The sequence below is a fragment of the Pezoporus occidentalis genome, unplaced genomic scaffold (genome assembly GCF_034315485.1).
Source record: "Pezoporus occidentalis ecotype Australia unplaced genomic scaffold, CSIRO_AGI_Poc_V1 ctg4, whole genome shotgun sequence".
Classification (NCBI taxonomy): domain Eukaryota; kingdom Metazoa; phylum Chordata; class Aves; order Psittaciformes; family Psittacidae; genus Pezoporus; species Pezoporus occidentalis.
The window spans coordinates 5,780,480-5,924,658 of NW_026915724.1; the positions used below are offsets into that span (position 1 = coordinate 5,780,480).

At 39.6% G+C, this 144,179-nt stretch overlaps 2 long non-coding RNA genes and 1 pseudogene across 2 annotated transcripts; 2 read left to right on the forward strand and 1 right to left on the reverse strand.

Annotated features, from left to right (window-relative positions):
- Positions 1-1,093: 1,093 nt before the first annotated feature.
- On the reverse strand, positions 1,094-1,225 carry LOC134171357 (U2 spliceosomal RNA; annotated as a pseudogene).
- A 26,884-nt stretch (positions 1,226-28,109) lies between these two features.
- Positions 28,110-77,485, forward strand: LOC134171133 (uncharacterized). The gene is made up of 3 exons (XR_009967498.1): positions 28,110-28,454; positions 77,004-77,097; positions 77,188-77,485. It is a non-coding gene; the product is annotated as an uncharacterized LOC134171133 (long non-coding RNA).
- Positions 77,486-102,741: 25,256 nt separating this feature from the next.
- LOC134171134 (uncharacterized) lies at positions 102,742-113,746 on the forward strand. Its single transcript, XR_009967499.1, has 3 exons — positions 102,742-102,886; positions 107,541-108,100; positions 112,240-113,746. It is a non-coding gene; the product is annotated as an uncharacterized LOC134171134 (long non-coding RNA).
- The last annotated feature ends 30,433 nt before the right edge of the window (positions 113,747-144,179 follow it).

Sequence of the window (144,179 nt, forward strand, 5' to 3'; positions counted from 1 at the left end):
CACCCAAGGCTCTGTCCAACCTGGCCTTGAGCATCGCCAACTTCTCTGGACAACCCATTCCAGTGCCTCACCACCCTTGCAGTAAAAATTTTCTTCCTTATACCCAATCTAGACTTCCCCTGTTTACGTTTGAACCCATTACCCCTTGTCCTATCACTACAGTCCTTAACAAAGAGGCCCTCCCCAGCATCCCTATAGCCCCCCTTCAGATACTGGAAGGCTGCTATGAGGTCTCCACGCAGCCTTCTCTTCTCCAGACTGAACAGCCCCAACTTTCTCAGCCTGTCTTCATACAGGAGGTGCTCCAGTCCCCTGATCATCCTTGTGGGCCTTCTCTGGACTTGTTCCAACGGTTCCATGTCCTTTTTATGTTGAGGACACCAGAACTGCACACAATACTCCAGGTGAGGTCTCACGAGAGCAGAGGGGCAGGATCACCTCCTTCGACCTGCTGGTCACGATCCCCTTGATGCAGCCCAGGATACGGTTGGCTTTCTGGGCGGCGAACGCACACTGCCGGCTCGTTCATTTTCTCATCGATCAACACCCCCAAGTCCTTCTCCGCAGGGCTGCTCTGAATCTCTTCTCTGCCCAACTGTAGCTGTGCCTGGGATTGCTCCAGCCCAAGTGTAGGACCTTGCACTTGGCATGGTTAAACTTCATGAGGCTGGCATCAGCCCACCTCACAGGCGTGTCAAGGTCCCTCTGGATGGCATTCCTTCCCTCCAGGGTATCAACCGAACCACACAGCTTGGTGTCATCGGCAAACTTGCTGAGGGTGCACTCAATCCCGTGTCCATGTCAGCGATGAAGATGTTGAACAAGACTGGCCCCAACACCAATCTCTGAGGAACACCACTCGTTACTGTTCTCCAGCTGGATATTGAGCCATTGACCACAACTCTTTGCGTGCGGTGATCCAGCCAGTTCTTTATCCACCGAGTGCACCATCCATCAAATTGATGTGTCTCCAATTTAGAGACAAGGATGTCGTGTGGGACAGTGTTGACTGCTTTGCACAAGTCCAGGTAGATGACATCAACTGATCTGTCCCTGTCCATCGGTTCTGTATTTCCCTCATAGAAGGCCACCAAATTGGTCAGGCTCCAACTCCCAGTGCCAAAATTCCATTTAATATAGGGTTCTCTAATTGAGGACATATCAGATATTAAACTGATACAAAAAGATACTACACTTGATCTTAGCCAAAAGGCTGAGAAGCAATTCAATAGCTAAATAGCACTGGAATCAGTTCTTCTTGTGTTCTGCTTCTTTCTACTTTAATTTTTCTGAAAATTTTGTCTGATTAGCTGTTAAATAAGTAAATATATATTCAGCATGTAATGTTGGTAGCCAAACTTTTGCCACTTAGAGTGGTGTGAAACCAGTGTACTTTTTCCCAGGGTGATTTCTTTAGGTACAGACCAAATGCAGTAAGGAAAAATAAAATGGTAGTTAAGTATAAATATTTTGTTTGTGAGTCTGTGTTCAATATTTGTGTGTGTGTATATATGTGCGTGAATATATATACACATAAAGAGCACTTTTTGGTAAAGCGGTGATTTATCTTTCACTAACTAGTACTATGAGTCCAAAGTATTTCTTTGATTGTGACCTTTAATATAATTTTTTTTCAATTTGCTGTTTAGCAGCTGACTTTAACATATTTCAAATAGAGCTATTTAATATAGCCCATGATCATTTTCAAACCTCATCATAATCTATTTTTCTAACAGGGTCACCTTTAACATATGATGAGATGAATGTATTTTATTAACATCTCTTCTTTTTATAAGGATGTCTGATTGAAAGCTGCAATTTTTTTTAATCCATGTGACTTAAAAAAATAACCATACACAAGTTTAAAAAATTAAAATATGGGTTATTCTTGGATAAAATTATGCTCTCTCTACCAGTCGCTTTCTGTCTTTAATATTTTGTAATCTTCTGCTGGCAACTTATTCTAAAAGATGTCTGATCTGTCCTTAGAATTGGCGTATAGCTGCAGTTTGGTATAATATCTGTTGGTGCCACAAAGTGTATTCAGAATACTTTTTACATAGTTTAAATATACTGTGTGGGTTCTTCATTTTGGAGAGAAAAAAGAAAAAAGGAAAAAAGCAATTCAGAGTTCAGCTTCTGGGGGCTCTCTGTTCTTCTTCTCCCTTTGTTTTATTTACAGAGATTTATGAAATCCCAACAGAATTATATTTCTTTGCATGTAGTGTTGCTACTTTGATATGAGGAGGAAGCAGTGCTTCTGCCCCTGATACACAAATTCATCAAAATATTTATTCAGTTTCAGGCTCATTTATTTAATCTGTTAGACAACAATAGGAATGCAGAAAACTGATCAACAGGACTTTTGTTTTGAACAAATTCTAAAAATGTAGATTTTTTTTTTAATTTAATCTGGAAGAAGGTTTATTTCTTGTCTGCTCTGACAGAAGGGTGATAGGTTTCTATCTCTTAGTCTAATTAATACCTTTAATCTTTTTTAATGGTTAAACAGTCTCCCTTTGGTTGCAAGGCAGAGAAGAGATAAAAGCACATAAGGCTGGAGGTTAATCCCTGTATTTTATTTCTTAATTTCTGCTGTAGGGATTCCCTTTGCATCATTTCTGTTTACTTTTAAGTACTCTTCAGATGCTGGGAGAAAGAGGCAACAAAAAGTGTGGTTAGGGCTATTACTCAAGATTAGGCAGACATTAAACTTTTGTGAATTTAATAAAAAATAATTTTATTAAAGATGACCAAATGCGTTAATCTGGTTTTACTTCCATCTTTTTATTATAATGTCTTAGAAACAAGGGAAAAAACCCCAAACTTTTATGTGGACTGTTTTGTTCAGCTAGTGTTCTCTGCCTTGCGCTGTTCCAGCACAAGTTGTATGTGAAATGCAGTAACACAAAAAATTACAGATAAAAATTATCAGGTGGCTGTCTTAGGAAAATACTGTATGTATTTTAGTTGATTTCTACCAGTGTCTTAAGTCATTTCTTCATAAAAAAAATCTAATGCCAATGTTATGTTAAGTATGAAATTAAAAAGGCACAGAACATTAATGTCATTTCATTTCGTCATGCTCTCAGATGTATGAGGTGAGACTTTCATTTAAATAAATTCTGAGACAAAAATCTCATGTAGAATCATGGGAATTTTTACCGCTGATAGTGGAGTGGGTCAGATGGTTGCCTTGTAGCTTCTGAAAAACACAGTCAGCCAAGCTATTTTGTCTTGATAGCCTAAAATGTTATGTTGGAGATGGATACATTATATTTTAAAGGTTTTAAGTGCTATCACAAAAAGAGTTTGGTGATAAAAATCACTTTTTCTTGACTTTTCTGTTTAGAATTTTCATGTGTTTAAGTGAAGTAGATCTTGGCATACTCTGCAAATAAGATAAGAAGCTCTGATGTAACCCTTCCAAAGAGATTATAAGATTTAGGATTTGGGCTCAGACATATACGTGTCCTCAAAAGAGACTTTAAAAAAAGAATTGGATTTGTTGTTTTTATTTTCCTTTGTATGCAAAGAAATATTGTTTTCTTCATTAAGTGGTGCTTGTATGCTAGAGAATCTTGAATAAATGCCTTTCCATTTGTCATGAACTGATACAGACTGTATTCTGAAGAGGCATTCTTTAAGTAAAAACACAAATGCAAAGACCACCAACTAGAGATATAGAAGTTAGACAAAGGAAGATAGTACCTGGAGTTTTTATATGAGTTATATTTTTTTTTTACTTTGGCAAGTAGCCACGGCTTTATAAAGAGTCATTCTGCTTTGTAGACAGCATACTTTTTTGGTGCCAGCTTGCAGCAAAAGTAGTAAGTACCAAATATTGCCATGGCCCCTGCAATATCAGTTTTCTGCACTGTAGTGTACAGTGTAGGGTATACTGTAGTGTACCCTGTAGGGTACAGCTAGCTCAGCCACACTCTTGTCTGCTGGGGCCCATGTACTCCTCATACACCCAGCAGCCGTGGGGCTTGCAACAGGTGACTTTCCTCCCATTCACCTCTTCTCCCCCCAGCTTGGTGGTATGATGATTTCTGGCTGTGATACTTTGGGAGGCTGACATGATGATGTTGCTCCCATCTAGTTAGCAGCCATTCAGAATGGTCCACAGATTAATGGAGGTGGCTGGGAAAGAGGGAATTTTGGGTTCACATCGTGAATGCTGCTTAGATGAAATAGGCAAATATATATACAGTAGTGTTGTTGCTGGTACACAGGCAAAACAAGGTTTGAAAAGAAAAGTGTCTTTTGGCTGACAATTTTGAAAAAAATATGCAAGTTTTTCTTCATGTTACATTTATAAAATATCTCTGAATGGTCTATATTATGGAGATTAATAAACTAAACACTGGATTTAAAGGCGAGGATTTTAGACGAATGTCCCTTAATCTATGAGGTACTTTTACAAGGGTCTTACAGAGTTGCTATACTTTGGGCCCCTCAACTGCTTAAATTTTAAGTATATGCATAATTGCTTTCTTGAAATGGATGTAAATTTTTGAGATCTGGCATGAATAAGCCCTCAATTGTCAATTATTCTTGTGCATATGATTGACTGTGACTTAAAAACCGAAAAAAATTGTAATTAGTGGTGCCAAAAATTTTGCTTTTTTTTTTTTTATGTTTGTTGATAGGATTACTGCTAGATGGGGGAAAATAGTAGAGTGATTGAAAATGTTCAGGTTCTTTTTCTCTGTTTCATAAAATTGATTTTCAGCTCTGCTCTAAATTATTCAAGCCAAACAGTAGTTAAGCCAATGGATATTAGTTTAAAATAGAACTAAGATTAGGGGTTTTCACTCCCTTTCCTAGAATTTTTGGAAGAAGAAGTGGCACTTAAGCAGGAATAAGAAACACGTCCAAATAGCCAAAGGGACTCCAGTGTTAGAGACTGTGTAGTTCTGGGTTAGCCCAGATTTGTGGAGCTCCCAGTTTAAAACAAATCACATAGCAGCTGTGTTAATGCCATAGACACTGGAAGCCCTGGAGCTGCTGCATCTGAAAGCATCCTAGTCTACAAGGGACCTTGAGGGCCAGGTTTTCCCAACAGCTACCTGTGGAAATCAGGAGGACCATGTTTGGAACCATGTTTGAGTCTCAGGTAGATTTATCGATGTTGCTTGCTGAAGTGCAAATCTTCACAAGGTTTGAAATGCCACTAATATGAAATGGGCTTTGGGGGTTTTCTAATATGCTCTTCTTTGTAAAATTCCATGATGCAGTTTGTGATGAAAATGGTGAAAAAAAGCCCTAGATGAGAAACTCCTTAATTTGTAAGGCATTACTGTATTTTTCCCTGTGCTTAATCCACTTCCATTTGTTGTTAGCTTTTCTGTTGGAGCAATACAGTCTCTATGGCAAGGAATGCTGGAATGAGGCACCTAGTACATGAAATATCTAATTTATTATTGGGCCAGCTAGGTACTATAGTAATACAAATAATTAGCTTTAAGTGGCCTTTAATGAGGGATCTACAAGAGAAGAGGGTATTGCCTTTATAGACTAGTTCATTAGACATGAATGTATGTTAAAAAGTCCATTTTAATTTAGTGCTTCATAAATAATAGTGTCTTGTCATAGAAGAAGGAGGCAATGACTCTTTTCTCGTACTGGCCTCACTTCATTATCAGGAAGATATTGGCAAATACAGGGAGCAGAAGAAGACCCATACAATGATTTCTAAATCAACTATTTCCTTAGAATTGCCTTCCCACATATTTTGTAAAGAATGGTTTGTTGATATTTCAAATACATGCCTGGTCTCTGCCTCTGGGCAGAATCATGCTTGGGAGCTCTTACATGATTTCTGCAACTGATCATTTGAACGAAAGATTTTTAACTCCACAATCTTAATAGAAATAAATTAAAAATTGAAAAGGGAACTGGAAAAATACTCTCAGTTATGGTGATAGGCTGGAAGACCTAAAGATGTATAATTTAACTGCAAGATGATACTAGTCTGCAATATTCAGAGGGTCAGCCCTTCACAAGAAATTATTTAGTGCACTAGAATTAGGTGTAATGGCCTAAAATATGGTTTGAATATGTGTAAAACTTCCTCACTTGTAAGTCTATTATTCTTTGGAATAATCACAAGAGAAATGGTACAAGCCAATGACTCAATAATTAAATATTACACTGGAAAACTTGTTATAGGAAATGATTCTGCCTCAGTCTGAGAATAAAGCAGTTATCTAATAAGACTTCTGAATCTGTAGAATACCCATTCACAAGATAATTTTCCTTTACAATAAAGGAAATGTCTTTTCTCCAGGCATCTTTGGTACAATTGCTGGTGATACTTTTGGGATCAAAGGCGTCTCACGTGTTAGCACAACATTAACATGAGTATTTGTTAATCTTTTTAGTTAACTGTAAATTGTACAAAAAGACCTAATAAATACCACCTACCATCACATTTTTAGGGCAGTAAATTCACAGCCAATTTTGATCTGAATTTGTAGAGCTAATCAAACAACCTAATTAGATATGAGGAAAAGAATAGACCACTACAGAATTCTTTCTTTTTTGTTGTTGATTCAAACACACATGAAGCATCTCAATGAAAGGAAGGTAGCTAGAGTAAGATTCCCATTCATAAACATGTATCCACTATTTTGCTATCTTCTTCATCTTTAGGGTATTTTAAAAATGAATTAGATACTGAAGCAATTAAGCCATAATGCAAAATTTTCTGAACTACTCATTGAGTAATCCCAGTCTTAAACAGATAATTGTCAATAACACACTAAACATTTATAGCCTGTGTATGCCCCTTATGAGAAGTGCTTCCTGTTGCTATGTTGGCTTTCCAGGGAAAGTGAGCTTTGCCCAAATCCTTTTGTATAAATTGTCCTTTACTACAGATGCATAAAGCATAAAAATAAACACCCAAATTCTATTCAGAAGGCTCTTCTGAGTTCTGGAGTGGCACCATTTTTATATTTTACTCATATAAGCTAATTTCTGTTTTTCCCATAGCTCAGATTCTGCTTGAAAGCTAGAAACATTGTGATCCTGCCTAATTTTCAGAAGGTATGTATTCTGAAAAATAGCATCATGTAAGATAGCCCTGACTGACACTGTTGTGCTCCCCCTGAGTCAAATTCTCTCAGACAAATCTGGTTGTCAATTTTATTATTGTGAAAGACTCAAGTTTTTGACTGTATCTACTTGTTTGTTATGGAATGCAAACAATGTATAGGGATGAAGTTTTATTAAAGGAAGATTTTAAAGTAGACATGGTTTGATAAATATAAAGATGTAAGTGCTTTTTTAGGAATATGACCTAAGGGATTTTTTTGTTTTTCTTTCAGCTTATAGCACCAGTAATATTTTAGAAATAAAAAACCGTTTCTCAAAGTCACCAGGCCACACCATCATTTTTCACCACTGTTTTCATCTCAGCTTCCTTTCTAAAGAAAACTTCTTTCATTACAGTGTGCAGAGGTGTGTGTAAGGAAGGTCACGAGTCCAGCTGTAGTTACGAACAACCACATAGACAGAAACAGTTATATTTAGTCAATACCAGAAGTTTTGTTGTCCATCCATTCTTTTACTTCCCATCCATGTAATTTCTTCAATCTACATACTGTTTCAAATGTCACACAGAGATGCTTTTTCTTGAAAAGCCTCTTGAATGCCAGCATAATCTCTTAAATACCAAATGTGTATTTATCCAATGTTGTGAAGTTCCCGGTATCTGATTTGTGAATGAATCTATAGATCTTACAGCTATAAACAACTTATTAGTAATATTAAACAGACTTTCTGCCCCTAAATTCTTTTTCACTCACCTTATCCCACATAGGCTACACAGAGCACTGCCATTGCTATGAGGGCCAAGGTGCTGGGGGGTTTGACTGCTCATGAAAGTCAGGAAAATACCTTGTCTTAACTGGCAGGCATCTAGAAACTGTCAATATGAGCACTAGAGATCTGAACAGACATGCCAGCAAAATGGGCAGAGTGGTGTCCTCTTACATAAGCATAGCCTGAATAGCTCTGGGCATTGCAGACCACTTGTTACATGGTGCAGACCATAAGGATAGGGGGGTTCAAGCCTGGATGGAGGTGTGACCTTCCTGAGTGGGTGTCAGAGCACTGCTGAGAGGGGATTGCAACAATCCATGTGTGAGATGCTAAAGCACGGCCATATAAAGTCTACACTGAAAGGAAAAGAAATGGCCATCATAATTGTCTAAGTATAATTCACAGTGTGAAGCTTATCAGAAAGTGTTTGTGTGTCAGTGAGGAGACTACCTTTGCAAAATGTGTATATTTTCTTTGCAAATTAACTGGAGAATGTTTAATTTATTTCTTTCGCTACTTCTTCATTAAGCCATAGTGTTGAACTGAATTATATTTGATATAAAGCTTGTTCAGTAATTTATTTCCAAATGTAAAGAATACATCTCTGTTTCATACTTTGAAAGGATTAAGCCTGTTACTATAACTATAGTTGATGAAGAATGCTGTCTAAAAGTTCTAATTTAAGATGGAACTGAATGTGCTGTAACTTTAAAAGGTTTGCTACCTTTTGAAAAAGAAAAAAAGGCTTTTCTTTAAAATTGATATGCTCCTTTACCCAGAGCTTTTGTCAATATACAAAACTGGAGACACATCAAGGCTCTGGCTTTATTTACATGTTCCTACAGTAGAAAGGCAAGCTCTAAATCACGATCAGTCCTCCACAGAGTGTTCTCATTAGCTTTACCAGGGAGCCAGACCTCTTCTCATGTTGGAGGGAAATCACATCAGAAGGGACCAGCTTCTCTCCCTTACTGGAGAGGATCAGAGGCAGAGTTTTTCCCTAACAGCTGACAGCTCTACAGCTGTGGCTGTGCCTGTCAAACATCTGTCTGGAACAGCCTCTTATGGCTGGGTGAAGGTGTCAGCTTCATAAAGGGGTGGGCCTCCTGAGGCACCCCAAAGGAAAAGAAGATGCTGTGATATGTTCTCTCTCTCAAGCTAGCACACATGCTGCCTCAGCAGGGAAAAACCTGCTGCTTGCTGTTCTGGCTATGGGAGCTCATCCTCGTGTAAATACACTCAATATAGGTAGAGCCTGTTTCCCAGACTTATTGTTGGTGAAGTAGCCATGGCGAATACGAAGGATTGGATGTGGGAGGTGGAGAATGTTTGAGTTTTGTGTACAGGGTAGAAACTGGAAACTGAGACTGGTGTGGGGACTGGGACAGGACAAACTCCAGCCATCATTGCTGAGGCCACAAGTGCATCCAGAGGAAAAACATTCCTGTACCCTCTTCTTGAGTCAAGCCACAAGGTGACCTCTGTGGTTTTGGGCCATTTTCTCAGGAAAATAAAAAAAAAACACCAAACACAACCCACCAATAACAGCAAAGTATTTCCATGAAAACTTCAAGATGTTCATATTGTGCCATCCAGTATTTGGCTGATGTGTTGCTTAAATTAATCAACAATACTGCTGAACTGGTTATCAATATGTTTCCACTTTTAGGTAATAATTTTGAGTTCTGGAACAAGCCATTTTTTAAGTTGATCATTGCTCTGGAACTACTTTGCAAAAATGAAGAACTTCAAGAGCTCATAATTTTTCGCTTTCCCCAGGAGTGTCGATAAGGCCCTTCTTTTCCTCTGAGGAAGTATTTCTGTTTGAAAAACTTCAACCTGGTTTTTAATCCCCAGCATTGTTATTGAATTGCCATATGGCCTTGAGCAAGTTACTGAACATTTTCTATATCTTGGTTTATCTATTTAGTAGAGTGCTTACACAGCGCAGTGCACACATACTAACACATCTGAAAAAAGTCAGCCCAGACAGTGCCATACCTCTGTTCAAGTAAGTACTTTTAAGGAGGAGCAGCAGAACTGCTGATTGTCGTTCTTCTGCTTGAAGAGACAGAGGGTGAGATGTCCTTTCTGCTTCTTCTCAGGGAGAGAAATAGAGGAAAATTGAGAGATGCCCCCCTCTAATTGGATACTAAATTCCCTGGCACCTTGAGTAGAAGTTGCCTCTTCCTTGGAACAGGTGTCCTGCCTCTGGGCAAATGATCACTCTCTGCAGTCAGCACCTAATGCCTATAACTATACTTTGACACCATTATGGAGTGCAGGTCAAGGGGAAACTTGGTGAACCAAGAGAGGAGGTTGGGATAACAGAATCCAAAGCTAGGCAAGAAGGTGAGAGGCAGTTTTAAGAAAATGAAGCTTTGGGGGGAATTCTGATCAAAGGGAGAGGAAGCAATGTCACCTACTCCTTGAGCAGCAACTGCAGGAGATGGAAGTACAGGGAAACACAACTACAAATATTGCCCAGGTCATGTGTTTGGAGGCTGGGTAGAACTAAAGGAGGAAAGCAACGACTTTGGGAAAGATCCCATTGTCTGACCTAGTTCTACCCTGGAAATACAGGGCACTCATAGCAGTTGTCTGTTTAAAACTGTGTTGGCTACCTGACCTGGCCAGCCTTGCTGTGGTCCAAGTCTCAAATCACAGTGCGGTGCATAATCCATTTTGACTTGCAAGAAGTAAAAGAAGAAATTTCAGTAAGATCTGCAGATCAAACAAGACGCATAATTAACTTCATCCCTGCTTATTCACATTGAACATCTCTACTGTCTCTTCTGTCCCTGTTAGGCCAAAGTGTAACATTTGACACCATCCAAAATAAGGCTTGAGGCAGTATAGCACAGTGTTTAGATTGTATAGTGGAAAAATGTCCAACCATAGGTTATTACTATAGTTTCTTTCCAGTGTCCTTTGGATGGGCAGTACAGGGAAAATAACAGTGGTCTGGTTTATGAGGTTCCAGATAAATGAACTTTTAATAGTATTTCTGTTAGCCTTCCTAATACCTGCTAGGGAATACACAGCATTGTACAGTTTTTACTAATACTTCTCTGTTTGATAGTTAAGTTGTTGTGTCATTCTCTCTTTTAAATGGCCTGTAGTACCAGTTCATAATACTGGAATGAGCCACTCTAGGTGGTGGCTACTCATATGCGTGTAGCCAGTGCTCCCTGAGGCAGTGAAATCCATTGCCTCACTGGGAGGGCTGGGAAGGGGAGGCTCAGAGGAAGAGCTTAGGGGTGATTTCTGACATGAAAAAATGTGTAACCAAAATTCATTTTTTATTTCAAAATTTAAATGCAATATGAATACGCAGTAGCATCTGTTGTACTGCCTGTTTCTACGTGTTGAGGAGTCTTTGACAAAAACAACATCCACTCATTGTGGAAACTATAAACAAAAACCTGCTGACTTCTTTTAGAGAGGAATGCTATACTGATTATAAGTTCATTTAAAAAAATATTTTTATTTTGATGTGCCATGAGGAAATGAGTTCCTCTTCTGGCTACAGAAGAGTTTGCATATTGTAAGTGAGAAATGCATTTGAAACAAAGCCAACTTTAACGTAAGAATGCAGCTGTGGATAAAACCTCTGGATAGCTATCATGCACTTTTACCTCCCTCTTCTTGGCAACCCTATGACAAGAATAAAGCCAGTTTTGAAAATACAAGTGGGATATACTGCATTTGAGATACAAAGTAACCATGTCTAACGATAGGAAGTAATGACTTTATGTTTAAGCTGTAACTTCATATATTTTTCTTTATATACTATTCATTTTAGCACTAGCTGTTTACAGAATGTATTAAATATTTAATATCACAATGCCCACATAATATTTATGTGCAAAAGATTTAAATCTACTAATCCAAATCCACATAAAGCTGTTATCCAAAGCTGCAGCTTTCTAATTTTTGTACATACATGCACACCAATATGTGCAAACAGGCAACTGTTTTTTCATATGGAGAGATAGCTGTCAGATGTGCAAACCAGTAAAATATTCTACACTGTTGTTGCAAAAAAAGGAATTTAATAGTCAACTATTCTAAAGAATAAAAGTTCTTTTATTAGAACTGAACAGACTGTTGAAATGAAATAGTTGGGCTGTGAGAAATTAATCCAACCAGTGGGATAAAAATTGGAGGTATTTACTCTTTGCTTTATTTTTCTACCCTTTCGTCAAGTACACTATCACCAAAGATAATGATTAATAAAACCAGGAAAACCTTAAAAAGACTGCCTGTAAAGAAAACTTGCAAGAGGATAGCTGTCTGAATATTGTTTATTTTAAGAAATCTTTGCGGACAGTTTTAGAGGCATTTTGACAATAGGACTTAAAACTGTTGTGGACTTTTCAACAGTACCCACATCTTTGGAGATACAGATTTATATTTAGAATGCCAAGGCCTTCAAAATGTGCCCAGTTAAGCATAGCCTGCCAGGCCCATCCTCCATGGTACGCTTTTTGCAATACATTGTGCCCCAGACCTTCTGCCCAACCAACTCAGGAGAACACAACTTCAGATGAAGACAACCTTTTATGAGAAGAGCCAAGGGACATGTGTCTTGCCAGTTCAAGCTTGGGAAGGGTTTTGGAGGCTGTGAGTAGACACCATTTTGCGCTATTGACGCTCCTCATGTTTACTAGTGGTGTATTTAAACTGCAAGACCAGTTTCTAAGTCCAAATCCTGCATCCAAGCACATGTTAGATCAAGATCCAAGAATGAAAAGGTCATCTTTCTGTCTTCCCTCAAATACTGGTTTCTATGAGAAGAAGCACACACAGATGGACCAGAAAGAAGCCATGTCATGTTTGAGTACGGTCCTGCATATGGACCAGGGCCAGCCAATGGATCATATCTGGGAGCTGTGCAGAGGAGCACATCTACCTTAGGAAGACGTATCCAAACATACTGTTGGAACAACTAAGAGGAATGGTGTACTATTAGTAGCCAGGATTTTTGCAACAGTTTCTAGAAAGGCTGGCTTTAGGAATAGGCAAGTGGGCAGCAAAATGTCTCTGATGCCAGACTCCTGGACAGACAGGTTCACTTTTGCTCTTGTTCCTGCTGTGGAGGAAAGTAAATAATATATCAGTGACTGGGGCATGTGAGGGAAATCCACTTTTGCCACTTGATCCTCTTCCCTTCTTTTCTGATCATCATTAAATATAGCAGTGGGAGAATTCAGTTTGGTTCTACTTACATTAGTGGAGCATGCTGCAAACATGTCCTGTTAGTGCTCATAGGGCTCATCCAGCAAAGCCTTTTTTTCTTTTTCAGATAATTTATCTCCCTTACTGATGTTTGCATAAAACTGGTTTAGTTCTGTTTCATTTGCATTAGTTGAAAAGGCAAAAGGAGACTATAGAAAGAAAAAAAAAGCCATTTTGAAAAGTACAATTTAAGGGAGGGTTGAGTGAGAGATGTGAAAAGTGAGGGTCATTGTTGTGATTTAATGCCAGCTAGCAACCAAGTCCCACACAGCCACTTGCTCTCTCCCACACTGGTGTGATGATGGAGAGAATTAGAAGAGTAAAAGTGAGAAAACTTGTGAGTTGAATCACAGAATAATAGAATACCAGGTTTGAAGAGACTTCAGAGGTCATCTGGTCCAACCTTTCTAGGCAAGTATGACCTAGACTAGATGTTAAGATGAACCTTAAAACTGTCCACTGTTGGGGAGTCCACCACTTCCCTGGGAGATTGTTGCATTGGCTGATTATTTTCATTGTGAAAAATTTTCCTCTTGTGTCCCATCAGAATCTCCTCAGGACTAACTTATGCCATCACCCCTTGTCTTTTCTACGTGACTCCTTGTAAAAAAGAAATCTCAGTCTTCTTTGTAGCCACCCTTTATATACTGGAACATGGTGATAACATCTCTCCAGAGCCTTCTCTTCTCTAGGCTGAACAAGCTCAGCTCTCCCAGCCTTTCCTCACACAGCAGGCTTCCTGGATCTCTGATTATGCTTGTGGCCCTTTTCAGGACCCTCTCCACATCCTGTTTTTTATAGCGGGGGCCAAAAATGGACACAGTATTCCAGGTGTTGCCCGACAAGTGCTGAGTAGAGTGGGATAATTACATCTTTATCTCTGCTGGTGGTGCCTCTGTTGATGTAACCCAGCATCCGGTTGGCTTTCTTTGCTGCACACTTTCTTTCACACTGCTCATTCATACTGAGCTTGTGGTCCACCAGGACCCTCAGGTCCATTTGACAGAGCTGCTCCCCAGGCAGGTAGATCCCAGCCTGTGCTGCAGTCCGGGGTTATATTTACCCAGGTGCAAGACCTTAGGCTTGTCCTTGTTGAACTTTATAAGGTTCTTGTTATCCTGCTCTTTCAGCCTATCCAGGTCATCCTGCAGGGTGGCTCTCCCTTCCAAAGTGTCCACTTCCCCACTCAGTTTAGTATTATTGTCAGACTTCATAAGGGTACATTTGACTTCATTATCCAGATCACTTATGAAGATATTGAACAGCACTGGGCCCATATTGCTGGGGGACCTCACTCATGACAGGCTATCCACAATCATCCTCTTGGTGTGACCAGTGAGCCAGTTCCCACCTACCACACAGATGAGTCATCAAGACCGTGTCACTTTCACTAGGAAGATGCTATGGAAAACCATACAAAAAACCTTGGAGAAATCCATATAGACAACATCCACCACTTGCTTGGAATCAACTGAGCAGGTTACTTGGTCTTAGAAGGTGAACAGGTTTGTTAAGCATGATTTGGGTTCAGAAAAAGACAGTTTAATGAGTAAAGCAAAGGCCGTGCATGCAAGCAAAACAAAACAAGGAATTCATTCACGACTTCCCATCAGCGGGCAGGCGTTCAGCCATCCCCAGGAAAGCAGGGCTTCATCATATGTAACGGTTACTTGGGAAGACAAAATGCTGTAACTCCTAACATCCTCCCCTTCCTTCTTCTCCCCTCAGCTTTGCATGCTGAGCATGATGCTATATGGAGTAGAATAGCCCTCTGGTTAGTTGGGGTCAGCTGTTCTGGCTGTGTCCCCACCTAACCCCTTGTGCATCCCCAGCCTGCTCACTGGTGGAGTTTGTGAGGAGCAGAAAAGGCCTTGATTCTGTGTAAGCACTGCTCAGCAGTAACTAAAAAATCCCTGTGACTGACACTGTTTTCAAAACACAGACCCATACTAGATATGATAAAGAAAATTAACTCTATCCTAGCTAAAACCAGTACAGCTGTGTTAAGAATATTACTCCATCTAAGGTAGAATTGGTTGGTATTTTAGCTCTCATAGTGGCTTCTCAATCTTAGACAATAGGGAGAGCACTGAACTGGCTCATTTTGGGGAAAGCTTCTTCTCTCTGCACTTCAGTTTCTTAACAAGTAAAATGAAGGGATTTATGTTCTCAAGACACTCTTTAAAATGCTCTGGTGCAAGGATAAGCAAGCTATTAGTACTGGAAAGTTGGCTAAAGGTTTCCTGTTGTTCATCATCACTCACCTCCTCATCCCTCTTCCATCAAGTAGCACTCATCATTCTCACATGACAGCAGTCAGCCTCTTTTGCTGCTTATCTTTCCATCTACATGTGTTTAAAAAGTAGTAAATACTGAAATTAAATACAGTGTATTAAAATAGCTGATGCACGTTGCATACCTAATGAAGGCTCAGTTGCAGCACCTAGTGGAAGAGGAAAGGTGATGAGACAGACAGTACTGGCATCAAAGGACAATGCTTTGATACTGCAGCAATGGCTACTGTGTAAGAAGGCTGGTTATAGCCAGGCAAAAGGTATGGAGAAGTAAATGTACATGCTGAGTACAATAAACCTTTGTGCTATTGTGGACAGAAATGTATACTGTTAGAAGTCCAGCACCATACAAACATTTAACAGTCTAACTGTATATAAATGTATTGTACCAGAATTAGTCCTTAGGGAAATGACAGGAAATTCCACTAAACCCATGAAGTAGTGGGATTTGTTCTGGAGTTTAAATGTATGTATAAATGTTTAAACGTGTTATTACTGTTCTCTTTTGTATGGGTCTGCTTCAGCAAAGAAAGGTAGAAAAGAGGTAGAAGGAAAGAAGTTCAGAAATTTCATAAACACTACAAGCTATTCCAAATCAACTAACCAGGCAATGGTCCTCAGGGATTATCTAGAATTTATCCCCTAGCAAGCTAGTTAAAAATTTGTGTGCATGTGTACATATGTATAGAAATATTTCTTCTAAGAACATGATCTCATTGTGCATTGTTTTTTTACTGAATTTTCCTACCAAGTTACTAGGTCAATCCTTTCCAAAAGAGGTGACAAATTATATTTTACACTACTTCTTCCATGAAGAACAGACTCCCATCCTTACATGGGTGATGCTCATTAGTACTCAGATTTCTGCTTAAGTTACAAGGAATTCAATGTTAACCTGTCTTGTTTAACATGCATAGAACAACTCACTACCTCAATACTTCATCTCACTTACTCCTTAATGTGCTGAAAGGCCAGTTCCAGGAAGTTGCTTCAGACTTGGGTTATTTTATTACTTTTGTATCTGTCTCATGCAAAAGGTATTCAGATATAATGTGTCAGATGATAGTTATTTTTTTGCTGAAGTCAAAGGGAGAACCACAGCAAATGAAATCCAGATTCTTCTTCATATAGTTAGCATGAGAGATTTAGTACTCATCTCCACAAAGGGTATTTTTTTCAGATGCCTAAGCCATCATTTGGTGCACATCCACAAAACTGCTGCCAAGCAACATCCATGTTGCAGCAGAGAATGAACTACTTACAACACTTAGTCCTAAGGTCTGAGTCAGCTTTCTCGGACTTAGCGTTATTGTGTTTGAGATGTGTTTTGGAGGTGTGAAGGTCAAATGGAGTCTGCATGAAAGCTACATAAAGACAAAATTTTGTAACTGTGTCTATGTTCCCCACCCCAAAAGACCATAATCAGGAACGTGATAGATCCGTGTGCAAGACCTTGCTCTTGAAATAGAAGAGGGATCCCAAGCCTGTATTTTCTTCTGTTGAAATTTGGTCTAAATTGCTGAGTCTTAATGTTTCTCTTTAAGCCTTTTTTTTCTCTAGCTTTTTGGCAATGGAAAAACTGGAAAAGCGCTTCAGAAGAGGCTGCACTGCTACAATCCTTGTGCAGAGAAGAGGAATTACCTATCTGATTAGAGGTAGGTGCACAAACTTCCCTCAGTATGCCTTTTAGTTATTGCCATCCCAAGTGAGTTCTTACTGCACTGTTTTCCTCAAGGTGTTTAACTTTCTCTCTGCTCTAAATGGGAGCAGAAGTTCCTACTTTCAGGCTGAAGACTTCAGGGGATTGATGAATGTTTTGAGAATCTGATTATTTATTTATTTATTTATTTAGTCCCTGAGGATTTTGGTGTCTCAGGCTGTTTCTAAATGTTTTGAGGTCCTAAATCACCCAGTCAAGTTGAAGAATTTACCTAGAATCACTACAAACAGCTTTGGTTTGCAAACAGATCTGAAGTAAGTGACTGTGTGTATTTGAATAGTTCCATTGAATTCAACAGGATTGTTGACATGCATCAGGTTAATGTCTGTGTGCTTGCTGAACCAGACCTAAACAAAGATATTCTACCAAGATTTTCTCTTCTTAAAACAATGCCTGCAGTACGGAATAGCGTACAGGCATTTCCATTTCTCTTTTGTAAAAGTCCATTGTTTTGTTGTTTCTCAGTCAACAAAGCTTCCTCTGTTATTGTCCACATCTGGCATTTTTTTTACTACCTTATTTTCCCCTTGATGTTTATAGTTCATTGATGTTGTATACATTTGTGAGGTAATAAGATTTAAAAAAAGTACTAGTGGTAAATCACAACGTTTTTCTGGGATATTACCATGGTTGTTGAGTCAGCAAAAGGCTGGATTCCTCAGTGCAATTCTAGGATTTGTGTTAGGAGAGCATTTATGGCTATATATAGATTTTTTTTTCTGGAACCATATTGAAATATGAAAACACATAAAGAAGTACATAAATAGAAAAATATGTGAAATAAGGACTAATCTGTAAATCCTCATCTTGCCATACTGCACCATCTTGCTGAGATTATTATGATTTTATAGCAGAAATGAGAAGAAATAGCTATTTCTCGTATCAGAGTAAATTTTTTTGATACATAGAATACAAATTGTAAAATAATTTACACTAATGGGATCCAGCAGTATTCTTTGTTTATCCTACTAATTAGAAAGACACATAATATAGCCCAGTTTAAACATATTTTTCCTAAAGATTGACTGAATTGGTTGGTCTGTCTTACACTGCAGCATTATTTTGTTTTACGCTGTAGGGGTAGGCACACAGTGTGGCACAGCCCAAAGGCAGATCTGGCCTCTGTTGATGCTACAGATATGAAACTGAATATCCTCAGATTGCACAGTAGAGTATTTCTAATGTTTATGTTTCTGAATGGGTTTATTGAAAACATAGATAAAATAAAGGTGAGTCTCACCTTCAATTTCTTCAAGATGGATAAGGCAGAGTGCAGACGTTTAATTTTATGAAGTGAAATAAGAAGCCAGGCGTTTGCGTCTCGTTATTTCAGGTGAATAGTTAATTTCTAAAAGCAGTTTGCATAAGTAATGAAAAGAAAAAATACTATAATTACCACTGAAGGATTTTTTGGTTGGTTGATTAGTTGTTTTTGTTGTTGTTTTTTGTTTTTCTCATTGTAGAAGATCAGTTAGAAGTGTTATGGTTGAAAACATGGAGACTGTTTCAGGATAGGTTTAAATTCATATCTTAGGACATTTTGCTTTAGAAAGCTCACATTCACAGAGTATCCTGAGTTGAAAGGGATCTGCAAAGATCATGGTGTGCATTTAATTCTTGTCTGTTTAGGGGGAATGTGGCTGGGTGTCTTGTGGGAGACAAATGTTTTGGGAAGAGTTACACTCAAAGATTATTTCTGAATAAGGTAAGAGTTTTTGCCATTCTTGGCATGCAAAGGAGGTCCCTGTTGTCACACAGCTCAGCTTCTGTAAAAGTTTTGTTCCCAGTGTGAGCTTCTTGCACTGATTAGCTGTTGTTGCAGAAGGTGCCCATTATGAGAGATGATGGTCACAGGAAGAGGGCTCTGAGTAGTAGGGCAGGAACCTCAGTTCTAACTTTGTGTGGTGAAGAGCATGGTTAGTTTGTTGGGTTGGCAAGTACATAAAGTTCTAGATGGAGCTTTTTTGTACAAAATAGTTTGATTCCTAGATGTAATGAGGTGAGATAATTAAAACTAGAATTTAAAACACAAAAGCAAAACTCGATTAGATGCTCACAAGTTGATGATATTTGATTTCTGTCTTGGCCCTGCAAACATCCTGATGCAAAATCTTTAAGATCCCAGGCTGCCAACTAGCTTAATGGGGAGACAGGTATCTTTCACCACTGGAAGATAGTTTTAATAACTGTTATTAAAATTATTAAAATAAGTGTCTCACTTTTTTTCCATTGCCTCTTATTTATGTCAAAGTTCAGGTTTAGCCTATAGTTCAGGTGGAATAGAGCTGATTCTCTGAGGTGGCCAGAGAGATATCTGCAAGAGGTCCCTCTGAGCAGCCCCGATAGCTTAGTTCTGGCTTCTCTTTCAGTGGCTGTCAAAAAACATGACAGAGGGAACTGAGTCTTATAGGACTGCGTAGGTGAAGGCTTTGGCAAACAAGCCAGTGTGCTGATATAAAATATTATCTACATTTGCCTTAATGAAATTAATCTCAGAGCTCAGAAAATTGATGTTTGTGGAAAAGCAGGCACTTGTGGACTTTCATGGCAGCTGGTCCTGCAGGGAGATGTAACTTGGGTTTGGACACAGAGCACCTGCCTTCGGACAACCTGAGAAAACACCATGGTGAAACCTGCCAAAGGTGCTGAGGGCTGAGGCAGCTGACAGAGAGATCTGATGGATAAGACATTGTGCAGCTAAATACATTAGCAGACCATGAGGTATTTGAACATCCTGACAATGAAGGCTACCTAAGCAGCCAGCTAAGTTCACTAAAGCCTGCGTATGAAATTCAAGAATGTAGGATTTTGTTGAAAAATCTGGTCTCATTTAATTTAATGAACTAGTATTAACAAGCTTCACATTCCACATCTTTCACTGTCTCTCAGCTGTGTAGTATTCATTAAAAAGAATATATGCAAATTTTAACAACATAAACAGAATTCAAAATAAGGGAGAACACAACAAACACTCAAGAAAGCTTTCTGGTTTTCCTTCAGGATGAGTTGTCTGTTTGCTATATCCTGTCCTCTAGTGTGTCCTTTAAAATGCTGCCACTTCATTGATTAGATAGAAAAGGCCACAACTTCACCACTTCACAAGAGCACTGGGAAGAACTTTCCTAGCATTATGCCATAAACCAGACCTTGGTGGGTGGATCAAAAAGTATCTCCACTGGGGTCAGAAGGAGATTTGCCTGAAGGGCAAGGCTGCCCTCTCTGTGAAGCCAAATATTATTTCATACTTCAAGAACTTTTCATGGTAAAATAGAAGAATAGATGACATCCCCTTTCACTGCTTCTCCAGGCGGAGTGTAAACCTCAGTGCACTCAGCCGTAAATTCCTTAAGCATTTATGTGATCTGAAATTGCTTCGTCCATTGACCTTTGCTCAATGTGCAGCACTTCAGCCAACCACAGTTGTAGATATCAGATGGGCAGCACAGGTGGAGTGCCTGGGTTGTATGCTTGAGTTTGGTCTTCTTTTTCTGGACGGTTCTCTTCCTCTTTCTTCCATTTTTACCTTGTCAGTTGAGTCTCATCTGTTGTCTTTTTCATGGCCTCTGAGACCTGTTATGGCAATAGATGCCCTTTCTGATGAAAGAATGGTAGTTTGTCGCATTTGCCTTCTTTTTTGTTGGATTTACAGCAGTTACTTATCTATCTTACTCACAAACTGTTGTCAACTTTGGGTAGCGATAATAAAAAATAAGGAACAATACCTTTTATATTCCAAGTCCTAAGGGCGCAAGATTTGTTGGGGACTTAGTGGTAAAAACAGTGCTTGTGGAAGATACCACACTTGCAGTTGTGTAGGCAGTAGTCCTCTGATGGCATAGCAGAAAAACAGAACCAACAGCCTCAAAGCACAATTACTCTGTTGGCGAGATGCCATTAATGAACTTAGTTGTGACCTTGAGTATCAAAAGGTCTACAGTCATCTATGTTTTGGGCACTAGTCCAAATGGGCTCTGACCTCTTCCTGGACAGAGGGGAGTCAACAACAATTTGCTGAGACCAAAAGCAGAATGCATGTCTAGAAGTGCAAAATGAAATTTAAGGATGGGAAAAATTGCTGGATGTACCAAGCTTATAGACAGCTAAAATGATGCATTGGCCTTGCTTTTTCTCAGTTAAAAATGGCTGTTTTAAATCTTTTGTTTTGTGATTTGCTTGGAAAAAAAAATTCATTATTGCATTTCATTAAGTGTTAGAGTGTACCTCATTTTATTGTAACAAATGAGAACTGGGTCAAAGTAGAAATTTAAGCTTAAAAAATCATTCTTGTTGTTTAGGTGTATAATTCTTTCTTCCACTTTACATGCCTGGAACTAATGTGGCATTAAGTATATTCTAATTTTAAAGAATTTAATACATGCATAATCTGCTTTACAAGCAGAGATTAGATTTTTTCATATTAAAATAAATTGGGACAACTGAGAAGCATAACTTAGGGCATATTCATTTGAACAAAATAGGCAAAATCTTTCATTTTTTTAACGTTCTTTTTAAAGCAATGATATACTTTAAAGAGTATTGTGCAAAGCTTTCATTGAAAAGGGCTCATGTTCTATGATTTGAAAATTATGGCAATACAATTGAACCTATGGGTAAGCTTGTATTTACTGTATGCAGAATGGTCTCAATATCTTAAACCACAGAAACAGATGATATACACAGTTCAGAATGCCTGACTTATTGCAGAATTATTTGCTAAAAACTAGAACAAACTCTCAGCTTTGGGCGATTTTTGGAAATACGCAACAACTTAAGATGCCTTTGTTTTGGGTTTGGAGTTGCAGCTGGCTCCCAGCAAGGGGTAAGGCACTTAGCTCTGAAAATAAGTTTCCTCCGGAAATTATACCAAGTTCAGCATCCAAAAAATGGGGGGTGGAGAAGGTGGCAGTGCATGGCAAGGCATTTAAAAAAATTCTCTACCAGTGTCCACCGTCCCTAAAACATCCTTATGTTCTCTCTCTCAGTAACAGAAGTAGGTATTAAAAGCTTAAAGGCAGAAAATCATTTTTCAGACATCAGAATTGACCCGTTCTTTTGTTGCAGAACATGGATAAATCCTACCAGACTCCAGAAGGGTATGGCATTCCAAGGTTTAGATGGGAGAATGGTATTAGGGAGCTGGCATACATTTGGACTTCTTTCTAAACCTCACAAATTTCCTGCCAAAATATAAAGCATGCTTCTTTCTACAAATAATTTTAAACTATTTGGTCTTCAGTGTTTGGGAAAGTCTCAGGTTACTACTAAAAGGACTTTCAATCAGCCTGTAAGCCTTTTACAGTGTGTACCGTTTTATTTGTGCCATATCTCTTTTATCAAATTAACACATAAAAAGCTGTCATAACAGTTTCACGTACTTTTCACCGAAGTGACCTTCTGTAGAGCAGATTTGGCCAAGGAATAATATTACAGGCCTAATCCTGTTTCCACTGATGTCCTTTACAGACCTGCAGGTAAATACACTTGTTTCTGTCTCTCACAAGTCATAAACAAGAACCTGACCCTACTCGCCTTCACACACACACACCCACACAGCCACACACCTAAAGACACTTCTACATAAAGATTGCAGGCATTTAAGCCTCAGAAAAGTCACAAACAGGACATTACCTCTCCTCCTAATTTTCTTCCCTATAAAAAGGCCAAAAAAGTTTGTGCAAGGCTTGTGGAAGCAGCCTTGACTGTGTTTCCTTCTCGGCTGTTGTACTGCTTTGGTGGCATACACTTGTAACACCACCTTGTCTGGGTCTAACATGGGAGAATTTTGGGTGCAAAACATGTTCCATGCCATATCTTCTTCTTTTACATCCTGATATCACTCCTTTTTTCCACCCTAATGTTTCACAGAGAAAAAGCTTTTCCTTTTTCTTTCTCTGTTAAGAGATTCACATTGCCAGACAGTGTGCTAGATCTGCCTTTCCCCAGTTTGGGCACAGCAGGACCTGTGATGTGATGGCAAGATGTGGTAGCAGGCTGAAAGAGGTAGAAGCAGCTCCTGAGTAACACACCCAGCACTCCCTCTGGCTGGGGAATCCCCAACCTGACCCCCACAAGGCAACAGAGAGCACCCACCAGACGTTCCTGCTGAATTCACAAGGCAGCATGGATGTAATTGCCAAGCAGTGTCTCTGAGCAGGTCTACACAAGACATCTTCAGGTAGTTTTCTGTCCCGCTTGCTGCAGTGTGGCATACAATGCTGGATCATCACAGGCAAATAAATTATAAAATATTTTCAAAATGACGTGACAGTGCTTCTATGATAATGACAAACGGGGAAAGTTAGCAGTGTTGAGCAGGTTCCAGGCCATTACCTGCAGGAAATTACATTTGCCCCACTTCAGGAGGCAATAGAAGCAAAGCAAGAGCCAGAAGCAGGCAGAGATAGTTCTTGAGCAGCAGATTCATGCTAATACCTGGTACACAAGTCTTTTATATTTGAGGAGTACTTCGAATCCTACAGTAGATTTATTTTTGCCAAATAATCACAGAATCACAATGATTTTCCCCTTCAAACTGGACCAGTAGTTCAGTAGGAAAGTACCAGTTTCCAAATATGAGTAGCTCTCTCCTGTATAGCAACAGGCACCAAAACTTCCGTGTTTCTGCATGCTTTTTGTGTAAACAGTGCCGTATACCATCTAGCAAAAATCATAATTTGAATGCATTCAAAAAATTAGCATGGATGAAGTGAGACATGCTTTCATTTTTGACCTCTCATGTATAGAACATGCATTTTAAAAAGAAGTCACTGTCACAGCTCGCCCTTCAGATCCCGTCTGCCAATGCATACAGTAGGTGCTTGTCTTTTCTGCAAAAAAAGGGGGCCTATGTTGCACATCGATGGTTTCCTTTGGTCCAGAGAGCACCAATAATGGTTCAGATCCCTGGCAGTGTGGGTATTTTGGAACTGGGTAACCTCCTGGCTACATCCGACGGACTCTGAGGTTAATATGTTTCTAAATATGTGTATAAAGAGATGTTTTAATGAACAGAGGTAGGTATAAACCATGCATAAAGGAAAAAGGGTACTTCAATAAGCTTTGATGATCATAACCTTTCTAAAATAGGTATTAAGTCCTAATTATACTTAAACAGAGATCTATTTTCTCTCTGTTAAGTAAAAATAGAAATTTGATACATACGTCCAGAGGATGTATTATCGTTTTGATAAAGACTTGTGTGTAAATCAGGTGAGAAATTTAGGAGAGACATTGGATTAGCTGCATTATGGAAAGCTAACACTGCTGGTAGCTTAGACATGTTCTCCATTCCTTCAAGAAGCAGTTATCTTTAAGACAAGTTAGTGAAAGTTTATATATTAGTATCTATATTCCAATTCAATTATATGAGTCCTCTCCACAGGTTAAACAGAAGATGCAAGTATTCCAGCCTGTTTTGCAATTCAGATCATTTGTATGCATTGGGTAATGTGATTTATAACCATATTTGCACTTTGAAATAAAAAAGGGACTCAGGAAAGAGATACTAACACCTCTTTAAATATAATGCTTTATTTTTCATGCCAAACCCACTTGACCTATGCAATACCAGGTTCTTTACCTGTACAAATAAATTTAAGGCTTAATCCTTAATAACACATACTGTAAACATTCAAGAGCTGCTAAAGTTATCAAATTAATATTGGTGGAAGAAAAAGAATAGCCTTCTTCAGCAGCCACAACAAAACTAAACCACCTGCTTTAATTTAAGTATTCTCAGGGGTGGAGGCACTTTATTAAGTGAAAAAAATCAGGGAAAAAAGATTTTCAAAACAGACCAATACATTATCTTGAATTATATTTATAAAATATTTAGCTGTCTGCTAGAATGGAAAAAATACAATATTTTGATTAGACGTACTTATAAATCAGTGTTAAAACATTTACTGAAGCTTGTGGTAAACGTTATTTATAGCAAAACTGAGGAAACAATTGTTGCTATATTAATTTTTTTCATTAATAGTGAAATGCTCCAAAATCATATTTAAATCAGAAATGCATATATTTCCTAGGCTTATATATGTAAATAGTGTTCCAAATCTAGGCAATATCCTTGTATTTGGGTTTGGACTTTTAAAAATTTACTTATTTTCTTTCTAGAATTTATTTATTTTGGGATGCAGCTTTGAAAATGCAGCAACATTTTAAGGCTGCTACCTGGTTGTATGTTGGCAGTCTGGCATTTCAATCAGTGTTCTTTTAATTAGATTAGCAGTTTATTTTTGCACCTAATTAGAGTTTAAAATAAATTTATAAAGTAAAATTTAAGGAGCTAGGCAAGAAGTAAAATTACTGGAGTTCAGTTAGAATCCATATATTTACTTTTGAAAAAGACTTTAAAACACTGCAAGCATTTTCATTCATCCATGCATATGTGCTTCCTAAACATATATAGACTTTTCCATAATGCAACATGGTCATTTCCTTTTAAATTTGAAACTGTTATTCCATCACTGGAACTACTCCTTTGAAATTTAACTTTTAAATTAACTATAAAATCTCATAAAAGAAAGCATCGTGTCTGCACCTAGTCAACATCATGGATTTTCCCCAAATGAGTCCCTTAAATAATATCTTTTTATAATGTTGATACAGCAGAATACTATGCAAATATATGTGATATAAATTATACACAATGAATATTTGGTGCAACATGTTTTTTAATATACTTTGTGCATATGAGGTACTGCAATGTAGGCCATTATAATGCCTGAGTGTCTGAGAAGTTTATGAAAGTTTTTCATATTACTATCACTATATACTACATAGTTTGATTGCAAAACTGTGAGATGCTTAACCTCTGCATTCAATTTTGCTGAAAAGAAATAAAAACCAGAACACATAAAATAAAAGCTGTTTATCTACAAAAGTGTTTTCACTGGCAAAAATCCCCCAAACCTTTTCATTCAGTAATCATTGTCTTATATCTCTCTTAGTGAAATAATCTGTATAATAAAAAAATTTATTTATGACCAACAGAAAACCTATTCTGTAATTAAATATCAAACAACTTTATATGTGATATTTTGGCTTCCAAAAAAATTTATGAAATATCACAGAGATCAAGTGTTTGCTTTCAAATAACTATGACCTGTTTTGAATACCCATAACCTGTTTACTTTTAAACTAACTATACAATGCCTGTTTTGTATTAACATCCAAATCATTACTAACCTACATATTTGCTGCACACTCTTAAACTATTTGGTAAAGCAGGTATTAAGTTCTAACTGACTCTGTAATGAGAAAACAGTATTTTGAGTACTAGGGAACACTTAGGGAAAAAAAAATCCTGACTGAGATGTAGCATTTATAAAGCTATGGATAATTATTTTCAAAACAGTGATTAATAAGCATCCATTTTCATGTCATCATTGGTAATAGATGCAATCTTACTCAGGCACCCCGCCATTCTGTTTAATACAAGTGTATCTTAGTGTAAAAAGGAGCTTGTCATACTTATCTCTAATGGTGAATGATTTCTTTCCCTTTTCCTGAAGACACTTTGCACCCAATATTCTCAAATCCTATAATGCTACAGGCTGACACATAAGCTAACAACAATGTAGGTAGAAGGCTACATTTATGTGTAGGTGTATGCTCTCTAGAAGATATGTAGAAGGTAACTGGATGGTTTTTGCTTGTAAATCAGACAAAATACACATATGAAGAGATCTTGTTATGGGAACAGAGGCAAAATTTTTACATTTCAGTAAAAAATCATGATCTGAGAGAATGACATAGTGCAAAGAAACACTGCATTGTCAGAAAGTGCGTGTGGGGGGAATTAAGCATTGTTTTATTATTACTTGTTACTGCGGAATTCTTCAAAATGCATAGAAGAAAGGATCTGTCATTATACCACTGTTGTAGTGCATACCTGCAACTTCTGCTGGTTTTCACATGTTTCTGTACTTTCTACGTTTAATTCTGTTTTCAAGCAACTGTACTGCATAAACTGGACAATTTATCCTGATTCATGGTTTAGGAGGAGCAGCTGATTAATCCCATGTCAACAGTCTTGACACTATGCAGAAAACAGAAACATAGAAGACCTGCTTAACAATATATCAAGCGTGCAGTTGCTTATACTCTCTGGTTTGTAAAATCTATAAATCACCCACAAATTCAGAGTAAGTTAGGACAGTATAGTTCAGCCATTACTGCTTTTATCCTCTTTTTCTTCTTACACAGGAAATGTGATTTTTTTCTTTTAAATGATTTTGTGTAAAACAACCAGCATGCCATCACATTTTTTCTGTATGCTATCAGCATATAAAAAAATCTCATTCGTATTTGTTGGTTTAGGCTCATATTTTAATGAACAGGGAGATCTTCACAGCATAGTCGTCCTATAAAGGGGAGACACCACAATTCCTTTCATAAAATGCTTAAACATCACAGCTCAGCGCTGTAAGTACTGACTCATGTGAGTAGGCTTTACTCTTATGAGATGATCTATTAGCTTAATTCAGACAATTTACCCTAATGAGAGCTTGCAGAATTGGGTCCTTCCAGCAAGATTACTTTTGGTTTTGTTTTTTTGTTTGTTTTTTATTTAGGGTGCAATGTTTATAGGATATTCTTTTCATTGTTTAATATTCTAAAGGATTCCAATTCTGCCATAATGTGTAAAAAAATTGTTCTCACTTAAGTATAAACATAGAGTATCTGGTTTGCATTATTCTGCTTGAAATTGCTAGTTAAACTGGATGAAATAAAACATACATAACAGTCTTTTAAAATGTGATCATGGGAAAGAGAGAAGAGAACGCATGCATTTTTATTTCCAGTAGTGAATCACAGTGACTCACCCAAGCTAGTCTGGAAATACTAATGAAATTTTAAATTTTAAGGTGTGGATTTCTATATGGCAGCTCCAGAAAAGAATGTGTCCTTTATTATTGTAAGGCATACACTCCTAAGTAAAACAAAGCAAAACAGCCAAAAATGTACATAACATAACCAAATAAAGCCAAAATCTGTGAAAATCTCCTCATGTAAACTGCATAATAGCACTTCAAATGGCCCCTTTCTGTCATCCACTGTAACCATCACATTCCCATTTCTGCTGCAGTCAGGTGAACTGTCAAAGAGCTATTACGGTTGGCTGCATAGAATTCTGAGGAAAGACAAATCTGTGCAATTTTCTCCTTGGAGAAAAAATGGTTTTTGGTGCTTTTAGGTTTTCCTAAACTATTTTGGTAAAGAAAAATATTAATTAGTTTTTAAATATTTTCTTTATTTTTTATATGTATACGATAATACTAGGGGCTTTATCTGGGCTGAAACCTTTACTATGAATGTGTAGCTCTCTGATGGATGCACATTAGCATTCCAGTATGTGGGTAAGATTTATATATTTTTTTTCTTTTTCTGATACATAATATAGCTTCAAGTAGATGCTTAAGATGGTATGATGGCATGTTATATTTTAGTGTGAGTTTTGCACTATTAAAAGAACGAGTACACACTGAACGGAACAACGAAATATATACACAAATGCAAAAATCATCCAATCTGTTATTCAAAACTAGTAACAACCCTAAAATATTAGATGCATTTAGTTTTTCATGCCTGTTTAAAATACTGCATGCTCAGAAGTGAATACATTATTGTGCTGTGTAATACCGCATCTTCTGATAAGCCTTATCTCATAAATAAAAAAGACGTATAAATGACGTGCTTCTGAAAGGATTTTCTTCAGAGGCAAGTATTTTGTCCAATCTGCTGAGGTATGTTGCATAAACAAAATGGGAGTTTGATTATGTCTTTCGTATAGTTAATAAACACGTGGTTGTCAGAAACCACAATGAGGTTTCTTGCTGGTTGTTTTCATCTCCTAGAAAAAATTAAGGTGTTTCAGAACTGACCTTTGCTCTGTTGAGTCATCTCCCTTTTTTCAGTTCAATTTGCCTTACTGATCAGTAGTATGAGCCAGAATTTTTATATCCTTAGAAAGAAGGTAAAAGAGAACTTGTTCCTTCAATTATTTAAGTTGGAATTTTTGTTTCTTATGTACATGATTTTGTTAAAATTTGAGACTTTTCAAATTGAAAAAGACAGCTCTGGATTTTGATTATAACTCTTTTGCTTCACCACTGAATTTCCTCACAGCAGTTGCCTGGTTTGCTGCTTTTCTATGTAGGAGTTGTTAAATAAGACATTCTTTATATTTAATTCAGTACTATATTAGAGTAGAAATTGAGTTGCATTCACTGTTTTTACTCTTATAAGAAATAGGATTTTAATTTGGTATATCTTTCCAGAAATAGCTTTGTTTACTGTATTCCACATATGTATAACTGCACCTTCCTGAAGAGTATAAAGGGTGTAGTCCCACAAACAAGTTTAACACACAGAAGTGCCTGCCCCAGAGTGTTTACATTTATGGTAGAAACTTACATATTGAAGCAATGTCATTCCTGAAAAATAAACCAACATGGTGCAGATAAGTCAGAGACAACCCAGCCCTTAGCCTCAGAGCTCGCTTCTGCTGTTTTCAATAGACAATGTTACAGGAGAAGAGCTTTTCTGTGTGCTAATCTGATGATTCTTCCTGCTTTTTTTTCCCACTATACCCCCTATTTGGTTTTTTGTTTGTTAGTTTGTTGGTTTTTTTGTTGTTTTTTTTTTTACAGTTAGTACCATTTGGAAGTGTTGTTTGCAAGCTTACTTGCTTCTGCATTTTGTTTATAAGCAGAATATCATTCATTTCTGCATATCTGCTAGACTGGACAAATCAAGGTGACAATCCATGGTTAACTCTGTCAGGCCCTTTGTCCTGCTGCTTCTGTGGATTGAAATACAATGGAAACAAAGTGGAATACATAACAGTCCAGCTGCCTTGTGACACGGCGGCCCCATGTTACAGTGCCTTAGCCCCTGTTTGCTTATCGATAGCCAGTTCATGAGATGACAATGCAAAGCCTGTGAAAGCTCTCCTGCAAAATAAAAAAATCATGTGAAGAAGGGGAAAAAAAAAATCAGACTTGCCTTGAAAAACAGAAACTCATTAAATGCTCTGTTCCTGGTACAGTTACTACATTCAGATGTAGGGCCTTTTTAACCATGGCATGATTCTAAGGGATGCAGGTAGGCTCGTGCATTTAAATCTATCATATGGTGTCTGCTTACAGGGCTCTGCATTGATGTTACTTTTAAGGAAGCTTATATTTCATTTAAGCATGCAATTAATCATCTCTACAGTGTTGATATGACTGGCATCAGCAGTGTTATTTAATTAAATTTGAAATTATTGTACAGTAAATACAGGCTTCCAACTAGCCAGTCCAAATTAAATGCTGAGGTCTATTTCTTACCCATGGTGTTTCCAATTTAAATGCTCATCCGAAAGGTTACACTTCACAGGTTGAAATCATTTTTATGTTCTAACTGTTGCTAAACCCAAAGATCAACTGTACGTGAGTCTTTTGCATCTATTAGCTGTAGGAATGTGTACACATTACCTATATTTCTCACATTCCATTTCATATTAGTGATTTTATGACTGATGCTCCTTAAACACCATTTTTCTTCCGATACTTTGTCTTTTCTGTCATGTCAGCCCAGAGCTGCTTTTGTCAAAAAAAAAAAAAGAAAGAAAAAAAAAAAGAAAAAAAAAGTCTTTCCTCCATTTTGTTTCAGCCTGGTAATCAAGCAATTAGCCCACAAAATGGAGGTACGCCGCTTTTCATCCTGCATCTTACTTCGGGTGGGCTTTACCTGCATGCAAGCAGCAGGCAGAGCACTTTGCTGCTGAGCCTGTGAAATCGGCCCCTGAAGAGCGTTCACACGATGGCCCATAAGTGGCCAACGCTTAGGGGGCCTCTGGGAGGAGGGAGACCTTCCCGGTGGGATCACCAGAGAATTACGTATGGCACGTGCGCTACCTGCAAATTCTGCACCATGTACATGAGAAAGCATGTGGCTGCGCTCCTTCTCCAGCTGTACTCGCTCCCTAATTTTATAGAAACCTGAAAACATGTGGTGATCCAAACTTTAAATGGTGGGAACATCGCTGATTTTCACCGCATCTTTTCTTTCAAAAAGGAAAGAAAAGGGAAAGAAGAATCAGCCAAACCAAACCAACAACACCATTTGTTTTATGTTACAGCTTTCCACAGACAATTCACAACATGTCTAGCAAGGAATCAGACCAGAAATACTGTCTCACTCCTATCATATATATAATACAGCTTTTGAACACTGGAAAATCTGTCATCCGTTAAGTGCAGCTCAGGTCTTCTGTGTGAAAAGCACAAGCCTTTTTTTTTTTTTTTTTTTAATGCAGTGCTGCCGTGTCTGCACTTTTTTGAAATTGCATATTTATCAGGTTATGAATTATTTATGAGTGGCGAAGGGAGGGGGGGGGGCTGGAAGGGGAAAGAAGAGTGAGAAAACATATGCTTGGGCAGAGGAATACCTTAAATGAATCCACTACCAAGTCGTTTGAAGGATTACTTGTAATTACTTTTTCATTTTGTTTTGTTTCTCTCATGTTTCTCTTGGTCATCTGCTATTGTGTTGTCGATTGGGTTTGTTTGGTTTTTAGGAAGCATGAAGGGATTGGGGGTAGTGTTTGCTACGAGTTGGATTTTGCCGTGCAAATGAATTGAGCATTTCTTTGACTTCTAAAGTACAGGGTGTTTAATAAATATTAATCCTTCAACTGTCAGACTAAATTATTGTCAAAAAGAGGCTGACAGATTGAGTATTAATGACGTGTTTTATAAATTAGAAATGAAGTATCAGTGGAACGTCCAAAGCAGGGATCAAGAACGGACCAGATTTGTATCTTAGACCAGTTGAACATCCCATCTATGTCAGACTTATGCAGAAAACAAAAACAACCCTCCCTCCCTCCTGCAAACACACTTTCTGCTGTTCATGCACCAGGATCTGACATCTAGATCCCTTCTGCTTTAGGATCTGCATGTACTGAAATAGCAAATTTGTCTCAGACACCAGATAATTTGATTAGACAAAGGCAGATCCGTATCCTTTTTTTACAGTTTTGTTAGAGGAAAACTGGGGGAGGTGGAGTAATTTCTGTTCAAACATCTCAATGTCGTATTTTCCCACTATGAAAAATGCGATATCACAGAAAGCTGAAGACATGGCATTATAATGGTAAATTGTAAAAATGGTAGCTGCCTCTTCAAAAACATACAGAATTTCCAATATAAATTATGTATTAAAGGAAATATGTTTGCATAAACCAAGTAGCAGTAAGTTAATATAAGTTGACAGGATTTTTAGGGGAGGCTAATATATGTCAAAAAATATCGTGTATAGTCTTTAATCAAACTCATGATCCTCAGTTGAATTATTGCTTGTAAAGCTGATTTTACTCTATTTTCTAATTCTCTTTCTCCCCCTCTTTTTTTCTTTTGTGATTATTAAGGGAAAATTAAGTTTAATTTGTGTAAGACCAGGTTTGTTTTGGGGGTGGCTGAATCAAGCAGTCATTTGGGGTGCCGTTCTTTCTCTTGGCACAGAAGTATACAATATGAAACTGGGCTACCAGAGTGTATAAAAATGTTTAGCTTAATCACTCCCTAATGACAGCGACTTATGTCCTTAGTGCAGTCGATTTGTTTCCTGGGTTTTAAAAGTAGATTATTTCCATGGTGCAGGCTTAGTGTAAGCTGTTGAGAAACCACAAGCACTGCACTTCAGCCTGAGTTTGGGACGTTCGCCAAGGGTAATCTGATTAAAAGGGCATTTTTTACAACATTGTGGTGCTTTGAAAATTCTGTGCAGCCAGATAGAGTAGGGCCAAAAAAAAATTGCTTTTTCAAAGCTAACGGTTTTGCCTGAGCTGAATTAAAAGCGTGATAAGCAGCATCACTGGAATGATTCTCTTCGACAGTCTTGCAACTGGATAAACAAAGCATCCTTAGTAACACATCTGTTACAGACCCACAAGCAAATTCATGATCTATTTAATGCACGGTTTTTGCTTTTTTGTTCTTCCTTTAATGACATTTGCTTGCTGCATAGGTGTGTGGTTCTGAGGCCTTGCTTTATCTAAAAGAACTAAAATGTTTCCGTTTTTCTACAGCAGCTTTGCTCTTCCATTACGTGACATTTAGAAATGTTCTGCTATGAAAGTGGTTATTTGTGATGTGCTCTAAGAACCAGTGTTGGGTACCATCTTCCTGAGAAGTTTAGTAGATGTATGTTGTTAAAAGATAATTATCCTACCTCAAATCTTGGATTTCTTATAAGAGTTGGAATGTAATACTAATTAAATATGTCATGTTTGCACACATCAGAACATATTCAAAGGAACTGTTCTTAGATCATTTGCCTTATTGAACTACTTTCATATTCTTCTGCAGCACCTAAATAAGGAAGAAAAGATATCAGATTTCTCTCCCCTTCTTTACAGCCCTGTATTTCTCTGAATGGCAAGTTCATGATGGTCTCCACACATGCTGATAGTACAGGACTGCTTACAGCAAGACATTTGTATACACGATGTACTTCAAAGTCACCAGGTTCAGCGACACTATACAACAGATCAGACTGGCACTAGGTTCCAGTATGACAGGCAAAATTAAATTTGTTTTCTACAAAACAGGCTATTTTAGTTTGCTTAATAAATATTGAATGACAAGACATGGTTTCTTATCTCCTACTACATCACATGGCTCTCTGGAAAGGGAAAGATACATAATGAATTAAACTGAATTAAATTTTCTAACTCTTTTAATTGTAGGTGCTGACTTGTAAGCAAAGCATGACTGCAATGCATCATAAACTACATTTTTTCCCAGAGAGGCCTTAGTGATAAAATTACAATTGTATTTCCTTCAAAACGGAGATTTATATTTTGTTTCTCTTTTTCCACATAGGTCAGAACATCTGTATCTTGCCCTGTGCATGTGGTAAAGCATGTTTTCCCTGTCTCTAGGAGTACCTTGTCATTTTTCTACCTATCAGCATCTTAACACTAGCTACCTTATGACTACATGATCCTTTTAGATATATCACTCACAGTATTAGCTGCAATGTGACGTATAGGCAATGCTGCATTTACTGTTTTACAGATTGACATATACATCCCAAATTCACTCATCCGTACATTCATATCTACATGTATGGACACATGTAATTATACAAAAGCCATTGATTTCAGTGAATTTCTCTGATACTCAGCTTTTTCTATTTCAACTCTATCAAATATATTTGCGTCTATGTCTGTGAGATAAAAAAGCACGTAAACTGGTTTTAAATCAGGTGAATGCGGAGCTACACAACAATTCAGAAGTAGCGTTTCCATTATGGGGCTGTGTGTATCAGAGCCTTGATGGGCTGAGAATAGCTTTGTCAGGGCAGCTCAGCTCAGGAGCCTTTGATGCAGTGCTAAGTTCAGTTTAGAGTATTTACTGATACGTGTCTTCAGCAACTGTCAAAACTGCTTGGAGCTATAAGATTCAGCCTTTTCCAATCCCTGTGACCAGCCAGACTCCCGAGGCACAAAAAAAAAAAAACGCTTCAGGGTAGCTATAGCCCACAAATTCACTTTGTTTAACCATAAAAAAAAGTGTTGGGGGAGCAATTTTACTGGGAGAAAGACTGAATGAAGGTGTCTTTGTGTCACACTTTATTTGCTGTGTTGTTACCACTGTTCCTCAGATATGGAAACAGAGCCCAGGCAGAATTAATTGAGAAACATGTTTACTCTGGATAGGTCAGCACAGCCCTCCTTTCCAGCATACTGAATGTTGCCAAGCATTTTTTTTTAATCTTCAAATTCAGAATGTACTTTTATTTAAAATTTTCCTTTTATGATTGAATTTTGTGCCTTTTAAAATGAGATATTCATGCCCGAAAGATGACCTGCTGTTCGCAGGGAGAGAAGGGGGAACCATTAGAAAAAAAGAAGATTTCTTGATAATCAAGGACACCTGTGATTCTGTGTTGCTTTCGAGAGCACAAAGACCTATAGATCTGCTCTTTCTTCCAGAATAAAATGTCTGTGATCCATAAGAAGCTCCAATCCTTACTTTTTTCTCACCCCAAAGAGAAAAGGAAAAGAAAGAAAATTATGCGCCATCAGATCAGCTGCTTTCCTTTAAAAAGCTGAGGATGTTGCTATTTAACATAAAACCTTCTGACCTTACTATCACGGCTGCTTTGAAACACTAGGCTATTTAATGATGCAAATTGCAAACAGAGGGAAAACATCAGAAGAACCTGTCTGGAAATTAGTGTGTTTGTCTGAAAATTAGCTAGCTTAATCGAACTTGCAGGAAGTGGATTTTCTACTCAGAAACCTGTCTTAGAGCTTTTGTCCATCGGGGCTGTTCTCAAAGAGTACAGGACCTTTGGGAATGCAAGCATTAAGGCTCCATGTAACACCCATAGTATTGTGCTTGTGTCTGATTTGCTTATATTTTACGTACAGGACCTTTGGGAGTGTAAGTATTAAGGCTCCATGTGACACCCATAGTATTGTGCTCGTGTCTCATTTGCTCGTATTTTAGACTGAAATCCTTATGATCTGAAACATGAGCCATACCTTGTGCAGTAATAAGCCTTAGATCAGACAGATCAAGCAACTGCTGTGGGTTCAGGTACCCGCTTTCTTAGACTAACAAAATCATGATGTTCAGTCAGTCTAACTGAGGGCAATATGTGTGTAGGGATGATGCTTATCCATTCATCCAAGTGTGGAGGGGACCCTCCACAAACAGATTTCTTTCTTTTTGCAAGGAAGAAAGACCTCAGCTGCCCATGTCACACTCCTCTATAGTACCAGGATTTGCATTGAGAGGAGCTGTATGGGCAAGGTGATTAAGATGAAGGAGTGAGAAGGCCAAGCAGCTGCTGGTGGAAGCAAAGTGCCTCTGTCAGCTTGTGCCCATCCTCACAACTCTGTAAAAGCATCTTGGCCAGAGGATTCTCACTCTGTTTACTATGTCCAAGACCTCATTGCCAGGTCTTTTCAGGGACAGGGTGGATATAGTACGTATGTTTTGCAAGAAAGAGGAAACTGAAGCCACCGCTCCAGGTCTTCATGGTAGATGAGTATTTTTCTGAATGCATGCATATCTCTCATTTACCACCAGCACATACTCTGTTAGGAAATGAAAGGCAGAATAAAGTAGATAAGCCATGTCCTGAGTGTCATTCAACTTAAAAGCTCTGATTGTGCCATGTACACAAAAAAAAGTTGGTTTAAAATACATACTTCAGCAAGTCTGTCTTCCATGTCTACAATAGTTGTGAATGGTTAAATGTAATTTATTTGTATTGCTTCCCTGGCATTAAGAATAGGACTCGGTATGCTGTCACAGGAAAAATAATTTGCCTAAGTAAAGGGTATGTTTCAAGCTTACAAAGCTCAAAACTAAGGACCAAATTAAAATGATTAACAAATAAAAAGATGTAAGGAAAGATTCACACAGAAATTGTTCAAAACATTGAAATGGGAATGCTTGAAACTAGGACTGTAAATTGTCATAAAGCATACACATCTGTAGATTCTGACTTCTGTTTTCCATCGTATCAGTAGGATTCTGGACAGCCACAGTCTCAAAATCAAGTTGTTTTTGTTAGGTATCCATATTTAGATTTAGTATTCTATATTTCAGCACTGTGGTTTAGATGTTTAGATGTTATAGTTTAGTTATGTTTTAATGGGAATTTCTCAGTTAAGGTAATGAGAGATTGGTCTGGGTAAGATTAGATGAAAACCAGTGTTTGTTTTGTTGTTTTTTTTTATCTTCTAAAAAAGACCAGGTAGGTTTAAAAGTATAGAGAGATTTTCTAAGTTTTATAGGAATTTTCTGCAAAATAAAGGGCTAAATTGTATATTTGTGGAAGTTGATTAAATTGGGTAATATTTTACACTGGAGGTCTCTTCATGAGTTTCTCCATTTTGCTGTTGTATCATGCAAGTGCCATTGATTTTCAGGTGATATAACTACGTTTTATTCCTATTTTCATTTGATTCAGGCACCACATTACCAGCTGTGTCCAAGAACAAATATATCCATAGAGGCATTCATATTTATAACAATGGCTAGAGCCCTGTTGCAGAAGATTCACTATTAGGAAACATACTGTTGCTAAATTTATCTGTTCTTCTGCACAGAGATATTTCTAACAAAGAAAGTCTAAGGAAAGAGTTGCATTGCTATAATTCTACTGTCTTGGTGTACCTATCTTTCCACTGGCATAAACAGCACAGATAAAATAGATATTTTTCACATTTACTTCCTTGGCACTGAAATTCCTATGTTTCTTAACTCCATGAAGGCTTAGGATAAAAATGGCCATTGCTGAAAACGTATCCTATTCTTCATAATTCTACTGGCAGTACTGTAGAATCACATCCCTTATAGGTCCTTGTCACAGTGTGATAGTGTGATACCACTTCTTTGGTCGCTTTAGTCCAGCATGTCATAAATTTAACTTCCACGAAATAACTTGTATTGCAAAGTGCTACACTCAGTTATAAACTTTGCATTGAAAGGGGGCAACTCTTTGTCCTTCTTTTATAGGTAAAAACCTTGTGTTTTGTGCTAGCAAGGAATGTTTACAGGTGTAGGTGCTGAGGACATTGCTTTTCAAGCACTACAAAAACTAGCTTCCAATGATATATATATATATATTTAATTTAAAAAGCAAATAATTTCCACATGTCTATGCTCATACCAGATTAGTGGGTTATAAACACACCAGTTGAAAATAAGAGATTTGTTTTTCAATGAAAAATAGAAACCCAGTGTTTTCCCTGGAAATGTTTGGAAAAAAATAAACAGTAGGGAAATGAGTATATTTTATAGAGGATAGTTAAAGCCGGGGTTAAAGTGTTTATTTTTTTTTTTTGTCAATGCTCTAGTCTGCAGCTTTCTCAGTAAAGCCTCTACATGCACGACTTAATTCTGACTACTATTGTTAGAATGAAACAATAATCAATGTATAATTCTTGTTTGCAAAAGAAATGCTTCTAAGCTGTCCATATGAAACACTATGCAACTAGTCTTTTGTAAACCAACGAACAGTAACTGTGATATATAGTTATCAAAAATCACTAGAATAATTTTTAAATCATCCAACACACAGAAATAGTGGGGAAAAAAAACCCTGCAGAAATTTAAGAAATTGAGTACCTGTTGTATCAAAATTTGGAGGAAATAATGAAAATTTCTTTTTGCCATTTTATATGTTACATGCTTTATTTATGTTTTAAAGTGTAATTCACACCACTACAATGCAGAAGTTAACAATAATCCCTAAGCCAAGGGAGTGTACTATGCTGTTTCCCTGAAGACAAGGAAAGGCTTGTGAAATGTTTGGAAAAAATGTGTTTTAATTGCTGAAATAAATGGAAAATTTTAGAGAAGAAAACAAAAAGTTAAAAAAAAGTAAAAGTTAAGTATTGACAAGTCTGAATTAATAGAGACTGGTTTTCAAAAGGTTCAGTGTCAGCTATATATTGCATTTACTCATTCAGTTCCCACACTACTCTTGAGGCAATTGCTTGATTCCTGACACTGTGTGGCAGAAAGAAACTTTGCTATAGAGAAATAATATCTATTTTGTTCTCCAAAACAGAGTAAAATACAAAAATTCTATCATTTTAACGTTTTAAGGGGATATACACATGGGGTTATATTGGGCTCGGTTCACAAAAAAAGCTGTGGAGTTCTTTATTTGCATCTTCATTGAGCAGATACTAGTTCCTGCTAAAGATGGATTTTAATCCTGAACCCCTAAGTACACAACAAAGGACAGGTTAAAAAGTGCAAACAAGCACTCACTCTGAGTTACTTCCTGAGGGAGTGTGTTGGAGGAGCTTGCCAAGGAGCCTGAAGACTACAGTGAAAATATATACTTTGTGTCAAAGTATCACGTCCTTTGCAGTGCCCTGAAATAATGCTGCAAGGTATTCTCCTGAGGAAGAGTTAAGTCTCTGGACAGATAACAGGCATCTGCCAAGACCTAACTGAATGCAGAAATGCTTTTCTATACTCACTGAACTGGAGTTTTTTCAGACAAGCAATGCAGTATTATAGGCTACACACAGCCTGCTGCAATTTGACAATCATCCTAAGTTGGAGAAGACATTTATTAACTAAAGTGTCTTTGAAAACAAAAAACTGTGCCCAGACTATCATACAAAAATTAAGAAAATACCGACTTTTCAGGCACATAGTTACTGCAAACAGTTTGTTGTCCTTTGGGTACAATTCAAGAACTGTTACAGGGTTTCACAGATTGGTTAATGATTTTGGTGGCAGAACAAGTCTAGAGACTGTTCAGTTATAATATGCATAATATTCAGCTTGTTTGAGATGTCACAAGTTATTTTGAAAGGGCAGGGTGAGCCATATTTTGATCTTTTGATCTTTTTGATCTTGATGGGGGAGTTTTAACCCATCAGATGGTCTTTGCATCTTTATGCCATTAGGAAAACTCAGAGTCCACATTCTTGCTTCGTTTTGTGTGTTTGTTTTACCTGACACAATTTCTGTCCATGTTATATTTCCTTTTTTCCTACTTATACAATTTAAATTGCAATATAACTGTGAATATTCATGGACTTAATGCATGAAAATTTTCAAAATTATATTCCATATAATGAAATGTGAAAACAAAAATAGTTTTCCATATAGAAGACTTTAGTATTATATTTATTTCACGTCAGACTCAGTTATGACTGAAACAAAAATTAATAAGATTTTTTTCTTGTCTTTTAAAAATGTATTTTAAACAGAAGCTATTTGTCTCATCCTCCTCACAACTTTAGAAATTTCTGAGATTAGAGCTACAAAATTGGAGATTCTTAAAGATATGTCTAATGTACCTATAGTTAGTTTCATTAGAAATGTACGGTCTTGTCAAATTAGTGAATTCAAATGGAGGTGGCATGTAAAACTTTGTAGCAAAACTTGTATATATTCTATATATCCCACGCAGGAGATTCTAAGTGTCAGGAAAAGATGGTTTAAACAAAACAGCTCAAGATAAAGGATCTTCAATTTAGTCATTATTTTTCATTTTTAAATCCCACTGGACTTTTTTTTCCACACCTCCAGACTGGTGAAGGTTCCTACATACAGACATCGTAAGTGGAACAGTTAATTTGTCTCCCTGCAATTATTTCTTACAATCAGTGGGACTGTTGCCGTGAGTCAGTTTGCAAGTTTGTTCTCATCATCTTTCTGGCAAGGAGTACCAACAGTTTCACAAGAAAGTCCAATTTCCCAAATCACGAATCGCAGCCCAATTTTGCTGGCAGGTTTGTGCTTTTTAAAGTATTTGAAAACTGAAGGTGAGTTTATCAGATAAAGAAGACCTAGCCTCCAGGGTTTGCCTTTTACTTGTCACAAGGAGATGAAAGAGTGACTTTCAAATTCTTTGGACTATACTACTTCTTCATAAGCCTGTAACTCTGTCACCTGTGCCACACTGACCCAATACTTAAAAAATGCTTTGTCTGCTCTCGCACCTGTGATCAACACAAATTTTAGCCTTGCTGATGTGCTGTTCCCAAGTATGGAGCGAATGCAGTTGGCTCTGAGCGTCTCATTGCGGCAACGTTTTGCTGTTTTTGTCACTGGTGTTTCAGGACTGTTCTTACATGCGCACACACGCCGGTTGTTGTTTCCTCACTTTCTCTAACAAAAGGAGAACTGTTGTCAACATTTTTGCCTGCTCTCTTGGTTGTATTTGTCGGGCAAAGATCATCATGCTCTGATTTAGTGTTTTCAAATAAGTATGCCCTCTGGTGCAACGCTCTATTGAGAGACAACACAGCCCAGGCAGGAGAGTTCAGCATGGCCACTAATAAAACACAAGTGCTGCTTTGTCAGGCCACGAGTGATTACTTGAACAAGTGCCAACCAAGAAACCAAACATTAGAGCGCAGCTCTTCAGACCCTCAAGACAAAGGGCCAATTGACTTTCCCCATTAGTTTTTGTGCCAAACATGTAAACACAGTTTCCTCTCTATCTTTGATGCTCAAAACATGCCAGCTTGTTAACATCTTGGGTGGTATGGTGGTTTATGAGCCTGTAAAGACTATTATGTAGTGATAGGTTTTGTCCTAATTGAAAAGATTGGCTTATCCTAAAGACTCCCGAAACTGGCATCTTTTTGACAATTGAGAAATTCTGTCTTTAATAGGCTGGTGAAAATACCTAAAAGAAACTCAACATGCACAGAGCCTTCACTGTCACACTTACACATTAAAGCTTTGTTAGAATTAGGATTGGTCTCCAGCTCCCTAAAAATAAAAACAAAAATAAACCCCCAGGTGATAAAAGTATCTTTGGCTACATAAACTGCCCGATGAAACCACATTTGTAACAACTGTGCAGAAAGCTTACTGAGATTTTTTGCTTGATATTCTTTGTTTTACACTGCTTTTGTTTTGGGGACCTCTGACATTTTAACTTTCTTTGTATTTTACGCCAGTCTTTCTTGTTTCTAAATGCTGTGACTGTACAAAATCATGGAAATTTGAACAATTTTAAACAACCTGCAATGTTTGTGAAAGGTGTTGAATTTTAGTCAGTGCACAGGGAATGATTTATCTCTTGCAAATCCCCTCCACATATGGTGTGTCTGCTGGCATGAAATTTTACCAAAGTAAAACACTGAGAGTGTCTTAAAGTGGTCATTTTATGTATGTGTAGGGTGGTGAGCTCTATGAACTGTCTTCTCTTTCATCTTTGCAAATGATATCCATACCCCTTAGCTGAAAAGCTGAGTTTACTTTTCTTCCCCTCAAGGTTTTTAAAAACGAGGCTGATTATTAAGAAAACAAACAAACAACAATAAATCTCTCTATTTAGATTATGTTTCCAACTGAAATTGAAAAAGGTTGATTTGCCATCCTCTGTCTATATTGAAAATATAAAACATATAACCTTCCATTCATGGGTCTAATGAGAAGTTCATTATTGTCAATGCAGAAACTGTAAGAAATAGGCATGAGTAAATTATTTTGGATTTCCTTTCAAAGCACTTAAGAAAGGAAAAGGAGAAGAAAAAGAGACAAAGACACATAAATCCGTCTTTTAAAATAAAGGATAGAGCATGTGTGGAGTTATCTGCAGACAGAGCAGTGAGCACATTGTGCTTAGTGGGACCCCAGCTGCTGCTGGGCCTGAAGGCACTGAATGAAAGAGCTGGATTTTTGGTGGAGCATTGGCAACCTGCGCAGAGGCACAAACACGGCTCTTCTACTCCCTTACGCTGCAATTCTGGGTGATGCTAAGAAGAATGAGTACTAGTTGAACAGGAAAACAAGCGTATGGAATCTAATGGTATCTAATGCGGTACCTAATAATGAAACTCCAAGGTTTTTTTTCCTCCTAGGCTACCCCACAGCCAAAAGCTCCTGGTGCTCACATCTCTGGTGCTGCAGCTACTGGCTTGCAGGGTATTTAGCAGGTGGCTGGACAGGCTCCCAGGCTCCTCATCCCTTTCCTGTTCCCGCCAGAGGCTGAGCTATGGGAGATTTGGAGGTGCTGCCTGCAACTTAAGATATCTGCCTGGGCTGTCTGTGATTTAGGTCTCAGTCTACAAGCTCTGCTTATTTGAGTTATCCCTGTGGTATCCTGAATTAACCCTAACCCAGTAGTAACAGCAGAGGGCTGTTAATCATCCTCAAGTGGACCATTTGTGGACAAACAAATGTTTTCTACCCAGAGCAAGCCAGTTTTCAAAAGCAACGCTGTAGAGGAACGATAACGAAGCAGGCAATCTCACAGCTACATATATGAGCCACCCGAGGGGTTGATGGTGGGTATCCTGCAACAGATTAAGTTTCAGATGTTTTCAAAGGTGGTACCTGCACTATTCACCTTGAAGGGAAACAAAGCAGAAAGAGACCTGCTTTCCTGAAAACAAAACCACCTTCGGTAGGCCACCAGGGAAAGATGAGCAAAGCTGTGGGGAGTTTGGTCTGGGGAAGATATTAAAAACACTGTGCAAAATTGCATTTTCATGCCTAGGTGCACTGTCAGGTGCCTGTACGGAGTCGGAAGGGAATCCCAGAGGGCCTTCCTGCCCCTGGCCTGGGGAAATGGCAGGGTTAAGCCATAAGGAGGTCCATGGGCTCTGTGCTCAATCCAGGAGAGATTATGAAATAGGAATTTCATTTCCCAAGAAGGTTTTACTGAATTGCCTCCTCACACAAAATTGCACTGAGAGACTCCAAGCCAGGGCAGTGTCCAGACTCTTCTGAGGCTCTTAAGTCTTAAATTGCTCTGGGAACAGCTGCAAGTGGGACTAAAGGCTGCAGCCTTTTGAGCATCCAGAATGAAGATCTCAGCAGTTTTATGAGTTGTTGCCCAACTCTCTGAAAAGCCTTCTGAAATTTTCTGTGTTTCAAAACTATAGCTGTCTGATATTTAAGGAGTTTTCCCTACCAGTGAAGCTTCTCCTAGGTTTCTCGGTAGTATGGGTAAAATTAACTTCCTTGTGGTGCCAAAGCAGATTCTCAGTGCAAGGAGCAGTGACAGATTTGGAGGCAAAGAGATGGAAAGGTGTCGTGGTTTAAACCCAGTCAGGTAACTTGTTCACTCACTCCCAGTGAGTGGTGCCGAGCTGACAACAATCGAGGTCCGTCCCCCCCCCCCGCACCGGGGCTCTCCCCTTCCCTGCTCCTGGAGGAACGGGGAGGAGGATCGAAAGAGTGCAACTCCTGTGGGTTGAGACAAGAACAGTCCAGCAACCAATGTACAACACAAATCACCACCGCTACTATCAACTACAACAATGATAAGGAAAAATAACAAGGGAAGAGAATACGATACCACCGGCCAAGAAAACGAGTCCTACCCGGAAGCCCGTGTCCTTCCGGGTAACTCCCAGTTACCCCCCACCCCGGGCATGACGTGCTGTGGTATGGAATACCTCCCTGGCTAGCCCGGGTCAGGCGCCCCATCTCTGCTTCCTCACAGCTTCCCCTCCTCCCTGGCAGAGCATGAGTCTCACAAAGTCCTTGGTCAGGGTAAACATCACTTAGCAACAACCAAAAAAATCGGCTTCACCAACGCTGTTCCCAGGCTGGAAGTCAAAACACAGCACTGCACCAGCTAACACAAAGGAAAAACATGACTGCTACTGCTGAACCCAGGACAAAAGGTCTGTCTGAGTTGGGTGGACAGGTACTGCTGAAACAAAAGAGTCAGTGAGATTAATGGTGTTTGTGGTGATAGTTGAGAGAAATATGAGTTAAGATATCTCCTTTTCTCTCTTCCTTCCTCAAACCAACACTCCATCTCCCTTGCCCATTTCCTTGGGTTACAGGAATCTCAGCTTCTCCACATACGTTTCCCTCTCCTTCCTCTTCCCAGACTTCTACTTTCCCCTTCAAGCTGCTCACTTCCTTCATCTTGAACATCCCTCAGGAAGCAGTTCCTCTCCCATACCATGCATATAGCGTGCTCTGGAAAAGTTCAGTTCTGCCACGTTCTGGACAGTGTCTTCCCCGTGGATGTGAGGATGCCACGGCTTACTCAGGAAGAGGTCTTCTAGGTATTCCACATTTTTGAGATAATTTAGGTCTGCTTTCAAAATAAGAAAAGCCAGATACTGTCTGAGGCAGGTGATAACAGCTTTTGCTCAGGCCAAAGCTTGGGTATGTGACAGTCTGGGTCAGAGCCGCAGATGCTGCTGCAGGACTGTATAACTCTTTTTCTTTTTTTTTCCTTTTGAATTTGATTGAAAATATTGTGGAAACCACATTTTCTGCAACATAGTAGATTTGAAACAGCGCTGAATTTGGCTCAATGCACTCTGAATCAAATGCTGCATTTTGTAGTTTGTTTTAAATCTTCCTTAAAGAAATAGTAGTTTCAAAATGTGTTTCCAGTAGTCATACATTTTTGATTGCCCAGTGTTCAGGGTGAGTACATTAGTAATGTTCAAAATGTGGTTTGCAGCTTTTCTGACATCTCAACACTCTGGAATTTCAGCGCTTGAATTTGACCTACAGAACCCTGTGTGCAAATCCCTTGAATCGATCATGCTGCACAAAGCAAAGCCTGCTGCAATGTTGCTGCTAAAGGGAAAATTGAAGAGTATGGTATTGGTGCTCTTTTGCTACCAAGTTCATCACGGCAAAATCATGAGCTCATGATAGACCACATAAGTATAATGGAACTCACAACATTTTGACATATAAGCCAAGACCAATGCCTTGACCTTTCAGGGCTAGTAAAATGGATACAGGAATTGTGGAAGAGATGTCTGTTCTTATCCTGAGTCAGGCAGCATAGATATAGATAGGGTCACTGTGTTCAAGAAACACTATTCTAGATGTGTTAAGATGGTTTCCCACTGTAGTTCGGCATTGTACTGACATGGTGAATTTCAGGCAAAAACTAATTTCAGACATTACTGTGACAGAATAAGCAGTGCAGCGGCGTGGGAGAGACAGTCCCTGTGAGAAATCACTTTCTGTCAATTTTGCCACCAGCTAACTATGCAAAACAAAATGACCATTAGTAGATCAGGAAGATGAAAGTTAAAGTTGAAAAAAAGGCATAGAAGTATATGTGTCTACCTTGCTTCCAGATTTAGTTTCTGTCTGACTGTCACTCATCTGATCATCTGCAGCAGAGCTTATTGTTAGAGATTTGCAGGTTCTCAGAGATAGGGAGATTGCTCAATTTTTAGCAGAAACAACTGGTCAAAGTACACATTAAATCACATTGGGAACAGGTGAAAATTACTTCTTTGATTCTTCAGGTTTTTCTTCTTTGTGTGTACAGCAAAGTGGCATGAAATGCCATTTATGATGTCTACTGGTGAGAAGAAAGTACATGACTGTAGGTGTCAAATTCTTTTCTTGGTAAGGTTCATCCTCTCTTCTTCAAATCCACAGTGATTATGTAGTGAATTATTAATGGTAAGGTAAATGCAGTTATTCTGGTAGAAAAGAAAAAGATGTGTACTGTTATTATGACTGAGAAATTGTTACATGGAAAAAGGGTAGGCTGTCATTTACAAACCATTTTTATATTTAAGGTTCTCTTATTCTCTTGTTCCTAAGTAGTTCCAAACAAAAGAGAGAGACTGGGACAAGCATGAAATTTCTTACTTTAAAGGTCACTCAGTTCAGTGGGGAGACTCCTGTTGGGCTTTTCCTTGCAATAAGTTCTGCACAAGGCAAAAGCCTGTGCTGGCTCACATCAGAATTGTATCTTATCCCCTTTGCATCAGGGCAATAGGACCCAGGACTGTCCAGGTATTTGGAATCATAGAATCATAGAATGATTTAGGTTGGAAGGGACTGAAAAGATCATCTAGTTCCAACCCCCCTGCAAAGTGCAGCAACACCTTGTGCTACACCAGGTTGCTCAAAGCTCCATCCAACCTGGCATTGAACGCTTCCAGGGATGAAGCAACTGCAATTTCTCAGGGAAAACTGTTCAAGTATCTTACCACCCTTTCTTCTTCCTAATATCTAATCTAAATGTTCTTTTTTTTCAGTTTAAAACCATCCCCCCTTGTCCTGTCACTAAATGCCCTTGTAAAAAGACCCTCTCCAGATTTCTTGTAGGCCCCCTTTAGGCACTAAAAGGCTGCTCTTAAGTCTCCCTGGAGCCTTCTCTTCTCCAGCCTGAACAACCCCAGCTCTCTCAGGCTGTCTTCACCACAGAGGTGATCTAGCCCTCTTTGCGGCCCTCCTCTGGACTTGCTCCAACAAGTCCAGGTCCTTTTTATGTTAAGGGCCCCAGAGCTGAAAGCAGTACTCCAGGTGGGTTCTCACAAAAGTGGAGTAAAGGTGGAGAATCACCTCCCTCAGCATGCTGGCCACACTTCTTTTGATGCAGCTCAGGACACAGTTGCCTTTCTGCGCTGTGAGTACACATTGCTGGGTCATACTGAGCTTTTCATCAAATACTCCCAAGTCCTTCTCCGTAGGGCTGCTCTGAATCTATTCTCCACCCAGCCTGTGTTTGTGCTTGGGATTGCCTAAACCCAGGTGCAGTACCTTACACTTTGTTTTGTTGAACTTCATGAGGTTGGCATTGGCCCACCTCTCTAGGACATCAAGGTCCCTCTGGATGTTATCCCTTCCCTTTAGATGTCAACCACACTGCAAAGCTTGGTTTCATTGGCAAACTTGCTTAGGATGCATTCAATCCCCTTGTCCATGTTGCTGACAAAGATGCAAAGATGTTAAACAGCGCTGATCCCAAAACTGACCCCTGAGGAGCACCACTCAACACTGGTCACCACTTCGAGCCACCTTGAGCCATTGACCACAACTTGATGTTTGGGAAAGTGGAAGCTGTCACTATTTTTTTTTTTACTTTTTTTTTTTGTGTGTGTGTGTATGTGAAATGAAAAAACAATGACTTTATAGAAGAAAACAGTTCCAGAAAGCCTAGTCAGGGAAGTGAAAGAGAGTCTAGAAATATGATCCCCAGAAAAACAGATTATGACTACTGGTGTTTAAATAATACAGGAAACAAATAAATATCTTTTCTTCAGTCACGTCCCTAAACTGTGGGAATATTACAGGCACTTTGTGATACTGACTGAGCGATTTAGCGATTTGAGAATATTTTATCTTAGGTGTAAATAAAACATTTTAAATTCTTTCTTTTTTTCTTCATGGCTTAAAAAAATATGCAGAAATCCGTATTTTGTATTTCTGAATTCTTTATCACCTGTAGTTTATGTACATCATATACTTTTTTCAGTCTCCCTCATTAACAGCTTTTGTATTCTATCTGTACTCAATCCAGAACAAATAGAAATATGGCATGATGGTTTTGTCCATACAATTACTATTTATACTATGTCACCATGCCGCCTTCTTGTACAGCAACCAACAAGATGGGATCCCAATCTGCTTTCATGCTGTAAGACTACTTACTACAATGCAGTAGGCACACATTTAGTTTCTAGATGCTTGTATACATACACAGAGAATTTTCGTGGGATTTAGAGTAATATATTACTCTTCTAGAAAAATGTTCTTTTTCTCTGAAGCTAAGCCTTTTAAGGAGTTCAAATCATTGTATTTGTTTTTTGCTCTTTGTAACACACAGTTTTAGTCTACTTATGGAAAATGATCTTTTTGCTTTATTAAGCCCATAAAAACTTGAAAATTACAAAATGAACTGGACAATATTTACACTTAACAACGCCTTTTCCTAAGTAGCAGTGAGGGTGACTGCACGGTCAGAGTTCAGATCTGATCATTTATTTAAACTATTACATGACTGAATTTTGTTCTGGTTTGTATTCAGGCAGCTTCCTCAAATATGCTAGAGATATCACATATTGCAATTCCAAAGTGGGTGCAGGGCTCCCTACTTTTGTTCTTCTGCACTGATAGTTTTTAAAATGAAAGCTTTAATCTGTATTATATAGGATCATTAATTTCTGCATTTTACACTTGAGCAATAGAATTCTGATTATCTGCTGCTATGAAAAATAAGCAGCCCTACTCCTGCAGACTTAATTACTTACTGCAGGGCCCATCCTTTCCTAGTTATGGCACGCAATTCGCAAATGGGGTCAAAAACATTATTAAAAACCAAATTACCCACTGGATGGAGAAAACAAACATGCAGTTGTGACCTAGAAGACCTCACTAAACAGGAGATAAGCCTAGCTGCACCCTTTACACAGCTCGACAGAATTTGCTAAGGAGCTCTGTTCTCAGTTAGACAACAAAATAAGTGCCCAAATGAGGTCATCACACAAGATAGCCATGTATGCTATCATTATATAAAGTGTATTTTGGCTAAGGGTTTTATATAGGGGGGAGGTGACTAATGTAGGAATACACCAATGTGCTTTGGAAAATGAGCCTGCTTGACAAAGTGTCAGGTTTCTAGAAAATCTGGCTTTGGCAGCAAGGACCAGGAGCATATCCCTAAAATTGCTCTGCGTGGCCCTCTTGAAAATTAAGCTCTGTATGCCAGATCCTTCTAAAATGTGATTCATCCTTGAGGAAAATTACAAATAGACTTTAAATAAGTTAAATAATACATAGACTGTATCTACCATTCTTTAAAAATAATTCTGGTTGCATTTAAAAGCAAGCAGTAGGAGTTATGAGGATTTGAGAGATTTTAAAAGTTAATAAAATACATTATTGCTTACAGAAACACATGAAAATGGAACAGCAAACACAACCAAGAATGAGTCATTTGAAAAAATAATAACCTATTTGTTTAAACATAGTGTAGAAGAACATGCCATAATATTTATATGGTTTCCATAGTTGAATGGATGAAAAAATGGGTCTGAGATAAGATTTTCCACGTCTAAAAGTCTAATGGATGGTAATAGAATTGTAAACTATAAATGAAATATTGATGTATTTATATTAACTGAGATATAATATTTGCTTGCAATATTTCTACCAATAGTACGCTGATCTAATTTATAAAACAATGGGCTAAAGAATCTATTGTTTTGAAATCGCATAAAAGCAATAATAAAACAATAAAATATTTAAAGTGCATACAAGGAAAAGAAGTCCATAAACCACACAGTTAACATTAAAAGATCATTCAGTACCATTTGGAATTTGTCTATTTGAATACATTGTATTTAATTAATTGTAAGAACTGGAAATTGCTGAAGCTTAAAAATATTATTCAGTCCAGCATATCATAGTATAATATTTTTTATATGAAATAAAAACATTATAAGTTATAAATAATAAAACTATGGAAAATTATCAGGTTACAACAAACCAGTAGTAAGTTATCAATATGCAAAAATATGAGGGATGCAGACAGCATATAATTATCTAGATATCAAGAGCAATTCCACAGTAAAGTTTGTGCTGTAATTTAAACTTCCATCAGTATAAAAATAGTTTTAAAAAATTGCGCTTGCTGAATTCCATCTGCAAGTCCTGCAGAATGAATCTTCACAGGATAGGATTTTCTTTTCCTTTAATCATCTACTAAAGTTTTTCTATGATCCTGTGCTGCTGAGTCGCTGGTCTGCTTTCCTGACAAGTCCATCTGAATGGATACCCATGATCAAGACTTCTCACCCACTGAATTGGTATTTCAGCCAGAAGTCACACAGGCATTTTACTACTGAATACAGGAGGGCTTGTCCTCTTTATACTGGAGGGTTTGGAGCCGTGGGCCTCGTTTTTGGTTTTTGGTGCTGCATGTCTCTTCCCAAGCTCAGTGGCAGCGTCACAAGTGGCAACGAGCCCCTGAGAGGATGGAGATGGTGAGGGGGAGGATAGGGGTGTGGATGTAGAGCTGGGGGAGAGCTGCAGTGCTCCAGCAATCCAAGGGGTGGCACAGGGAGGTTAGAGAAGGGAGAATGTTCCTTAAAACAGATTTTGAATAAAATAGGAATTTGTTCAAGGGCTGGGAAGGTCTAGCAGGACTAAGGGTGGAGGGGTAAGGACTGTCTTGCCGTGTATGTAGACAAGGAGGCCTGATAGCAGGGACCTGGAGCTGTACTTAGGGGTGGAGAAAGAGAAAACTCCAACTGCATGTGAGCAAAATCAAGGTAAAGATGTGCTCACAGCTTCCTCTGATCTGTGGATTCAGGTGGCAGCTTGCTCACACGGAGTTTGGCTCAAAATCACTTGTCTGCCCTGGCCTTCCTGCACGGCCCTGTGTGCAGTGCACCAAAGCAGGACCAGCTTTAGGGTGAGACCCAGCTCACTGAACTATCTGAGAGGCTCCGCTCTGCCTGGGGAGAGCAGCGACTTCAAAATCCATCCCCACCTTCCCCTGCTGTGCATCAGTGGCTTGTGGTGCTCCCTGTAGGGGTGGCTGTGGGTCAGCCTGAATCAGGTGTCTGCTGGCAGGAGTCTGAGGGCAGAGCCCCCACCCCAGCCTTTGCTGACTCCCCTACCCTGGCATGGCCTTTTGATAGCTCCTCAGGTGCTAATGCAAAGCTCCACCTTGACTATCCCCCACATCTCCACCTGCTTCTGCACATGAATCCCTGACATCAGAATGAAAATGCAATAGCCCTGTCAAGTCGCTGAACTGCAAATGAGAAGAAATGTTTCAGAAATACAAGATGATCGCTGCAACAACCTTTATAACTGACAGTGCGCTCTCTATTTTTGCCTGCTGTAATCCATTGTTGGAGGGACAGCCTTTCAAGGGGAAAGCCTCAAGTCCTGTTCTTGCTGGTGTTACAAGTGTTACTTCCTTAAGTATTTTTTTAATATTTAGGCTTGTCAGGTCAGTGTCTGGTTTTGCAGGCCAATACCTGATATTCATATTCCTAAGGCCAAAAAAAACCTGCCAAGCCACGAGGTGAAAGAAATGAATCCAACCTATCACCAATGCCTTGCTACATGCTCCAGGAGGAGTGTTAAATCAAATCACAGCATTTCCTTAACATTTGCACAATGACAGCAGAGTTTTTGCTTCCTCTCTATCTAAAAACATTCCTGGAACAAAACACACAGCAGTGGTTGCAAAGCTCGGTCCTGCAATAGCAGTGTGAAATGATTGTACAGAGGCCCCAGATTTTTCACTCTTAGAGGGAAGAGTGGGAGGAGAAAAATAGTTTCTTTTTCATTTCCCTAGAGGGCTTTGGAACTTACCTTGACATGGTGAACTGAAGACTACTTTAACTCCTCTGCATATTTAGTGGAAGCCAATTGTTGCTCTCCTTTTTCTTCCTTCAGCAGAATGCAGGGTCTCTCGGCTTTGCTTAAGTCTTCCAACTCTCTCACAGATCCTCTTATTGTAATTCCTTGAGATTTCCCCCTCAGCCTCTAGACCAGTTTTGCTCTGTTTCCATTCTCCTTGCTGTGGCTTCTTTAAATACATGGAAGTTTCTCCCTAAATTCCCAAGTTAGATATTAGTGCCCTTGCGAAGAAAAGCTGCTTTTTATTGGCCAGTTAACTTCACTACCAATTGAGAATTTTTTCTTTTGTCTTGCTATCTGTGTGTCCTTTCTCCTGTGTAATAAATGTTTCAGTGTCTGCAGTTTTAAATTGTGTATTGGCCCATTTTTAAAGTATGTGTATATTAGCAGGGGCTCATTTCAGTTACTGATCATCTTGCCAGTGAACCTTTTCAAGAGATACACTGTTTTGCTGGTAGAATTGAAATCATGTCCAGGAAGTCTCCATGTTTGTGTTCACACAGCATCAAGAGACTACATTTTTGTTAATAATTGCATGGATTTTAATCTTTATCATGAAACAGCAGGTCCTATGCACCTGAGGAGATGAGAATCCAAACTTTCAAAAACACTTAAAGAAACCCAAAACCTTTTTTGTGACACAGAAATTTAGAGATTACACTGCAAAGCCTCAAAACTTAAACGTTTTAAAAGAAGGATCCCAAGGAAGAGGGATGTACATGTATGGAGGGGAGAGGGTGCTATTTTTGCAGTTCATAAAGAAGTGAATTATGGCTTGTAAATAACTTGGAATAAGTAGGCTCCTGTCATGTATGAAATATGATGCTGAATGCACATAAATAAAGAGGAGCAAAGCTGTATGGAAACATTGGCTGTTATGATTTTCTTAGTTGTATGCTTTGTGTTTTATTTTACACGGAAATTCTTCCTTTCTCTTTACTTTTTCAGTGGTCAGTGGTGTATGGCCTAATCTGTACGCAAAAATTAGCTTCTTGCTTTACTAATAAGATGCTTTGTGGGTACTTTGTGGGTTGTCTTTTAGTCATTCCATTTCTAGAATGAAAGCTCAGCAAACAGCACTGAGACAGTTGTACCATGAGGTCTGAATACAGCTCCAGGGAGAAATAAGTTATGTTTCATTCACAGACAGTGCTGGGTCAATGGGTTTTGTGGAAACGAGGGTATGGGGACTCTAGCATGCCTGATACCATTTTCAATGACAAACCAAACATACCATGTCTTGCACAAATTCCTCACTAAAATAAGACATCTGACAGTGGGACTCAGCCAGGTTTGGGTTTAAAACCTGTACAAATAATGTAACAGGGTCATTTTATTCTGATTTACTTTGAATTTTGCACTGAGTGATTTCTCAGCCTGTGCAATGTCTACCACTTTTGTTTAAATAATGTTAATTAGAAATTATTTCCTTTTAGGTCCATTTTCTTATTATTTTCTTATTATTATCATCCTGTGCTGTGATAACTGATGAAACAAACTTTCAAGACTTGGGGCCAGAGGAGAAGAAGAGGGGAATGAATTCTGAGGAAGATTTTGCTTAGCTTAGTGCTGTGCTTATAATGGATAGTGTTTATGACAAATCAGTTAACTGAGTTGTTTCAAAAGGCTATAGGAACAATGTCCAAAGACTTAATAAGAATTTGTTTCAGGTTTAGAAGAAAAATTACTCCTTGGAAAAGTAAAATTGCTTCATTGTAGGAATTAAGCAACACTGATCTGATTTCAGAAGCCCATTTGGTATTTGCATTAACATCTTCTAACAACACAGACTTTAATTTTTTTCTTAAGCTGTAAAGTAAAGCCAGCTCAAGTGAACTTCTAAAGTACATTTGTGAAGTTTCATGGTAGACTCAAAATTAAAAAATAATTTGCTTAACTTGCATAAAAGATAAATTAGGCCTATCCTAGCAATTAAGAGATTTTCTGTTATGAACATAATGTTTAAAATGAAAAGCAGTGTATATTTTAATATTTTCAGAATATTTTCAAAATTTTCAGGCCATTAGATAAATATAATATGTGAAATGAGATGATGAACCTTGCAGAGTACTTATTTGTATACTGCCATAGAACGGACCTAAGTAAATTGTCAGTAGATACAGAATGCAAATGGAAAGAAATACTGATAAAGACAAAACCATGCATGTCAACAACACTGTTAAAACCAGCGTACTTAATTAAAAAAGTGAAGTCAATTAAAATCAAAACAACAGTGCAGCGAGTACAAATGCTGGAATAATCATTAGCCCTTGCTGAATAATGGAGGAGTATAGAATTTTTTTTTAAGTGAAACAGCAGGGGTGATACATTACACAAAGCAACAATCTACAACAATATGACAATAGAATTACTTCAGCCCCATTAGGCAGGTGCAGAAGAATAATTAACATGAATTTTTTCAATGGAAAGGATAAAAAATCCCAACTTTTGTCTTGTATAAACTATTTTTTGCCTCCAAAATGATGAGAAAATATGACAATGAGCAGAGTGATTAAAATGAAACCTTTATGTTTATCCTCTTTGTGAGATTGGTTAATCATGAAATAAAATATATACACGGTGTATTTTCTTATAGTCTGACAATGTTAAAACCGGCTGTGATGGCTTATACCAGCTTTTGGTCTTCTGTTGAGGTATAAGCATTGATTGCTCAGAATAAAAATAAAATATAAAAGGCAATGGGTTTTGAATTTTTAAACTTCCTGATATGAGATGTATTCAGTCATGCCTTGGGTTCCATTCAGTATCTGTTTTTCCGTTTCAAATTCAAAACAAATCTGTGACACTGTTCCCAGGCTGGAAGTCAAAACACAGCACTGCACCAGCTACCACAAAGGAAAAACATGACTGCTACTGCTGAACCCAGGACACCTCCAATTTTAATCTGAACTGTTCTCTAAAATGACAATGTCTTATGAACAGAGCTTATTCTTAAAATCCAGCTCCTTTTCTGAAGTTTTGGAGTTCTATTAAAATACTTCTATTTAGTTTCTGTGAAAAATATTAATTTGGAGACAGCCATGCGGTTTACTGAGGGACATTTGATTTTCTTCTTTTAGAAACAAAGAACTAGGTAAACACTACTGGTTATATTAGAAATATAGATAAAATATTTGGATAGAAGATCTCAAGTGATCAAGTTAGCATATCTTAAGGAGCTGCTGCTCTGCAGCCAGAGAGACTGCAGAAGGATGAATGTTCATTTTATGAGCCGAAGTTGCATGCTCTGGTAGCTTTAACTAATTCATTCTACCTTGTGTACGCAATAGCCTGTGAGGAGCTGAAGGGCCCCATGTCTTTCAAACAATTCATCCTGTCTATACCATCACCCACCACTCTCTTTCCTCATGGCCTTTAGGCAGCTGATGGGCTACCAGTCTGCTAGTGCCAACCTCCATCCTGTACTGAGCTACTGTCTACTGGTGTATGTCTAGGCATCTCATATGCCTAGAATGTATATGGCTCACCTAAGTATATATACTCCTCTCCTCCTCTACTACTTGAGCAGACATATGACCATAACATAATTTTGCTGTATTAGCCTGGAGACACTTGCCATTCATGCGAGGCAAGTTGTTAGGACCATGTATTGCTATGATCAAATTTCCACTTACTTTGAAGAAGGAACAAGTAGCTACGACCTCTCAGTCAAATGAGATTAATTTCCATTTGAGAGTTGGGAGTCCCACAAGTATTTGAGGCTGCTGTATGAGCTGGTTACATAGATATTTTCAGGTTTATTCTTTTGAAAATTAAAAACTTTCCAAATTCCATCATCTTTTGTGTTTTCCTAAAAAAGTCAAATACTATAGACCTTTAGAGAGCTGGAACACTTATTTTGACAAGAACTCATGCTTTGGGATGAACATAACTTTTAGAAATGGGATCGCAACATGGTAGTTACCAAAATGCAAGCAGATGTTTGGTACTTTGTCCTCATTTGTGCATTTCTCCTGCTGCTATTTGAATCAGGTCTTTAAACCACTGATTTCTGGAAATGAGAATGCTAATTTTGTAACTGTCTTGCACTTAATACTCGTTCCCTGCATAACAACGTTGATGGACCTTTGTTCTATCCTTGCGCATCTTATGGCAGGCACATCTAGAGTGATCTCTCTGCTACAGTGACTTCTAACGTTCTGAGACACTGCTGATGGCATCTAATTATCCCATTTAAATTTTGATGCCCTTACAGATACATCCTAGTTTTCATCCTATAACTTCAAGTTATAAAAGCTATGTTGACAGCCTGGCAGAAACTATGGCGAAACCACAGACAAAGAATGGACTGGTTCAGCTGCAATGACTGACATGGAAATGTCAGAGTGGACAAGTATCTCTTAAAGCAGGTGATGCAGAGAAAAACTCCCAGGACAGTTTCCAATGCTACAAAAAGTGCTCCCTCAAAGAATTTATACTATTGGAGGTTCTGCTACTGCTCCACAGGACTACTCCCTGAAAATGGTAACACTAAAAGCTGTCATTTCAGAGAAGATGAAAGAGCCAAGGAGGGCTAGCATCCCTTTCCTGCACAAACTCTGAAGCAACCCACAAAGGGTAGAAGCTGCAAAAGCATGCAGATGCCCAACATGTAGCTGAGATGGAGAAAGAGAGAGAGACACATGACTGACAGCCATTTGTACTGCGCTAAAAACACAGCGGTCTATGAAAGTGTCATGCACATTTTGCTCAAGGTAATAAATGGCTGTTGTTTTTTCGCATCTATCTGGACTTCTTAGTGTGTCTAAGCCTTCTTCTACCACTGATCCATCTTCAAAATAGGATTCATGCAGCTAGAAATCTATTTTACGTGGACTGTTTTTCTAGAATGAAAACTTTAGAAACTTTTATTTCACAGCCTCTGACAAAACCATTTAACCAGTTTTTTCTATCCTATTTTTAGGCTGCTGTATGACCCTTCCAGCTAACTGCCACCTCTTCCCCAGAGAGTTCAGATGTGCCCTGTTCTTAAAGAGCTACAGGTCTCAAAATCTTCAAGCTGATGGCAGTATGAAACCTGCAACGAATAAACATTCAACCATGCTTATTAAAATAACCGATACAGAATGGAAGTGATCTATACAAAAACATTTTGTTGCACAGATTGAGAAATGCCTTGGGTTCCTAGCCACCTTTGCTTTTATGGGTTGTATGCATGACTATAGGGTATTTGGCAAGTTTCTACCTCAGCATCATTAACCTCTTGGGTTTGAGCCATTACTGTCACAGCTGATTTCTTTTGCAGCACACCGCTTGTAGTCAATAAAGCAATAGCAGACATCTGCCTGGGCACAAGCATTAGGCAGTAACACTTACTACTAAAGAACCCAGGATTTGTTCTGGGGGTCTTTACAGAGGGAGCTTAAGGGGAAAAACATTTGCAAGCTCAGCCAAGAGTAGGGAGATGTTGTGAGGTGGTTGCCGTGGTGATTAGACTCACTACAATAACCACTTCTTATGTGTTTCAGCTGCTCCATCCTGTGCAGATACCCAGCAGCCAGAAATATGGTATGCCTGGAGAAATCTCTGGTTGTGAAAAGTGAAAGGAATACAGAAAAGGTCATCTCTAGAAAAGAGGAGAAATGGCAGCTAAAAATAAAAAGAGTAATAGAGATATGAAGAAAAAACAAACAATTGCAGGAGCTGACACAAAAGTAGGCAATGCTCAAGAAAGCTGCTTTGTTCAAAGGTCCTGCTCTGCACCTCAGTTACACCCTTGTCATGCCATGCAACCTGCTGAGAAGGGCTCTGTCTGGCAGCATCATTACACTATTCCAGATTCCTGCTACAGACTCCTCCCTTTCTGCACCCCAGCCCAGTGAGAACTCACCTTCATTTTCTCAGGTAGAAGTACCTTCTTGCAGATTTCTGTCCCTTGACTCATTGACCTATTATTGGAATATGATGCATACTCATTTGTTAGCAGACCTGAGCACGTGGGTATGGGTGCACTTTCTAGAGCTCAGGTACTGTACTTTTCCTAGGGCTCAGATATCATATTTTTCCTTTCAATTTCGGGAGGAATACATTATTTTGTTGGTGATGAGCCACAAGAACAGTCTGCCCTGCCTTGTGCTCAGTGATGACTACAGAGTCAGTTCATGGGCAGTTACCTGTTTCAGACTGAAATCCACAAAAAAGCAGCCCATGAGAAGAGTTTTCTTAACCCAGCTTCTGAAATCCTGCCTCTTCAAAAACTTACATGCCTGCCTCAGCATTTTGGAGAGATTTTCAGCTGAAAAAAGGCACAATGGACCAAGACCACTTTTATTTACATCCACTTCTGAAAGCAAAAGTGGTAGTTAGTGTGTTTTGTTCTTGGAGTCCATCTTTCCCTCCCATTCTAGAACATACTCCTGGACAATAGAGAGAATTAGCCAGCACTCCTGTTTGTTTCCAATCCTTACTGCTTGCATTATCCATTCAATCTCTGAAAATTTATAAGAACAGAGTAAGTGGCCCATAATACTATAGCCTAAGGAAACGAAGCTGATGGAGAAGACTTTTTTTTATAAGCAAACCAGCTGAAAGCATTGTTATTTGAAAAAAAATATTCATAGAAAGGAAGAGGCATTTACTTTTAATGGGAATAAATATTCAGGAGATTATTCACTCTGTGAGCAATGAAAACTGAACACTAAGTCAAGATGCATTTGCCTTATGACCAGTTTTACATAGAATACATGAACCTTTGGGTACAGCCCTCTATTTCATAGACTCCACTGAACTGGCTGTCTCCATCACTAGATTAGAGAGTAATACTTGTTGGCTTACTTATCATCTTTCTTTATGGCTTCCTAAGGATAAAAATTATGAAAGTACCTCTCCCATGATCCTGCTATAAGGGTGCAGCTTCTGAGGTGGATGGGTTTGATTCCTATTTAATAAAGAAGGGAATCAAATCCTGGATACACATCTAATTTCCAACCTTTGTTAGATGAACCCCCTGAGATTAGTTTGATTATTGTGATGAAGGAGAATCAGCACCTGAGTGGGAGATAATACTTCTCTGTGGAAGTTTCTTTTGGGAAGTCTTTGTATGGAGCCAGAATGAAAAATGAAGGCTCTGTATAAATCAAATAGGCACACATTATATCTACTCCAGGGTTAATGTTCCTGTGACAAATATTTGGACACAACTGCTATTTAACAGACAATGTTAGACTGACATACAAAGTCTATATTTGTATCATCAAAAATAAATTCTAACTTGTACTAAATGTACTCATAGCAGGGGTAGCCATTTTTTGCCTTCATCATGTGAGTGATCACATGGCGTTATTTCTTTTGATAACCTGACATGAACATCATACTTTGGAGGTGAACTACATTCATGTTATCTCTGAACACCATGTTCTTCCTTCCCCACGTCTCACCTACAGTTTATTTGGAGAATAATAAAAAGGCTTCTTAAAACTGGTACAGAGTGAATAATCTCTTGAATATTTATTCCCATTAAAAATAGATGCTTCTTCCTTTCTATGAATATTTTTCAAAAAGCAATGCTTTCAGCTGGTTTGCTTATAAAAAAGGCTGCAAACATTACTAAAGGAATTGGCAGCTTTTATTTGCAAGAGAGTTTTCCCTGGAAGGGAAGTGTTTGGTGAATCCTCTTTCTTGCTTACCCCCCAGCAGTTATCACTGCATATAAAGAGGTTGGATGAGCCCTGAAGGTAGTAGGAATATTTGTCCCTATACAAGCATTTTAGAAATGCCAAGTCAGTGTGACTAATGGGTAAGACAGAAAGCAAAGCCGGTGATCTAAGATGAATAGAAGCATTAGAGGAAAAACAGGAATGCAAATCTCACATTGTTAAAAAAACAGACTTTATGTCTGCTCCAGAATTTTGTTTCAGCAGCTCTTATAGCTCATGGGCTTTTTCACTGTATAGAACGATTGTAAAACCTGCAAAAACTGGGAGAGATGGAGCCTGTAGAAGCTGCTGTTTGTATTTAAAGTTGCTTGATGGAAGCTGCTAAGCAATACTGAAAATGCTGGCAGGAATCCCATAGTTCAGAGGGAATTTCCATGTGCTGACTCAGACGTGAATTTTAGCTCACTGGAGTAGTACAGCTGATCCTACTGAGGTTATGAAATCTGGAAACAAGGCTGAATTCAAGGTGAACTACTGCAGTTCTTACAAGCACACATAGAAGATACAAAAAGGAAGAGTGATGAATGTAAACAGAGTATAGTTCACTATCATCCAGAGTACTGCTCTGAGAAAAATTTACAAAGACATTCAGCTGAAGAGTAAGTCAAGTGACAACATCTGGGTATAGGGACAACAAAGTTCTTGCCCTCCCAAATTAACAAGACAGATAGATTAACAGGTGTTTAGCCACAGGACTGATGGCCTTTAAAGGCTGCCATTTCCTGAACTGTGCTACTTTTTTATGTGCTGCCTTTAGCAAAACAAACATATACTTACATTTCAGTATGGATGTTAAATCTCCTAATAAACTTTTCTGATACTTTAGGGTATAAGTCCAAAATTACTAATGCAAAATCAATTTTCTAACAATACCAGTGAAAATGGAAATTCTAGATTCAGTGTAGATGCAGAAGTAAGATGATTTTTCTGAAAAAGGACATGCAGAACCTAACCCAGCCCCTGTGAGAGCAATTTAATCGAGCTGCAGGGCAGTAACAGGAAGAAGCTCTTCTTTAACTAGTGCTTATGTATTCCTATGGGAAACTTGCAGACAAATTTTCACAATCTTGCTTTTTCTATTTCCTTTTTCATTGTCAAGAAAGTTTCTGAAGAGCTACTTGGTGGTAATATTTTTATTATTCAGCAATACTTTAAAACATTTTGACATCTTTATTTGTATGGGAAACATCACCCCTTTCCTTCCAAAATCTTTGAAAACTTATCACCAACCACACCATCTGCTTTTTCTGGTTGGTACTGTTTGTGTCTCAAGCTAATAAAACAATTCAGAAAAATTAATTTGATAGGATATGTCCCTGTCTACTGTGGCTCATCAAACGCATCATGGGTTTCTCAAATTTCTTGTTGATTCGGAAGTTTTGTGGAAAAAAAAAACAACAAAACAATGAAAAAACAACCCCACACAGGGTTCTTCATCTTTCAATCATTTCTCAGCAATCTTTTGCAAGCACTGTGTTTCAGCATCAAGCCTGTGATTGGATGTAAACCAAGAAGATTGCTGAGACTGATTAGAACCTCTTCTCAGAGCTAACACTTGAAATTACAAATTGGAAATATTTGTGGCTGTATAGAAGCTTGGTTAATTATTTTATTTTTCCTTTTCCTGGTATTAAAAATTTCAAATAAGACTGAAAAATTTAATAAGCAGCTGATTATAGACGTGATAAAATGGTCTTGCTATCACAGGCAAGATTTTCAGAAGCAAGGTAAAGTTTTCATCCATTGAGGTCCATGATAAAATCCTGTGTGGACTCAGTGGGAGTGGGATTTTAAGCGTTGCCAAGTACTTTCCAGAATCAATGAATTCTTTTAGAAAAAGGAAGAAAGATTTAACAAACAAGTGGCAGCTTTCAAAAACTCTTAGGCAAGTGCTATTGTGTGCTATTTTGCACACTGAGAAAGGCAAATACCTATTTTCTTTTCTGAAATGACACTTATCTTACACATAATAATAGCTTGTTTAAAAGCAAAACAAAACTGCATTGAAATATGTAGGGTTTTTTTCCATTTGCTTATTTCAACTTCCATGCCCTTTAACTTCAATGTCACTTTCTTTCCATTGAGCTACGTGAATTTTATTAAGGTTTCTTTTTACTTGGTGCTAAAATATTTGTGTTGACATAATTAGATCTTATGGTCATGAAATAACACTTATTCAGCTGAATATTCAGCATTTATTCACTACATGTCCTGTTTCATCAACAAATTCTAATCTACGGCTCTTCCTCTCTAAAGACAGAAAGCAGAGTTAATGAAATTTGCAGTAAATGTTCTGTGAATGAAATCAACTGAAAACAGTGTGGGTTTTGACAGCAACTGTATTGCTTAAGGGAAAGGAAATTTCTGCCCAATTTTGGGTGGCAGCTTTGGGGGATTTTGCTTAGAAGCAAGATTTTTTATTATTTTTTTTATTTTTTAGTTAAAATTCACATCACCCTTTCTTTCTAGAAGAAGATACACTGTGTTATTTTCACACAAGGCTAGGGTTAGGTACCAGCAGATTAATGCTCTTTCTAGCAAATACTGAAATGACATCAGGCTTGTGTTTCAGAGAGAGTGCTCTGAGGGATTAGCAGTTCTGTGTGGACATGGCACAGGCTTAAGCCATGAGGAGCCTCCCCAACAGGAGCAGAAGGCCATAAACTATTTCTGCAAAATACTTCTAAGAATTCCTCCAGTATGAAGCAGTTGCTTACTCATGAGTCACCTTGTCATGTGGTGTAGGCGACCTACTGCAACAAGCTAACTTGTACCCAGACTCTTTTTTAGTTTTCTCACTTCCTTTCAATCTGCCTACCAGCTTCCAAGAGCTAGACATGTCCCTGTACATGTGAGGAGGCGAAAGCTACAGTTCATTACCAAGTGGGTGGGTATTTGTGGGTTTTGAGAGATGGACACAATACTTGCACAGATGCAAGCACAGGAAGAGTTCAGTCTTCAGCAGGAAACTTAAGTTCTTCCGTAGGTTTATTCACATTAACAGGGGACTTCGTGATTTTTGGCTCAGAGAGTTCTCTCTCTAAAGGTCTGTAAAAAGAAGAAATAGAAACTAATACAGAATAAGTTTTTGGTTTAAAGGAGTACATTTCTCAGTGTAAAAACTCACTTTGTTCCTCTAAAATAAGCAAAAACTTACAATTAATTGGGAAGGGAAAAAATATTGCAGCCAGCATAGCTTAACTTAGTTGTGAGATAGTGGTAGGGTACATCTACAGAGTATATTTTCAGGCAGATTTGATCTCACCGTGTTCATTCCCTGAGCCAACTGAAAACCCAAAGCTCTGTATTGGCAGACATGTAGCTGTAGTTCTCACAACACTCATTCTAAACTAATAAGTCTGGCAGAGGGAGAGAGTATATTAGCTCATTCTTAGTTCCAGCAGCTACCCAGAAGGCATTACAACACACTTGAGAGATATCTCATACAAACTACTGATATGTCCACACCACACAGAAGTGACTGCAGTGTGCTGTAGGGACAGCTGAGGCACCAGGAGCTGTGACAGCTCAAAGTGAGGTATTATACCTTACATCCCAGGCAGACTATTACTGAGTTAAAGCTGGTTTAGCTGTAACTCCTGTGGTTGAACCTGTGAAAATAATCCAGTTTCTTCCAAGCAAAACTCTAGTAATCTCAGAGCAGCATGCATGATTTCTATTGTGGGGCTCAACAAGGTCTATTTTAGCCTCGGGTACCTCTGAATATTTCCTGGGTATAGAGTTCATGTGATATAACTTCTAAAAAGTGCCTTGCTTACAATCTACCAGGCCAGGAAAAAAAGCAAACAAAAAACTATAGGAGTGAGATGAGTTAGGATAAAGTATAACATATTGTCAGAGGAAATAAATTGTCACTTTGTTGCCCCTATCATTAAAGAAGACCACACATTTCAGAAGCTGGTAAGTATAATTTTTTTCTGTCTGGGGCTGTCAGATGAATTCAGGGCTGAACTCCGGATTCCTGATTCAGAAGCAGGGTCACCAGTACTGCAGCGAGGCACTTTGTTTACTCCTTGTAGAGACACAAGGATGTGGATGCTAGAGCAGAGGAGCATCTCTGCTGTGAGCCTGCTGTGTGCCTGTGCAGCCAACAAGCTAAACAGCATCCTGGGCTGTATCAACAGCAGCATCCAGTACATCAAGGGGAATCGTCATTCCCCTTTTCTCAGCACTCCTTAGATGGCACCTAGAGTACTGTATCAAATTTTGTCCCACCCGGTACAAGAAAGACATTGATCAAACGGGCAAGTTCAGTGGAGGCCCACCAAGATGGTCAGAGGCTATCCTTTGGGGCAGAGACCAAGGGACCTGGATTTGTTTGTCCAGGAAAAGGGAAAGCTCTGGGGAACCTAAGCAGGGCCTTCTAGTGCCTACGAGGAAGTCATTAGGAAGACGGAGTCAGGCTGCTCACAGCAGTGTGTGGCAGAAGGAAAAAAGACAGTGAGCATACATAAATAAAGAGGGTTAGATTACATATAAGGGAAATCTTTTTCACCCTAAGGGCAGCCAAGCAGCGGAAGAGGCAGTCTAGGTTCTCATGCAACCTCCACTCTTGGAGGTTTGTGAGAGGTGACTGAATAAAGACCTGAGCCATGTGGCCTGATCTTTTAGCTGAGCCTGCTCTGAACAGGAGGTTGGACTAAAGACTGTCAGAAATCCCTTCCAATCTCAACTATTCTATGATCCTATTTCTTCAACAGCTTTTTAGGGAGGTTACAGGCCACTTCACCAAAGCACTTACACATACTTAGACTGCTCTTAAAGGCTTTCCTACAGGCAGCAACTGCAAGCAGACATGTTTTGATCAAAGTATTAGCCAAAAATACTTTCATTCACTGTTTACTTTGGGGTAACACCAGATCTTTGCACAAGTTTCATTCTTCATTTCATAACAGATGAGGGGTTTTGCCAGTTCTTTTTCACTGCTTAGTTCCTCGAATGCATTTTCATTCTCTTTCAATTTTTTTTCTTTCCATGTTTTACTTTGTTCCCAAGCTCCTACTACATGTAAATATAACTTCTTTTACTGAAATTCGTTATAGTAGACCTTATTCAAAGATACGCACAAGGGCAATTACTGCGTGTATTACCAAACATCAGCTAATCTTCAGCAACTGATAGGCTGTTGCAAACTTTCTAAGAAGGTTATCAGCTTATGTTTCTTCGTGTAAGCAGAAGTCTTGCTTCACCCTTGCACTGGAATGTGTTGCCCAAGGAAGTTGTGAATGCTCCATCCCTGGTGGCGTTCAAGGCCAGGCTGGGCAGAGCCCTGCCCGACGTGGTCTAGAGTAAGGTGTCCCTTCCCATGGCAGGGGTTTGGAACTGTATGATTTTAAGGTCCTTTCCAACCCCAAAACATTTTATGATTCTCTCAGGTTGCTACAGAACGCCTTAAAACAGGTCAATATGATACATATTCAACTGGCATCCAAGGAAAACACTTCTGATTTTAGTGTCTTCCTGGATATGAAATGCAGTTGGTAGAATCAGCTTTATTAATTTGGTTATTTATATACTCAGAATGTATCTAACTTCATTTATCATGGCATGTGACTTCTATGCATAATGCTCTTGTGTATTGTACTTCAGAATAAGCTGTGTGTCAAATCTTTGAGTATTCTTTGCACAAGCTATTTTGAACTTTCAACTGTTAAAAATGTAAATAATTTTTTTTTTAAAAAGGTAGTTTGATCTGAGGTGAGTGCCCTATTCTAAATTTTTTTTCTCGAGTTGTCTAAAATGTACCAAAGTACCTCCTCAGCATAGTTCTGGTTACCTGCCATTTGCTACAAATGGGACTTAATCACACCACTTTTATTCAATATAAATCAAAACGGTCTCTAGATCTTAAAACTTGTAGTTTCAAAGAAACATGAAAGATTTAGGCATGTGCAGCCCTTGGACTTTTATTGGGAATAACAGCATTGCGTTGCGAGGATCCTTGAGTATTTCAGCTTTAATTCTTCAGCTCCCAGGTCATAGCTGTGCTCAAAAATAAGACAGGTTTGGTTTTGTTTTTTTTTTTTTCTACTTTATTTTTATTGCATAAAAATGAGTCTTTGTGATATTTAATTCCTCAGAAATGGACATGCACCATGAAATGAACTTTTCCTTTGTTCTCAATTAGAACAACCATTTGTCTTTAGACTGAGATGTTGATGTATATTATTCTGCCTGCACAAATATATTTGGTCACTTCTCATTCATCTTCCTCATTGTTATTCCTATGCCCTTAGGTAGCTAGCTAAATGTTGCTGAAATCAAATTATCAGTTGACTAAATGTCGACCTAGTATACTGACATAACTGTGAGATCACACCTAGAATATTGTGTTCAGTTTTGGGCCCCTCATTAGAAGAAGGACGGAGCAGGTCCAGAAAGGAGCAACAAAGCTGGTGAAGGGCCTGGAGAATCAGTCTTATGAGGGACGACTGGGAGAACTGGGGTTGTTTAGTTTGGAGAAGGATCAGGGGGCACCTTCTTACTCTCTACAACTATCTAAAAGCAGGTTGTAGCAAGGTGGGGGTCAGTTTCTTCTCCCAGGTAACAAGCAATACTTGTTACAAGCTGCACCAGGGGAGGTTTAGATTGGATATTAGGAAAAATCTCTTCACAGAGAGGGTGATCAGACTATAAACAGGCTGCCCAGGGCAGTGGTGGAATCACTGTCCCTGAAAGTGTTCAAAAACCATGTAGATGAGACCCTCAGTGACATGATTTAGTGGTGGTCTTGGCAGTCCTGGGGGCTGCCTGGACTTGATGATCTTAAAGGTCTTTTCCAACCTAGCTGATTATATGATTTTATGATTCTATGATTCTAACTGAAAGGCTGCATAATACCACCTGTTTAGTCAGCTGGCAAAATGGTATAATTTGTTATTTCTTTTACTTTTATTTGAATGCAACAAATTTAATTTTATAAACAGGGAATTAAGTATGGAGACTATTCATAGGTTTCTTGTAGAAGAGCTTAGCATAACGAGGTCACCTGGGCTGCAATTGATAGCATTGCTTGTGTTACATTGCATGTAATTATGTGAATAGGTTGAATATGTGGCTACAAGGTTGGAGGTGCAAAGTGGTAACACTTCTGGATCACATCTTCAGTCTTTGTGTACTGTTGATAGAAAGCACTCATGCAGGCAACTAAATAGACAGGAATTTCCCTAAATAAAAGTGACTACCATAGAACAAGTTAAAAAAGTTAACAATAGCTTACTTTTACTGTCAATCAGTGATAAAATGAACCATTACCAGCTGCTGAGAGAGTTTCCTAAATGCTTTTTTTTACAGATCACAACTTAGAGCAACCCATGGGCTGTTCTAACCTCTAACAACCTGACTTTTCTTTGGTATCTGCTCAACACTCCCCACTGATTAGCTTAGCCAGATCCTCATTTGTCTCAGTGGCTTACACAGATCCTATTATGAAAAGCCAAATTATTCCCACCTGTAAAAGGCTAGTGTCTAACTTGGGGCTGTTGATGTCAAGATGCTGAAGATGTTGAGATGAATGAAACTCAGGTATTTTTTGCCAAGCCTGCAAGTGAAAGTCCTATAGTGTGTTTAGCTGAAACAACCTTGACACTCTGTTTTCAGCTGCAAGCTATCACTCTAACTCAGGGACGGCTGAGTACATCCTCTGAGCACTTCTTGGTGTGTGAATGCACAGGCAGGTGGACCTTACATGCTTTAGCTACACACCTTGGTAGGTCAGTGCTTAGGAAATCTATATCTTACCCACTTTATCTACTGTCAGTCAGGATTTGTTTCAGTCTAAGGGTCTGGTCATGGGATCTGTGATGTTGCATGGCCAAAGCAAGAGATGAAGATAGCAAAGGAATGGTCATTTTTCTTCTGTAGAGGAGTTCTGCAAAGTGGGCACAGCAAAAGTAAGTCACCCATATGGAAAACAATTAGTGAGGAGGACAGGAAGATCTTTCTTGTCAGCAGTCTACAACTTGTTTGTTAGGGCATTTAAAATTAGACAAACTCAGCCAAACTAAGACTTACCTCAAATGAATATTCAAAGTGAGAAGCTAGATGTTGTGCTGTGCTGCCTTCAGGCTGATGAAGCAATAAGGTATTCAGAGAGGTAAGTCTTAGAGCATTAAACAAACAAGAAAGTACCTGAGAAAGCCACGAATCAGAGGTTTGATTGTTGTCAGAGAACCTGTCTCTCAAGCTGCTTATCTGTGCTAAAAATTGCTTCGAGCACTTCAAATTACAAGTGCTCAATCTGCATAAAGTGGAAGTAATACGCTGGCAAAGTCCTGTACAGGTAGCAATCAACATCATCCTGGACAAGCTACAATATTCCTAAGATGTTTTAAGGAACACCTGCCAGAGAAGCATTATAGTTATTAACCCTGATTGTCAGAATGTTGGGCAGGCTTGAGTCTCAGGAGCTGAAGCATTCAAATAAATAAATAAAAGATTACTTGATGTGCATCACTGCTTAGGGACTGTGAGTCTGAAACCGGCATCCTGAGTCCATAAAGATAACAGCTTGCTCACAATTGATGTGAATGGATGGCAATAGGAACCTCTAAAGGTGATCAGCAAAGACAGAAAAAAGGGGTATTATACTGTTTTCACTATGTAATGACTAAAGAAGTCCTGAAACTTTCTTCCCCCCATTCTCACATTTCACATTTTGTATGACCTGCTTTCCTGGATGATTCTACAACAGATTAGAGGGAAAGTATAATTATGACCCCACATTATACCACAAAAACAATACTGAGTTAGGAACGAAAAGAGTCATGGTTTTTAAAATTAAACCCACTGAACTCTTGGAGTGGGGTTTAATGCATATTTTTGTTAGCAGCTAGTTAATTCCAATCTCCTATCTTAGAGCCTTAACTTCTATCTCTGTCAAAATACAACACCTCCAGTTCTACAATAAAATGATAAAAAAATGCCAAATCCATTTCTTTGGATATTCCACAGATGTCACCGAGAAAAGTAAAACTAAACCTGATATTACCAGGATGTTTAGTCAAAAAATAAGTATAAAATAAGGGTGAAGCTGCCACTGTGTTGGCACACAGCAAAACAAGAAATGATGCTAAGTGACATAATGCCATTATCTCTGCCATCTTTGAATCTGTAATGCTACAACATTAAAAGATGTGTGTTTAAGCTCTTAAATGAGATCTCATGTAAATAACATCAATATCTGACACGTTAGCATGCAAAAGTTGCTGCAGCAGCTTATTTAGCATGAGTAACTCAACAGAATTGAAAGAAACTTGGAGTTCAAAGACATGCTTCAGAAAAAAAAAAGTACATTGCACAAAAATATAAAACTAAAGGGCTGGGCTTTTTTTCTGGCAAATTACATTCTCTTCTGGTATCTTATAGATCAAGGCTGGTTTCAGGGAGCTCTTTTGTGACTAATGTTATTGCTCAGCAACAGCATTTACTCCCTGAGAAAGAGAAGACATAATCAAAGCTGATCCAAACAGTATAAGCAGATATTCCACGTGGGGTAAAAATCTGAACCATTTATGATAGCCAAAGCATTCCTTAAATCTCTCCCAAAATAAGCATGGATAAGGAAACAGTCACAGATGGCCAAAAGATGAATCAGAAATAACCCACAGGAAGCTTAGTTCCAAAAGTAATTGACATAGTCATCAAATCAATTTCTGTTGGTACAGACACTTTTGCACTCAATCTGTTTCCCCACCCTGTAGATCATTTGGCATGTCATTCAAATCACTGTTGCCCAATAGGAGCAGTTATGAGAGGTTTGGGTACTTTCTGGAGTTCACTTTCCACATACTCACAAAGATGTCAGGTGAGGACCAAGTTATTCTTTCTGGTAACTGAGCATTTGTTAAGATATTTACTTTTGAGATGTAGTGTTTTCCCAGGTATTTTCCATTTTGTGTACAGGAAGAGAGAGCCCTGGGACACTGTGAAACTTTGGACAAGATGTTCCTTCACAATGATTACAGTAAGAGAAGAAATGCACAGACCTGGTTGCCAATGTGCTTTTCAGGCTAAGCATTTAGGTCATTAGTCAGAGCAATAGCAGTGACTTCTTCCATAGTTCAGAGATTACTGCACAAAGTAATAAGGAAGAGTATTTTGTAAAAAGAAAAAAAAAATCTATTCTTTCAGCATAACTAAAGCACTTTTCAAATTGCGAGAGATTTAAAAGTAAAAAAGGAGTGTATTGCCATAACTGGCAGGAAAAAGGAGAAAGAAGGGAATTCTACCTGGAGAAACACCCACTGAGGAAGTGAATCAGAAACTGAGTTTAATGCTTCTTTCAGGCAGTAGATTGCCAGCTGAGTAGGAACATATTTTGTTTGCTGGGTTGATCAGTAGAAATGACACATTAGTAATTTCCAGCTGCCTACCTGTCTATAAAGTGCCTATCTGTGCACTATCCAGAAGTTTAAAGTTGTTCAGAAGCATAATAGCTGAAAAAATGTTTGAGGTACTGATGGATATTTATTCCTGTTCAACTGAGGAGATGGTTCCTCTGCTTATTTCAGTAAGACTGAACACAAAGCTGTAATGGGTTTTGGTGTGCTTGTGCAATATAAGAAACATACTGAGTGTCCTAACAAGTGATATATCATGCCAAAATACCTTGGTGATCTAGGAATCTGGTATGTTTTGCAACTAGTTTATATTTCTGTCACTGTGGGATGAAATTGGAATTTTTGGACCAAAGAGCCATTCCTGAATCATGAATTCTTGCTCTCCTTCTGGGAACGAATTGTATAGAAAGAGCAGGCAGATGCCTCTTCCAGTGGAATGCCAGGATGAGAAGAAACTTGCTGCATGAAAAGAAAATAAGAGGCATCATTACAGAAAACGAAATACAATAGAAATAGAGGGCAGGTTGTGCTAACCAAGATGATATTATTCACTGTAATACATTTACAAAGACAGCACAGAAGGCTGAGGTGCCAGGGTCCCACTACCGGCCTGAGCACACTCAGTACATATAATAAATCTACTACCTCAAACCTGTGTCTCTACAGCTGCTCAACAGTCACCTGTATCTGGCCCAAGGGATAGACCCAACTATTTCCAGCCCACAAGTGCAGGTTCCTGAACCCTGGGCTAAAGGAAAATGTCATTGTGTGTTGCAACACTGAAGTTTGTAATCCCTGAGATACATACATATATAAAATATGCCACAACTCTCAGCTGATCTCCAGCTATATCAGTTTGCTATTAGGTAGCAAAAGTAAACAATTTAAAATCTTGTAATCAAAAGAAGAAAAATGAATTTTTCTCCAAAAAAGTTAGAGTGAAATTGGATTTCAAAGTGCATTTTCCAAAGAATTATTTCTTCTTAGCCTGTTCATACCACAGAACTAACAGGAAATACAACTGACATCCAGAGTGTCTGCTCCAAGTAGGGAAATCACATTTGTACTAGATAAGCCTCAAGTACTTAGGGGTAATTAGTAAAGACATCAGGTGGAAAAGGCTTTCCTACAGAGTGAACAGTGATGGAGTCATAGAAAAAACAGACTTTCACAGAAAATAAGAGCATCATTTGAGAATGCCCAAGGGAAGAAAGCAAAATTTTCAAAATTCAGATCTATTATCAGAATAAAGAAATATAAGATGGATCTGAGGCATGCAGGCCAATCAGTAACACAGTAAATAATATATAATTCTGGTCTATATTGCATTTGTGTAAGTTCACTTACATTTTAAGTCCAGGATGTTCAATAAAGAGTACTGATTTTGGATGTACAACTTTGGATGGTCAACTGCTGAGATGAGTAGCTCAAGAGAGGACACCTTCAACACCGGAACGGGGCGGGGGGAGATCAGCGTCCAGAAGCCTCAACTCAGAGCGACAAGAGCCACCGAGGGAGCCTCAAGTCCTCGAGAGGACCTGCCCAGGAGCCGGCAGCTCAGCTGGCGAGAGCGAGCAGCTGACTCACACGGGGCGGAGCCAAGAGGAGCGGCACCAGCCCTGGCTGGGTAAAAACCTGCCCCAGGGAGCGCGATAGAGGCAGCTTGCGCCGGGTGGTGAGCACTCGTCATGTGAGCAGGGCCCAGTCCGGCAGCTCTGCTCTGGCTGCCCCGGCGGTGGCCAGCGTAGGCACCCAGACAGAGCCGGTGAGAGGGGAGGCTGCAGTGCAGAGCTCGGGGTGTAGAGAGGAGAGTGCCTGCACTGGTCTGGTGAGGGGAGGGTGCACAATGGGCAGGGCTGCACTCGGTGCTCCCTGGTGGAGGTCCTCCTGCAGCAGGGGCTGAGCTGCGGGATGGATGCTGTTAATGGGCTGCAGGATGTCAGGGAAGCTGAGAGGAAGCAGGAATGCTTGCTCCCGGCCCAAACTGTGCAGGGGCCTCGAGCTTCCCCTCTACCTCATGAAGGAAAGAAGGAGGCCGTTAACCCGGGAAGCTGGGAATTAGTGACAAAAAAAAAACAACAAAAACAACCAGAAAAAGGAGGAAGAGGATAATTAAAAACAAGGGGCTTCCTTCTAAATCTGTTGTCCCCATGCAGAACTGCTTTGCTATCCTGTTGGAGGCTAATGAGGAAAGGCACTCGCACCAGAAACAGCTTACTGATGCACTGCTGTCCTGGGTTCAGCAGTAGCAGTCATTTTTCTCCTTCTTGGTAGCTGGTGCAGTGCTGTGTTTTGACTTTTGGCTTGGGAACAGAGCTGATAACAATGATGTTTTGGTTTGGCCAAGGACTTTGTGAGCCTCATGCTCTGCCAGGGAGGAGGGGAAGCCGGGAGGAAGCAGAGACAGGACACCTGACCCAAACTGACCAAAGAGGTATTCCATACCACAGCATGTCATGCCCAGGATGTAACTGGGAGTTAGCCAGAAGGGTGGGGAGTCTGCAGGGTTGGAGGAGGTATCAGTCAGTGCTTGGTTTGGTTGGGGGGGCAAGTTATCAGTTGGCTGGTGATGAGGTGTTGTATTCTTTTCTCTTGCTATTTCCTTTATCATTATTATTATTGGTGGTAGCAGTAGTGATCTGTGTTATACCTTAGTTACTAAACTGTTCTTATCTCAACCCGTGGGAATTGCATTCTTTTCGATTCTCCTCTCCATCCCTCCAGGAGCAGGGGGGAGGAAAAGAAGGGGGGGGGGGGGAGTGAGTGAACGAGTTGCCTGACTGGGTTTAAACCACGACAGTTCTTTTTGGCGCCCAACGTAGGGCATGAGGGTTGAGGTAACAGCAGATCTGACCGGATTCATAGTCACTCATCACAATGCTGATTTATTGGCTCTCAGAGTTGTTCCTCTTGATCTCACAGTTTCAGAATGTAGTACATTACTTAGACCCAGTATTTGCTGTGTTAGTGTTTATCAAATGTGGGGCTTGGGCTAAGGTTTTTGTTTCACTGTATGGCAATGACTTGTAATACGGGCAGGCTCCAGCAGCAGGGTGGGACGGACGTGGCCGTGGACTTGTACCTGGCCGTCCGGCTGCTCTTCACTGTCCTGGCCCTCGCCTCCGTCTTCGTGAGGCCGCGGGGAGCCGAGGGGGAGCAGCCCCGGGAGCCGGCGGCTGCTGAAGACGCCCGGGAGAGCGGCCCCGGGGAGCAAGCGGCGTCGGGAGCGGGGCCGGAGGCCGCGAGGGGACGGCTGCCGGTGGAGGAGGTCGGGGCGGTCGAAGAGCGGAAGAAGGCGGCTGCCGAGCAGCGGGAAAAGGCGGTGTAGGAGCCGAGCCCCGCGGAGGAACGGAGCCCCGCAGACGAACGGAGCCCCGCAGACGACACCAGCCCTGTGACGGCCGACAGCGTTCCCCGGAAGATCTCTACTGGTGCTGCCAGGAAAAAGCAGCGGATCGTAATAGTAGTAGGGGACTCTGAAAGGGACAGAAGTACTTGTCTGTCGGCCTGACCCGGTCTCAAGGGAGGTGTGTTGCCTACCAGGGGCACGGATCAGGGGTGTTGCAGACAGGCTGCCTGCTCTAGTAAGTCCCACGGACTATCACCCACTCCTGGTGATACGTGTGGGTGTTAGGGATATAGACAGTAGCAGCCTGGGGAACATAAAGAAGGACTACAGAGCCCTGGGAGAGGTGGTTAGGGGCTCTGGAGCTCACATGTCTTTTCATCAATTCTCCAGGATACAGGGGAGGACCTAAAAAAAGCTAGGAGGACTGGCCAGGTTAATAACTGGTTAAAAGGGTGGTGTCATAGTCAGGGGTTTGGGTGTCTTGAACACAGGACCCAAGTTTGTAGGCCAGGTCTAGTGGGGGCTGGTGGAGCTGCTCTAAAGAGCAGTTTTGGTAGGAGGCTTGCCAGACTGGTCAAGGAGGCTTTAAACTAGATGTGTTGGGGGAGGGGGGCATCATTCCATCCCAACACACCCAGTCAGTTGCCAGAACCTATAATAAATGCTCAGAGCAATGTAGAGATATCCCAGCCGCTCCAGCCAATGAGCCGGCTTCAGTTGGAGCTCGACTCAGATGCCTCTATAAAAATGCCCGTAGCATGGGGAACAAACAAGAGGAATTAGAGATGTGTGCATGTCTACAGGGGTATGATATAACAGGCATCACAGAAACATGGTGGGACGGCTCCTGTGACTGGAGTGTTGGAATGGAAGGTTACAGGCTCTTTAGAAAAGACAGGCCTGGCAGGCGGGGAGGGGGAGTTGCCCTTTATGTTAGGGATAGGCTGGAGAGTATGGAACTCTGTCTGAGGGCAGGTGAGCAGTTAAGGGAGAGTTTGTGGGTCAGGGTCAAAGGGGAAACAGCTATGGGAGACATTACTGTGGGGATCTGCTTCTATGATTCTAACCTGTGGATGAAGCACTCTATAGACAGATAGGAGCAGCCTCATGCTCACAGGCCCTTGTTCTCATGGGTGACTTCAACCGCCCTGACATCTGTTGGAAGGATGGTACAGCCCGGCACAAGCAATCCAGGAGGTTCCTCGATTGTGTGGAAGACAACTTCCTTCTGGAAGTAATAGAGGAGCTGACAAGGAGAGGTGCCATGCATGACCTTGTGCTCACCAACAGGGAAGGGCTTGTTGGAAATGTGATGCTCCCGGGCAGCCTTGGATGCAGCAATCACAAGATGGTCAAATTTGAGATCCTCAGGACAGTGAGAAAAGCGTGCAGCAAGCTCACTGCCCTGGACTTCAAAAGAGCAGACTTTGGCCTCTTCAGGAACCTGCTTAGTAAGGTTCCATGGGATATAGCCCTAGAGGGCAGGGGAGCCCAAGACTTCTGGTTGATATTCAAGGATCACCTGCTACAAGCTCAGGAGTGTTGCATCCCAACTAGAAGGAAGTGCAGCAGGAGGGCCAGGAGACCTGCTTGGATGGATAAGGAGCTGCTGAGGAAAATTTAAATGAAAAAAGAGGCTTATAATAAGTGGAAACAAGGACAGGTGGCATGGGAAGAGTACAGGGATGTTGTCTGGGAAGCTAGGGACCAGGTTATGAAAGCTAAGGCCCAGTTAGAATTAAACTTGGCTGGGGATGTGAAAGATAACAGGAAGGGATTCTACAGGTACGTAGCAAATAAAAAACAGACGAGGAACAACATAGGCCCCCTCTGGAAGCTCTCAAGAGTACTGGCTACACAGGATTTGGAGAAGGCTGAGGTTCTGAATGACTTCTTTGCCTCGGTCTGCACTGGCAAAGGCTCTGACCGCTCCACCCAAGTCTTGGAAGGCAGATGCAGGGACAGTGAGAATGAAGACCTTGGGCCCACTGTAGGAGAGGATCTGGTTTGAGACCATCTTAAAAATCTGAACATGCACAAGTCCATGGGACCTGATGAGATACATCTGCGGGTCCTGAAGGAGCAGGCAAATGAAGTTGTGAAGCCGCTGGCCATCATATTTGAAAAACCATGGCAGTCGGGTGAAGTTCCCAAAGATTGGAAAAAGGGAAATATAACCCCCATTTTCAAGAAGGGGAAAATGGATGACCCAGGGAACTACAGAGCAGTCAGTCTCAGCTCTGAGCCTGGCAAAATCTTGGAGCAGATTCTCCTGGAAGGCATGCTAAGGCGCTTGAGATACAAAAAGGTGCTTGGTGACAGCCAGCATGGCTTCACTGAGGGGATATCCTGCCTGACCAATTTGGTGGCCTTCTATGATGAGGCTACAGAACTGATGGACGGGGTAGAGCATTTGATGTCATCTACTTGGGCATCTACCTGCATCTACCTGCAAAGCGTTCGACACTGTCCCACACAACATCCTTGTCTCTAAATTGGAGACACATCAATTTGATGGATGGACCACTCAGTAGGTGAAGAACTGGCTGGATGGCCACATGCAAAGAGTTGTGGTCAATGGCTCAATGTCCAGCTGGAGACCAGTAACGAGTGGTGTCCCTCAGGGATTGGTGTTGGGACAGGTCTTGTTCAACATGTTCATCGCTGACATGGACAGTGGGATTGAGTGCTCCCTCAGCAAGTTTGCTGATGACACCAAGCTGTGTGGTTCGGTTGATACCCTGGAGGGAAGGAATGCCATCCAGAGGGACCTTGACACGCTTGTGAGGTGGGCTGATGCCAACCTCATGAAGTTTAACCATGCCAAGTGCAAGGTCCTACACCTGGGTCAGAGCAATCCCAGGCACAGCTACAGGCTGGGCAAAGAAGAGATTCAGAGCAGCCCTGTGGAGAAGGACTCGGGGGTGCTGGTTGATGAGAAAATGAACATGAGCCTGCTTCAGTGTGCGCTTGCAGCCCAGAAAGCCAACCGTATCCTGGACTGCATCAATAGGAGCATGATCAGCAGGTTGAAGGAGGTGATCCTGCTCCTCTACTCTGCTCTTGTGAGACCTCACGTGGCGTATTGTGTGCAGTTCTGGTGTCCTCAACATAAAAAGGACATGGAACTGTTGGAACAAGTCCAGAGCAGGGCCACGAGGATGATCAAGGGACTGGAGCACCTCCTGTATGAAGATAGGCTGAGAATGTTGGGGCTGTTCAGCCTGGAGAAGAGAAGGCTGCATGGAGACCTCATAACAGCCTTCCAGTGTGTGAAGGGGGCCTGTAGCGATGCTGGGGAGGGACTCTTCATTAGGGACTGTAGTGACAGGACAGGGGCTAATGGATTAAAACTTAAACAGGAAGTTTAGGTTGCATATAAGGAGGAAATTCTTTCCTGTTAGGGTGGTGAGGCAATGGAATAGTTTTCCCAGGGAGGTTGTGAATGCTCCATCCCTGGCAGTGTTCAAGGCCAAGTTGGGACTGTAGTGACAGGACAGGGGCTAATGGATTAAAACTTAAACAGGTTCATACTCTTCCCTCCACCTTCAATGCTCTGGTCAGTTTTCATATTTCTTTGTTGAACAAGTCAATAGTTTCTCCTCACAACCCTCTTACTGCCCATAAAAGCTTCCCTTTATGCCCACCTGTTGCTGAGGAGAGACTTCAGTTCACAGACTCCTGGTGCAACAGCTTCTTAAAAGCAGTCCTGTTAGGGTGGTGTTAATGGCAATGGCAATAAATAGCTATTTTCTGTCCAGGGAGGCTCTTATCAAACAACAAGAAATGTAATTATATGCATTTCTATTTTCATCCCTGGCATTGTTCTGAAGACCAAGTTGGATGAAAAATCCAAGCCAATTTTTCTGTGAAAGTATGGGCTCTAAATTGAAATCAGCTTCTGTGTTTCCCTTAGATCTCCTTTTACATGCTGCTGCTTTGCAGAGTCTTGTGTCACTCTCCCAGGACTATGTGTATTTCCTGTCATTCAGCTCTTGCCCACTGATCAGGTAAGCTATCTGCTATATTTTGGACCAGTTGCATACACCTGTGTTTTGCATTCCTGTAAAAGGTAATTTTGATCTTATTCATTCTTTTAGCTGTGTATTCTTCTTGGAAGAAAAAGGATGGAAAATCCCACACTGACATGCAGTAATAAAAGGGCAGAACAATTTTCAGTACCTATTGCTGCAAGTAATCTCTTTGTACTCCCAAATTCTGCCCCTGTCGTACTGTCAGTAGCTGGTGGCTAGCAAGGTATCTTGAAGTTCAAAGCAGAGGTCTGCACCTTCGAAAAGGTGTTGGAACAGAAAACTAAAAACTTTACCTAAATAATGGTGAGGATAGGTGACCTGTTGGAAATAAAGAAATATTACTTCTAAAGCTATCTGGAAAGAAACCAATTGACCTCAGTGCTTGCTCTGCCCTGAAGAATATCCAGGTAAATTTTGATGCTATAGCATTGTAAGCAAAAAACTCAAATGCCAACCAATTCATGATTGCAAATCATGGAAACTGTTGGAACCCAGGTGTCCCTTTTAGCACTACTTTGCAGCTTCTGCAGTGTCACAGAGGTGGTCCAACCAGTAGGACTGGAAAATAATAGATAATTTGAAAACTCTTAAAAAAAATCATTTAATTACTTTCCATTTCTCCTGCTTGCACCTGATAAATGAACATATTAAACTGTGAAGACTCAGGAGCCTTCAAAAGCCTTTGATGTGTATTAGAATAATCTAATAATTAACCTAATAATTCACCAGCATGACTCATTGAGGTGAAGTGAAACAGTGCTTATGATGAAGGGAATTCCAGATCTGCCAACCCCAAGGTACCAACCTGGCTTCATTCTCCTCTCCTTTGCCGTGGAGAGCTCTGAGCTCCCTTTGATCTACATCTTGCTGTGTTTTATTCTTGGTGAGAGGTTCTTTTTTCGATGCAGATATTTTAAAAAGCTGGGAACATCATGTTTAAAAAGGCAATATTAAGATATTGAGAAATAACATTTGGCTTTCATAATATAAATGTAAAAGAAGATAAATTTTCCCCCTGGGCTGTTTTTGTCAGTACCTGATATTAGAGAACACTGTTCAATCCAGAGTGCCTATTAAATATTTTGTATTGATGTGGTTACTGGATCTAAGTGTGAGCCCTCTCTTTAAAGTAAGAAAACCTACCCTCACAACTTACCCTGCTTCTTTGTCTAATACGATAATATTGGTCTTACTTCTGTTCTAGAGGATAGTACTTCAGCTCCTCTAAGTGTCGTTAAAGAGGTGCCTGTTTTGCATTGATAAATTGCTCCCTTTGCCTTTAACTGGAGGCATAATGATCCATAATAATATAACTCTGTATTTGTACCAGGACCAGAAGTGATCACCGATTTTATGTACTCAGATTAAATAAGTACTTTTATCCTGATTTTGTAATGTACTGGAAAGCTTTGATGCCAGTTGGACCGAATGGTAACCGAGGGCATCAGCAGCTCCCTGAAAATGAGCACTCAAAACCTGGAATTGATTAAGGAGTGGACATTTAAAAACCTGGGCAGCAGTTTCTGTTGTCTGTGACTCTCTGAGTGCTTTTATAATATACTGTGGGAGCCAAGGTATTCCCAGACTCACTGAAGAGGACCACAACTGTGACTGATGAGCCAGGGTCACTGTACAGCTTTCATTCACAATATGATTCAAAAGGGAGAAGCATACCCTCTCTTACAGCTGCATGGACATATCCAGAGCCTCCTCCATGGTAAATCAAAAGACACATTAGAATGAGATGCAGCAATACCACTGATAGGTACAAACTGTGAAGCTGGAAACACCCTAAGTCTTTAGGGGGCTGTCTGGGAGAAACCAGGATTGGGAAGGACTACCGTTGCTGAACCAAGGAACCTTTTGAGGTGTCCAACAGTGACCAACATTTTAATTTGGAAAAATATGAGTTTCATTGTGCTTTGAACTGGGGATCTAGGCCTCATAGAAGCCCTAGAAATTGTTCCTCAAGGAATAGGAAAGCTGCTCTCTTTCTCTCTCTCTCTCGTGAATAAGCTATATTACATATCATTACATATGTCTCCATTATAAACTAACTGCCACTCAGTGCAGTTCCAGGTCCAGATCTTCAAGATCACTGACACACCAAATTCATCCATTGTTTTTTCCAGCACTTTCATTTCTCAGAGCATTTGTCTTTTAAAAACAATGCGGTTTATCCAAGCTAAAGATAATATGTTCCTTCTGTTAAAGTGAAGCAGCAGATTTATTCAAAATAACACTTGTATTAGGGCAACCTGAGATACAACTGCCTGGGTTAATTTTCTTTCCATCTGTAGTGAGTCTGCCTGAGTCATACTAAAACTGAAATTATAATTATTTTTACTGCTGTCAAAGGAGCTCCTTTTACTACTTGAACGCGATGAAAAGTCTCAGATGAACTGTAGTTAATAATGGTTTGTGGTGAATTTGGGAGGGCACTTCAAGCAGGGATATCTGCTTTTGACCATGTTCTGTTCAATACTGTCACTGGTGATGTGACCAACAAAGCAGGGAGAGCGGCTGTATTACTTGAGGTGAAGTATCTGAAAAACTACACAGGATTTCAAAGCCAGGTAAGCATCTTCATTCTGAAAGCAGCAAACCAGAGATTTACAAAGGACAAGTGGAGCCTCGGAACTTGGGAATGAGGATTTAAAATGGGCCAGGTAGTAACTAGGCAGAAAAAAAATCTGCAGTTTACAATGTGCCACAAATGCGTTCGAGGCTGCTGCAAAAGATCAAATCCCATTCTGGGATGTTTCTAAGAGCACTGTTGGATGTAAGACAGAGGAATGAAATTATTCTGCTCTACTTGCCACTGGAGAAAGCTCAGTGGAAGTACTGTATTTAATCCAAAGGAAAGCAGCAGGATTGATCAGTTTCTAACAAATGTGGCAAAGGAGGAATGAGCCTCATTTCATTTAATAAAAAGGAAAGGAAGAAAGAAGGGTGATAATGACTCCCCAAGTTGTAAAAGTTTGTTATAAAAAAGAGGTGGTCAGTTATCCACTAAGTCCAAGACAGGAAGGCCCAGAAGAAATCAGCATTCTTTGCAACAAATGAGATTTAAATTATTCGTAAGGAAGAAAAGTCTAGTCACAAGATTTATGAACACATTAGAACAAGATAACAAGATGCAAGTTAAATTCCAATTAGTGAAGATCTTTAAGGACAGTTTAGGCTTAGGTGTGGTGAGTTAGGTATAACTGATCCTTGTTCTTTGAAAGGGTATGAAGAAGGTGACCTCTTGATGTCCCTTCCAATACTGAAATTTCTAAAGGGTGAATTACACCCTTTCCTTTCTCTGTGCAAAGATGTAGAGTGGAGGTTCAGAGGTGGTGCTGCGATGGCAAGTAAAGATAGTAATTAAATTTTGAAAATAATTATCTGTTGTCATGTGTGCTTCAAACATGCTGTCCCATATCATGGCATCATAGAGTTTGACAAGAAATTTGGATTGAGGACAGCAAATAATGCAAGTTTAGGACCTGAAAGAGATTTATAATCCGTATCCCTAGAGCTAGAGAGTCTGAATTCTTCCTGGCTGCTTAATGTCCATCTGAAACACTACTTAGAAACATATCCTGATGCTATGATGTTTTCTTTCCTGTTCTTAGGGGAGCTGTTCTCACAGTTGTCTGTGAGAAGATCAAAGCAGATTGCCTGCATAAAATGCTCTAACTTCCAGACTGTGGGCTGAAACGGATATATATTTTTTTTACAATTATTATTCAAAAAGTCCTAATGGATGTATTTGAAGATTTTGCCTAGAGATGAAATCATATTGTCATGCAAAGACATATCTAATCAGAGTAAAACAGCCAGCTAAAATTCACAGGATGACTTTCTACAGCAGGGAACTTCCACAAGAGCAGCTATGCCTTTCATAGGCTACAGGTCCAAGTGAATATGAAAAGATAAATTTGAAATCTAGTTATTCAGCAAATAAACATGGAATCTCTGAATCAGCACATTTAAGCCTTTTTCTAATCAACACATACTAATTATTAGTATAATTGGTATCATCCAGAAGGCCTGGAAAGTGTTATGTAGGGTTATTCTGGAAATTGCTGTCTAAGGCTGCCTTAATCTGGATATGACTGGTTTTGAATAAGCATGTGTAAGTCACTATCAATTTTCATCAAGTTGGTCCAAGCGTATTTATCCTTTCTCTGTATGTGATGACAGGCACTGCAGCCTAGGTGAAAATGTCCCATCCGCCTCTCTTAGAAAAGCTTAATAATTTATTTGTAGTCCACCTCATTCTAGACTGGTGCATACTGCGTATTCTCTACACTGCACAGCTGGCTTTTAAGGAAGCAGTACTGCATGCTACAGACATCTTTGCCTGGCATCCCTCCATTTTTCACAATATTGGTATGGAACCAGTGTGTGAAGTTAGCATTTTCAAAACAAAACAGAATGAAGAATCGATACTAGTGCTGGGAGAAATGTCATGACCTTGATTACAACTAGTACAATTCAGCAACCAAGACGCAAAAGCAGTTTCTCCCCACTATCACCAAGGTAAGGATGTAGAGGAAAGAAGGTGCCCACTACATAACTTCCATAATAGGGTGTTAATGCTGTGAAACTAGTGGCAGTTCATTAGCTTCCTTCTCTGTCGTCCTGAGCCCCTCTTTGTTGTGTAATAATTTGGCAAAGGAAAACAATGCTTCCCCTTTTTCTTTCTTTTAAGGAGCTTTGGCTCTGTTTTACCAGACCAGTACATTGCTGCATTCCACCAAGAATTGACTCGTGTGACACCTGAAATCACAGTGCACTGAATGAGGTAAGTCACTCCTCGGGTTTCCCTTGCTTGCTTGCTTTTCTGAGCAGGCAGTCAGCTATTCAACTTCAGGCTGCCATCATCAACTCTGCATCCAGATCTTTAAGCTCGTGGGGTGCAGCTGCTCCGTGATTCAGCAGTTCTGCCTGCAGGGGGTTTGTGGGATCAGGTTGCTTAACACTGTAGGTGCAGCCATCCTGTCTCTGCCTCTTCCAGCAGCAGCCAGCTGCTGTGCTGCAAGGGGATCCCATCACATGCTTGTTGCGTTACTGCAGGTCAGACACCCTGTGAAATCTGACTTACCCCACTTACCCCACCATCACTTTTAAAGCATGTGTTTACACAATTTTGAAATGTACCACTCTTGCCTCTGAGCAGTGCTGAAGACCCAGGATTCAGAAATAGGAGAGCATTTCTGAGCCAGGCAAGATGGTCTGGGTTTGCAAAACTGAGCTGCAGGGCTGCGCGTACAGTCTCACATCCAGACTTCCCTCTTGCATCAAATAGAATTACTGAATGAAGAAAAACACAGCCCCAGAGGGTCTATCTGGGGCTGAATAACTTTGCAACTATGCAAACAGAAAGAGGGTTGGCTTTTTCACATTATTAAGTTTGCAGTGTCTGACATCTGTGAGTTTCGTATCCCCTGCCTCAGCTTCGTTGCACTAAACTGCTCTTCCTCAGGTCTTCTGGGCATTTTCCCCTCACTGCCTCCCTCCTCTTTCAGAGACCTTCAGTTATGGCAGTGTCCAGTTTCTCCCTTTCTAGAGCACACTGTGATTTTTAAGGTTTTGGTCTTCTATACTAAAAGGCCTGAAATCCTGTAGTCTGCTTGGGAGAGTTTGGTGGCTTAGGACAGCTAGGGGCAGGTGTTTTCCTATGGACCTGAGACTTTGCCTGTGATTTATGAGTGGCCATTTCTAGACTCTACAAGGTTACTTCTTACCCTGTTCACCCCCTTCAATTTCCCTCTCTGTGTTTTGGTAACATAACAGTTATCAAAACCATATATTTTTATGCTGACATCTGGACTGATCATTTGTGCATTCTATAATACAAGGTTAAAGAGCAAGCAAAATGCATGTGTCACTGCAGGGTAGTAAGTCCTAACGTTCAGAAAAGCCAGGTTGCCTTTTTCCCCCCCCATGAACTTGACTGCTCTTCCAAACCCAGGCTTAGGCTATTTTCTTGCTGATAAACTAAACAGCGCTAGGGCATTTCCCCTTTCCTTGAGTAACCAGGCAAAACCATATATATATATAACTGTATTTTCTTACTCTCCAAAATAGCCTCAAACTGTCAACAGGGAATGATCTCTGGCCTGTGCTGACTCACAGCTGTGTCCAGGAATTGCTTGTGAGAGAACCAGTTAGTCTTGACCGAAACAGCAGCAGGAGCTGTGCCAGCCACCCGAGCGTATGGGCATGAGCGTGCCAGGCTGGGGGCTGTGCTCTGCGTCTGCCTGCTTTATCAGTACAGACGTAGCCTGAGGGAGCCAGGGACACTGGATGCTGAGGTATGCACATATCAGAAGGCTGGTAAGAGAGACAAACCCACAGATCCTGAAGACAGGATTGCACACCTGTGTGGAAATGCAGACTCATATCTGCTGCTCAGTTCATACAAGGAGCAGTAACAAGGGTCATACAGTGGCATGGGCACCAGCTTTGCTAGTAACCAGAGGAGGCACAATGGGTCCTCGGCAGCAATATGTTTGGATTTGCATTTTGTAAAGCCAGTTCTGTTGCACTCTCGCTGCTTTTTTGTACCTATACCAGTCTCGACGACCTAGGAGAATTGTACTAGCTCATGCTCTAATTGAGCCCTCATTTTACTGCGCAGACAGCACACATGTTGGATTGCCTACAGTGCAAGCAGGACCTGCCTCATAAGCACATATTGGCTCAAACTAGAGGTCCCCTTAGTCCATTTCTCTGTCTCTCATAGTGGCCCATAGCAGATGCTAAGGGAGTAGCAGGGCATGCATCATATATCCCAAAGACAGCAGCTGAGCAAATCTGGGACAAGGAAGAGTTGAATGAAAAAGTGTGTTTATCGTTTTTAGAGTTTGGGTTTTGTCCATGTGCTCTGGCAAAGGGACAGAGTTTTCTGTTTACATGCATCATATCACTTCTGTCATAAAAGCAAATGACTCTTTCTGGCCTGTTGCAATGCAACAGCAGAACTGGTACTAACCAAATTAAACGTTGTATATTCCTCCATAGTTCTGCCCCTCCACACAAGCATGGTATAGCCTGGATCCTCACTAAAGCCCACTGAAGCAAGAAATAAGTGTTGCTTCTTGGTTGTTTTGTGGCAAGATCTGTAATAGGATTTAGGTCTTGCAGCAACTTTGAGTCTGGGGGTCACTGCATGGACCAGGATTTACAAAGCTATAGATGGCCCAGGTCAGGCTGGATAAGAGCATCCTCCAGGATGCTTTTTTCTCCAGCAAAACTCAGATCAGGAGCACTATGCACACAGACATTTCTGCTCTGGAACTGGACCCCACACATCTCTGGCCAAGGAAAGCCTTGCAGCCCTTGGCTCTTCTGCAGCAACCCTGTGAGCCAGCCCTGTTACCACTCTGTATGCCCCAGTTTTCTCATAGCTCTGGAGATTTGATGGCAGATGTCCTATTGTGCATGGAAGAGGGCACCTCAGAGAGTCCCTCCACTCTGCAGTATTCTGGCTTTTTTTCCCAGAAATCAGCATAAAGCAGAACAGGCCAAAGGGGTTTGCCTGAATAAATGGGAGTTCTTACTACTACTACCTGAACCCATACCGAAGAAGCATGTCTAACTAACAGAGGAGAAAGCATGCAGGAAGAAAGGTGAAAAAGAAGGAAGATGATAATTTAATAAATCAATTTCCTAGTACCTAATGACAACAGCACACTTCCACAATTAAAAATTGCCTTTAGGAATCCTCCTGTAACATGTTGGCTTCCCAAAAAGGCCTCAGCAATTTAGTAGACTATTATTTTCCTTACTTTTTCTCTCCCTTCCAACACAGCGTTTTGCCAATAACATGGTAAAAACCATCTCTTTCAGAGATATCTCCTGCCCATACATGTATACACAAATAATGTTTTCATCTACTACCTTGGCTGCTCACTGGAAGATTTGAGTTAAGCCAACATATTTCTGAGCTCTATCTCAGTTAAGACTTCAGTAAGTGAAATGCTGCAAATTTCAAAACCAAACTCTGCTCGTGATAGCTTCACTATCCCCCAACATTCCTGCAGCCCACATGATATACATAGCCAATATTAATTGCCTTATTATAGCAAGACAGGCAAAGCTAGCACCAAAGAAAGCAGAAACTACAGAAGGCAGTGTTACAGCCTGCCAGCTGCAGCCCCGGGTTTTATTTAGCCTCTCAGAGTGCTCCCATCTGAGAGGGTGGCCAGACTCCTGTGAGAGTCCTGTAGGCCTCAAGCATGTGCCACATCATTTTTGCCCAGACTTAATGTAGACAGCCATCCGCACCTGTCTGTCCTCACTGACATTCAAAATGGGATAGTTCAATACAGCTGATGCTTTTGTGTTAGAAGGCTTATCTGTTGTATGTGTCCTACAGCCTGCATTGTATGTGTGACTGCTGCCTCTGAGCATGAGCTGGATGTGAGGAGGGACAAACTTTTGTGTGCTATTTGGTGCCAGCCTGACTCTACAGCATGAAGTTGTAATGCCTACAGTCATTTTGCACCATCCCCCGGTGGGCTCAGGCTTCCGTCTGTGAGAGAAGTATATTTCCTGGAAGAAAGAGGGGTGAGCATCACTCAGTGAGGTTTACCTCCCTTCCTACAGCCAGCATCTCTGCATTCAGTTGAGCCCTTAGCTCCTGTTGTCTTTGGTCTTCCCCACCTTCTGTGCTCTTTAGGCTCTCAACTGCCTTGACTTTCTTTTTAAATTTCCCTGCCCTTCCTTGTTTCCTTATCCTTCGGGACTTCTCTCTGCCTCTCCCCTTCAGGCTTCCTGTCTCCCCTCCAAGACAGCACTTCCGACAGCAGGAATTTTGAGATATGGCATGCTCATATATTTTGTATTAGCTCTAGGGGCTCTTAAGCCTTCTGACTTCATGGAGTTACACAAACTAGCAAGTGCTGTAGGCCAGGAATGCACCTGGAAGTAAGAGGAAAGGAGGGAGGGGGGAAATTAAATGCTTAGCAACAGGAATGCCACACTTTTGAAGAATTAACTAGCTATTCATTCAATCTGAAAGGGTTATTGCATTAAGAACTCACATTAGAATTAAGGGGGGAAAAAAGTACTTGCTGGCTAAAGGCTGAGGATAAACCCAGCATTTCTTTATCACTGCCTAGGGAAAAGAAAAACCTTAATTACAATACTTGTCTTTGAATAATGTTTCAGTCATAACAGCACATTCTCAGATTCTTCATGATAAGTGCATTAATATTTATTCATTTTCTATGACCTTTAGATAATTCCTAAGGGTACTATTTTGCTAGTGTTGATGGTTGCTCACTTTTTATGCTGCTTCTGTACACTGGTCCAAAGCTTGATCTCCATATATCAGCATCTTTCTTGTCTTTGGAAGCTTATTTCTGTGAATGGAGTGAAAGAAATTTGGAGATAACTTTGTCCTCAAGCTTCAAAACTAATCTTTAGGGGTAGAGATCTGGCATGGTAGACCCTGGTGGACATCAGACTGAGTGCAGAAACCTATTCCTGTTGCAACTGTTGAGACTGGGAAATACTTGCAGCCACTCTTTTTACAGTAGTTTTCCTTGCAGTCTCAAATGCTTGTCATTTGTTGATATATAATTCCCTCTTGCCAACTGTAATACACATCCTGCATGCCTTACCTGGGGGGGGGGGGGGGGGGGCTACTCTGGAAACTACAGGAGTAAGACTATCTTCTTTTGTTTTAATTCATTTTACTTAAAAAAAAAAAAAAAGTATATTTGTACCTCTACCACTTTATAAATGCTTTCTGCACTCTAAACCCAGATTAAAATACTTAGAATTTGGCTTCTTCACCCACTGACACTCAAATTGAAGAGGGTATTGTGATTTTTTGCAAATTTAGCAATTTGTAGGTGAGCAGTTTTTGTCACTGTTAAGGCTTCTTTCTTTTCAAAATGTTTTGTTTCCATGAAAATGTTAGTATATCAAATTACAGAAATCTCTGCTGGCTTCCAGACTTTACAGAACTTGTTTACAACTAGTATTTTGAGTGAAATGACTTTTGTATTTATAAGTCTGGGCGAGATAGATCATGATCTTCCAAGTAGTTTTCAGGCAAAGACAAATCTATAGTCTTCCATCTAATGTCTGTGCATGTTTGCAAAAACACAGAGCACTCTAAATTTCTAGAAGCAAGTGCATGTGAATGAGGCCATGTCTCCCTGTCTCCCTCGTCCTCTTTGGTACACCAGATACAGAACTCCTAATTGTATTGTTGAGTCTTGAGGGATAAAAATACAATTCTGAGAGGAGTGTAAATGCCCTTTATGCAAAGAAAAGTCTCTTATCTGCAGTAATTTGGTGAATAGGCTCTGTGATGATATCTGAAGTGCTGTGCTTCACCCACAGAAACTCTGCCTCCCACCTTTATTTTTTGGCTCAGTAATTTCAAGAAATTGGAGTGATAGCTAGGCAAAGAGGTGCCAGCTTGGGACATTTATTTGAATATCAGTGGATCACAGTCTCTTTTTAAACTAACAATTTAAAAAAAAACAAAAGACGCTATCTTTCTGGATAGCTGTGTTTCTTTCATAAACAAGGTCAGTAGATAAGGGCATATTTCTGTCCTCAACTAAGGAGTATTTTATCATGAAAAGGCATCAAACTATTATCTAGTCATGCACTTGTCCCTGTGCAAAAAAAAAAAAAGATTTTTGAAAGCTGAAAGAGAAAAATGTACAGCCTCAGTATTCCAGTCTTCTACTGACAATACAGGACAATAGTGATGTTTTAAAATTAAAAATACTGGGTTTGTTTTTTTGTAAATGCAAAAGATACAAATCTTAGGGTCCAAGTTAATTTTGACTACATGTGCAAAACAGGAGGAATCCAGACTAGCTGCAGTTATTTCAATGAGGAATATTCAGTGAGGCAAGGAGAAAAGCTTTTTGCTCAGAGCAGGAACTAGGTTTCAGACTGCTTTGCACTTTATACATGACCTTGGATTTATAATTTGGTTTTCAGCTATTCTTAATATTCACAAGAGCTGAAGAATTTTCTTTAGAAACTGGAGCAGTTGCTATTCCCACATCCTAGGCACTAAATCGATCAAACCCATTTCCAAGACAGGAGTCCCAAATCCCTCCCACAGCTTGAAGCCCAGATGCCTCAGAGCACTGAAATGATGGATCTTTTACCGGGAGCAGATTACTAGAGCATAAACACTGTGAACACCTATCTAACAGTGTATCAGTTGCTGGTGCCGTATCTGGAAATGCATTCAATATATTCAACAGTTCCAGAGCATCTTATTTCAAAGACAAAACACAAAATTGCTCCCTCTGTCCCATACATGAGAAACAAAATTCTGGCTGACACAAGCAAGCATTACATGTATCATAGGAATAAATCTCACAGCATTTGTCTCACTAGGTGTAGCCACTGTCTACTGGCTCCAAGGCAGCAATAGCCTGACAAGAAGCTACCTCAGTGACCAGCAAAGTATGATATAACATTGAGACCAAGAGCAGACGTGCTTCACATGTACTTCAGCATACACTACTTTTAATCGCATGAAAATCTAAATTCACAGTCACTGTGAACATTAAAGTGAGTTGAAAATCCATCATTAACCCATGCACTGGCTTTCTCCTGGCTGTATTGATGAAGGATAAACACAGCAACCTTGACTAATATTTTATTTTAAATTAGAGTGTAAGTAATTTGCAATAAGCCCACAACACAGGGAATTAAAGGAAATCTAAACAAGCTTTATGTATAAACCTGTAAAACCACTCTGAGGCAATTTGAATTCTTCATCAGGCTGGGGACTGTAGACATATGTATATATTTATTTATTTATTTTATTGAGTGCTCATGTTTCATTCCTGAGCAGGCCTGCATGTATTGATTCGATCTCATGTTCAGTGAAGTGTGTATGTGCAAATGCTTAATGGGAGCAAAGGCCTGAAAGATAAAATGTTTTTTTTTTTTTGGCCAGACCACACACCCTTGGAGATTTGCCTGGACCAAAAAGGATGTTATTGCACAACTGGTACAACCTCTTTTTGGAGCTTAGAAGGGAACTCATGAAGGAACATTCGTGCATTGCAGCTGAGAAAAGCTCTAATTTGTACTGCTTATCCCTGATCCATGCACAACAGATCTGAGAGGAGGATTTTGCCCTTAATTTGTTCCCTGGTGTCTACACATTTTGAGCGTGTTAGATCAATGAATGATGCTGCATTCCATATGTGCCACAACATGTATACCTAGGTAGGTATACTGAAGATAAAGAGGCAGCCTCAACTTTGAACCTCCTGTTTGTAAAACAACTTAAAACATTAGGCAGATGACTTTGTAAAATGAACTAATTAGCAATAAAGACCAAAGGCACATTCCATGTGAATAAACACCATGGATTTAGATCTTAGTTAAAACCTAGTGAATGTCAGCTAATAAGGAGGTCTGTGGAATCTGTCAGGCTTTGCAAATCCTGCTTTTCTGAAAGGAAAAGTATTACTGCTCCTAGCAGGAAATACCTATATAAGGTTTGAGTCTGTGTGGTGGAGTGAGACCTGCAGCTCCAAGATTCAGCATCTTTAGCCTTCTGTGGGAAAGATCTTTTTATAGTTGTTTTTTATTTAGCTAGGGGTTTCTCTGGGGAGGGCAGGAGGGCGTTAGCTCAAGAATTCATTTGATAGATTTCAGATCAGCAGCTAATCTGTCATTTCAAGGGGTGACAATGACAGGAGGGAGAGACTTCTTAATTTATTCATAAAATACTTTGTCTGTCAATTCCATTTATTTAGTTCATTCTTCATAGGTAAAAGTATTGAAAAAAGGAAATTAATCCTAACCTTGGAGGTGAGAAGCAGAATGCTGATAACTCCTGCTCTTGGGGCATGAGTAGTCCAGGACTTTTTTCACCCAAGAGTGTGAAAAACATGACAGACTGATATTATCTCATGCATTTTACCCCTCGAATTCTTGTTGATACCACAATACCACAGAGGCTTTACTGACCTATTAACAACACTTACTGGAAGCTCATTTTCAGTATAGCGAATCACATACCTTGTTTGCTATTTCGGCACAGCACAAAAATGCCCATGGTACAGTTTGTCTGTCTTTGTGCAATCGTTGCCAGTGAACAGATTACATTACGTTGGAAATGTCTGAAATTTCTGAAGGAATTTTTCATGAAGTTTAAGAATTAACATATATTTTTCAGTGAGCTGCAGCTTCTTTTCGAGAAAGATCAACACAGCCACGAAAGAATTATTGTATGATTTGTTGGTCAAAGACCGAACAGCAAAAATTCATTGGCCAAACCCCAATACCATTTTCTGTCTTTGATGAGAGTTGAAAAAGCACTTAGAATTTAATTTCACTAGGTTTTCTATGGCCTTAAATCTTATGTGATGCAACATACTTATGGAGGACAGGATGATTCTGTGTAATTGCATATTGATTTCATAATAATATGGAAGAGTGTTTTATTGCTAAAAGTTAAATCCACATAAGGATAAGTCCACTTATTCAACCACACTGAGATGCTATAACTTTTCTTTCAATTGAAGACTTTGTCACCAGCAAAGCCCAGATGCAATCCTTAATATACATTTCAGGACCACTGTGCGAAGTAAGGTATGAAGACTCAAGAACTTGAGACCATCTGTCAACTAATGGACTAAGCTTGGTTAGAACTGAATATTTACTGATCTACACTATCAGCTCCTGAGGCAGGAGATGCCCCATCCCTGAAAACATTAAAGGCCAGGCTGGAAGGAGGTCTAGCAACCTGATCTAGTTTAAGATGTCCCTGCTTATTCCAGGGGGACCTCGAATTAGATGACCTTTGAGGTCCTGTCCTAGGTTCAGCAGTAGCAGTCATTTTTCTCCTTCTTAGTAGCTGGTAAGGTGCTGTGTTTTTGACTTTCAGCCTGAGAATGGTGCTGATAACACCGATGTTTTTAGCTGTTGCTAAGTAATGTTTACTCTGACCAAGGACTTTGTGAGTCTCATGCTCTGGCAGGGAGGAGGAGAAGCCAGGAGGAAGCAGAGAGGACAGCTGACCCAAACTAGCCAAAGAGGTATTCCATACCACAGCACATCATGCCCAGTATATAAACTGGGGGCAGTTACCCTGACGAATGAGATTACTGCTCAGTTCTGTCTGGGTATCGGTCAGCCAGTTGTGAGTGGTTGTATTCTCTTCCCTTGTTATTTCCCATATCATTATTATTATTGGTGGTAGCAGCAGTGGTTTGTGTTATACCTTGGTTGCTGGACTGTTCTTATCTCAACCCGTGGGAGTTACATTCTTTCAATTCTCCTCCCCATCAGTCCGGGAGCAGGGGGAGGAAAGTGGGGGAGTGAGTGAGTGTCTGCGTGATTCTGGGTTGACGACTGGGCTTAAACCATGGCAGGTCCCTTTCAACCCAAACTGTTCTATGATTCCATGAATCTATGATTCTGTATGGCACAAGCTTCTTGCCCACTTTGGCTGGTCTTTACAGACAGTCCCAGCTTTCCTCTTCCAGGTTTCAAACTTCAAAGTTCTGATGGCTTGTGGTGATGAAGCATATATAGTGGGGATCAGATGTAGTTTTTCCACAGTTACACCAAACCTTATTAAAGGGAAGATCTTCAGAAAATGGACCTCTAAAACCACCCTAAGATATGCTTTTCAAAGTCATGTAATTTGACCAAGTTTGAGTTTTTGCTGAATCTTTTTAGCAGATCTGCAAAAAGTACATTTTTACATGAGATTGTTTTCTTGCTAGGTGTTTCAATTTTACAGCAAAGAATGGAAATACTAACATTTCTCACAATATAGCTGTGAAAATATACATAACAGCATACTTTTCCTTAATCTCATTCTTGGAATGGCAAATACATATTACGCTAACCTATTTCGCAAAAAAAAAGAAAAGGGGGACAGCTAGAGACATGTATTTGCTGTGGAAAGCATAAGTTTGTTTTTTTTTTAAATATAACACCAGCAAACAGATAGCTACCATGCAAAGGGAAGAGTGTCGCTACGTGAATTTCTGAGAAATTCTTCAATTGTGGAGCTCTCAGTGTATAAAGCAATCTCCCTCAAGCAATATAGGAATGTAAAGTAACAGTATGGTGCATGGCTGGTGCAACTTGGCAGCAGGGGGGACCAAGCTAGAGTTTTCAGGTTTTTTGCTCTACATTTTTGTTGTGTGGTTTTCAGTTTTTCTCCTACAGAAGATCAAGACAGGGAGAACAGTGTACAAATTAGACTCATCTGAATCTAGAGCTGGGATGTATGTAAAGTACAGGACAGGGCCTGTGAGCTGGGAGCTGTTCCCTGATCCCATTTAGCCAGGGGCAGTGGACAGTCTATACATATCAGCTTTCTTAATAAGACCTCACAGCAGTTCATCCTCTTGTTTGCTTTTTCTTCATCCACTATCGCTCAAATAGAGCTTTTCAACTCTGTTTCCTCAATTTAGTATTTTTCCCTAATTATTTGCCTTGAGCCTATAGTATCTGAAATTGCTACATGGCCTCTAGCTCAAATATTTGTCAGGCCCAGGACTCTGTAATGTCTAAAATAAATGAACTCAATACTGCCAACATGACTTACATTCAGTAAGTTCAGTACACACTGCCAACCAAGGTAGTGCAAGAAGATAATATTTATATCAAGGTTTAAAAAAAATTAATTACTGTTTTAAAGACCATGTGAAGAAATATGTATTTAAATGCGAGTCATTGATTTACGTGCTCAGTTATGCATGAATATATCATTAGGAGTTGAGAAACCAGAATCTCAGTGAAAGTTTTGTTGGAATTAGCCTAAATGGTCACAATGATTATGAATATATAATGTTGGGGGTTAGGTAAATATAAACACTAATATGTCCATGCATGAATACACATATATGTATGATCAGAGGTATGCATGTAAATACATGTGCATGCATTTACAAACACGTACAAGGAAAGCTAATGGAAGAGAAACAAAGCAGCTGAAATTACTTCCACTTCTTCATTCACAGGTTTCTTTGTGTCACACAAGGCCATGGCAAAACCTATTCCATGAGCGGTTAAACCTCCAAGGGTCCTTGTGTCACTGCAAACCAGAAATTTGGAGGATCTTACTGTTGTGTTCAGAAGCCTAGTTTCCATTAAGCTGTGAGATGGTTAAGTAGGTAATGACCGTTGCAGATAATGCAAGTTATACATGTAGGGCCCTGAACTACTCAGTGGGAGACTGTACCTTAGAACGCACTTCATTTGCAATCATAATTATTAATTTAATAAAATGAAGCATAATAAGTCTTCTGCATGGGATAATTAAAATCTAAAAATGAGGCAAAAATTAGCAAGTGATTGGAGAGAGAAAGGAGAAAATCGAGGGCTAGAGAGTGGATTTTCCTCACCTCTGTAGGCAGCAAAACTCATAATGAAAGCCCAATGGCCAGGCTGCTCACTGGTCTTCCCTTGCAGTAGCAAAAATCGCAGTGGGGTTGCTTTTTCACTGGTTTCGTCCTTTGGCTTTTCAGAAACAAATGTGTGTAAGTTACAGCTATATCAACTTTCTTCTACATCTCCTCTTTGCAAAGCATGTTACAGCAGAGAGCTCCTCCATCTGAGCAATTTGCACCTTCCCTTCCGTGTGGGACATGAGGCAGACCTTTACAAATAGTTATGATTTATCTATTTTGCAGCTATTCAGCAGCAAGTTTTTGCATAAGTAACCCACAGATATAGCCATAGACTTCTCTTGTCTGCTGCCAGAGTTTGCCAAAGAGCATCTTCCTGCAGAGTGAAGGAAAAAAATGGTGGCTTATGCTTTCTCAGGGCTCCTTCCTAGACATTTCTGCTCCTGTTGAGTGATTGGTACTGTGTGAAGGCCTGAGAAAAGAGGAGCATGTTTCAGAAAATGAAAACAAGGGAAAGTAAGCATAATTTGTAATTTCAGCATTACTGAATCTTGGAGCAGATTCTCCTAGATGGCATGCTAAGGCACATGAAAATCAACAAGGTGCTTGGTGACAGCCAGCATGGCTTCACTAAGGGGAAATCCTGCCTCACCAATTTGGTGGCCTTCTATGATGGGGCTACAGAACTGATGGACAGGGATAGAGCAGTTGATGTCATCTACCTGGACTTGTGTAAAGCGTTCGACACTGTCCCACACAACATCCTTGTCTCTAAATTGGAGAGACATGAATTTGATAGATGGACCACTCAGTGAATAAAGAACTGGCTGGATGGCTGCATGCAGAGTTGTGGTCAATGGCTCAATGTCCAGCTGGAGACCAGTAACAAATGGTGTCCCTCAGGGATTGGTGTTGGGGCCATTCTTGTTCAACATCTTCGTCGCTGACATGGACAGTGGGATTGAGTGCGCCCTCAGCAAGTTTGCCGATGACACCAAGCTGTGTGGTTCAGTTTATACCCTGGAGGGAAGGAATGACATCCAGAGGGACCTTGACATGCTTGTGAGGTGGGCTGATGCCAACCTCATGAAGTTTAACCATGCCAAGTGCAAGGTCCTACACCTGGGTCAGAGCAATCCCTGACACAGCTACAGGTTGGGCAAAGAAGAGATTCAGAGCAGCCCTGCGGGGAAGGACTTGGGGGTGTTGGTTGATGAGAAAATGAATATGAGCCTGCTTCAGTGTGCGCTCGCAGCCCAGAAGGTCAACCGTATCCTGTGCTGCATCAAAAGGAGCGTGACCAGCAGGTGGAAGGAGGTGATCCTGCCCCTCTGCTCTGCTCTCGTGAGACCTCATTTGGAGTATTGTGTGCAGTTCTGGTGTCCTCAACATAAAAAGGACATGGAACTGTTGGAACAAGTCCAGAGCAGGGCCACGAGGATGATCAGGGGATTGGAGCACCTCCCATATGAAGATATGCTGAGGAAGTTGGGGCTGTTCCGCCTGGAGAAGAGAAGGCTGCGTGGAGACCTCATAGCAGCCTTCCAGTATCTGAAGGGGGCCTATAGGGATGCTGGAGAGGGACTCTTCGTTAGAGACTGTAGTGATAGAACAAGGGGTAACGGGTTAAAACTTAAACAGGGGAAGTTTAGATTGGATATAAGGGGAAATTCTTTCCTGTTAGGGTGGTGAGGCACTGGAATGGGTTGCCCAGGGAGGTTGTGAATGCTCCATCCCTGGCTGTGTTCAAGACCAGGTTGGACGAGGCTTTGGGTGATATGATTTAGCTTAAGGTGTCCCTGCCCATGGCAGGGGGGTTGGAACTAGATGATCTTAAGGTCCTTTCCAACCCTAATTATTCTATGATGCTATGATTTCATGTAAGGAAAAAGAAGTGTCAGGATCTACTTTGTCCCCATCTACATGTCCTTGGCCATAAGAAAAATTCAGAGAAGAAATCTGGAGATGGTGAGAAAACAGCCTGCATGCAGACATAGATGGCCCTCACACTGTAACCTGGATTCAAAATCATGGATATTTCAAGGTACTGAAGAGCTACATTAGGTGTCCTACATTGCTTTCTAAATGTCTTTGCTCCTACTTGCCACAGAAACTTTAAAATTTTATCTAAGGGTTAACTTAAGTCACATATTGAGTTTTAAAAAAATTATAGTCCGTTCTTTGTATTGACTCATCTTAAGAATTGAGTCCTTTATGTTGGCTGAACAGCATAAACATCTTTCACCACTTCAGAAATATACTGTTAAATATACCTTGCTGATAAATAAAAATTGTTTGCCATGCTATGGGAGTATGTCTAAGAAACTGAATAATAAATTCTATAGTGAGACAGGTGCTTTGGTTAAACACAGAAAGAATAGATCATGTTGGATTTTCAATCTTCTTGTCTGGGAGAAGCATGATTATGCCATATATAGATATATGCATATATATATTATACATACATATACATATATATGCAAGAAATAATTATTTTTAAATTAGATATAGAAGACCCCATTCAATTTTGATTTCAAAACCAGAGTATGCCACCAGTTGTATTTATATTCATTAAATTCCAGGGTTAAATTTCAGAAGCAGTAGGATACTCACTTTGATCCTAAGATTAGAAAAACGTCCATGCTCATTTTCTCTAGCACTGAATTGAACACAAAATGCTTTCTGAAAATTCACTAGGCCTTTTTCAGCCAAAATTTCTTAAGCATGTCTGTTCACTGTAGAGCTGAGGAAATGCAGAGAGGATGAAGACTGCTGAGGATTTTTTTTTTTTATATATATCTGCAAAGCATTTTTATCATTTTCCTTTGAAGTCTCTGCAAGTTATCTAGTGTTTGTGTTAACTTTCTGTATGAAAAGAGAAACTGATTTATCCTCCTAGGAGCCATTTTAAACATCAGAGAAAGTGAAGAGCAGGAATGAAATCTACCTGACGGAACAAAGACCACAGAAAACACAGCCACTCTAAGGGTTTGTTTTAAATTCCAACTTGATTCCTGCAATAGAGCTATCCAAATTCAGCTCCTAAATACATGAACGCTGCAGCTCCAATGTGAGATTTCTCTCTGCATGTCTCAATGTTTCTTTTGTCTTGTAATCCATAGATTTCAGAATAGCTCCATGGAGTAAAATAAAAATAATAAAACTCCCCCAAAAATAAAATCAAACACAAAAACTCCAGAAAATATAGGTAGAGATAGTATTTATAGCATCTTACATGATGACTGCTTAGAAACAGAATTTCACTGCTTGCTGATGGGTTTCATGAAACTACAGCAAGTTTTGTATTTGTTCTTCTTGTTGGTCCTATAAGGGAACACAATGCCTAAGCTAGTTTGTATTTAGTGGAAGTTAACCCTACTCTTATTTCAGCCTTAACACAAAATACCCCAGCAAGTTTATTTTAGGATTTCACAGGTTTGTTTGTCTCTAAAAACCAGGGAAAGACCAATCTAATGTAGTTTCTGTAACTCAAATATAACAAGAAGTCATAAAAGTCCTGACCTTCTGTGCTTGATTTCCTGATGAAACCAGTTGTTAAAAACTAACCTGTTTTATGTAATTTTAAAAATCTGGTATTTGATTTTATTCTCAGGTGGAGATAGATTTTTTATTTAGTCTCAAAAAGAACAATTGTGGAAGATTTTAGATGGAAAAAGAACCAATAGAGAAGGACACAGAGGAGTTTATTTAGAATTGCTTCTCAATTTGAACTCCTGTGCATCTATTAAATAGGTTGCATAAAGTTTATCTATCTATTTTAGAGTTAGAGTTGGTGGAATGATACAACAAATACATTTACAACATAGTCAGTAACTGATGATCTTAAATTTGTTGTTACTCTTGCCACCATGACAGATGTTTCCAAATATTAATGGTGCAATGTTCACAATATGCAAAAGTGTCTGTGAATCACCAGTATTCTCCAAATTTGTACCTGAAATGTTCATTGCTCATTGTTCATTATTTGTTGGTCATAACTCATTATCTTTTGTTAAACCTTCAGTTATCTAATCAAGAAGCAGAAAATGCACTCTATGACCAATAACATCCCACAAATAATGATTAATCAAAATGAGCATTTCATGAACAACACAGTGCCTAAAAATCATTTAGCTGAGCCAGTTATCAAAGACGTACAATAGGAATGTATTGACACAAATCAAGATTGGTTTGTGAATGAGTCGTGAACCAAAAATAAATTTCATTTGGGGGGATCCTAATGTCCATAGTATATGAGTGTTTTGACATAAAACACTAAATTGGTCACACTCCCCTTTCTTTAAATATTATTTCTGTGTACCTTATCAGAGTGATGTGTGCAATTGCACCTGACTGTAGAACTGCCACTGCCTTTAGTGGGAGAAGGATTAGCTCCTATATATGTTTTATTATGACCACTTGCTGGTTAGTGTTTCTTTAGCTTGTTTTCTCTGTACCATCTTGTTCCAATAGATCTTGTCCTGTGTCTTGCTTACCTTCCAGCATTTTTTAGCAGAAACCCTATTTGTTGATTGAAAGATGCAAACAGGCATTTCTGGGACTGAGAATCTGACTCTATACCATAGTTCTAGTCACACACTTAAATTTACCATGTTTGTGTAAATTCAAAATAAAGAATAATTTTATTATCCTTTAGGTGTATTTCAACACTTTATATCTCAGCATTTTGAAAGACCAAAATTCCTAGATGGAGATCCATTGTATAATGCATTATGGTATTGAATGGATAATCTACTCCAAATAAGGCTCCAGTAAGTCATGACAAAAATAGGTACTACATAGAGTCATAGAATCATAGAATCAGCTAGGTTGGAAAAGACCTTTAAGATCATAGAGTCCAACCATTACCCCAGGACTGTCAAGTCCATCACTAAACCATGTCAATAAGGGCCTCATCTACATGTTTTTGAACGCTTCCAGGGATGGTGACTCCCCCATTTCCTTGGGCAGCCTGTTCCAATACCTGATCACCCTTTCTGTGAAGAAGTTTTTCCTAATATCCAATCTAACCCCCCCCTGGTGCAGGTTGAGGCCTCTTGTCCTGTTGCTTGTTACCTGGGAGAAGAGACTGACCCCCACCTCACTACAACCTGCTTTTAGATAGTTGCAGAGAAAGTGATAAGGTCTTCCGTGACCCTTCTCTTCTCCAGGCTGAATACCCCCAGTTCTCTCAGCTGGGGAAAAAGAAAAGAAAATGGTTTTCTGAAAAGAAAATGAGTAAGTTTAAAGACATTATGAAAAGAATGAGCAAAACATAAAGACGTAAGTTTTATCTTGGAACTCCACAAGACATTACCATGATCTCTGATTTATGTGCCTTTTGAGGCCCTAGTTTAAATTTGATGTAATTCCATTTATTAAAAATGACAGTGTGAAGATATGGTTTCAGCCAGTTATATTTAATTATTTTTCGTGAGGAAGCTGATTATGGTGCATCCTGCAGTTCCTTTTCCAGAACAGCTACACTGAGATGTCATGCCATTCTACTTCCAAATGGTAATCCAGATATTTAAATCAGCCAAGTCTAGTTAACTCAGAGTTCCTGAAGTAAGAAAAAACAAGAGTTTTTACAATTGTCTAAACAGATTGTGCCATTATTTACCTGGAGGGAGCACTTTTATTTTCAGGTCGTAACTAGAGAACTGCAGGGATAAGAGACCATAAACAATAAAATTTAGGGTCAGAGGAGGAGAACACCTGCTGTTATCATTGCATGATGTTTACTAATATCCTGTTGAAAAGCCTCCTGTTTTACATGTGAATATACGGCATTATTGTCATGCTTCATGTAAACACACATTTTACATGATAATTCATTAGACATATTTTTGCAGTACAATGCTGATGCTTTTAAGTAGCTTCTTGGAACTTTAAAGAAAGCCAAACAGCAGCATACCTATTTATAGCTATAATCTGTATATAGTGCATGTTACCCTGCATTTGCAGTGTAGTAAGTGCCCTTCAAAGAATAAACAAAGACAGTAATACTAAGTGAAGGTATGCAAATCATAAACTTAATGAACCTGGTACCTAAATCTGGGAGAAATCAAGTAAATAAATAAATAAATCTATCCTTGACATGGACGTATACTGCACTTGACAAATCCAGTCAGAATAAGTGGTCTAAAGGACAGCTCTTTCCCACAGGGGTTGGAGAAGATGTTGATTCTGCAGTATAATTCCCCTCAATTTTTCCCTCTCTCTGAGCTGTTCTACCATCATACAGAGCTATTTGTTGGAGAAATTGCCATCTTTTCCCATTAAAGGAAACTGCTTATCCTCCTAGCTTACCTTATTTCATGTAGCAGATGATACCATGCATATAAGAGAGCTCAAAATGACCTTTTGGGCATGATTTTGATGCTTTTTATTGAGAAATGCTTCATACACATGCATCTTTTAAAGAAATGCAAATGTTCCTATATTTGCAAGAAAAAAATCTTAGAAACTGCAGTGTGTTGGTGGTTTCAATTCTTTAATTCCTATGGCAATTAGTTTTGAAGATTATCTGCAAATGTCATACTTCAGATATTTTGCATGTCTTTTGTTTTACTAAGTGTTTCCATCCATGTTTTCCCGTGAAAATACTGGAACAAGACTGGAAAAAAAGCCGTGAAATAGGATGAAGTTTTAACATAATATTAACAGTTTCTGCCACTTAATTGTTTAGCAATAGAGAGGTGAATAAAACCAGAAAGAGTGAAAATGAAAGTACACAGTTTGTGATCAGAAAAACCATGATCATCAGCTTGCAGAGGAAATAAATACCTAATCTTCATACATGGGAACACTTCCTGATTATTAAATTTTAAGGATGCATAAACCATAAATTTTGAGGATGTATAAGCCATAAATTTTAAGGATGTATAAAATTCTTCTGCAATTCTCTAACTTTGTATTTATGCTCCAAGCAAAATTTGAAGTGCTGTGACTACATAAGTGTTAACTATGCTTGAAAGAATAAACTCGGACTTTTAGGATAAAGTTTTCCTGGTAAATAGTGCTGCAGTTTGGTGATTTCAGAGCTTATGATGGCTTGCCTCTGACAAAAAGGAAACTCCTTTTAGATCAGTAAAATGACATCATTCACACACTACATCACTGTGATCAGGTCAAGGAAGTCTGTGAAGTCCCATTAAAGGCAAATGGGCATTTCTTGCCCTTAGTTCTGTCTTTATGATATTTATTGCTCTGTGCTTTTAACTCACAAGAATGAAGAGACCTCAGATACAGAAGAGATTCTTGTTGCTGTTGTGATGGCTTAGTTCTTTTGCTGTTTGTGTTCTATGTTAGTGGTAATACTGGTATGCAAGTACTGAAGTGTGTGTAGCTATACATTCAGAGCAGCAGGAGTTCATAGGCGGTTGTCTCGTTTGCTAGATAAACAGTAAATGTTTGTTTGTTTCAGCTATACCACATAGTATAAACCAGTGCCTTGAGTGGCTGGACGCTTTCCAAAAGGGCAAGGAAGTCTGCTGCTTGACACATTCTGAATTTTTCCAGGTTTCCTTAAAATGAGAAGTCACTGTGGGATCTGTGACCTCTGCAGAGATTTGCGGAGACTTGCATTGGGTGTGTTGGCATAGAATCTCACCCCTGAGAGTGCAAAACAGCAGCAAAACCCCTGTTTTAGTGTTAAGATTTCCAAACACTGGTGATAAATGATAAGCCATTGTTTATGGCTGAGAATTGGAGCTGAAATCTCTTCTGTTTGCATGTGACTTGTGACATGATCCCTTTGGAAGTGATTTCACTGCCAATTGCCTGACAAGATATCTTTACCTAAAAAAAAATCATGATATTACCCCAGTATAAACTTTGTGTCTAGGATAGAATACAGCTCACAAAGAAATCCAGAAACATATATATGAGCTTATAGCTCATACAGATACTGACTGCTTTAATAAAACTGAGTTTTCTCAGTTTAGAAATAACAACCAACAGATATATTCATGCAGTATTTACAGTTATGTTGTAAAATATTTTTTGATGCCATTAAAGAGGAAGATTGCATGAGTACAGTCTTATAGCAATTTTAACTGTATTAGCAGCTACTCACTAGCTGAATTAATTCAGTCTTTACATTAATTTCTCATACTGATTATCACTGATCAGAATTTTCTATCTTATCTTTTTAGGAAAGCACATTGATATTTAGTAAGCTGCACATGCAACTTAAGTTTTCTAAACAGTTGATGAGAACCCATTTCAAAATCTTGGAGAATGTGAGTGAATTGAACAGCAATGGGAACTGGTTGCAAGGAATTTTGGCATCTCTATATGTAGAGGCACTGTATTTAATAGTGATGATTTAACATGTTATACATGAAAGCCTGAAGTAGGTGTAAATGGCATTTCTGCTCTACATTAAGCTTATAGGATAGTCACAGCTAAATGCATTTTAAACAAAGTTTATCTCTTTCAGATTTAGATGGTATGAAGCTCACCTATCAATCACTATTAGGCGTATGAAACTAACCTTATGGGTTTACCCATTTAAGTGCCATGCAAGTGAATTTACCTATTATAATCATACCAAGGACCATGAGTTTCACAAGATGTGACATTTGCACATCTAACATACTAGGTGGTAAACAAAGGTATAGAAAACAAGGTCAAGAATGAAGTATCTGAACTGCAAAAAGAAAAAAAAATCTGTAATCACTTTCATTAGCTGGGAATTGATATTTATTTTTTTCCTTGTCTTTTGGATACTGAAACAGTCCATTTATAGAAACACATATTTACAGTAATATAATCCCAAATCTTTGCTCTAAGGAAGGTCTCTGGAAGTTTTTTTAATCTTCCATTGACACTTTGTGAGTAAAACCTGAGTTTCTAACAGTGCACAGAACTTTCTGGCATGGTTATCAGTGATAGACCAGTCCTGTTAACATACAGGGGGTTAGAACTTAAACATATTTTCAATTTTTAAGTTATAATAACTAAGTACACCTGCTGACTTAAAAATTATCCATTAGTCAGGTAATTTTCAATAGCTTAATCATCACTGGATTGTCTCAGTTTGTATTACAGGCAGTTCAACTGCTCTTCATCTGAACTTAACTGTTTCTTGTTTACACATCAGAAAATACAGAAAGAGGATAATATTTAGAAAACAAAGAAAAAAACGAAGTCTGTGTTCAAACACATTATTTATATAATCATCCTATAATTAAAGTAATTACAGTTTATGGTGAAAAATAATTTTTATTTTTATTTGCAGGTTTCTTGAGGGGTGTTTACTGATCTCATCGTAGCGAAGCTACATCAGAAATGTAGCTGACGATGCTCTCATTTCTGCAAAAGATTTAAGTTGTATAGGACACAGGGTATTCTTTGTGAAATAACTATGCATCTTTACAGTCCATTAATTGGTAGGTCTGTATTAAAGAGAATAGTCTGATGTTCAAAGATATTTGTGAGCTTTTATATTCTCAGCTACAGCCACAGCTACTCTGGATATAAATTTTCTGAATTAAAGAGGATTTCTAATATACATACTTACAAGCAGTAAAATGGTGTAAATTAAGGATTTTTTGCCTTGTGATATTTTTTAAGTTCTAGATTAAATTTGCTCTTCTTTTTAGAACCAGGAAAGCTAAAAACTTATAAAGTGAATGTTTAGGTGTCCGTGAGACTACCTGAATCTAGGCTCAGTATTTCTGAAAAAGACCCACTGACTATCAAAAATACTGACCTGAGATACAGAGCGTTAGTCACAGAACTCAGGAAGCCAACCCAAATAGTATTTTTTCCTTTCATTAATAGCTAATCTGTCACAGGTAGCAGAATGAGGGAGAACAGGAACAAGGACCATATTTCTGCTTTGGAGGCATGCCTGGTCCACTGCACTGTTACTAAGAAGCACATACTGCCTTCCCCAAAAAACAACAAGCACACAGATACTTTGCAGTACTGGGAGATGACTAAGAGCCCCTCTGCTGTGTGGACATGGATGGGAGATTCGCATGGAACCATCCTGGATTTTCAGTTCTGGGTTTATTTTTTTCACCTCACAAACCATGTTTTACTGCTTCATAGGTATACACACCAAAAATTGTTATGATCAGATTAATCCTAAAATTGAGTCACATACTTCAAATAAGAGTCAGGTACTACATTTGCTTGATTACATTCATGTAAATATTGATATGTGCACAATCAATATCTGCCAGGACTGTGGAAAATTAGGAACACTATAACTCTCATAGCATGACATCTTTTTATTGTACAGCTAAAAGGAAGCATGTATTGACTCAATCTCCAGACAAAAGCATCTATTTATTATTTGAAATGAGCCATATCAAAGGACAAGATGGATATTCATGCAATGATAACAGGCAAAGGTGAACTTGCTTGGGAATTTTCTTCTTTCTTCTTCAGATATGATCTGCAGAAATATATCAACAATTTTTTTTCTGTCTGACCTCATGAGCAGGGGCTAAGAAACAACAAGCACATAAAGGCTTTAAAATAAAGCTAATATAAATCTTTCTCCACCACAACCTCCAGCAAAACCTATTCTAATTTCCAGAGTGTAATGTGCTTGCATAAATTGTTCCCAGCCATTGTCATACATGAGTGCTTTCCATGCAGTTTGGAGAATCTCTTCTAAGCACAATTTTAGGGTGCACAAGAAAATGTCTGTATCTCTGAGGCACCTGTTGAAGCTCTAGAAAAATTGCAAGACTTTCATCTGTGTAAACTGTACTATATTTACCTTAATGAATTTGTTCTTTGTAAACTTATGAGCTCTAGAACTTGCGCTGGTTCTCTGGTTACAGTATGCATGCACCTCCTACTGTATCTTCCACAGTCTGTGGAGAGATAACCGTCTTTGAGCAGCCAGTGGCTCCTCACCCACCAGTTAGTAAGGCACGGATAAACAGCTTGCTTTTAAGTTATGACACCAAGCTTGTAGCCTTTAATACCCCAGAACAGCTGTAAAAATTACTTGGTGGTTCATGTTCTCACATACCACCAGTGGTAGGTAAATTAAGTGCAGCTGCTCTTAAGCAAAATATCAGATACCAAAACCTCTGCAATTTGAAGGCTAAAGCAAGTTTCGAAGGCTACCTGCTCAGGTTCTGTGGAATAAATTTAATAAAATTAGAGGTCTGGGCAAGCTGATCTTCTCAAGTATTGAGACAAGTTAAGAAGAGGTTTGGGCATATAGTGCTGAAAAGACCCTGGAGCTTAGATGGGGCTGAGTTCTTGAAAGACCCAGTGTATCACTACAGCAGTTTTACCTGCCCTACTAGTCGACTGTTCATAACACTCAGAAAAAAATCCATAACCAAAAATTTCTTAATTATTTATCAATGATTTCAATAACATAGCAATAGTTAGGCAGAATTCATATCCTCTTAGGAAGAGACTAAATGACACCTCTTGGAATTTTGTATTTGGTATTCTGATTTATCAGAAGACTACCTTTATTAAGCCTCATCTCTTCCAGAAACTGCAGCCTCCTTGGGCAATCAGTTCCATTCATAACTAACCCTGCTCTTAGCTCTTAAAATGTTTCCCTAAAACTAAAAAGAAAACTTCCAAGTCAGGCTCAACAAAAATCCAGAAAAAAAGTCAGAAAACATTCTTCTAGCATTTTGCAAGTACAAATTTACCATCATAATGGCTCTTACTAACAGTTTAAAAATATTCTTGAGGAGAAGAGATTACTTTTGGGGCAGTGAAATTTCAGAATAGGTAGAGAATCCCTCTTACTGCTTTAAAGAGTTATTTTTATGATTAAACTGATTATTAACCAAAAGAGCTCAGACTAGCAGTTGTGTCAGACTGGTAATTTACACCTTCAGCAGAGAATTTAGGAAAACTACACTGTTTTGACATGTTTCTTTCACTTTGTCTTTTTATTTGTTTTTATGAATCCTCTCCTTTGTTTTGACATTACTGGGGAGCTTTAAGATGCACTTTCTTGAAATGTTGAGTTTTTTAGTTGTCACCAGGCAGTATCAGAAAACACAGAAAATCTGATTACAGATGCACCATAATCTTCATTAAATATTAATGTTAAGAGCAATTTAATGACAATTTGGGTCATGGTCAGGGATCCTTCTTCCACTTTTCCTAAGGGTTCACCACATAACTGGTGGTTATGGATAGCTGTATGCCCTTGAGAGAGAATCTTCCTTTGAAGCCTGAAAGTCAAGGACTTGCGAGTCCAAACCCTTTGCAGAATTGTTTTTTTACATATATGACAGATCTGGTATTGTAATAGGTACCAATAAACAAAGCAACATTGACATGTTAGTTTGCTTTAATTAACACTCAAAGTAAAACCTTTTCATTTCAACTCTTTCTTAAACTAATAACATAGCAGTTCAACATCTTCATTTGGAAGATGATGAAAGAAATTAGAATAAGAGAAGGGATGTTCTGAGAGACTTTAAAATTTAGCTGAAACTTGTGAATATAACAGTTTAGGAGAAGCTATGCCCTTTCGTCAGGCACGGAGAGTTTTCAGACTTAAAAAGATTCAGGCAGCAGTTACAGCCAGAATATCTGATGGTTTTGAACTTGTCCTGGTTAATCAAGAGGCAGTCACTTTCTGTTGTAACTGTTCCTTATTAAGTGAATCTGTTATCTGAATAATAAAATCATCTGTCAAAGATAATTGAGTCTGCTTTTTATTCAGGTCGAAGCAGTGCCTGCACTTTATGCAGTGGCTCTGAACTTTCCAACTCACGCACCTGCAGTGTGTCCCAGATCACACCAAGCACAGTGCAGCTCCTGAAAGGAGGGCTTGCTCTGAGTTTTGAAATGAAGCATGTGTTGAAACATAGGTACTTTGGGAAGCACCAAAAAGGAGGGCTTTCAAAACAACCCATGAACGCAGGGATATTTGTTATACTGTAACTTCCAAATCAGTGGTTAGTCTTAAATAAAAAGTTTTTTCCTCCAATTGCAGTTACATTCTAGTTAAGCTTTTCACAAGGTACACTCAGGCTTTATTCTCAGTTACAAAAAATTCAAATATTCTATTAATAATTTGTAATCATCAAATGAAAGTATTGCTGCAGTCATTCTTTTGTTAGTCACCAAGTTATCAGGATGTTTCTCACTTTTTACCATGGCTTCCCTTACTCCTCCAAATGAGAACTGAACTTGGATAGATGGAGACTGATTAAAGAGACATTTCCAGACCATTTATCTCTATTGTGTACTCTGCAATGTTTTTTAGTCAGTAGACAAATTTTCAGTTGTCCTCATGAGAACAGAGTGTTGCCAGCACAGGGCATCTTTTAATACATATTTATCCCCCCCCCCCTTACATGTTTGTTTTTATTTTTTTTTTACCCCCCCTCAGGCTCTTTTTGCATTATTTAGCAGTCCTGTGTGATAATATCTCATAAAGGTATTCTTTCAATTTTTAAACACATTTTAAGAAATAGCTTTCTATTAGTGCATATCCATGTCTATCTTGGGTCATCAGGTATGGCACAGGCAAACAAACGTTAATTGAGAGTTTGCTGTTTGAATGGTACGTAAAACATAATCCACGCTTTAAGCAGCAGTTCAAGTTGTATCTATCTCCTCTGGTATATGCTGTGAGATTTGGGTGGATGACACATTACTACTTTGCAGTAAGATGATTATTCAAAGACCTTGGTTCTTCAGAAGAACACTATTGTTATGCCATTGTAACTCCCTAACTGTTTTTCAAAGGATTGTAAACACCAAGAATTTGTGCCCAAAGAGGCAGAGTTGAGCCTGAAGCTTTGAAATACTGATAAGATATGCAATAATAATAGAATGTCTATCTTTTTAACCATGAAACGGTCTCTGGTTGTTTTCTTGAGACATGAGAACAGAGCAGGACTGATGAGAAATATTTTGTATTGCTTTGAACCCACTTTCTCCAGTGATTTTTTAATTCTCCTCAGCTTTTGTAAGAGCTTAAATTAACTCATTCTAAAGTTTAAATTCATAAGAAAACAAATAAATATTTGTTTGGTTTTGTTTGTTTATAAAAAATCCCTGGGATTTTTATTTGTTTGTCTCTTTTAGGCAATCGGCACCAACGTCTGCAACCATGTATAATTCCAACAGCAGACAAATGGGCCAAAATTATTGAAGCTTTCCTTTTGTCACTGTAATTACAAGCAGAGGTTCAAGAAAGAACTCTAAACTGCTTGCCACCTCCTTTCTCCTCTCTTACATCTTCCTCACCACCTCAGACTTTGGGGGGAAAACAACCACAGGATAAGATACAAACAACCATGACATTTCCATAAAGAAATGACTGAAAATATGGAGAAGAGTATTGACAGCAGCCATCTTATTTCATTAGTTTCCTAAGAAGATACTCAGAAAGAATATAAACTTAAAAATATATATATATTTTTCTTAAGGAAGTTTGGTCTAGTCAGGGTGAACTAATGGTTTGAGCATCAGGAGATCCCAAGTGGTATTACCACTGATTTGTTGCATCAGTCAGGAATACTCTCTTTGTTTCAGCACAATTTTTTTCTGGTGGAAAGGGAGACCTAATATTTAGCAACTTGAAAAATGGGGGATTGTGACAACTGCACACTGATTTAACCGTAAGAAGTACTTTACTGCTTCAAGTACTACGGTTACAAGTTTTATGCATGATATTATCATTATCCTTTTTTGTTACTGTTAAGGAATAGATTTTACTTCACTGTTACTAATAAACGTATTTTCTACAGCAAGAGCAAAACACTTCTTACAGAAGTGTGCTTTGAAATGTGTACAGCGGTGCACATGAAATTATAAATGGCTAATCTTCTGAAAAAAAAAATCCTTTATTCTATTAAAGACAATGAAATGAGGTTAAAAAAAATTGCATTTTCCTTAATCAAATACAAATATGTATAATTATGCAAACAAATATATTCTGCTATGTAGAAAAATAACAAGGAATTTCTGAACGTATAAACTAAACCGCTGTCAACTTTAGGAGAAGTAATTTTGGTCACAGGGAAGTTTTTAGATCTCACCTGAAAATTTATGTCCTTCATCAGGAGTTATGAAGCAAGCCTGCTTACATATTTTTCAAGGTACAACCATGACTCATTTATGCTATTGTATGTTCCCAACATGTTTTTGTCATACAACATTTTAAAACAAGATTTTTTTTTTCTTTTTCTGAGATACGAATTAACCCATGACAACAATTTCATCAAGGTATTATTATGATGTGGTAGTTTTTAAAGAAATAAAAGAGATTGGACATTCTTACGGCAAAGGGAATATCAAGAATTTGAAAAACAAAAAGCAGAAAAGCTTTAAGGATGACTCTGAAGACATAATGCTAATACTCAATTGCCTCAGCAAATACATGACTGTTGCCTATGATTTTCTGTAGCATCTGCAGTAGTCACACAGCTGGACAGATTTAATACAGAATGAAAATACCTATGGTAAATCATCAGATTAATAAATTGCACCAGGTCTACCACAACAGTAAGTATCTGAGGTAACTTCTATTACTTTCTACACATTTCGTCTCATCTCCCTGTGCCCGCTAGTTGAATAGGACTACTTGTATTCTTGAAGGGAAGTGTGTATTTAAGCATAGCTATGAAAAGCTTGAGTTTCTTTTATTAGAGAAAGTAATCAAGTTGACATCCCTTGTGTCCCACTCCCTTTGAAGATGCTGATGGTGATGGGTGTAGGTATCTCGTTTTCTTCTTATGAGAGGAATAAAGTAGGGAAAGGAAAGGAATAGGGAACAACACTAGATATCTGTAAGATCAATTTAGTAATTATGGGTTTAACCTGTCAAACACAGGTCATCTGGCCAATTCAGAAGGGCCTGTATTTACAAGACATCATCTTTGAACAAATATAGATAACGGAAATTTCAAGGCTAGGTCTCTCAGTGTGGTGCACAGGAGGTGCAAAAAAATCCCATTAACTGCTAACAGGATTTGTGTCCCTGTGTCTCATGCACCACTTTGAAAATTCACTTGCAGTCATCTGGAAGCAAGGTAATATGCCAAGCATTCAAGATTACATCATTAAAATACAGACAAGAAGCTTAATCGGCTATCACGTAAAAAAGTTTTAGAAGCATAAAGAATTTCTTATGGTTAAATATTTCATTTCAAGCTTGGATTTTTCTACTGGACCTACCTATATATGAGTGTTTAATCCAATAAATTCGTGGATCTTTACTAATTTGTAATTCAGCTTTATAGTTAGTTGGAAATTGTGAATCTCAAGACCACAGATATCTAAAGATCAAAGAATTCCAAGAAAATTTACTCACAAAATGTTAATAGTTCAATTAGATTAAAAAAAAAAAAACAACAAAAAACAAAAAAGCAACAAACACAAAACACCACACAACAGAACCAAAACATACACATATGCATGTGCAAATTGCATTTACACATCATACTTCAAGAGCATGTAATGTTAATAGTAGTCCAGGTAGGTCTTCACATTTTAAAGTCCCTTCCTATGGCTGAGTATGAAGAGTTTATTGACATATCATTTAGTGAGATGAAATAGTACACTATAGTAAATGTTATAGTTTCAAATAAGATCACTACATGCATGAAGTGATGATGAGTGATACCTGAGGAAACCAAACATTTAAATGTGAAAGATACTGGCTTTGTATCAGGATGTCTGGTGAAGATGTCCTTGGAGTCACTGTTTACACTGCCAACATTTTGTTCATCATACCGGGAGTTCTCACGGTAGCGTTTCACTGCCTTTCCTCTAAAACACCTGAAGCTGTGCTTAGCCTTTGAAAGATAAGCTGAAGCCATTGTGAAACATCTACCGAACCCCAAAAATTTTCTCTGATGACATATTTAAGTCCTGATACATTAGTATTAATGTGTTTTCCCTTTTTGCACAAATTTTTGCCCTCAGAAGTCTAGCTTGGAAAATTAGGAGCCACCTCTGCAGACCAACTCTAGCCCAGCCAGGTTGTGTGCCCAGCTAAGCAACTCTCTCGTTTTATGTGGAGACCAGAAAAAAAAAACAAACAAGAAAATGTAATAACCTTCCAATGACAATTAGGAAAAAAAAAGCAACTTTTCCAGAAGAATATTTTTTATATTGCAGGTAGATATTTTTCAGAATTCTCTAAATTTTAAGTATTACACCCAACTTCACCATTTTTCTTAAAGTATCAAGTGGGGCAGCTTAGCCAGACAGTCTGTGTGTACACGACATCACCGATTCTGATACTTGAAGCAACCTCGGGAGATCAGTCCTGGTGAATTTAAGGGATTGGGGTTATGCAGTTTCTTAGGGATACGGCACAGAATGCCTCTGTGCTAACTTGGATATGTATCTGTCTTTATAGTATTTGGCTTTTTATGTGGTAGACAGAAACCAACAATTAGGCATTTAAGGTCTCTAGACAGTGCGTGGAAGTACATAGAGTGGTAGGACAGAACTCAAACCACACTAGGAAGCTAAACCACCCTAGGAAGCTAAGCTAAGTATGACAGAACCCAAGCCACCCTAGGAAGCTAAGCAGAGAAGATACAGTATCAGATACATGTGCAGACTGTGTAATTAATGTGTGGTGCTTGAAGTCTGACAGTTGAAAATTCTAAGCAAAAGGATACATTTTCAAATTTTCCATTTATTCAGGGCTGTGGAGAGGAACCTCATGCACTCTCCTGAAGGTAGTGAGATACCTGTTTTCATTCAAAAATTACTTTTTCCATTGCAGTGCAATGTTAGCAGGAGACAGAGCTGGTTTTAACTCTTCTTTCACAGTCCACCCTTGTGGTTCATGCCCAAGGGAGTGGAAGGTAGCCAGTCTATATCCCCTTCTTAGCCTGAAGAAGAGTCACCCAGCAGTGCTTCTGTGTTACCAGGCTACTGTGGAGGGAACGGTGAAGGGAAGAGAGATAGTGGAGGGGAATGCAGTCTTTCCTTTCTGTTCAGTTTAACCTGCTCCACAGAAAACAAGTCATAGGATCAGAAAGCAGAGAGCCTGGAAACATGAGTGTAGTCCATGCTTCAAAGACAGTTCCTATGTATTATGTGCAACAAATGGTAAAATACATTAGTAATCCTGGAAAAAGTTGTGAGGCTCAAGTTTTGACTTGCTGGATGCTCTTGCAACTATGATACAGAGTCATGCCCCATCTTTGCAGTAGAATATTCTTACCGTAAGACTAAATATGGCTATTCTTTTACATAACAAGGCCTCTTACAGGGCTCTGGGTAGTGCAACCTTAGTTAAATGAAAACTGCCCTTAGCTGTTAGCCTTTCTAAAAAGTTTTGCAGACCACCTGAGGTATTTTAAGTGGGAATTATGTAGTCTGAATATTTCATGTTACTAACTATCTCCCATAAATCCTTCCCGTGTCCTCAGATAGTTAGGCCTGTTGTAATTGCTCCACTGCAATTTCTAGAAGGTGAGAGAGTGAGTTCACCTTGTTTCAAAATCCTTTCCTATCACAAATTACTCTTTCATTCTAATAGCAATTTAGACCACTGATGGATAAGTTTTCTTCCTTAACAGTTTGAAATATCCCAGTAATTGCAGGTCAGGAGCTTATGCAGAATATAGCTATGCATATATAATGATACAACTAGTGGATTCAAAACCAACAAATACATGTACTTCATATAAAGTACAACAGTTCCATGCCTTCCTCCTGAGTTGAGGACACAAAATATATTCCCCTGATATGTATGTTTTTTATATTTTGGTGACAGAGACTCATGCAATTTAAACCCATTTTTGCCTCTCATTTACAGAACACAGAATCCACAGTAAATGACCATGTATCCACTACCTCATCAGTGGCTTCAATAATGCAGGAGACATGGCACTTGTATTTGGATTGTAGTTTGTGGACTACTTGACAGCCTTCTTTTCCATAATATATTCATCACAAGATATACTGGTTTTGCAATAAAGTATTTTTTAATTGCTAGCTTTAGAAATATTTAAGTACCCAATTATTTTTATCTAAAAGACTATTCTAGGAAAAAAGGAAAATTTAAAAATGGATAGGGCCATGGCTAGACAAGGATTATGGGTTGCACAGCAAGAGCACTAAGCACTCAATGAAGTGCATAAATAATTAGTAACACACTTTAAGACAACTTTTTCTTGGTTCATAGTACCTATGCTCACTTAATTCCAGCTGAAAATACATCCATTCGTCCACAGCGAAGGACAGATCAATTGGTAACCAAGTCAATAAGAAGAGTGATAAATGTTGTAGCAACAAAGGCCAAATATTTTCTGTACATACATAGATCAGACACTCATTCAAAGATTAGGCTCCAGTACAAATTTAGCCTAGCAAAAAGATCATATATGAGATAGACTTGCCTGTCATAGTCTATTGCCCATAAATGTAGGCATGTGGGTACATGTAATAATTTTTAACATCTAGTTCTGAATATGTGAGTGAAGTTCAGTAACATGGGCAGAAGATTAATAAAAACAGGTAACACTCCATAAATAGGCTGTTTCATTTTTGCTTGTTTCAAAGTTAAATGAATACCCATGTATCCTCTTTTTTTTTGTTCATTTTCTACAGACATTGTTGAGACTAATTTGGTCAGCACAAATGGATATGACCTTCAAAATCAATAGATGTCTTCACTAAATTTCACTAAACTGCATCTTGAAAACCTTCATGACAGTATTTTCACATTTGAAGAAGTATTTTGGCACCTAAAGATGCAGCTAGGGCACCTAATGTAAGTACAGTGTGAATAAAGATAAATGTGTAAGTTCGGTTAGATTCTCAAATCCCTTTGAAATCCTGATCTTGGTATGTACATACTTACAAGGAAGAACAGAAAAAAATCTCAAGAGATATGACCAGACAGCTGTTTACCTATCTCAAATAGTAAGGACTAAGGTCATTTAAGTTCCATATCAGTCCAGTGATTTGCAGAATTCCCAAAATGGTTAAACAAATAACAAAGCCAAGGAAGACTGTGTGCTCCTTGTTCTAGTGATTTACAGACCACTTCTGCAAAACGTGTCCCCCCAAAGTTCTTTACAGAAACAAAACAAAATCAGTTCCTTTTATCAGTGTATCCCCAGTTCAGACTCTCACACATATGTTTTTCTATATCATATTACATAAATGAGCATTGCTGTCAGCTCTATCTGTGATACTTGCCTTTTAAGTGAATTACTTCAGCTGGGTTGAAGTGGCTCTGCTAAGAGAAGTCTGAATGATACAGAATCACTTCAAGCTTAATAACATATTTTTTGCCGATTGTCATAACAATTTTTCTGTATCAACGCATATAATAAAAGGTGCTGTACTATGGATACCATTAAACTGGCTTAGACTTTGGACATTCCTTATATTTCTGAGTTCATAGTATGCTGTCTCTAAGCCAACTAGAAACTGTACTTTCTGATTCTTTCTACACTATATCTCTGAAACAAGAGTCTTTCTTGTCCATCTGCACAGCTATAATTCTCACCAGGCTGTCTTCTATCTTGGTTACAAAGTCATTCCCTTCTTTGGGACTGACAAATATGTTGAACAGGAGCCATACCTTTCTCAAGTTCAAAGAGGCTTTCTGCAGAAATGACAATGACAATGTCAAATGCTGGTCTTTCCTTACATATCTGCTACAGAGCTGTATAGACCTGACCTAATACTGAGTCTTAATGTTCTTAAGTAGTAAATAAATCTTTCTACTTTCTTTCATACATACTTTCTTACCTTTCCTGCAATTGATTGTGTTCATATGAATGTCATTACAAGAGCCATTGTAAAATTTTAGGATTTTTTTTAAGGTGTAAATGCAGCACAGCAAAGAGATAGAAGTAGCTGGAAATGCTAAAACTTCTTGTAAGAAGGCTCAGACAACAAGTTTTGGAATAAGATATGCATCAAACTGACTGTCAATCAGCTATATAGTACAGTTGTATGAAGACTGTCATTCTTCCATACTAAGGACAAAAAAAAAAACCAAAACCCTGGAATAACTGTAATTTCTCTTTTAAATGTATATAGAGAGGAAAAGTGCTGTACTGCATTAGTGCAATTACAATAGAGATAGTGTTTTTCCAAAGTGTCTGCAAAAAACTGCAGAGAGATGCCCAAACCATGTTCCATTAATCGTTCCATTAATTTCTAAGTATTATACTAATGAATCCTTATAATTTTAATTTTGAGGTGAAAGAACATATATAATTTTAAATGGTTATTTTAAGTAAGGCTGTCAACTGTCTTTAGTGTGGTTTGCTTTTATAAATAAGGAAGACTTGACATAGTCAGCAGTGGGGGTAGGCTATGTTAAGGCTCAAGTTATAGGACCAAACTGTATCGCCTTACTACTGGCTGAGCCTCAGGACAATGTCCAAAGTAGTAAGTCTTTGGCCCTTCAAGTAGTATGGTATGTGATGAAAGGTAGTTTAGTAGGTGATGTGACTCCATCTTTTCCTCTGAGGGACTGGAAATTCCTTGGCAAAGCTGTCATGATATGACGATATAAAGGTACCAAGCTTCGTCAGGGATGGTTTAGATTTGATATTAGTAAAAACTTCACAGAAAGGGTGATCAGGCATTGGAACAGGCTGCCCAGGGAAGTGGTCGAATCACCATCCCTGGAAGTGTTTAAAAAACACATAAATGGGGCCCTTATTGACATGGTTTAGTGGTGGACTTGACAGTCCTTGGGTAAAGGTTGGACTTGATGATCTTAAAGGTCTTTTCCAACCTAGTTGATTCTATGCTTCTGTATTATATATGATATTCTAATTTTACTTTATTTCAGTTATTAAACTGTTCTTATCTCAACCTGCAGTTTTTACCTCGTTTACAATTCTCCTCCCCATCTCACTGCAGGAGGGGGCAGTGAACAAGCAACTGTGTGATACTTAGCTGCCAGCTGCATTTAAACTGTGACACAGGGCATGATGACTGCATGGGGGCTTCTGGCCGTGCAATAGTAAGTTGAAGGGAAGCTGGCTTGTACATCTCAGAATGTCACTCTGAGAAACATACATCAACTGCCAACATCTAATTCAAAACCCTATTCTTATTCCTTCTTGACCCTAGAAAATTTTCTGTTCTGAATTGTTCATTCAGGTCTGTTTCTTAACAGTGAGCTTTGGGAGATACTGTCATCAAACAATAGATTTTGTACTTAACTAAAATAAGGACATATTTTTACACATTCGTCCAAAGATAACCCTTAATGTACTCTAGTGCCCTGAACACATTGTTAAGTTGAACTCACAGCAGACTAGAATTTAAAAGGAAAAAATGTTATGTATCCTGATTATTCATGAACCAATAAGGTCAGACACAGCTTTACCATATGTAGGGTTTAGAGAGCCTGAAGTATTTAAAGCTGTAGGGATACAACAGATCCCAAGAGTACCAAAAGTACCAAGAGCTGTTAAACAAGTACAGTGCCTCTAAATTTCTTGTATTTTTCTAAATTATCATTTTGGGGAATTTAATGCTCTAGGACAAGTAAAGTGGACTTTCCTAGCTGTTTAAAAAAAACCTACTGTTTATTGCTTGTATAGTCCCATAAATAACTAAAGGATTTGAACTAAGGAAATGTAGGCACTTTATACTGTATACTCATGCAGGCTTTTTTCCAAGTATTTGAAGGGAAGAATGAAGAAAGAATAGCCCAATAAGACTCACCAAGATGTGTTTTACCATTTATGCACACTGAGATTACCTGCTACCTTTGGCAAATTTGAAAAGACAACTTCTGAAAAGCAAGTTGTGGAGAATTTCCTGTTAAATCTTACCCTAAAACAATGACGATGGCATTGATAACATATGACAAAGGAAGATTTTTTTTTTCCTTGAGTTTCATTTGCTGCATTTTACCTTTATAATAAGTAACCTATTAATTCATATTTCAAATGAAAGCAATGTTAGCCCTATGTAAGAAATAAGCTTATTTCAGGTTAAAATTTATTTTTAGCACTTTTATCTGAATTATTTTTGCTTTGTAAATATATTTTTATTCATAAGATAATATATAAGTAGCATAAAATTACCTCTTGGGTTTTTTTTTTAAATATTTACAATATTTGATGTCAGCTACTTTGTAAGTGTTTAGTATTGGATTGGTTAACCAGCTAGCTAAGTATGTAAGTAAGATCTCATGGTCCCTTTTTAAGCTTGAGTATAACAGCCAATGAAAAGTGGTGCAGCCTGTTTGGGATGAGCAAAGCTTTTAGACGTTACCCTTCAACCCACACAGCAGCCTCCCTCTCTTCACAAAACTAAGTTCTTGTCCATAATTTTAAATGCCTTTGTAACAGGTGGAAGCAGCAGGACCTTTGGTTCAGCAGCAGTGATTTTTCCAGCTAAATGTGTAATTCACCAAACGGAAGGACAGACACCTCGGAGACATCATTATTCTTCACCTGTCTGTCAGAAACTACAGAGAATCTAGCTGGTTCAGTTGCAATCCTTTTATCTTCAGTCTGATTTCTACTTTTTTTTTTTTTCAAATAGATCCAAAATGTATTCATCACACCATGAGGAAGAATTTCAGCCCTAGCAGCACCAGTTATATAAGTTCTGAGTTGTGTAAACTAATTTCCCCTGATTTCAGTCATGTGAAGCAGTGGGTGGAAAGGTCACTCATTAGCGAGGAGATATGCTGCTGCCCTGGTGGCCAACTGGCTTTGCACCCTTTTAGTTATTGATCTGGGAACATACAGAAGCAGGCAACGGCAGCAGGGCAAAGCTCAGCTTTCTCTTCTTGAGGCTCTCCTAGGAAAACTACCAAAGGTTTCTTTCTACATTCTGGATCTCTGCTGTGGGTAATTAAGGTTAGGAAGGCGAAATAACTTAAAAGCAAAACATTTGGATTACTAACTCCTCCTGGAAAAAAGCTTTCAGGACAAAAAATCCAGGGAAAAATTTATTGGCATAGCAGAACCCCATCAGGTCAAAATGACTCAACATTTAGTTTTCAGAAAGCAAAATCTTTCTTCCAAAAAAGGCAATGAAAATATTTCAAATCCATCATTTTCTTGTGTAGTCCCTGTTTTTGACCTTGAGTGGCTGCTTTAGAGCCAATGTGGGATTGGGACCATAATCCCAATGAAACTGAAGAGGTGCTGAACAACATTTCTTCTAGAGGGCTCATTCTCCTCCCTGGGATATTGCCAGTGACAGTGACTGAGGTAAATCAAAAAGTGAAATTGAGGAACATCAGCATCTAAAGAAAAATCAGTCCATGACAGAAGCAAAGAGAAAAGTGTTATAGACTGTGAGTACAGAGGTGCACTCTAATTGTGTAGGGGTTCTTTAAAGTAACATAAATATATATTTCAGAATTGAGCCTGGGTTGTTAAGTTATAGAAAACACATGATCACTGTAGAGTGGAAGCAAGAGAAGGAGTGGGGGAAAGCAGGTGATACTGCTTTTTGGGGGACATTTAGGTGATTTTTAAATTAGTTTTCTCAGATCACCTGGTCAGACAGCCTGAATACTATGTCCTACTATGGACACTCAAATTCAACTGCTTGCTCCTATGAGGTTGAAGAAAGATGACTGATGCTCCCCCAAAAGAAGGAAAGTCAAAATATAGTTGTCTGGGAAACTCAATCTTTACTGTGTAAGTCTCTCACAGCCTTCCTATACCCTAGTTCTGTTGACTGTCAGAGTTCACAGTACAGTGCAAAAAGGAGACCCTAGCAGGAGAAACAGTGAAATTTCCCTCCCAGGCAGCATGTAGATCTATGTGCAACAAGCAGTCACAGGCAGCCGTACTCTATGGGCAGTCCGAGGCAGGCACTCTTGTTTTCAGACAGACTTGGAAACAGTTGTCCTGCTCTCAATCTGGACTATCAGGTTAGACTTCTGCATGACAAAAGTGTTAGATGGCTTGCGCCCATTATGCGCTCTGATGGCAAGAGCTATTTAAAATTAAAATAAAATAATATGGCAAGTGTCCCAGGCTTCAAAATATTCTCTTGGAATCACTTTAGTCTAATATAGATAAAAACACTGTCAGCAGGAAGCCAGGTACTCGCACAAGAAGTAGAACCAGCAGCAGTGCGGATATTAACCCATGACTTTTTGCTCCCACAAGATGCTGGGCTTTACTCACCATATCAGGTCACATCAGTTTATTCCTCTTCCTTTGCTGATGGAGGAATAAGTGCTTGCTAGTTATCTTGGGATATATACGGAGCCAAACTGAAGGCCAAACAGAAAGAAGCTATTAAAAAGAAGTCTTAAAAACATTTTAGTTAGTCTCTGAAAAACAAAACCCAACAACTTACATTTATTCTCAAATGAATACTTTATTGTACTTTTATTAATTTAAATTTTTTTAAGAATTCTTTAATATTTCTTTTAACTTTTTTTCTCTCACTTACTTCTTCCTTTGCAAATCTTTTATTTTTCACATGGTTTATAATTGTGATAGGTTGGCTTGAACTGGGATAGTTCAAAATGGATAAGCCAATTTTTTCTTGAAGCTTTCCTTTCATTTATTAATGAGCCAAACAGTGATTTGCACAACAGCTTTCTGAAACAGGAGCCTTGAGCTGATTAGCACTTTACTCTGCTGTCATACGGTGGTGAGGTTGCATGTTATAAAGGAGAATTTCCATTCATTCATTTCTGGTCTCAGTTTGACAAAAAAAAAGTGATTTTTTTTTTTTTCTAAGGGAAATCTTAAGATATATGAAAGTTTGTTCCACTGAGAAACAACTGAGCATTGCTTTTTAAAGTATTTCTTAAAGGGGATATTCTTTTATAAGAGAAACCAGTGTCAGAGTTCTGTGAATGAAAGAATGAGCTCTCCAAAATTATTGATGATGCTGTCTTACTTCTCTTGATTGATTAGTACTTCAGTTCTGAAACTTTGGCCCACAGACCATCTGTGTCCTGCAGAGGGCTTGCTACTAGAGACTTTAGAGGGAAGACAGATCTCATGATGATGGCTTATCTGCCTGATTCCTGCTGTTAAATCATCTTAAAAGCAGTTAAAAATTCATGAAACATTTTATTAATCAGACTTCTTCTAGGAAAGCAATTCTAAGTGGGAAGATTATTTTTTCTTCTGAAGTAGTTCCCCTTTTTAATACATGCAAACAATAATTAATAACTTATTTATAAAGCCCCATTGGCATGACTGAGGTGCTTGGGGTACTATACAACACCATCAAAACAGAATCAAAACAAAATGAACAAAAGTTCACCCTCATTAGAGTCTAGCCTAACACAAGAAATATTGCAAACACGAAAGCAGGTTCTGCTCCTCTAATCATGCAGTCTTGACATTTATATTTTTAAGTGATGCTGGGGTTTGAAATACATTAGCATAAACTTCAAGTTATGCACAAATAAGGGTGACATCTCTTTGTTCTGTCATAAACTTATTTTTGTTTCACATATCCACGTATGTTTTACTTGCTCACCTATTTCAGACATCAAGCATAAACCTCCAAACCTGTTAAAGTATTCTGCATCTCTGAACTCTGCATGGTGCCCCATACAGCCTTCCCCACATAAATGGGCAGAAAAACAGGTGTTCCAAGAGCTGCGCAGTAAATGTTTCCAATGTGACCCGCTGTGTACTGAGGGAAATTATAAAGCAAGAAATTAGGACTCTCCTACTCTGGGAAATGAGTGCTATGGGACAAAGTTCTCTACTTGCCAGCTCTTTGGGCAGGGGAAAATCATATTGGTATAAAGACCGCTTTTACAGTTAGCTGCAACCATATGAATTTCAGTACCATCTGTCCCAAACCTAGGAAAACAGACACAGAAATTTACACGTAGCCATGAGTATAGTTAGTCACGGGAATGCGCTTACAGGAGTCATTTTAAAAGTTCCATCTGATTCATACTGCAGGTAAACATCAGGGGCTTTATCTGCAGTATCACCAGGTACCATTTCCACAATACAGAATTTTAATATGCTAGCTGGATGTACGAAACAAGAGAATTTGTACTCCTTACCCATCCTGTACCAGACAAACTGTCACTCTTTAAAATAAGTTAAATAGGTTATGCAAGAAAAATATAGGAGTAAAAGATAATGGAAAATATATAGTGAATGTTAGGCTGTCATTAGCAGCAGCTGTTTCTGATAAGGCTCAGCTCTTGAACTACTGAAACAGGGAAAAAAATTAAAGCTGTTGCTTTGATGCCTTAATACAATATCTGTTTAATTTGAGATTACATAGTTCATGAGGCATAAATCCCCAAATATTTTTTGTAGCATCCTTCAACAGCCTTCATAGAATCATAGAATAGTTAGGGTTGGAAAGGACCTTAAGATCATCTAGTTCCAACCCCCGTGCCATGGGCAGGGACACCTCACGCTAAACCATGTCAGCCAAGGCTTTGTGCAACCTGGCCTTGAGCACAGCCAGGGATGGAGCATTCACAGCTTCCAAGGGCAACCCATTCCAGTCCTTCACCACCCTTACAATAAAGAACTTCTTCCTTATATCCAATCTAAATTTCCCCTGTTTAAGTTTGAACCCGTTATCCCTTGTCCTATCACTTCAGTCCCTAATGATGAGCCCCTCTCCAGCATCCTTATGAGGCCGCCTTCACATACTGGAAAGCTGCTATGAGGTCTCCATGCAGCCCTCTCTTCTCCAGACTGAGCAGCCTCAACTTTCTCAGCAGAAATATCACAGTGTAATTTGTAGAATTCACACTCATGAGTGTGAATTGGAAATGCACCAATATAGATGAGTTGAGAGAGCAAAAAGCTGAGCCTGATTTTGGATTCATATCTCAAGCTGCAACATTTGCTCTAAGCTACAGTTTTCAAGGAAGTTCAGCTGGAACTGAGAAGTATTAATGGTGGAAGTTCAAAGGCATGGGTGGGAGCAGTAAGGGTGGATAGGCACATGCTCCACTTAATGTTCAGTGAGACTGATGAGGGGATGTGCACTCCTGTCCCTCTGTGCTTTGAAAACATCTATCTCAATATATCATGGGACTAATTAAACAATGGTTCACTCAGAGAATTCCACATTTTACACAATGGCCATCACTGTTAACAATTATCCCACTCAATCCCAGCCACATAGATGCCAGGAGACGGACCTGAGGCAGGAGAGCACTGTTTTCCTGATCCACCTTCTTAAATTTCATTTTTGCTTCCAAGAAAAGTGATGCTGAGAATTTCATGGCATCGTGCTTTTGAAAAAAGTGAAAACCTTGTAAAAACACCTCTTTCACTATGCTTTGTGGCTGAGGTATAGTTTGACCTTTAATGCCTGGGAATACTGCACTTCTGGCCTGTATCTGAGAACTTTTAGCTGTATGGGAGGAAAATAAGAATAATTCTATTGAATTGCCTATTAGTTTGTATAACTGCTCTCCAAAAGCAGTAAAAGAATATGTAATATCAGCAGTTTTCACACGTAAGTAAAAAAACACCGGGTAGGAAAAGTTAGTCAACAAGAGCCTAAAATTTATGTTCAAATATTTCTCTCTCCTAAAATCTGCATATCATTTTGCCCATAAATAAATAAATAAGCAGCTGTTTACTTTCTTTTAATTTGTTACAATACCAACATGACATGAAATATTACCAGCTCAATTACTAATCATCTGGGGTTATTTCCCCTGGTTGTTTTTACCTTTCAGAACCACTTGCCTGAGTAAAAATTGTTTGTCATTAACCTCTGACAGTTTTGAAAATTGTCTTTGGACTAACACAAAACAAAGCAATTTGCTTTGTCCAGTCAGTCACCTAACATGAGTTCAAATCTGAGAAGTCAAGTTGTAGTTTACATAAAGTGTATTTAAACAAAGATGTAGGGCATCCACACAGTGTACTGTGCAATCTTCAACTCTTTCTTGTGTGAAATGAGTTTATGCAAGTCTGGTTCATTGCACAAAGCTATTCAGTTTTTTTAGTCCCTTGAATTAGTATCTAGGTCAGCAAAGCAATAAGAACATTAAAAAAAAAAAAAAGAAGAGAAAACAGGAAAAAAGAAAACAACAACAACAAAAAGAACACCAAAAAATCCCCACCCAACCCTAAACCATAAAAAAAATACACCCTTGTTATGCAAGTCTTCCTGCTCACACAACTTCTAGTTAAGAAGAACTTCTGTTCTTCCTTTGAAGAACAGAAATGGGATTGCTGAAATTTAAGTACATGAAAAAAGAGGAAAGAAGGCTAATGATTGTTTTGCCCAGTGGAAAACTCTCCTAGTTGCATTATTTCAGCCCCTGTAACTATCCAAATAGGATTTTCATGCTGCATTGGAAAATTCCACAGCAGTGACTAACATTTTATAAGTAATTCATTCCTCCCTTTATTTTATGCCTGGTCATTTCTTGTGTACAAACATGATACACAGTATACCAGAGCATTTGGTGATTGTCTGAGAGAATCAAACAGTTGTAAACCCTGCATCATGGCAAAGCTCAAGGCAATACTGAATTTTGCGCTGTTCATGATCATTTTTAAAGCTGCCTGTATATGCGTAAGTCACAGACATCCAGGAGGATGTACCAGACAGATGTAAAGCCATTTTTTCTTTCCACTATATTATTGAAATCATTGGAGCATAAGGATAAGTGAAAACAGAGAAAAAAGAAAATTCCTTCCCATTTCCATAGCAGCGTCAGGCTACCTATGTATGTTTATTTTTAAAAAATGGAATAAACCTGTCTGGCTACTTTGTTTATAAGTACAATTCTGTGCTTTTCTATGTTTAATGCAATTGGGAAAAACCCAATTTGCCTTCCACTTGAAGCACTGATAGAATAAGGCCCTGGACACAAGAAGGCATCACAAAAAGACAAAACCTAGGAGATGGTCTCCCTGTGGGCTGCTTTGGCACAGTTGCCCGCATCTGCACCTTCATTCATAACCCCCCTGCCGTAACATTCTACCAGGCAGACACATATTATCAATGAACACAACAGGAGGCACAGGGGTACATCTGAAACTCCTGCCTCCCATTTAAAGTTAAATAATTTCCATCCAGTTGGGACACAGACCTTTCAGTTACCATCTAAGACCAGATATCAATCTAGGCAGAACAGGTCTTTTTAAAACATAACTTCCTGAGGCATCATGATACCTGCCTTTTGGAGTGCAGGCCAGGGCTATGGTATTTTCTAAGGGAGAGGATATTCAAAGTCTGCAGCTCCCACTATAGGATGAATCTGTCCTATTCAATACTTGAATATCTCAGTTTGCTGTTAAAAGTTTGCAAATCCTTTCTAGCTGATGCTGAACTCAAAGCTATTACTGCTTCAAAAGAGGTGCTAAGCACCATCCTGGATTCAGTTGCTTTCAGACATAACATTTTTGTCTCCTAAGGTAGAATCCTACACAAAGGATTTATGGGATGCTGAGGATTAAAACTACTGAGGATTCAAACAGATCAGTGCTAAAATACAGCCCATTTTGAAAAGAGTCCTTACCTGTCCTACTTCCAGCATGCAGCAAGTTATAAAACTGAGGTGTGTCCTTTAGCATTTCTGTGCCTCTTTTTCCCTACAGAGGGTGACAGCCAAATTCTTCAGCCACTGTGGTACAGCACAGACTCTGCAGCCTCTCCTTGCCAGACTTCAGGGGAACTTCTCAAGGTGACTACCCTCATCAATACAGCCAGGGTTTTCACAATCAGGCTCCCAGAACGAAAGCCAGCATATTATTGTCAGTGCAATATATTGAAATGCTGATGCTGCAGAAAGAAATAAGGGTACAAGGTTCTGGATTCATGGACTCATTCAAAAGCAATATAAAATAAGTAGGGAAAATGACTATGTGGTATGAAAGCACAGTGGTGCTCATACTGAGAAAAGAGAGAGACTGTTACTTTGTACTGATTTAGAGGAAGGCTGCCAAGGCACATCCAGTAAATTACTATTGTTCAGAGTCATCTGAACAAATATCTCTAAAAGCTGAGTTTGATATACAGGAGAAACACTCAACTGATTGTTATATAATAATAATTGACTGCAGAGGAATGGGCTTTCTATGGAACCTAGGACTGTATTTTGAGTTAGGGAAAGCTTTTTATGCTGTGCAGTGAAGCCTCAGTCCTTACCCAATTGGAATTCATTTTTCCAGATGGCTCAGAGTGCTGCCTGTCCTTGCAGCCTCTTCTGGGGGCAGGTGATGGGCTGCAGTGCTGCAGAGGCACAAAACAGTTTGAAAGTTTCGTAAGAAACACTACTAGGAGGAGGGAGAGAGCAAAGCCTATTCAAGAACCCACAAGTAGCTAAAAGGAGTGATGCTATGCCAGGGAAAGTAAGGAAGGAGCAGGTGCAAAGCAGCTGAAACAATTGCAGTTTTGTGCTTTGTAGTTATCCTGATGTTAAATGCAAACACACAGCATTATTTTTAGCACTTAGAAAACCCAATCAAAATGCTTCAGGCAGCTGCTAACTCTTCTGTCTTGAGTAAACATTTGTTTGTGTCAGTTTGATGCTTAATCATCAAAATGTAGAACTTCCCCGTTTTCCTTGTCCTTAACCCTGTCCTTTCTCAGCTCTCTGGAGCCTGCAGTTTTTAAAAGAATGAGCTGCCCCTGAACCATTTCCCAATTCACAGGTGTCTCTGAGACAGCCAAGTGTTTGATGCACCTGATCCTCTCTCTGTAAGCTGAGTTGGACTTGCCTTCTGGAGACAAACATTCCACAGAGGAAAAAGACAGGGAGTGGGGAGGGGAGATCATGCATGGAGTTCTAATTTTGTTTGCTTCCTTCTCTCCACAGTCCTAACAGCTACAGCCTTTTGATGATGTAGTAATTTATTTTCCCCTTGATGCAAAGGTACAAGAAGAGGAAACATGACTGATTTGTATGTTGTTCTCATTCATTCTCTGCTCCTTACTGGTCTATTCTAAATAATATAAAATGAGTCAGTCAATTTTGGAGCAGACCATAGATCACAAGAAGTTGTTGAGGATAGTGCCACATGTCCAGCTTTCTGGGACATAGTGTCATGCAAAGCCCATTCTGGGTTGTTACCACAATCAAACACTGCCATGGGTTGACAGTGATGAAATCAAAGAGATTTTCAATCAAAAAAAAATAATTCCTTCACTGGAACTAATGAGGATTGGTTAGAAAAATATCTGCAAGGAATAGTGAGGAGAATGCAGGTTATTCATCTTATGTCCTCCTGGATGTCACATATGTGGACTGTGTAACCTGATGGACTTTAGGATAGCTGATATTCTAGTATGCAGTTGCGTAGAGCTAGCTTTTACATCCATTTTGGTGGAATTCGGGACATGGGACATTTCTAGTGTTCCTCAACCCTGTGAGTTAGAAGCTTTGTTGCATCCCAGCATGGTACATTCTGAGGGCACACAGCATATGGCTGCAAATAAAAGGGGGTTTACTGGTTTTCCCCCTGAGAATAGAGAGCATTCAAATGGTTGTGGTCTGTGTAAAAATTACAAGCTGTCTTCCATTTTTCAATCTACTAGAGCCAGACAGAGGAATATTGCTGGAATGACATGTCCACAAGGAACTGTTAATCTCAGAGATAAGTAGCAAGTTCATTATAATACACATACCTTCCTTTTCTGGGATGGCACGGTGTGGCCCTGACTCATATGGGCAGCATCCTTTTGGCACAGTCTAATCCTAAATTATTAGCAGTGATGCAGATTCTGCCACTCTGACTTCTCCTCATTAATATCTTACTCTGCAAGCAGCTTTGCTTAGCTTCAGTGGGGCTGTATCTGCAAACTAATTTTTAGTACAAGGGTGAGAGAATCGTACCTTGTACCTCTAACCATGGTTCAAATAGATCCAGCTAGGAATTAGAATGAACAGCAGAGGGAATGAAAATAAACCTGATCTGGGCTCAGACTGGGCTAATAAAAAAAAGGAAAAAGGAGAATGAAATCACAATTCTTGCTTATATAAATAGCACTTGTTTTGACAAATTTTGTGTGCCTATATTTTCTGAATTAGCATGCTTCCAAAGTGCTACTTTTCTCAGAACATAAATGACAGCATTGACAGAAAAATAATACAGGCTGTTACTATATATGTTTATAATCTTTAAGCTTTGCAAGTAAAGAATTGTTGAATTCATCCAGTAATTTTTAACCTAAGCAAATGTGCTTGGTCCTAGCTCCAAGCTAAGGAGTTAACTCCTTCAGCAATAGTAGGAAACACAAATATCTGCTTATTGAGGCTCAAGTGGTTGTCATCAGCAGCACTAGAGGGGTACTCCAGAGGTTGATACTGGGTCCAATATTATACGATTTTCACTAATGACCTAGTCAGTGACAAAGAGTGCACCTTCAGCAAGTCTGTAGACAATACAAAACTGGGAGGAGCGGCTGACATGCCAGGGATTCATGAGTCAATCCAGAGGGACCTCAACAGGCAAGAGAGATTGGCTGATAGTTCAACAAGAGCAAGAGCAAAGCCCTGCCCCTGTGGAGGAACAACCCCCTGGCACCAGCACAGGCTGGGGGCCACCAGGCTGGAAAGCAGCTTGGCAGAGAAGGGCCTGGGGGGCCTGGGCGGTATCAAACTTGATGCTCCAGGGCAGCCTTGGTTGCAACTATCATGAGATGGTTGAATTTGAGATCCTCAGGACAGTGAGAAGAGCATGCAGCAAGCTCACTGCCCTGGACTTCAAAAGAGCAGAATTTGGCCTCTTGAGGAACCTACTTAGTCAGGTCCCATGGGATATAGCCCTAGAGGGCAGGGGGACCCAAGACTGTCAGTTGATATTCAAGGATCACCTGCTACAAGCTCAGGAGTGTTGCATCCCAACTAGAAGGAAGTGCAGCAGGAGGGCCAGGAGACCTCCTTGGATGGATAAGGGGCTGCTGAGGAAAATTCAAATGAAAAAAGAGGCTTATAAAAGGTGGAAGCAAGGACAGGTGGCCTGGGAAGAGTACAGGGATGTTGTCCGGGAAGCTAGGGACCAGGTTATGAAAGCTAAGGCCCAGTTAGAATTAAACTTGGCTGGGGATGTGAAAGATAACAGGAAGGGATTCTACAGGTACATAGCAAATAAAAAACAGACTAGGGAAAACATAGGCCCTCTCCAGAAGCTCTCAGGAGAACTGGCTACACAGGATTTGGAGAAGGCTGAGGTTCTGAATGACTTCTTTGCCTTGGTCTGCACTGGCAAAGGCTCTGACCGCTCCACCCAAGTCTTGGAAGGCAGATGCAGGGACTGTGAGAATAAAGACCTTGGGCCCACTGTGGGAGAGGATGAGGTTCAAGACCATCTTAAGAACCTGAACATGCACAAGTCCATGGGACCTGATGAAATACATTCGTGGGTGCTGAAGGAGCAGGCAAATGAATTTGCTAAGCCACTGGCCATCATATTTGAAAAATCATGGCAGTCAGGTGAAGTTCCCAAAGATTGGAAAAAGGGAAATATAACCCCCATTTTCAAGAAGGGGAAAATGGATGACCCAGGGAACTACAGAGCAGTCTGTCTCACCTCTGTGCCTGGCAAAATCTTGGAGCAGATTCTCCTGGAAGGCATGCTAAGGCACATGAAAATCAACAAGGTGCTTGGTGACAGCCAGCATGGCTTCACTAAGGGGAAATCCTGCCTCACCAATTTGGTGGCCTTCTATGATGGGGCTACAGAACTGATGGACAGGGGTAGAGCAGTTGATGTCATCTACCTGGACTTGTGCAAAGTGTTTGACACTGTCCCACATGACATCCTTGTCTCTAAATTGGAGAGACATCAATTTGATGGATGGACCACTTGGTGGATAAAGAACTGGCTGGATGGCCACACACAAAGAGTTGTGGTCAATGGCTCAATGTCCAGCTGGAGACCAGTAACGAGTGGTGCTCCTCAGGGATCGGTGTTGGGACAGGTCTTCTTTAACATCTTTGTCACTGACATGGACAGGGGGATTGAGTGCGCCCTCAGCAAGTTTGCCGATGACACCAAGCTGTGTGGTTCGGTTGATACACTGGAGGGAAGGAATGCCATCCAGAGGGACCTTGACATGCTTGTGAGGTGGGCTGATGCCAACCTCATGAAGTTTAATCATGACAAGTGCAAGGTCCTACACCTGGGTGGGAGCAATCCCAGGCACAGCTACAGGTTGGGCAGAGAAGAGATTCAGAGCAGCCCTGCGGAGAAGGACTTGGGGGTGCTGGTCGATGAGAAAATGAACATGGGCAGGCAGTGTGTGCTTGCAGCCCAGAAAGCCAACCGTATCCTGGGCTGCATCAAAAGGAGCATGACCAGCAGGTCGAAGGAGGTGATCCTGCCCCTCTGCTCTGCTCTCGTGAGACCTCACTTGGAGTACTGTGTGTGGTTCTGGTGTCCTCAACATAAAAAGGACATGGAACTGTTGGAACAAGTCCAGAGCAGGGCCACGAGGATGATCAGGGGACTGGAGCACCTCCCGTATGAAGACAGGCTGAGGAAGTTTGGGCTGTTCAGCCTGGAGAAGAGAAGGCTGCGCGGAGACCTCATAGCAGCCTTCCAGTATCTGAAGTGGGCCTGTAGGGATGCTGGGGAGGGACTCTTCATTAGAGACTGTAGTGATAGGACAAGGGGTAAAGGGTTCAAACTTAGGGGAAATCTAGGTTGGATATAAGGAGGAAGTCTTTTATTGTAAGGATGGTGAGGCACTGGAATGCGTTGCCCAGGGAGGTTGTGAATGCTCCATCCCTGGCAGTCTTCAAGGCCAAGTTGGATGAAGCCTTGGGTGACATGGTTTAGTGTGAGGTGTCCCTGCCCACGGCAGGGGGAATGGAACTTGATGATCTTAAGGTCCTTTCCAACCATAACTGTTCTATTATTCTATGATTCTATAAGCCAGCCATGTGCTATTGCTGCAAAGAAGGTGAATGATACCTTGGGCTGCATTAGGCAAAGCAATGCCAGCAGGTGGAAGAAGGTGATCCATCCCATTTTTTTGTCAAGGTGTTAAAATTCTGGTGCAGTCTGCCCAGAGAGGCTGTGGAGTCTTTGTCCTTGGAGATATCTTAACCTAACAGGACATGATCCTGAGCAACCTTATATGGCTGACTGCCTGCAAAGAGTGATTGCACTAGTCAACATTCAGAGGTCCCTTCCAACTTCAACTCCTCTGTGATCATGTGATACCTTTTCCACTTCATCAGCAATATAGCAGCAGTATTCTTTCAGCTGATTTTTATTTGGATTCCCAACTTGAGTACAAATAACAGATGTATTTATTACTTATAGTATTCAAGCTCATAATTTGCTACTTCTATTTGGGACATGTAACTTCAACCACATTCAGACATTAAGACTCTTTAGGTTTAAAGACCCAGAATCAGGGTGTTACTTCTTGTGCAGGACACCAGTGGAAGATTCACATTTGAAAATGCCTCAGCAGCATGGGTTGAAACAAGCTCATTCCATAGTCAGACCATCACAGCAATTCACAAACTAATGATTTGGCTGATGGGTGTCTGATTTTCAAAGATGTTCACAAAACAGTCATCACTTTTGGTCTGCCATTTTTTTCACAAGGCCCTAAGTCAACAAACCAATAAAGCCCATAGCAAACATCATAGCTATCTTGATCATACAGTCTTGAAAATGAGCAGGGCTGGGAACTATACCTGGCTAATGTCAAAGCCTGAGACATGGGAGATGGGAATCCTCCATAGCACATTTGAAAATGTGGTCATGACCTACTGAGAAAAGTGGACAAACTGAGAAGAACAAATATAACCAAAATATTGTAAAATTAGGATGAGGCATACATATGAAAAATTTTCAAAAATTCTTTGTAAAGCTCCTTACAACTCATTCAAAGTTTGCTCATCCTTTCAAGTCAAGAGCATTACGGTTTACTGTCCTATTGAACCAAACCAGATGGGATTCACCCATTACTAGAATTCCAACTACCACAATGACACTTGGCTCCTCTCTAATCCCTCTTTCTCTGACATTAATAGAAGAGTCATTGTAATAGGTAGGCTTGTTATGGGAAACTCAATAGTAATAAAAAAATACAAAAATTGCTATTTTTGTATTCTTCTTGTTGTTGAAGAAGAAAATTATACTGTAAATTAAATCTGATTTTATGACATTTGGCATGCATATAGATCTTCATATGAACTCAGGGGAGCGTACTTAATTTGAGCTCTGTAGTCCTTATACTTTTTAATTAATTTTTCTTTGTAATTCAGAATAAGTTTCTAATGGATTCATGGAACAATATGGGGTCACTTGGGGGTGATTTTAATACCTGCAATTCCCATGGTTATTAATCAAAGACTTTTTAGCCTTTTAGATAAATTATCTGCCTTCTGTTTAGAAGATTGAGATTAAGCATGTGAGAGAAATTGTCCCTACTGACACAAGGAAAAAAAGTCAAGAAAAAACAATATACAGCATTTTGGATATCTCACAGAACTACAGAATATGCTGCAGATTTTCAATTTTCTTTTTTCTAACTTTATGAAAATAATTTGTTATGAAAATGACAATGATTCTCAAAAGGAATGTTTTTCATTTACTCACTATAAAGCTCAGAAGCTGTCAGAACCACTAAAACTTTTTCTAATTCGTAATGTACAGCTTATCAGTGACAGTTTAAAAAAAAAAAAATCAGGCTTTCTAAATGCCTAAGAAAGAAAAAAAAGTATTCATTTAACACCAAAATCAAAAGAACATGCCATTGAATTGATACAGTTACCGAGTTTCTATATATGTGAAAATTTACTAGAATATCAAGCCTCACAGTTCTGTTCATCCTTCAACAACAGGAAATCCTGTATCAATAAGTCCCAAGAAAACAAAGGAAGTAAGGTAGCATCCAACATTTCAGATGCGATCATCCTCAAAGAGTGTGGAAATTCAGTGTTTAACTGTAGCTCACTCTGTCAAAGAGAAATTAATCAAATTTTAAAAAAGTATTTTCAGTATTTATAACAGCTCTATCATTATAATGTCTAAGTATTTCACAATTTTCCTTTACCTTCTGACGAAGGGCTTATTCTTTTCAGTTTGCTAACCTGGGGCACAGCTGCCTGCAAAGGACAGTGTTGTGAGCTATTCAGGTTACTCAAGGTGTCTGAAGCAGTTTAGCTACATTAGTGCATTGGTTCACTAGGTGGATTTACCTGGTTTTGTAACACATTCAGGGGGTTACCAGCCTTAATTACCTGTACTGCTTCCAATACTCCAACTGACTCCTTCAGCCAACACTGAGCAGCATGGCATTATACTCTTTTAACTGTTTGCTAAAAGGGTAAGTTGGTTGTTCAAAGTCTCTCACAGGACCTGGACATTGCTTTCCTAAATCTGAGACTGTTACCCATTCTGCATCTTCTTTCTTCCTTAGCTACCAACCACATATAAGCTGGAAAGTAGGAAGGGAAGAGGAAGAGAAAGCAGCAAGCCAGCAAGAATTATCAGCAAGAAATATTCCTATAAAGAAAAGTGGGTAAACAAACCCTATGTCCTTCTAATATAGCTCCAAAAGGGACCTCAGAAACACTTTTAGCTTTCATCCCTCAGGAGCTCTTTTCTGGAAAGGTAATTAAAAATAAAAGACCTAATGAAAGCCATAGAGAGAGTCAGGGAATAAAGCCATGAGATGAACAAAACAATCAGTCCCTGAAGACAGCCCTACAGAGTGGCATACAACGTTCTCCATAGCAAATATTTATTTCCTATGGAGGGCATTGCACACCACTGTGTAAGGCTGCATTTAATAAAGTGCAAAAGATCTTAAGGAAAATATGTTTGTATACATTGAGGAGTGCACCGTGCATGGGTAGTTTCACCATTGTGATAGTCTGAATGCTGCATGCCTTTTTTAGCGACAAGATGTCTTACGAAGTCTCAATATTTGTTCTACTCACAGAGTAAAAATATTAGCATAAATGTAGCTTTGCTCCATGTAAAGCAGAATATGTAGCCCACATGTTTTGCATCTTCATGGAAGGAACAATGTCAAAATGCATATTATATATACATGTATTTATACTTTAAAAAAAAGAAGACATACAGGGTGTAAGAACGTGCACCTATCACTGTTTTTTATTATGGTGTAAGAGTATTACTTGTAATATTTAGGTATCAATGATGCCTAAGTATCCTATAATATATGCTACTGACTGGGAAATTAAATTTGTATTTAATTATGCAGTGCTGTGTGAAATTGAGTATATATTGCATGAAGTCGCTTTGACTGACTGTTACATACTTTCTCCTGGTATTATTGTACACTATGCTAACATAGTTATCTTTGTGTTATATGTGAATGAAGGAGTCCAACACTGGGGATGTTATATATTTAGAAGTTCACAGCTACATAGTTTGCTTTCCTGGTTATACAACTCTTATTCAGACAGACTATATCAGCTTACAAAAAAATCCTATATACCCTGCAGATTTTGATACTTGGCAATGAAAGCAAAGTTCATTATGAGAGCTGAAAATGCTAGTATTTAGTATTCCCCAAAATGTTTTCACTTGACTTTGTGGGAGCACTATTAAGTAGCATCAGTTGAAAATCTGGCTTTGTGTTCACTGCCCCCTGGGAATGTCATGTGTTTGTTACATAAAACTCATAAATCACTTTGATGTTACTTGGACCTGTATTACCATAAGAACTCTATAGGCTGGTAAAATCTGCTTCTAAATTGTGTAGAATCTCACTGGGCAGTGAGTCTGATATTACGACTGCACCCCATTCTGCCCTGAAACACTCATTATGTACAGCATGGGTGCATATGTGGCCAGAAGCAGGCCATTATCTCTATTTTGAGTAACCTTTCATTATAACTTCACACAGCTATCCTGACAGTCATCCTATTTCTGTTTAAAAATATAAACAAAGCCAGATAGAACTTACTATGTTTTCACTCTTCAATATTTGCAGATTATATTGAACCGAGAAGATGAGTAAATAATGAGAAATACTGCAGTCCAGTATAGGAGGACTTAGAACATTTGGACTGGACAAACAGACAACAAATACAGTTCACTGATGATAAGAGCAAAACAATGAGTTTTAAACAAATGATAAAAGGGAGGAAATATCTTCTAAATGCTAAGAAACTGAGCCGTCCTGAACAGAGCAAAGATTTGGAAATTATTGAAAAATAATATCTTTGTAGCCCTGTATCTAGTGTTCAGGCACAACACTGAGTTCAACCAAAATGTGGAGATGTATTCTCAGATAAACTTATTACATATCAAAGCTGGAATCATGACTGCATAAGGCATTTATCCAGATGCTGGGGATATGGCGTCATACTGGACACAGTCTTTCAAGAAAGAGGACAAAGAATCTGAAGTCTGGCCATCCCATAATACATACACACACTGGAGTGCAAAACTGGACTGCAACAAGATGGAAAATAAATGATCAGAGGACAGAGAATAAACTAATTACACTGAGAAGGAGCAAAAATAAGAATTCTTAATCACACCGTTAGGTACCAAGAAGGTTGAAAACAAAAGCCTTGGTAAGAAAATTCACTTCAGGAATTATTTTTCTTTTAAAAGCTCACTGAAGCGTGAAGTGCTGCTGAACTTAAGTGGCTACATGATTTTCTAAACAAAGGAAGCATAGGGAGCTACATGGGAAGAGAAAAAAGTCAGAAGCGGAAAACAAAGGTATGGAAAGTAAGGAATAACGGTAATAATATTTTAACACCTAAAAGCCACAGCAGAAACTGGGCAGAGGTGAACCAGGCAGTGAGCATATGCAGAGCAAGAGACAGACTCCTCAGTCAAAAGCATACAATTTAAATCCTGCTGCAGATTTCTAAAAAAGTGAATACATATAAAGTGTATTGTGCCCCTAGCAGGCTCAGAAGGTTCTGCTGGACATTCGCTGCTTTGGAAACTTAGCTATGAAAGCCAGATTAAAACATTACACAGAACCCCACATTTGCAGACATACCTGTGCATCTGACTGAGCATGTGAGTAGGAACATCTCATTCATTTCTGCAGGTCTGCCTGCACCCTGAAAACGCAATTTGCAGTGCTGGTGCCTTATGGTGGATTTCAGATATATCAAATTCTTATTGCCGGTTTAGAAAAATTTTGTTCCTTGCCTTGTTTACAAGAACGCAACAATTTGTTGATTTTTTTTTTCAGCGATATCTGCCCCTTAACACATACTTAATAAAAACTGCTGCCATAGCAATCCCTCTTTGACCTACTGCTAGGGATTAATATGTTTAAATACAGTTTAAAAATATAAGAGAAATCTTTGGAAAGTCCAGATGAAAGACTTCTGCTTAACTCTTTTGCTCAGTAAGGAACAAACCAAACTTTGATATAATTGTGGAAGCCAAATACTTCAAGTTCTCAATTCCAGATCAAAAAAAAATGTACCTTAGAGCTTGTTTTGACACAGGTGTCATCCAAACCCCGTGAAAGACAAAGTCCTTCAAGAGCTTCATAAGCAGGCAGGGCTGCAACTCTTTGGGTGCAGTAGTTTAGCTTTTTGGAGAAATTATGTTTTCTCTGGCCAATAAGGAATAGCACTGAAATGTAGATAATCCTCTTATATGTTCCAGGTATTTGCTTTTCAAACTCTGTGTTTTATAGCACATTCTAAATTAATGAATGAGAGTAACGATTTCTTATTTTTGTTACACAGAATCTGATTCTCAGTTTTTTTAAATATTTCTCCCCTTTTTGTTGCTGCTTTTTTTTTGTTCTCTTTTTAAAATTTTGTTCTAGTGGGGTTATGTTTCAGCGGAACCACAGAATCACAGAAGATATTAATCAGATAACAGAACTGGTTTCCAAGTCATGCTGTAAACCATTTCTAACTCTGATCTACAATAATGACAATTTTCCATGTGCTTAGCTTTTGCTGTACTCCTTACCACTTATCTCGTCCTCTACTCAAACATTTTTTACTTGGTTAGACTTTCTTCCTTTAGGCAAAACTTTCATGTATCAAAACTCTGTAAGACTACCAGTGCTACACAGCCAATGTAACCTAACGTTACACAGCTCCTGGAATAGGACTGATTTTGTTCTTAGCGTGCACCTTCTTTTTTGCCCTTTTTTCTTTTTTTAATCAAAGTAAAAACAAGCCTGTTCATCTCCTAATGTGCATCCCAAATCATTAATTCAAATACTGCTAAAGGGATGAAAATACATTTATTTAGCAGGGTTTGTTATAGTCATCCCATAGTTTCACCTATATATTTCATCTCTTTTTGTTTATTCAGTTTCATTAAGTAAAGCAACAGTGCTTCAGTTTTCACAGGTTATAGAGATTTGAATTAGAATTGGGTCGCTGAAAATATTTCATTCGCAGCAAGTAACTCTTCATTATTGTTATTAAAATAGCAAGTGTCAAAAATGCCCTTTTCTTACACTGTTCCACTGTCTTTTCATTATATTCTACTTTTATTTTTATTCTATATTAATTTGCTTTACATGAAAACTACGTTTTCACAGAGTCACAGGATGGTTGAGACTGGAAGGTGGCACCAGGGGTCATTTAGTCCAAACTCCCTGCTCAAGCAAATGTCACTTACAGCTCTTGAATATCTCAAGGGAAGGAGACTCTACAACCTCTCTGGGCAACCTATTCCAGGGCTCAGTCACCCTCACAGTAAAGAATTTCTTCCTCATCTTCAGGTGGAACTTCCTACTTTACCTTATAGAATCCTAGAATCACAGAATAGTTAGGGTTGGAAAGGACCTTAAGATCATCTAGTTCCATTCCCCCTGCTGTGGGCAGGGACACCTCACACTAAACCATGTCACCCAAGGCTTCGTCCAACCTGCCCTTGAACACCGCCAGGGATGGAGCATTCACAATCTCCCTGGGCAACCTATTCCAGTGCCTCACCACCCTAACAGGAAAGAATTTGCTCCTTTTATCCAATCTAAACTTCCCTTGCTTAAGTTTGAACCCGTTATCCCTTGTCCTATCACTACAGTCCCCAATGAAGAGTCCTTCCCCAGCATCCTTATAAGCCCCCTTCAGATACTGGAAGGCTTCTATGAGGTCTCCACACAGCCTTCTCTTCTCCAGGCTGAACAGCCCCAACTTCCTCAGCCTATCTTCACACGGGAGGTGCTCCAGTCCCCTGATCATCCTCATGACCCTTATCTGGACTTGTTCCAACAGTTCCATGTCCTTTCTATGTTGAGGACACCAGAACTGCACACAATACTCCAGGTGAGGTCTCACAATAGCAGAGCAGAGGGGCAGGATGACCTCCTTCGACCTGCTGGTCACACTCCTTTGATGCAGCACAGGATACGGTTGGCTTTCTGGGCTGTGAGCGCACACTGCCGGCCCATGTTCATTTTCTCATCGACCAACACCCCCAAGTCCTTCTCCGCAGGGCTGCTCTGAACCTCTTCTCTGCCCAACCTGTAGCTGTGCCTGGGATTGCTCCAGCCCAGGTGTAGGACCTTGCACTTAGCATGGTTAAACTTCATGAGGTTGGCATCAGCCGACCTCACAAGCGTGTCAAGGTCCCTCTGGATGGCATTCCTTAATTCCAGGCTATCAACCGAACCACAAAGCTTGGTGTCATCGGCAAACTTGCTGAGGGCGCACTCAATCCCACTGTCCATGTCAGCGATGAACATTTGAACAAGACCTGTCCCAACACTGATCCCTGAGGAGCACCACTCGTTACTGGTCTCCAGCTGGACATTGAGACATTGACCACAGCTCTGTGTGTGTGGCCATCCAGCCAGTTCTTTATCCCCTGAGTGGTCCATCCATCAAATTGATGTCTCTCCTATTTAGAGACAAGGATGTCATGTGGACAGTATCAAAAGCTTTGCTCAAGTCCAGGTAGATGACATCAACTGCTCTACCCCTGTACATCAGTTCCTTAGTTCCCTCATAGAAGACCACCAAATTGGGGAGGCAAGATTTCCCCTCAGTGAAGCCATGCTGGCTGTCACCAAGCACCTTGTTGATTTTCATGTGCTTTAGCTTGCCTTCCAGGAGAATCTGCTCCAAGATTTTGCCAGGCTCAGGGGTGAGACTGGCTGGTCTGTAGTTCCCTGGGTCATCCATTTTGCCCTACTTGAAAATGGAGGTTATATTTCCCTTTTTCCAGTTGTCAGAAACTTCACGTGACTGCCATGATTTTTCAGATATGATGGCCAGTGGCTTAGCAACTTCATTTGCCAGCTCCTTCAGGACTCGCAGATGGATTTCATCAGGTCCCATGGACTTGTGCACTTTCAGATTTTTAAGATGGTCTCGAACCAGTTCCTCTCCTACAGTGAGCCCAAGGTCTTCATTCTCACTGTCCCTGCATCTACCTTCCAAGACTTGGGTGGCACGGTCAGAGCCTTTGCCAGTGCAGACCGAGGCAAAGAAGTCATTAAGAACCTCAGCCTTCTCCAAATCCTGTGTAGCTAGTTCTCCTGAGAGCTTCCTGAGGGGGCCTATGTTGTTCCTCGTCTGTTTTTTATTTGCTACGTACCTGTAGAATCCCTTCCTCTTATCCTTATCATCCCTAGCCAAGTTTAATTCTAACTGGGCCTTAGCTTTCGTAACCTGGTCCCTATCTTCCCGGACAACATCCCTGTACTCTTCCCAGGCCGCCTGTCCTTGCTTCCACTTTTTGTAAGCCTCTTTTTTCATTTGAATTTTCCTCAGCAGCTCCTCATCCATCCAAGGAGGTCTCCTGGCCCTCCTGCTGCACTTCCTTCTAGTTGGGATGCAACACTCCTGAGCTTGTAGCAGGTGATCCTTGAATATCAACTGACAGTCTTGGGCCCCCCTGCCCTCTAGGGCTATATCCCATGGAACCTTACTACGCAGGAATCTTAGTAAGTCTTCAAAAGTAACTTCAAAAATCTGCTCTTTTGAAGTCCAGGGCAGTGAGCTTGCTGCACGCTCTTCTCACTGTCCTGAGGTTCTTGAATTCGAGAATCTCGTGATCGCTGCATCCAAGGCTGCCCTGGAGCATCACATTTCCAACGAGCCCTTCCCTGTTGGTGAGCACAAGGTCAAGCATGGCACCTCTCCTCGTTGGCTCCTCTATTACTTGCAGAAGGAAGTTGTCTTCCACACAATCGAGGAACCTCCTGGATTGCTTGTGCCGGGCCGTACCGTCCTTCCAACAGATGTCAGGGTGGTTGAAGTCACCCATGAGAAAAAGGGCCTGTGAGCATGAGGCTTTTCCTATCTTTCTGTAGAGTGCTTCATCCGCAGGTTAGAGTCATAGAAGCAGATCCCCACAGTAATGTCTCCCATAGCTGTTTCCCCTTTAACCCTGACCCACAAACTCTCCCTTAACTGCTCACCTGTCCCCAGACAGAGTTCCATACTCTCCAGCCTATCCCTAACATAAAGGGCAACTCCCCCTACCCGCCTGCCAGGCCTGTCTTTTCTAAAGAGCCTGTAACCTTCCATTCCAACACTCCAGTCACAGGAGCCGTCCCACCATGTTTCTGTGATGCCTATTATATCATACCCCTGTAGACGTGCACACATCTCTAATTCCTCTTGTTTGTTCCCCATGCTACGGGCATTTGTATAGAGGCATCTGAGCCGAGCTCCAACTGAAGCTGGCTCATTGGCTGGAGCGGCTGGAACATCTCTACATTGCTCTGAGCATTTATTATAGGTTCTGGCAACTGACTGGGTGTGTTGGGATGGAATGATGCCCCCCTCCCCCAACACATCTAGTTTAAAGCCTCCTTGACCAGTCTGGCAAGCCTCCTACCAAAGCTGCTCTCTAGAGCAGCTCCACCAGCCCCCACTAGACCTGGCCTACAAACTTGGGTCCCGTGTTCAAGACACCCAAACCCCTGACTATGACACCACCCTTTAACCAGTTATTAACCTGGCCAGTCCTCCTAGCTTTTTTTAGGTCCTCCACTGTATCCTGGAGAATTGATGAAAAGACATGTGAGCTCCAGAGCCCCTAACCACCTCTCCCAGGGCTCTGTAGTCCTTCTTTATGTTCCCCAGGCTACTACTGTCTATATCCCTAGCACCCACATGTATCACCACGAGTGGGTGATAGTCCATGGGACTTACTAGAGCAGGCAGACTCTCTGCCACATCCCTGATCTGTGCCCCTGGTAGGCAACACACCTCCCTTGAGACCGGGTCAGGCTGACAGACAAGTGCTTCTGTCCCTTTCAGTGTAGAGTCCCCTACTACAATGACCCACCACTTTTTCCTGGCAGCACCAGTAGAGATCTTCTTTACCAGTGCATCAGTCAGCTGTTTCTGGCGCGAGTGCCTTTCCTCATTTGCCTCCGACAAGACAGCAAAGCGGTTCTGTGTGGGGACAACAGATTTAGGAGGAAGCCCCCTGCTTTTGGTTGTCGTTTTCCTCCTTTTTTTGTTGTTTTTTTTGTCACTAATTCCCAGCTTCCCGGGTTAACGGCCTCCTTTCCTTCATGAGGTAGAGGGGAAGCTCGAGGCCCCTGCACAGTTTGGGCCGGGAGCAAGCATTCCTGCTTCCTCTCAGCTTCCCTGACATCCTGCAGCCCATTAACAGCATCCCGCAGCTCAGCCCCTGCTGCAGGAGGACCTCCACCAGGGAGCACCGAGTGCAGCCCTGCCCATTGTGCACCCTCCCCTCACCAGACCAGTGCAGGCACTCTCTACACCCCGAGCTCTGCACTGCAGCCTCCCCTCTCATCGGCTCTGTCTGGGTGCCTACGCTGGCCACTGCCGGGGCAGCCAGAGCAGAGCTCCCTGACCGGGCTCTGGTCATACGACGAGTGCTCACCATCCTGCTCGCCTGCCCGTGCGAACTGCCGCGCATGCTCATTGCTTCGCATCCTTGGCACTTTTCCTTGGCAACATCAAGAAAAGTCTGATCCCATCCTCTTGACACCTTCCCTTCAGATATTTAAATACATTGACCAGATTCCTCCTGCACCTTCCCTTCTCCAGGCTGAACAGGCCCAGCTCCCACAGCCTTTCCTCATATGAGAGATGCCCCATACTCTTAATCATTCTAGTAACCCTTCACTGGACTTGCTCCAGGAGAAACACGTCTCTCTTGTACTGGGGAGCTCAGAACTGCACATGGTACTCAAGTGAGGCCTCATCAGGGCCAAGTAGAGAGTTGCCTTGACCTGCTGGCAACCTCTTCCCAATGCAGCTCAGGACACCACTGGCCTTTTTGGCCACAAGGACATATTTCTGGCCCATGGACCTAGGGGTTCTGCAGAGCTACTTTCCAGCAGGTCAGGTCCCAGCCTGTACTGGTACATGGGGTTTGTCCTGCCCAGGTGCAGGACCCTGCACTTGCCTTTGTTGAATTTCAAAAGGTTCTTTTCTGCCTGTCTCTCCAGCCTGTCTAGATCCTTCTGAACAACAGCACAGCACTCTGGGTATCTGTCACTCCTCCCAGTTTTGTATCATCTGTAAACCTGCTGAGGAGACACTCTATCCCTTCATCCAAGTCATTGAATGAATATTTAAACAATATTGACCCTGGGGTTACATGTCTCCAACTAGACTCTGTGCCACTGATCATAATCCTCTGAGACCTGCCATTCAGCCAGCTCTTAATACACCTCACCAGCCTACACTTCCCGAGCCTGCCTTTCCTGAGCTTGCCTATAAGGATATTATGGGAGACAGTGTCAAAAGCCTTGCTGAAGTCCTGGTAGAAAGCATCCACTGCTGTCCTCTCATCTATCCAACCAATTGTCCCAGGTTGGTTAAACATGGTTTCCCTTTGGTCAATTCATGTTGACTACTCCTGATCACCCTCTGTATTCCATGTGCTTAGAGATGGCCTCTAGGATCTGTTCCATCACCTTTCAAGGGACTGAGGTGAGGCGGACTGATCACCCAGGGTCCTTCTTCTCACTCTTTTTTGAAGACTGGGATGATGTTTGCTTTCTTCCAGTCTTCAGGCACCTCTCCTGATTGCCATGACCTTTCAAAAATGGTCAAGATGATGCTCACAGGCTCCATCAGGACTCGTGGGTTCATCCCCTCTGGGCCCATGGACTTGTGAATGTCAACTTTGTCTAAATGATCTCTAACACAATCCTCCTCAACCAAGGGAAAGACTTTCTTTCTCCAGACCTTCTTCCTGGTCTCCTGGGTCAGCTAGCTTCAGCACTGAAGTCTGAAACAAGGAGGGATTCATATCTTTGCCTTCTCTGCACCCTCTGTCACCAGGGTACCTGCTTCATTCAGTAGTAGGCCCATGTTTTTCCTAGTTTTATTTTTATTAATTATGCATTTGAAAAAGCCCTTCTTGCTGTCCTTGACATCCTTAGCTAGGTACAATTCCAAATAGGCTTTGTGTCTCCTCACCACATTTCTGCATTCTCTGACAATGTCCCTATATTCATCCCAAGCAGCCTGTCCCTCCTCCCACCTCCTGTATATCTCCTGCTTGTGTTTGTTCACTTACCTTTAAATTTATACTGTGCCTACTCTTGGTTAGATCACAGTTAGAATAACTCATTCAATTGCATATAGTGAAGAGATGGGCTGGTCAGGCACTCCCACACTGATCTGTTGACTAGTTCCAGTAAGAATCTACTGAGGCTAAACAAGAGGGTAGGCAATGAAATTACAGGAGAGCAGCTCTGCTTCTGCACTCATTCAGGCTTGGCTCTCTCTTCTGGGACCATTAGAATGTGTCCTCATCAGTGTCAGTTATAAAGAGTAAAAATGTGTGTATATTAAAACATGTAGTGAAAGTATCAGTAGCCATTGCTGGTAAGAAATTTCAGTTGTTACTTAACTGAGTCAAACAAACATAGACTAGCATTCAATAGTTATTCCTAAGTTCTTGAGATGTGCAAAATGACTCATTTTGCCAGAAAAATAGGATTCCCATAACAGGTTTTAGATTGTCTAATAGTGGTCTGAAAAGAGATATAATTAGGAAAAAAGATCTCTATAGCTCAAAAAAAAAAAAAAAGAAAAAAAAAGAAAAAAAGAAAAGAGAATGCACACAGAATCTACAATGGATTGTGCCATTTACCTGTGTAACATTATCATCCCACAAAGAGAATTCATGAGTGAAAGCAGCTTCTGTTGGAATGTCAGTATCAATGTCAGTTCAGGGGAAACGACTTCAGCAGAATTTCCTTGTGGTGTTGCTGTAAATAGCTTGTGTTGATTGGGCCTGTTGTGTTTTGAATTTTCTATTGTCTGAGCTAATTACAGGTTGGAAGAATAGCAAAATGTAATGCATGTGAACTACTGATTTAACTGGAGTTTTATTCTTCTTGAGCCACAAAGCTGGAATCGGGTTTTCTTTTCAGATGAAAGGATCCTGCAAGGAACACTTACCCCATGGTAAGCTGTAGCTCCAACTCTGCTGGGTGGGGGAAAGGAGGACACATGACTTGACGTGTTTAGACACAGAGCTCACGTTGGATCACAGATGCTCTGTTGGATAATGGCCAGAAGTTTTAAGCTGCAGGTTTAAGCTGCTAGGTGCAAAGTGAGCCAGGAAATCGTAGAACATTAAACTTCACAACTGAGAGATCAAAACACATCCTAGAAGCTAACTACATTTTTCATTCATACTATACTGCAGCTTTCCAGTATGAGGTTAACATTTTGTTAAAGGTATTGATTTTTTTCAGATATGAAAGCTAGCTGTCTTACCATGTAAGCACACAAGCAGTTTCGTGTCAACTTAAATGGTATAGATTGAAGATCTGTACTAGTTGCTTCAACTTAGAGATGAAACTTCTGGCAATGGTGGGAATAAATTTATAAGCTCTGATCCATGATTGAAAACTGATACTAATAATTGTTTATTAAAAGAACCCTCAAAACACTTAATGGTATAAACCATAAAGCCACAGCTGATAATTAGTATGAGAAGCTGCTTTTATATTACTCCCTGTTCAGTAAACAATACTTTAGGGTTTTGTCTTTACTATACAAGCTGATGACATATCAGTTGGGAATATGAAATACCTCTATATCAACACATGTAGAGCTTTAGGATTTTTTGGTGTGAGTAACCAGTCATTTCTGCCAGGAGGGAAAAAATTATTTCTTTGAAACTGTACTAAGCTCCATATTGCTGGACATAGAAAGAACACTTTGACACAATACTTTTCACAAATGTGGGCAGTTATACAAATAATGTCAGCTCTTGGAACAAGGTTAAGTATTTCAGTAAAGTTCATCCTTTTTATTACATGTTGATTTTCATTTAGCACTTAAAGGTTCATTAGCCTCTACAATCTTTCCCATAGCATGACACTATCTCTCCACCAAACTCTGCCTATGGAGGAAATCCAAAATGCTGTTGCCAGTTAAGACCCATCACAAGCAAAAGGAAAAGAAAAAGAGCTACAAATGAGATATGGGTTTATTCCTATCTTAATCTCTTTGTGGATTGTCTCTTTTTTTTTTTCACTTTTATTTTCTTTTTCTTTTGTTTCACCTATCCAGAAAAAACTTATCCTACAGTTCTGAGAGGCAACTTTTCTAAAACCATGTGTCTATGTTGCCTTTTCAGCCAATGATTATAAATTTGATCTTGGCTCTAAGTTGTCTCCCACTCATCACTCTATTTACACATGACAATGTGGTATGCATTCATAGGCCTTGTCATCTCCCTTCCTGTGTCCATGTTACTATTTAATATAAACCATTCTAAACTTTACAAGATACAGAAGCAATTAAGATGTAATTTTTGCAAGTTATCGCTTTTAATTTTTTTCTACCTCTATCAAAATTGACAGCTCTTTTATGGAGCTCAGATTTTTAGGTTCCAACTTCTACACTATCCAGTGCTTTTTTTTTCTTTCTTATTTTCTTTTTTTTTTTTTTTTTTTTTGTTTTTATTTTTAGATACGGTAAGTAAG